The sequence below is a fragment of the Haliotis rufescens genome, unplaced genomic scaffold (genome assembly GCF_023055435.1).
Source record: "Haliotis rufescens isolate VD_foot unplaced genomic scaffold, xgHalRufe1.0.p SCAF_8, whole genome shotgun sequence".
Lineage (NCBI taxonomy): Eukaryota > Metazoa > Mollusca > Gastropoda > Lepetellida > Haliotidae > Haliotis > Haliotis rufescens.
Window position 1 is genome coordinate 15,636,717 of NW_025964372.1, and position 117,793 is coordinate 15,754,509.

General features: G+C 41.7%; 5 protein-coding genes and 1 long non-coding RNA gene across 10 annotated transcripts; 2 read left to right on the top strand and 4 right to left on the bottom strand.

Annotated features, from left to right (window-relative positions):
- Window positions 1-2,200: 2,200 nt before the first annotated feature.
- Window positions 2,201-17,038, bottom strand: LOC124144778. Of its 2 annotated transcripts, none has more exons than XM_046514330.2 (2): window positions 16,765-17,038; window positions 2,201-3,135 (listed from the first exon to the last, which is right to left on the bottom strand). In XM_046514330.2, the coding sequence occupies exon 2, from the start codon at window positions 3,130-3,132 to the stop codon at window positions 2,725-2,727; it is 408 nt and encodes a 135-aa protein (XP_046370286.1). In that variant the 5' UTR covers window positions 3,133-3,135; window positions 16,765-17,038; the 3' UTR covers window positions 2,201-2,724. The 2 variants fall into 2 exon arrangements, with proteins under 2 accessions (XP_046370286.1, XP_048245518.1); XM_048389561.1 differs by lacking the exon at window positions 16,765-17,038 and adding an exon at window positions 15,598-15,884.
- LOC124149731 lies at window positions 12,392-14,328 on the top strand. 2 transcript variants are annotated; one of them, XR_007219417.1, is made up of 4 exons: window positions 12,392-13,152; window positions 13,442-13,567; window positions 13,671-13,773; window positions 13,991-14,328. It is a non-coding gene; the product is annotated as an uncharacterized LOC124149731 (long non-coding RNA). The 2 variants fall into 2 exon arrangements; XR_006863151.2 differs by having other exon boundaries at window positions 12,392-13,567; window positions 13,991-14,327.
- A 6,898-nt stretch (window positions 17,039-23,936) lies between the features above and the next one.
- LOC124144779 (small RNA 2'-O-methyltransferase-like) lies at window positions 23,937-37,048 on the bottom strand. 3 transcript variants are annotated; one of them, XM_046514332.2, is made up of 7 exons: window positions 33,872-33,999; window positions 32,270-32,341; window positions 31,210-31,457; window positions 29,613-29,795; window positions 28,514-28,679; window positions 27,362-27,558; window positions 23,937-25,895 (listed from the first exon to the last, which is right to left on the bottom strand). In XM_046514332.2, the coding sequence occupies exons 3-7, from the start codon at window positions 31,371-31,373 to the stop codon at window positions 25,730-25,732; spliced, it is 876 nt and encodes a 291-aa protein (XP_046370288.1). In that variant the 5' UTR covers window positions 31,374-31,457; window positions 32,270-32,341; window positions 33,872-33,999; the 3' UTR covers window positions 23,937-25,729. The 3 variants fall into 3 exon arrangements, with proteins under 3 accessions (XP_046370288.1, XP_048245224.1, XP_046370287.1); XM_048389267.1 differs by lacking the exon at window positions 32,270-32,341 and adding an exon at window positions 35,143-35,720 and having other exon boundaries at window positions 23,939-25,895; window positions 33,872-34,083; XM_046514331.2 differs by lacking the exon at window positions 32,270-32,341 and adding an exon at window positions 36,940-37,048 and having other exon boundaries at window positions 23,940-25,895; window positions 33,872-34,083.
- A 23-nt stretch (window positions 37,049-37,071) lies between these two features.
- Window positions 37,072-71,980, top strand: LOC124144780 (phosphatidylinositol 4-phosphate 5-kinase-like protein 1). The gene is made up of 10 exons (XM_046514333.2): window positions 37,072-37,139; window positions 42,824-43,101; window positions 56,472-56,537; window positions 59,491-59,648; window positions 59,865-59,933; window positions 67,236-67,326; window positions 69,205-69,300; window positions 70,094-70,166; window positions 70,800-70,956; window positions 71,416-71,980. The coding sequence occupies exons 2-10, from the start codon at window positions 42,877-42,879 to the stop codon at window positions 71,861-71,863; spliced, it is 1,383 nt and encodes a 460-aa protein (XP_046370289.1). The 5' UTR covers window positions 37,072-37,139; window positions 42,824-42,876; the 3' UTR covers window positions 71,864-71,980.
- Window positions 71,981-87,300: 15,320 nt separating this feature from the next.
- Window positions 87,301-107,296, bottom strand: LOC124144844 (visinin-like protein 1). The gene is made up of 6 exons (XM_046514448.2): window positions 107,213-107,296; window positions 101,812-101,857; window positions 100,751-100,890; window positions 89,397-89,561; window positions 88,226-88,272; window positions 87,301-87,421 (listed from the first exon to the last, which is right to left on the bottom strand). Exons 2-6 carry the CDS (start codon window positions 101,853-101,855, stop codon window positions 87,344-87,346), a joined length of 474 nt encoding a protein of 157 aa, XP_046370404.2. The 5' UTR covers window positions 101,856-101,857; window positions 107,213-107,296; the 3' UTR covers window positions 87,301-87,343.
- Window positions 107,297-111,307: 4,011 nt separating this feature from the next.
- LOC124144846 lies at window positions 111,308-114,225 on the bottom strand. The gene is made up of 5 exons (XM_048389320.1): window positions 114,221-114,225; window positions 113,667-113,812; window positions 113,338-113,502; window positions 112,667-112,713; window positions 111,308-111,426 (listed from the first exon to the last, which is right to left on the bottom strand). Exons 1-5 carry the CDS (start codon window positions 114,223-114,225, stop codon window positions 111,352-111,354), a joined length of 438 nt encoding a protein of 145 aa, XP_048245277.1. The 3' UTR covers window positions 111,308-111,351.
- Between the last annotated feature and the right edge of the window lie 3,568 nt (window positions 114,226-117,793).

The window sequence follows — 117,793 nt, forward strand, 5'->3', positions numbered from 1 at the left end:
TTTCTTTCAAATGGTGTGAGCAACAAAATATGTAAAATATTATGCAATATTTATCAAAATGTAAATTCATGTGTTACAAAACGGGGACTATATTCTGATGTCTTTACATGTAACAATGGTGTACGCCAAGGCTGTATTCTTAGCTCCCTCCTGTTCTGTTTATTTTATCAATGAACTGGCTGCACAAATTAAGGATAATTGTACGGATGGTATACAGTTGCATCCAGATCTTGTTAAGGTATTTCTGTTGCTTTTTGTTGATGATATAGTTCTGTTCTTGTGTACGATCTTTTGTTATATTTCTGTTTACAGAATCAAACGCCTTATTGAAATCTACAATAAATGCATACAATTTTTCACCGTTTCTCTGCATCTATTTGTCAATAATCGCATTAAGTATGAAAATATTATCCGTGGTTGTGTACCCTTGTCTAAAACTTCCTTGTTCTTCCGAAATTTTATCTAATGAATCTGACCAAAAGGTGTGCCTTTTATTGACAATAGAAACAAATGTTTTGCTAAAAACACTCAGAAGGGTAATTCCTCGATAATTGTTTGTATCAGTACAACAGGTATACCACCAGGCGGATCCAGCATTTTAACCAACACTCAGTGTGGGTGGGGAGACCCCCTGGACAACACAATCCGGCCGACCTCGTGAACGTTATGTTACTCTTCGAATTGCCTTCGTTCGTCTTGACCGTATACCTAATTTTCGTTCAGTCTTTACCACTGATCCTTCGTCTGTCAGGACCATACCCGTGCCCCAAAGACTAACATACGTCAGGCTTTATGAAGATCGGGTTAGAATTGGTCTTCAAAAAAACGAAAAATAGTAAATAGAAAATAGAAAAAAAAGAATTTGTCTGAAGAAGCTGGGATTTTGTATCGAGATTAGACATTTTTTCAGCTACAGCTACAAAACCAGATATATTTTTATTTAATAATATGAGCCTGAATTTTTTAATGTAATGTAATTTTTGTGGCAATATTTTTCAAGAATTAGAATATTAAATGGTTGGTCCCTAAGACTTACAAATGTCTGCTAAAGGCATGATATGAGGCCAGGATGGATACTATTCATAGCTTTGTCATCTTAAGAGCTACGACTGCCGTATGTCAGTGTTAAAGTGTGGCAGTTACGATCGTCTTAGCACTAAGAGCGGCCAATAGTTGTGGCAGTTACGATCGTCTTAGCACTAAGATCGACCAGTAGTTGTGGCAGTTACGATCGTCTTGGCACTAAGATCGGCCAATAGTTGTGGCAGTTACGATCGTCTTAGCACTAAGATCGACCAATAGTTGTGGCAGTTACGATCGTCTTAGCACTAAGATCGACCAATAGTTGTGGCAGTTACGATCGTCTTGGCACTAAGATCGGCCAAAAGTTGTGGCAGTTACGATCGTCTTGGCACTAAGATCGCTCAATAGTTGTGGCAGTTACGATCGTCTTGGCACTAAGATCGACCAATAGTTGTGGCAGTTAAGATCGTCTTGGCACTAAGATCGGCCAATAGTTGTGGCAGTTACGATCGTCTCAGCACTAAGATCGACCAATAGTTGTGGCAGTTACGATCGTCTTGGCACTAAGATCGGCCAATAGTTGTGGCAGTTACGATCGTCTTGGCACTAAGATCGGCCAATAGTTGTGGCAGTAACGATCGTCTTAGCACTAAGAGCGGCCAATAGTTGTGGCAGTTACGATCGTCTTAGCACTAAGATCGACCAATAGTTGTGGCAGTTACGATCGTCTTGACACTAAGATCGACCAATAGTTGCCTCTGTGTCCCCTCATTCGTTCCTTGTCTAAAATGAGGCTACGGTATCTGGAATTCTTAATCAAATGTCACTCGGTGCAATATAGCACAGTATTTGGAGGTAAGTGACTTAGGAAGAGGTTGGTATAAATTCTAAAAATATGTCTTTTCTATGCAGTTGGAGATGCAGAAGTGCGCTGCACATCCTACAGCACACATGGCAGACTTTACTTGTGGGTCGATCCGTGGCCCCCTAGTAGGGACATATAGAAAACCTGATGTTAAACGATGTACGGATGCGGGAAACTCAGCTTCCGTGGACATGTTAAGAGCCATACAAAATTACATTCGGGACACAAATAACAAAGAGAAAGAATTTAAAATAATTTTCTTTCTCATCCTTCGAACCCTCCAACAAAAACACAATTTAATTGGATGGTATTTACATTTTTATTTCGACCACCGACTCAAGGTTTCGAGACAAGATATCCGTAAAACAAATAATAAAACAAGAAAAGAATTATCGAATACTAACAGGAAGACCCCTATCATATGTTGAGTAATTACAAATATATATGTGTATATACTTGTTTAACTAATGACAGTATCGCAGGGGTCAAAGGGTGGATTTTGCTCGTGGGTTTCACCGAAGTGGTAAACGAAGACTTGCGTCACTTCCGGCTTTCCTCCCACATCAAGCAGACGCACCGTGATATAACTGGAATACTGTTCAAAGCGGCGTTACACCCAACTCACTCTCACACTCACCCAAGGGTGGATTAAGCCTACAACAAAAAGTCATTTTGATATGACATCACAAACCAGAGCTTTTAATACCCGTCACCAATTTAAAAAAACCATGGATATTCTCAAAAGTGATATCCGTCACATGAAAAGAAATCCGTCACTGTTCGGTAACAGGGCGTCCATTTTCCAACGTCATCAGTGAAAGTTAAACCAGGTCTCACTATTTGTCCATTTTCACTCGAGTCGATTTCCCCCTCTTCTTCAGCACGTACGAATGCTGCGACTTAATATCATGCTCACGCGCGACGCTGGCCGCTGTTTTCTTGGTAAGCCGCGCCACAATGGAGTCCAACTCCGCCGGACCGGCCGTCCGCCAAGTACCCGGATAATGGCGTCCTATTTCCGGGTACTCGTATTTCATGTACGGCCTGTTCCGGAACTGCTGCATGTTGCGATGGTATTCCTCCTCGTACGCTTGACGCTCACGTGACCAGAGTTTTGCCCGGATGGAGGAGGCAGTTGTTGGTCTGGAGATGCTCTTGAACATGAAGGAACATGCGACGTGAGATAGATCTATCTGTTTGCAACCTCCCACATCGCCGCTTGTCTCGGAGGAGGTGTCCGACATCGTCTGGAACGAGAAGACGCGAGATTTCATTATTTCGGGTGGAGGTATCAAGGGGGAAAGTTAGGAATATAGAATACAGTTATTATCATGATGTTTTTTGAAAATACGGAGCAAGGCTGGGTCACTGGTCTAAGGAATCACAAAATAATCGAGTCTTGACCAGACAACCCAGTGATGGACATCATGAGCATCGATCTACGCAATTGAGATGCGATGACATGCATCAAACAAGTCAGCGAGATTGACCACCCGATCCTTTTACCCGGCTTTTACGACAAGCATAGTCGCCTATTGCATTCATATCCAATCCCGGTGATGGAGATGGAGTTATGTGCGGTGCAAATCAATCGCTATTCCTAAATTGGCCTTTTCTTTAAACGTACCTTATTCATGTTCATTACAGAATTGGTCTATTTGACAAAACAAAACAAACGAAATACAAATCCACGAAATCCTTTATTTCAAAACAGCGAAATCATCCTGAAATCCCAAAATGGAGGTAAACATGGCGCCCACGCTACTTCCGGCATGCCCACATTCCTCCATGAAACAGATTTATGACCATTCTTGGAAACATGTCATTTTCGAGAAGGTAAGAAAATATCGATTAAGGGCTGTAGGTATTCAAACATTGTACGTGCCTAATACCCACGTCATATCGCTTGTGATTTAGGCGCATGTTGGGTGTGGACACGAAATGCCCTCATTACTTCCACTTGTTGCGAGTGGCAAGCTAGGAATAAAGTGTTTAGTAAACTTGTTCATGATTTGAAACAAATCCAAGCCCTTCTGTGAGGGTCGCTTCAAGCGAGCCCTTATCTCAACTGGGGCGTTATTCTCGATAATCAAGCAATCTACACAAAATACATGTCATTTCTGCATTTGTGATCAAATTGGGAATGCGTCGTCTACAACGAACGCGATGAACGCTTAATAGTTATTGGCATGCTTCAAACTGATACGAGAGGTAGCCAGTATGTTCAGTGTGTCCCAGTCTGTGATTTGAAGACTTTGGAACAGGTTTCTGCAGATACAAAAAGTTAATGATTGGCCCCGCATGCATTGAGCGCCCTAGACCAACAACACAAGACCAGGATCGATTGATCAGAAACCAGGCTTTAAGAAATTGAGTTCAAATCAAATCATTATTCGCTTGAGCCAGGCCACCGGAGTTTAAGTTACTTAACAAATCGACACATTCTAGCCAATAGTGTTTGTAGCACAGACATCACCGATGGCCTCGTGTGGTAGGCGTGGACGTCTGGAGGCGTCTTAACGAACGCCATGCGAACGTCAACGTAAGACAACATGTAATCACATGTGGCGGGATCACCATAACTGCCAGAACGCAACTGCATAGTGTCAACTGAGTGACGACTGGGCCACCCGTGCCCCCTAGTGTCAGTTGAATGGTCACTGGACAGTACTACCGAGACGCAATAGTGGTGCCAATTGTTGTTCCCTGCGACTAACGGGATCGGGTGGTCAGGCTCGCTGACTTGGTTGATGCATGACATCGTTTCCAAAATGCGTGGATCGATGATGTCAATCACTGGATTGTCTGGTCCAGACTCGATTATTTACAGACCGCCGTCATATAGCTGGAATAGTGCTGAGTGCGGCGTAAAACAACAAACACTCAACAATCAATCCTTCGCCAAACTGGGCAAGGCGCTGCAAGAGGAGTGGAAAGACTCCTTCAAAGTGTCAAAGGGAGACTGATTCGGACCATGCCAAGCCCTACAAACGATTGTTTGACCAATTGTAGGGGTATGACCCATTATTTATCATGTCGTCTCAAACGTGCACTCTTTACAGCATACCCCTGTCGTCCTTGTGGTTGTTTGCACCCTTACAATACACCGCCAACATAATCTGGTGTCATGTTACACCTTGTCCTCCCTATTTCTTATCCATCAATTACCATCACTCCATAAATCTGCAACCATGTGTTACTTCCTAATATCCCCTAATATTGGAGAGAATATAATTATTGGCCACCTGAGATTTTACAAATTAAACACCTTAGAGAGACCCCCCCCACCTCTCCATGACAAATTAAAAGCGGAATTTTTATATGTCTGAGATTATATGTACTGTGAAATTGATGATGCAAGTTCTCTAAACCTCTGGGGGCACGGGTGGCCCAGTCGTCTAAGGCGCCGCAATTCGTTGTGTAGAGTTGCATCCCCTGGGCACACCAGAACCCTGGTTCGCGCCGATTATGTTTCTAGGTTTGTCAGCACCATACCCGAACTCGTGGGTTTCACCAAAGTGGTAAACGACTGAGACGTGTATTACTTCCAGCTTTCGTCCCACATGAAGCTGACACGCCGTGATATAACTGGAATACTGTTAAAAGCAGCGTTAAACCCAACTCACTCACTCACACATTGACCTTCTAAAAAATCTTTGACGAACATTGTCACATGACCTAGAAAGTCAAAATCACTAAACTGTACATTTCGGCGTCAAACCCCAACTCGCTCGCTCACTCATTCACTTCAATGAGAGAACGGCCATATGACGTGAAAATAGAAATTAATTGTCACGTTTGGTTAAAACACATACACTGTTAGATGTACGGAAGTTTTTTGTGTATATTTATGAGAAGGCAAAACCATAATCGACAACATTTCGCTGCTTGTCTCATAAATCTGCGTAAAAAAACCCAATCTAATCGTTAATTATTCCTAGATTAGAAATTACGGTGTCAGTTCCCACAAGGCACTAGAGCTTAGTATAACGTACCGACCTCCTCAAAGGTGACTGTGTCGTTGAAGAATATTTACATAAACACATGTGGTATCAGGTTTCAGGTCTTGTATATTTCACGCAGGTGTTCGCCAGAATTGTCACGTGGTTTCGTGATTACGGGTTTAACCAATCAGAGCTCACTTCCGTTGCACGAGGTTTTCGAGCGCGTTATTTCGAGACGCCATGAATGGAAGCACAAGTGACGTATATTCAGCAAATGCACTGGTGGATGTCCTTTTAATTATTGAAACAAGTGGTGAGTATTCATTTAAAACCGAAGTGAAAATGACTTCTACGACAGCTTAGTAAAGCTTTCAAAACGTGGAAGACATTTCCAAACCTGACACTTCAATGACCAAAATGATGTCTGATGCAAGTCACTATTTTGACTTTTCCATATTATTTTGTTTAGTGAACAGGTGAACATTGCCACGCCTTTGCATGTTTTTTTTTGACGGGTGCCACCGGTGGGACAGGATACCCCCCCCCCCCCCCCCCCCCCAGCCTGTGGTCATGCAATGAACCATCTCTATGTCTGTTATTTTGTGTGGTTGTAATATTTATTTGTTTGTTGTTTAACGCCGCGCTCAGCAATATTCCAGCTATATGACTGCGGTCTGTAAATAATCGAGTCTTGTATCTTGTATCTGTTTCAACTTGTTTACCTGTATTTCTTTATACATATATCCGAACTCTGCTGCAGTGACCAATGCGTAGAAAGGCGCTACGTCTCGCTTATTGTTAGTTCAGAAATAAACAACTCGTGGTGGTTGTTTATCGTTCATTTCTTTAAACGGCTCCTTTGTCTTCGACCGTGGTCTAACTAACCGAATTGTTAGTTAAACACCACTTGGCAATGACGGAATCTCTTTTCCCCCTATAATGTAACTTGATGATAGAACAATTTCATGAAAAACGTTCGTCGTCCGCACTGAAGGCTAACGAAAGTTGTCTTCTGTCACTGCGACATGGGAGAAACTGTTTGAAATTAACAACTAAGTATTTACTTACATCAGGAGTAATTGCTTATCCGTTTATGAACTGCGAGATGTCTTTCATGCATTTTTTATACAGTATGTTACTCTTTGCATTCAAGTATTTGTACAGTACTTGTGATTTTGAAGCTTTTCGTTCAACGAAGCGAACAGATAGAAAAGAAGTTACTATTATCTTGATAGGGCTATGTTTGCTCATAATAGGCCCACCAACATGGGCAAGTAATATTTAGGTGATTGATAAATGTGCTCGAGTTGGTCCAAAATGAATGGTATACTTGCCCCGGGACATGCATTTCATATCCAAAATCTGCAAAGTGCGAGGTGCACCATTCGTCACCACTCGCCCTTTTCCGTAACCTGCAAGAAGACTCGTCCCCCTATCGATGAATGTTATTTGCGAAAATACGACAAACCAATCAGCATGCGCGTATGACTTCGAGTTCTTCAGTCAAAGAATCCCTCAGGAATAATTGATTTAACATATGTCTTGCATTTCAAAAAATACCCAAGGTACAGTTAAATGTATTAAATCATAGTGTATAATTCTGAAGGTTCCGATGTGTTTTCAAAAGCATCTGGAATATATACGAATAATGTGGGAACTATCCCCCTGAAAGTCAGAGGGACATGTCCCTCCTCTTCAAATCTCACTGTGAAGTCGAATATAATTCAACATACATCATGCACACAAATACCCTTCACAGTTTTGAATTCTGTTGGAAAACACCACGAAAATATTATCCTTATATCCACGGCTAATTCTCACCAAGTGACCTGAGTTACAATAACCCACTGTCCTAGCGCTAAGAATAGCGGAGTTATAACCCCTTTTATTTGTATGTGTGAAACCTCTCAGTCGTTTTTTGACGTCAAATCATTTTTCGTCATTTACGGCAGGCTATTTTTTTTGTATTGAATGTATAACGTTATACATAAGCATATAAATCCACTTGATAAACATTTATGTCGTTCAGATATCGGGCAGTATTTTGTTAGCTCACAGTTTCCGCAAAGCTGCTTCTTAAAAAAATCGTCGCACAGTACTTTTAGTCGCAAGAGGCGACTTGATGGTGTGTCTTCGTACCCGACGGCGTGGATCGTTGCTTTTAATATCAATCACTGGATTATCTTGTCCAGACAATTTACAGGCCGCCGTCATACAGTTGTAATATTCCTGAGTGCGGCGTTTGGTAACAAACACACACCTTTGTTATGGTACTGCGACTCGCTCACGCAGAATTTGTCAGTCAATTTAGTATACTAACTAAAGACTAAAGTATTCTCTCTTGGTCGTGTGGCTTTCAATGTGAGATAAATTACACTTTTCATAGAAATGTGCTGGGGGGAAAGATGGTAACTTAATGGGGAAAATATGATTCATATACACTTGTCTTAATTGTTTGCAATGGAGATAAACCTAAACATATATTGCTTTTATACAGTGATGGTTCACCATTAAGTGATAAGACCAAGTTTGAACAAAGCCGGTAGTACAATGTATTTCTGCGATAGTAGTTATAACATATATTGTCCTTTTTGTTTCACAAAATATTGTCAAGCTTTGGTTTTGTCCACCATGCCATGCGTGTGAGTATTGCACACTGACAATGCCTTAATTTGGCAAGTTATCATCGGATGATTAATCGTTTGCTTTATTGGCAATAAAATATGTTTCAATCAATGCAGCATTTCAATAAGCATTGGCCGTCGCGATCAATGAAGCATTTGCAAACAGTAAGAAAACCAAAGCAGACTGTCTCAGAGGCACTATCGATAAATCCATTATACACAGTCATAGAGAACAAAATACAGCAATTTGATTGAGACTAAAAGGTTGGATCTAAACACAAACTGGAAGATCAGGCTGATTTTAGTTTTTTTGTGTAATAACCGGTGAGCCCGCGTAAATTCATAATTCATAAACTCGATGACAGATCACATGGGCGGATACAGCTTTTTAGAAAAGGTGGAGGGGGGCGGGGCGGGTGTGTGTGTGTGTGTGTGTGTGTGTGTGTGTGTGTGTGTGTGTGTGTATGTGCACAATTAAGATCTATTTATTGTCTTTGATGGTAATTTATACAGAAATAAAGATTTTTTTCGAAATAAAAAGGGGGGGTTTGCGCACATTCCCCCCCCCCCCCCCCCTAGCAGATTTAATGACCAGGCAGAATCGTTTTTGAATCGGCTGAATCGGCACTAAATTTGCACGACCTTATTTTTCGATTGTTATGGTGACTTCGATTTAATGTAACACGTCATATTTCAATAGTAGGTTTTACCTAGACTACCAAGGGCCAGAGTAACACACTAGACCAGCCCGTGGTCATGAGGGCTCCATTCTGAGAAGGCCATGTTATGCTGGACTTTCCCTGTGAAGAATGTAGTCAGTAGATGTAGGGGTGTATTTTGCTGGTCAGAATGGATAAAGTATAATCTTCCGCATTCATGGTGAAGTGTAGGAGTGAGTTGCGGGTGCTGTCCACGCCCAACGATACCCCAGTTACCACAGAAAGTAAGTTGTAGTGTCAGCTGAGGTCGTCCGGAAGTCTAGCCTCAAGTTTCCAATTATCGATAGCAGTGCCGTAGCCAGCCGGGGGGATTTCTTTTTTTTTTTTTATAGAAAACAGTTTTATTTGAATCAAGTTGGGGAAAAGTGATACTTGTACAAATAGTAGTTAAATATTAGTACACAATTGGTTCAAGCGTTCGCTCGTCACGCCGAAGACCCGGGTTCGATTCCCACATGGGTACAATGTGTGAAGCCCATTTCTGGTGTCCCCCGCCGTGATATTGCTGGAATATTGCTAAAAGCGGCGTAAAACCAAACTCACTCACTCAATGGAAAGTAACTCTACACACGCACAACCGCAGCACATACATAATAGGCATACTAGGGCGGGCCGATCTTGAGGGTCGGCAGGTGATAAGAAGCTATGTATGTTTTAATGTGGCCCAAATGAAATATTATTCAGAAGGCCGTTAAACCCTAGCTCATTATACTTAACCACTGCAGTGAAAAATATCACTCTGTGGCCCTTCTCGATATCATTCTAATCATCTGGACAGTACTCGTCACGTAAATAGCGGAACGCAAATGGTAGAACCTCGTCAGTGAGGACGGTTGTCAAGTGAGAAAGTCCAGTTAAAGGGGGGCTCAGTGAAACACAATTGACCCTATCTGTCGTCCAGATTAGACAGATTTCTATTGCGATGTTTATGGATTGGCAAAGGTTTAGTTTTACATAGTACAGAAACTAGGTCTCTTTTCAAGTTGATATCAACTTCACAAACTACAAATGCATGTAACATGTTCATATCTCGCGTTGTCAAGCGGGATAGATTGGTGCGTGATATCGCCATGATGGACAAGATTGGCCGAACCCGAGCAGGACCAGACAATGGAGTAGTGACGGAGTCTTTAGGGGGCACTGCCCGGGTAAATGGGAGACACATGCAACATGCCACACATTCTCGAGTCAAGGGTACCCCCACGAGCGAACAAGCGACCCGACAGCGCTCAGAAACTATGTTGCGCCATAGTCCGTGTGTCATGCTGTACAGTAACTGGCGTTCTGGTTGAGTTACGCTTTCGTGGGGTCTCAATCATTGTAACGAATGGGTTTTATTTCATTCCTATGGCTTTACGACGCTATATTTACAATTGCAAACAATACTCAGATTCAAAAGTAACTGTGAACATGTCCCAATGCTGATTTTCTAAGAAGCGCATATCTAAAAGACCATCGCAGACTCTTTTGTTAAACGTTATCACTGACAATCGTGCCTAGTAATGTTTGTGATCTTTACACTAATAATGATGTACAGCTGTTTGAAAAGGGAACGAAATTCGGCGGGTGTTTGAACCCACTATGCATTAAAACGGAATCAAACTTGCCAAATATAGTGTGTTGTGTCAGAGGTGAGGTGAGGTGAATTGGAGTTAACGTCGCGTCCAAGATTATTGCACCTATATAGCGACGTGGTTGTGTCAGAGACCATATGGTCTCTGGTTGTGTACGAAGTTAGATTTTGGTTGGTTGGTTTGTTTTTTAACGCTGCACTCAGCAATATTCCAGCTATATGACGGTGGTCTGTAAATAATTGAGTCTGGACCAGACAATCCAGTGATTAATATCATGAGCATCGATCCACGCAATTGGGATCAATGACATGCATCAACCAAGTCAGCGAGCCTGACCACCCGATCCCGTTAGTCGTCTTTTACGACAAGCATAGTCACCTTTTACGGCAAGCGTGGGTTGCTGAAGACCTATTCTACCCCGGAATCTTCACGGATCGTACACAGTTAGAAGAGTGTACCATCTGTTAATACATTTTCAGTCTGTATCAACATATCAAATTATTTTCGGTTATCCACGCATTTAAAGATTTTACTTTTGTCTATTTCAATGAATTCTACCAGTGTTCACGGGCGTTTCATGCGTCGTGCGTGCTAAGAAGGGGCGTTTAGTAGTTACCATGAAGAAGAAATCCCAGCACAGCGAAACCCAGTTAACTCGAATTCCATGCGATAACGATAAGCCGATGCATGTTTAAAGACGATGTGAAGTTATGGTCGTGGTACACGCCTTACAGGCACAAACATCTCGCTTGTCTCGAACTTGGTATAACAAAACTACTACATAATCACATGACCTTCGAGTTGTACTGCATGGCATTGATTTATCGGAATATGTATGCGTTGCTTAACTTTGTATATAAGTGATTGATTGAGTGGGGTCAGCGATATAAAGTTAACGGCAGCCTATATGATCGAGTGAGTGAGTGAGTGAGTGAGTATGGTTTTACGCCGCTTTTAGCAATATTCCAGCAATATCACGGCGGGGGACACCAGAAATGGGCTTCACACATTGTACCCATGTCGGGAATCGAACCCGGGTCTTCGGCGTGACGAGCGATCGCTTTAACCACTAGGCTACCCGACCGCCCCTTTATTTGATCGAACCTGAAGGCGACTAGTAAGTGGGAACAGCGATCCTGGCCGTCGGTATTACCGAAACACAATGATGCAGGTTAGATCTTGTAACCCCTGATCCTCATTTATATGTAATGGGCTCTTGTGACTAGCACGGGGTGCTGTGGACTTTTAGATAGATATGTATCGTCAATGTATGACCAGTCATCCGATCCCCTTAACTGTCGGTTCTTCAGCAAGCATGAGTTATAGTGGCAATCTGTTCTGCGCAGAGATACACAATTCGTTTACTCACTGAGGCTATTGAAGCATATCTGACGTTTCAGTAATTTGACTTGAACGGAGCCATTTATCAAAACGATCTTTGGTGTAGGAAAACGACCCAAGTGCGAGCTCATTTATGCACAATGTCAATACAATTTGGAATAAGATCGTTTTATACTTACGAACAGCGAGTCAGCTAAGGAATGCGTGGATCACCTCAGTGTAGAAGTAACTCTATACAGTCGCATGATATACTCCATAACAATCTGACTGTGGAAACACTGTTACCATAGTCTGTAGCTACACTCTAAATCTATGTGTTCTAATATAGAACACTGGACGCGTCCATACGTTCTGCCACAGAATACGAATGTTCTAATTCGTGCAGCACGTGTGCTATTGCTGAACGCCTGTGATCTGATGTAGAACGCGTGTGTTCTCTCCTGGGAGAAGTCCATGCACATTAGCAGAGATAATGTGCTGAATGCTGTTAGACAAATTTAAATTCGACCATCATATTTGTGTTTTCGGAATATTTATTTTTGAGAAGAAGAGAGGCTGGTAGATTGGTATGTCAAACAGAAAATGTGTATAAGAAGGGTTATATTTTGAGTTTGATGAATAATAAATAGTTTATAAACATGGCATACTTTGTGTTAATAATAACTCATATGTAGCCTGAATAAATACAACAAGAAACATTACTGAAATACAACTCATTGCTAATACATGGAAATAACTTGCTTGCATTGGGGACATTTACGTGTATCAGAACACTGGCATTCTGATGGCTAATTTTAGCTGGATCTTTAATGGGTGCTCTGGAACATATACGGTCTATTTGCTGAACGCCTGCGTTCTCTCCTAGAACGCGTGTGTTCTGCTGTGTTCTATAATGTTATATGCGAGAACACGTGTTCCATTAATAGAACATCGGTGTTCTGTTTTTCTAACAAGCATTCAAAGCTGTCCATGCTCTGTGATTCACATCCGTTATGTGAGAAACTGGCGTGACGTCGCATGTATTTGGCGCTACAATTTCCTATGATCTGAGGTGTGTCTGTGGTAAGTATCCATCTAGGAATACTTTTGTTTCATATTTAATACGTACCTAAAATAATGTAATATTTCGGCGATATATTCATATGCTGATCCCAACGAAGTATAACCGGCCCCTTACAAAACGCATAGCAGACGACATATTACTCGCCATTTTGACCGTCATTTCTGCCATTGTTCCACACGCTTTATTTATAAATTATGAGATGAAATTCCAATCCAAATTGCAAGTGTCACTATTTAAACGTTTCCGTTTATTTGAATGATGTTCAAATAAAATGAATATATATTTCAGGTTCTATATGAATCGCCTGAAAGTGCGAAGCGGGCTACATGCAACAAATCTCTGAACATCTAAATTTGGGACCCGAGGGCATGATCAGCAAGCATCGACAATGCATCGAAATCAGCAGAGAGTAGTGTAAGTATGTAATGAACAAAAAGAACTAAACCTTCACAGGACATGTTTTTGGCTATTTTATGTGAAATATTTTAGAGAATCAGTCTTGTTGTTTCTATTTCAGGGTGCATTGCAGATAATCAGTACCATCCATGGAAACTATTGCACAGGGCACACGTCTACACAAAGGAGGAAAAGACACAAGGTTTTGCAGATCAAATAAGAAGGTACTTGTGTATATTTTGCTCTAACCTTTATCCAAGTAAGTGGTAACTTTGTTAGTCAAATGACATTTTTGGCAAAACATTTTGCAACCTATAAATAATGAAACAAATGTCACGGTAATCTTGGGTTTACTAACGAACATTTGTTAGAATGTCCTATGTAATATGTACGAGTTTGATAACTATATGACTATGATCAAATAAATGTTTTGTGTTGTAGGATGTTGGGGAGTCATATTTGACATGAAGTTTCCTGAAGCCTGCGATGGTCATGTCGCTGTTACGAACATCGTCCTTTGGGGATATTTACCCACAAGAAACATCTGCGAAGTACATGCGCTTCGTGAAAGACTTGAGTATGGAAGTATGCTTCAATTTGCTACACGACAGTTTGTAATGTTTCATGAAGAACTCTGACTCATAAGTGACTTGAATATCCATGATCATCCCAAACAAATATAATAAAGAATTCATGGTTGCAGTTCAGAATTTCGTCCGTGTGATTTTATGCCAGAGAATATGCATGGGTGTATGGTTTAAATTCTTACACCTTGAAAAACATCGGGTAAATTGTATTCGACACACATGATGAGTTGTCGTTTCAGTAATGTGGAAGTACGTGTCCGAGAACGTGTAGTGTTCTGAATCTCGGTCCAGAACACTTTACAGGCGTTCTAAAAGCGTTACATCGTCAGAACACGTTGAAGCGTTCTAAATATGTTTGTAGAACACTCCTGTTCTGGGTCGAGAACATCAACGTTCAGAATATTTTCAGAACACATGGACGCGTTCTAAAAGTGTTACATCCAAGTGTTCTGTCTAGTGTTCAGAAGTGGAACACTTGGGTTTAGAGTGTATAGAAAGTTTCATATTACATCGGAGTCCCCTACCCCGTCATCCGTCGATCATACTGGGATACCAGATTCAATAAGGATGACTGGGGTAGTCTAGTGGTTAAAGCGTTGGTACGTCCCGACGACTATACGGGTTCGATTCTCCAGATTCGTACGACATGTGGTCTAACGCAGAAGGCGGTGTGCAGTACCTTAACCACTGAAATGTTAACCACTAAATCAGTTAATGTATGGACCTTAAGGTAAACGTGGTTTACCGTTGCGTTTATGGGACCTGTAAGCATAACGTCTTAAATGCAATCTACTAAATATATCGTCAACTGAAAAAATCCCGAATTAAACAAAATATCTGCATGTCGTATTTTACCTAAAAATCCAACTACAACTAAACCAGTGGCACAGTGGTTGGAGCCACACTGCCATTTTCGTTTTGTTAAAACGCCCGCCCTGTGAACAAGGTGCTGTAATCCAGAGTGTTTTTCGTCGGATTGAAACATACACAACTTCGACTTTCCATTTCATACGAATTACTGAACAGGTTATTTGTATAGTATGTTTCTGTGTCCCATTTCCGATGCTAGAACAGACTGGGGATCAGATAGCCTATGGTATGGGTAGTTGCTCAGGCAATCGACCATTGTAAATAATCCAATCTGGACCAGACAAACATGTGATTGCTATTATGGGCGACCTTCCACGCTGTCGGGGTGCGATTACATGTAGTCGGCGAAGTCGCGGTGCTTGAGATCTTTAGTTTGCGCAGGGGACCTATTCTAACGTGGAATTACACGGGCCTACAATCAATAATTTGAAGCAAATTTTACGTTTCTCATGGGTATACACAGATTAGTGTCACTGGTACTGACATTATATTTCATGGATTGTATAAACTATAGTGAAACCCCGTTCGTCCAGAATCCGTTAGCAGGGACCCCGTTAGTCTGTAACTCAATGTCTTGTCAGTCATAATCACCTTATTCGCAGCTCGCCAGTCAAGATCCAATTCTTCTCAAGTCGCTAGTTGTACCTTGCCAGTCATGAGCCGCTTGTCATGTTCCGCCAGTCATGATCCCGTTAGTACATAACTCACTACTATATGTATCCCATTAGTCCGTAACTCTTTAGTCTGGATCTGGACATGGGTAGACACGGATTTATGTCCCTGGTACTGAGATGATATTTCATGGATTTGATAAACTAGAGTGAAACCCGTAGCACGGATACCATGAGCCCACCAAATCAGTGGGCTCCAAGTGACTCCGCTTTGTTACGAGAGAGTAAAGCAGTCATACCTCATGCACTTAACAGTTACGTTCCTAGACAAGCGACAAGACTTCTGTATGGTTAACCAGTACGGGATATTGAAGCACTTTTGCGACGCTATTGCTCTCGTATTGCCACTTCACTGTACAGCATATGTTTACTTGTTTAACACATGCTCGGCGTGTGTAGCTGAAAACAGGTTTGGTATTGTGTTTAGATTTGCTTGTTTGATGTTTAACGCCACACTCAGCAATATTCCAGCTATATGACGGCGGTCTGTAAATAATCGAATCTGGACAAAACAATCCAGTGATTGACATCATGAGCATCGATCCATGCAATTGGGATACGATGACTTGCAACCACCTGAGCCTCTTATGACAAGCAAGCATTGGTTGCTGAGGACCTATTCTCTGCCCGGATCTCCACGGGTCTATTGTGTTTAGAATTTAAAAATGCATATGCAGAAATTCTAAATATGGTTTAACTTCAAAATATACACAGTTTACAGTGTATAGCAATAGTGTTGCTCTAGTAGGATGTCTAGAACCTTTGCTCTCCCACAATGTCGCGTCCCCGGCTGTCCATGACTACTGTCAATGTTCAAAATGTCCACCGCTTCCTACATCGTGCGGATTACTAAAGACCGGTAAGGGAGTTCGAGGACTTTTAATCTGATAGTCTGATGTAAAGTCATGAAAAGGCCTCAACACAAGGAGTATTTTGGACAAAGACAAATAAGAAACTGCATTACAAAACTTCACTCGGTATAATTATGAAATCACAAGATTTGTTACAAACAATATTTCCCAGAGTAACACACGATTAGTATGTCATTGGTAGTGCACTTTAATATGAACCTAAGTTTCCAACTCACCTTTTTATTTCCTCTCGAACTCAGTGCCACATCTCCACCAAGCGTCGTTGATGGTAGTATCAAGCGTATTAATGACTATCTGCTCTCTGGGCCGATCCACTGTAGCATACGGGGGACGCTAGTTTTCTGGGTGTAATAGAAGAGTAGCTTATCACACCAACCTCATTACGCCCGTATGGCCACACTGTATGCCATTCAGTCATAAATCCCGGCACTTGATCACAATAACATACACTATAGGATTTGCCCTGTCAAATAACATTCAGTCAGTCCCCATTCACGCTTGAAAAGCTCGGACTTACAAAGATCCCCTGCAGACAGCCAATCTATAGGTAATAAATATACCGTTTACCGTTCTTTAAACATTGTGTTATCAAGGAAAATCTTATTCTGGGGTTAATCCTAGTTTGTGAATCCTATTTATCCTATGAAAAAAAATCAGTGGGTGTCCAGATGTATATAAATAGTCTTCATCACTAGCCTGTGTAGTTAACACCACTCAAGGGAGTTTGGTGTAAATAATGCATTTATTAAGTATGAAGGGGAGATAAGCACCGTTTTTGTGTATTTACAGTCCGATAAATCTTCGACTTCAGGTTGATTCCGATACAGGTAGACGTATCTATTAAACTGTCACGTGACTTCAATTCGACCAAGACACTGTTATTGATCATAATTGATTATTTATGATTTGTAGTATCACATGACTTACCTCAGGTTATGAGATGGTTTCGTGGCAAGTCAAGCCAACACAAATAACGGAGTTCGTTTCACTCTAATTAATTCATATTTATAATTATAGTATTATGCATTAAATTACACCACTGTTGCCTCTTCGCTTCTTTGGGTGTCGGAACGTAGTTAAATTTCCAAACATATTTATTTGATGTGACAAAGCCTGCTCATAAAGTAAAGTATTAGCGACATATGTAAATCTACGAATTGACGCGCCAATGTAGTACACCATCCGCACAAACAACAGTAGCGGTGTTATGTTAATAAATATTCTGATCTTCCCTTGGTAGGATTAACTGCAAATGAAAATTGATAATCTTTAAAGATGTCTTCAGATGTGTTAATTGTTTTGAATCATGTAGAGTAAGTAAAATCAAAATTATGGCTCATCATCAAAATTGTTCAGTAAACCAGTTGCGTTCTGTGACGTAAAACAATAGTGTTCTCTGACGTAAAACAATACCGTTCTGTGAGGTGAACTAGTAGCGTTCTGTGACATAAAACTATAGTGTTCTGTGAAGTGAAATATTAGTGTTCTAGACTATAAAACAATGCAAACCTTTGCAGTAAAACAGTAGCATTCTTTGCAGTAAACTAGTAACGTACTGTGAGATATTGTTTGTTTGTTTTTTCACGGCCCATTCATCAATATTCCAGGTTTATGACGGTGGTCTGTAAATAATCGAGTCTGGACTAGACAATCCAGAGATTGACATCATGAGCATCGATCCACGCAATTGGGATACGACATGCATCAGTCAAGTCAGCGAGCCTGACCACCCGATCCCGTTAGTAGCCTCTTACGACAAGCATAGTCACCTTTTACGACACAGTATTGTTCTGTGCAGTAAAACAGAAGCCTTCTATACAGTAAAATGTTTACATTCTATACAATGAAACAGCAGCGTTCTTACAATAAAACAGCAGCGTTCTATACAACAAAACAGAAGCCTTCTATACAGTACAACAGTTGCGTTCCATACAGTAAAACAGCAGCGTTCTGAGCACTACAACAGTAGCATTCTACACAGTAATACAGTAGCCTTATGTTCGGCATACAGTAGCGTTCTATACAGTAAAACAGCTGCGTTCTTACAACAAAACAGCAGCGTTCTATACAACAAAACAGTAGCATTCTATACAATAAAACAGAAGCCTTATATACAGGAAAACAGCAGCGTTCTGAGTACTACAACAGTAGCATTCTACACAGTAATACAGTAGCCTTATGTTCGGCGTACAGTAGCGTTCTATACAGTAAAACAGCTGCGTTCTTACAACAAAACAGTAGCATTCTATACAATAAAACAGAAGCCTTCTATACAGTAACAGTCGCGTTCCATACAGTAAAACAGTAGCATTCTATACAGTAAAACATTAGCATGCTATATAGTAAAACAGAAGCATTCTATACAATAAAACAGTAGCCTCCTGTGCAGTAAAACAGCAGTGTTCTAGACGGTTTTTGTTGTAAATAAACGCAATGTGGCCAATCAGAGACTGATCATGGCTCCTCAAAACAGCCATAGTTTAACATATTTATTCAACAACAAAAGTTCCTGTGTAAAGTATTGAAACAGTCTTTACCCAATTATTGTGACATATAAAGAGTGAAGATCTGAATTGAAAAAAATCTCAGACGTAAATGCAATGAGCAACATCTGGATGTATTGCATTGTGTTGTGAGGTTAAAGCATGAAGGGTCCTAACCAGCCATCACAAACAGGGCTTGTGGATGTGGCATGACAGACAGACAGGGCAGGGCAGGGCAGGGCAGGGCAGTTTAAATGCGTAAGTCTGTATTCGGAATTGATTTATTTTAATGAACACATGCATTGCGAGTTGTTTTAATCCAAATTCAAACAATTGCAGAAATATGAAATAATAACTTCCCTTACAGAGCATGTCCACCACAGTTGCATGCTAAGATCGCTGTGCTGACCTCATGACACCCAAGGTTTACATGAATATAGTGTCAGGAATTTGTAACTGTACATGAAATATCAATTCAAATAATCCGTGTATGCCTCCTATAAGGTGAAAGGCGTTCTCAGCCTTGTAATATGAAAAATAATATGGTATAGATATGATATGATTCCCTGTGTTAAAGCACAGTGATCATGTAGGTCGACATGTACACAGAGAACAGTACAATTTGTGGATGATTACCCAGAAGTGTTGATGGATGTGCCAGTGTCTATAATGTACACATACCTGCCTAAAATTGAAAATGAAAACAGAAAGCTGTGAGTTCAGTTTTAGGCTGCTTTGAACAATATATCACCCATATCAGATGTGGAAGTGATGAATGTCCCACATCTTTACAACTTTAGAGAAACCATATAGTGCATGGATTCTGAAGAACCAAGAATCATAGTCATGGTGAATCAAGGATTCAAACACATGATCACAGGATCCTGGCATGTCTAAGGGCCGCAACTATACACAGCGAATTGTCGATATCAGGTGAAAGTATGTTACAGTCTATGTTAGAGGCATATTTTATTTTACCTTGTGCCACTATATATTTTTCTGTTAAAAGTGTAGCATTCCCAGCAGTAATGGTCCAGAAGGTGGGGTTTCCAGATTAACAAGGTCTGGGTTAATAAGGTTTACCTGCATTCATCCTTGGGCCACCAGATAATCCTGGTTTCAACATTGATGTATTACAAATATGCTTCAAATTCCAATCTCCTTTTAATGATGAAATGAACCACTGAAAACTTGAGTTGGCATCTTAAGGACACTGTGAACATTACTTTGGATGTGTCACTGGAATGATGGTTCTGACTTTGTTGAAACCAGCGAGTGCATGTATGCTGCTGTCAGACGAAGGATCACAATCGGCACGAATCTGGGATTTGAACCCATGGCACAACAGATCCTGCCACAGCTAAGGGATACAACTCTACACAGCTAGTTGCTGCCCTTCAGGCTAATAAATCATCATTTCCACTGAAAAGAAAATACACATCAGTAGGGTTAATTTGTTACAAAATCCCTCCAGCAGACTTTGACATTAGTTCTGTGAAGGTAGAATCAGCAATATGAGGGTATGGGTACTTGCAACACTTCTATTATAGTTGTAGTTTGTGTGTTTGTTGTTTAAATCCTCATTAATATTCATGCTATCCAAACATATCAGTGGGGTACAAGGACTGGGAACCATCCAACACAGAGAGTACAAGGACTGCCTACCATCCAAGCCACTACGCCACACAGTGGGGTACGAGGACTGGCCACCATCCCAGCCACTACGCCACACAGTGGGGTACAAGGACTTGCCACCATCCAAGCCACCGTCCCACACACTGGGGTACAAGGACTGCCACCATCCCAGCCACTACGCCACACAGTGGGGTACGAGGACTGGCCACCATCCCAGCCACTACGCCACACAGTGGGGTACAAGGACTTGCCACCATCCAAGCCACCGTCCCACACACTGGGGTACAAGGACTGGCCACCATCCAAGCCACCGTCCCACACACTGGGGTACAAGGACTGGCCACCATCCAAGCCACCGTCCCACACACTGGGGTACAAGGACTGCCACCATCCCAGCCACTACGCCACACAGTGGGGTACAAGGACTTGCCACAATCCCAGCCACCGTCCCACACACTGGGGAACAAGGACTGGCCACCATCCAAGCCACCGTCCCACACGGTGGGGTACAAGGACTGGCCACCATCCCAGCCTCCATCCCACACGGTGGGGTACAAGGACTGGCCACAATCCCAGCCTCCATCCCACACGGTGGGGTACAAGGACTGGCCACAATCCCAGCCAACGTCCCACACAGTGGGGTACAAGGACTGGCAACCATCCCAGCCTCCATCCCACACGGTGGGGTACAAGGACTGGCCACAATCCCAGCCTCCATCCCACACGGTGGGGTACAAGGACTGGCCACAATCCCAGCCAACGTCCCACACGGTGGGGTACAAGGACTGGCCACCATCCCAGCCTCCATCCCACACAGTGGATCACAAGGACTGGCCACAATCCCAGCCAACGTCCCACACGGTGGGGTACAAGGACTGGCCACCATCCCAGCCTCCATCCCACACGGTGGGGTACAAGGACTGGCCACAATCCCAGCCTCCATCCCACACGGTGGGGTACAAGGACTGGCCACAATCCCAGCCAACGTCCCACACGGTGGGGTACAAGGACTCTACATCCCAGCCACCGTCCTAGCAGTGGGGTACAAGGACTGGCCACCATCCAAACCAGCGTGCCATGCAGTCGAGTACAAGGACTGGCCACCATCCAAGCCAGCGTCCCACACACTGGGGTACAAGGACTGGCCACCATCCCAGCCTCCATCCCACACAGTGGGGTACAAGGACTGGCCACCATCCCAGCTACCGTGCAACACAGTGGGGTACAAGGACTGGCCACCATCCCAGCTACCGTGCAACACAGTGGGGTACAAGGACTGGCCACCATCCCAGCTACCGTGCAACACAGTGGGGTACAAGGACTGGCCACCATCCCAGCTACCGTGCCATACAGTGGGGTACAAGGACTGGCCACTATCCCAGCCACTCTGCCTCACAGTGGGGTACAAGGACTGGCCACCATCCCAGCTACCGTGCAACACAGTGAGGTACAAGGACTGGCTACCATCCAAGTCACCATCCCACAGTGGGGTACAAGGACTGGCCACAATCCCAGCCACCGTCCCACACGGTGGGGTACAAGGACTGTCTACATCCCAGCCACCGTCCTAGCAGTGGGGTACAAGGTCTGGCCACAATCCCAGCCAACGTCCCACACGGTGGGGTACAAGGACTCTACATCCCAGCCACCGTCCTAGCAGTGGGGTACAAGGATTGGCCATCATCCAAACCAGCGTGCCATGCAGTCGAGTACAAGGACTGGCCACCATCCAAGCCACCGTCCTAGCAGTGGGGTACAAGGATTGGCCACCATCCAAACCACTGTGCCATGCAGTCGAGTACAAGGACTGGCCACCAACCAAGTCACCATACTAGCAGTGGATCAAAGAATGGCCACCATCTAAGCCACCATGGCACACAGTGGGGTACAAGGACTGGCCACAATCCAAGCCACCATACTAGCAGTGGATCACAAGGACTGGCCACCATCCAAACCACCGTGCCATGCAGTCGAGTACAAGGACTGGCCACCAACCAAGTCACCATACTAGCAGTGGATCACAAAGAATGGCCACCATCTAAGCCACCGTGGCACACAGTGGGGTACAAAGACTGCCCACATCCCAGCCACTACGCCACACAGTGGGGTACAAAGACTGGCCACCATCCCACATGTTGGGGTACAAGGACTGGCCACCATCCCAGCCACTACGCCACACAGTGGGGTACAAGGACTGTCTACATCCCAGCCACCGTCCTAGCAGTGGGGTACAAGGACTGGCCACCATTTAAACCAGCGTGCCATGCAGTCGAGTACAAGGACTGGCCACCATCCCAGCCTCCATCCCACACAGTGGGGTACAAGGACTGGCCACCATCCCAGCTACCGTGCCATACAGTGGGGTACAAGGACTCTACATCCCAGCTACCGTGCCACACAGTGGGGTACAAGGACTGGCCACCATCCCAGCCTCCATCCCACACAGTGGGGTACAAGGACTGGCCACCATCCCAGCTACCGTGCCATACAGTGGGGTACAAGGACTCTACATCCCAGCTACCGTGCCATACAGTGGGGTACAAGGACTGGCCACCATCCCAGCTACCGTGCCACACAGTGGGGTACAAGGACTGGCCACCATCCCAGCCTCCATCCCACACAGTGGGGTACAAGGACTGGCCACCATCCCAGCTACCGTGCCATACAGTGGGGTACAAGGACTCTACATCCCAGCTACCGTGCCATACAGTGGGGTACAAGGACTGGCCACCATCCCAGCTACCGTGCCACACAGTGGGGTACAAGGACTCTACATCCCAGCTACCGTGCCACACAGTGGGGTACAAGGACTGGCCACCATCCCAGCTACCGTGCCACACAGTGGGGTACAAGGACTGGCCACCATCCCAGCTACCGTGCCACACAGTGGGGTACAAGGACTGGCCACCATCCCACACAGTGGAGCACAAGGACTGGTCACCATCCAAGCCACCATGCCATGCAGTGGAGCACAAGGACTCTCCATACTCTTTATTCAGCTCTGATTACAACGTGGCACATTTGGGGACCTAGTCTGACCTGGAGTCACCAAGGGGTTCATTTCTGGTTCAGGATAAACATTGGGAGACAGGGTAGTATTACTGTCTCTACAACTCTCTATGTTACAAGTATTGGGACATCACGGAATAATAACAATAATCATTGTTGTTATAGTAACATCATGTTTAATCATGAGCAGTTACATCAGTTACTTTTTCATATAAAATTAAAATAAAGTGAAATAATATTCCAATCATTCTGAAAGAAACATCAAAGAATCAAACAAATTCTACGAGAGTACTCCAGTAAAACAACATAACAATAACAAGTTGAAGGGAAACATGTCAGTAAAGTTACATTGGTCTTGGTAACATTTTAAAAAATCAACATTGGAATAAAACTAAAGCCCGGCTTTTGTGATACATGTATATAACATGGCTTTTAACTGCTAGTTCACCGAAATGATAGGCTTAATTTCCAAAGTCTAGTTTTGACCAACAATAGCCCTCGTTACTAGTTTCCTAAGACTATTTTTAGAACATACAGGCCTTGACACCATTTGTTTCTAGGCTAAACATAAAAATCACAAATTGACCTTACAAATATGAAAAAAATAATCTAAAAAGCACCATGTTTTTGTTTTGCTGATTATAAACTTGAATGATCATTACAAAGATAATTAGCACATTAGTTTAACTGCAAGACAGCAGGTTACAAAAGGTTAAATGTTAAGACAAAACTAACTAACACTGCACACATTGCATAATGTTCCGATAACTTATTGAAGGAAAAAGAGATCTTTGAATTATAAACCAAAGAAATAAGAAATAACAAGATTGATGAGACAGCAGGGACAAAATACTCCCTTTGCAATGTATATGTTTCTTAAAGGGACAGGACGTTGACTGTTCTGAAGCTTTGTTTCCAAACAATAGCCAAACCCCCCCGAGCTTACTCATCTCTCCTCTCCTTATTCCCTTTCTGCTTCAGTTACCACAACGCCGGTGTAAGCTTATCACGTGAAAGGACTTTTCTCTAGTTTATAAACAAACGCACTTATTATGAAATAAGAATGTACAGGCCTAATGCAAGCCTAATATTGTTTTGCATAATTACATAGACACACTACTACAGCTGAGACAGTGAGGTGAATAACAATATAGCTTTGCACATAAAAATGACCGTATTGCTAGCTCCCTGTATGGCTTCGATGGTGTGGAGCATAAATATGTAAATGGAAATAGTTTTTCACGTTTTAGGATATTATCTCAATAAAAGTTATACATTTGATGACATGTTTGTCTAAATGTGTACAGTGTAGACCTGTCTGAAACAGATGAAACACACATGAATGGACTGTGCAACATGTGACAATGTGACAGAGGTAATCGGCTGGCTGCAAGGAACCCTGGGTAGGAGAGTGATTGGCTTCATATGATCGAGGCATATCTATAATGTAATCTAGGCTTTGGCAAACACTGGCTTCTAATTTAATCAAGCTGGCAAACACACAAGCTTTCTCTTCAACATGCCTCTATTATGAAACAAGACTGAAGCCAGTCCACTGTGTTGTTCACTTTTCGGAGATATATCATTTGGGTTTGAGAATTGAATTAGGCATTTAACGTCACACATGGAAATTATTTCATGCATATTTAAAAACACACACAATCGTCGCCGTACTGTCCCTTTAAGTAAATAACTCATAATCACTGTCATCCACAAAAGTTAACAGACATATGGACAACGGAGAAACACTTGGCCTTGGCTCATTTCAATTTCAAACCAGAGTGAGTAGGAATTTATGTTGCTTTTAGCAATATTCCAGCAATATCATGACACAGAACACCAGACAAGGCTTCACACTGTTAATGGGAATGAAACACAACACTTCGGTGACAAACGAATGCTTTAACCACCTTAATGACCCCATAATGTTTATATGGCTAAAGTTGTAAGACTTGTAAAAAATATTACAGTGGCAAAAGGCTGTAAACAGTTTCATGAACATGATGAAAGACAATCTTGGAATTCAATAAACATCCAGGACTTGCTTAGTACATTAGTCCCAGGTTTCCTCTGTTTCTTTCAATACCGTGACAACATCGTGTGAATCCCCTCCCTGTTCCTCCCCCCATGACCTGTCAAGGTCACCCTCACTGTCGTCATGAGGCACAAACACATTCTTCCCATCATCGCTGAGGGTGTAACAGGAACGGAGATAGGACCTGCAAAAAAGGAACAATCTTAAGGTTCTTCAGTGAGGTAACAAGGCTGACATTGTAACACTGTCCATGTGATCCATCTTCTGGAGGCAAGGCCATTAACTGACCAGTTTCCCTTGCCTAACTAGGCTGGAATTACTGGGCTTGATCATAGCACCACCAGTGGCTATTACGAGTTATGTCCCTTCTATGTCCTTCCTATTGACCAATGAGACTCCACCTCTCACATCACTACATCGCGAAGTGCATCAAATCACCTGAGCACCTTGATTAAAACATGAAATGATTTGGAAAATATCAGTTGACGCCGAATTGGTGGTGCGCATGCTTTGCAAATTCTGCAAATTCTGCATGGCAGTTTACGAACCGGATGTCAACTTTGTTGCAAGATTTTGATTGGTCTATGCATAGACTCATTAGTCCAGGCAAAAAATTACTCCATAATGCCAGCCTAGTTTGGCAAGGGTGGAAACTGGACTTTTATGTCAGATAACTCCTTTGCCTCGGGAAGATGATGTGATCATGTTTTGCTTAAGTTAAATGATAAAGTATAATGGGTTTTACACCACTAACACAAACAGTATGTTATTATTACCAAGGTGTGTCAGCTTCATGTGGGAGGAGAGCCCATAGTGACTCAGGTTGTAGATGTTTACCACAAGAATGGGTAAAGCGGGTATCAAATATATGGTACTGACTAACCAAGGATCATAATCAGGGCAAATCTGGGATTTGAACCCACAGCCAGAAGACCCTGAGAGATCCAAGGGTGACCACAGTGGCACCTGTACCCCAAATTACTTGAGCAAGCACAGGCACATATCACCATGTGTAAAGAACAAACATCTAGTGTGTGTTTTATACAGTGAAAATCTAGGTGCAAGGAAACTTCCCACCTTCCAGGAAGATAAGCCATGGCCACCCAAGAGAATTCACCAGGACATTATGAACTTAGGCTTAAAAGAATAAAAGAAATGGTTCTCAGGCAATGACTTTTGAAAATATAGTGCGCACGGTAGGTCTTTTTTTTTGCTTGTTCAAACTAGTACGTAACCAAATAAGCAGTTGTGTACCTAAAACCTGGTAAAGGGCCCCAAACATTAACAAGCATGAAAAATCCTATTGCCACCGTGACCATAACACAAGATGTGCAGTAAAGCAGTGTGCATGTAAAGGGAAGTAACTGTGTGCTATATTGGATGGCATTGTTTTTAAGTTTTAGGATTTTATATTTTCTTTTAAAATGGAAATGAATAAAAACGAAACATGCAGCAGACTTTATGATGAAGCGGGCAGTGCCTGAGAACCAAGACTGTTATTTTTTTAGCCTTCAGTTGTTGTTCTCCATAAACAATTCATTTATTAGGTTGGTCTACTAACATTAGGGTGCATTTTAGACTAAGAATCGGCACTGGCATCTATTCCATGATTTACAGTAGAGGATGGATGTTTCAAACAAAAGTCTGTACCTGAGCTTGTCAATATCACAGATATTTTTGATTGGCCGAAAAGAGAACAACTTCTCCACAGCTATCACAGAGTGACCTTCATCCTCATCAAGCTCAGCGTTCAGGGTCAGCTGACGAATGTGGTACTGTACTTCCAATGCCAGTCTGTCCTCAACAGTGGACTTGTTCTCCTTGTAGGGATAATCACATTGAGCAATCTTGGGAACAAAGCAAAAACATTTGCAACATCATAGACTTTGTCGACACATCATGGCTTTGTATTCGTGAATACTTGTAGCAGCTATGTGGTGTAGTGTCACCAGATCAATAAAGTCGCCTTTTATGACCAGCACAGATTGCTAGGGACCAATTCTAACCCAGAATCCCAACTGGTTCCCATGTTAGTCACCTTTTACTAACAAAAATATATTACAGTTTAAGAACTGGAAAATTAGAGCACCAACATGACCAAAGCTATGAAGTTCACATGAAATTTAAAACTATTTACATCAGATCATAAAGGTCATATATACATAAGGCTTAAAAAAGATAATAGTCTTGGTTCTCCGGCACCACCCGCATCATCATAAAGTCTGCGGCCCGTTTTGTTTTTATTTCCATTTTTGAAAAAATACAAAAATATACTTTAACACAATGCACAAAAAGAAATTGGCAATGGAAACAAAAATGAAACGTGCAATTAGATTTATGATGATCTGGGCAGTGCCTGAGAACCAAGACTATTATTTATTTAGCCTTATCACTGCTTATACAAGGTTTAACAAGGCAACACAAAAGGTAACAGAAGTTTCTACACAACACACATATTGCCATGTACACTGAATTACATGTTGATACATCAATAATGGTAAGTCAAGGGCCAAATATTTAATACATCAGCCATACTGGCACATGAGTCAAAGGTCAAAATACACAACAAACCACATTACAATCATAGCCAACAAACCATACTGCACATCAAATGTCATCCTACTTGTACTGCAGGGGAAAGTCATGGTAAAGACAACATTTTCAAAATGGCAAATTGGAATATTGTGAGCAGCTTTGCTGGGATCATCCCAAGAATATTTCAACATCAAAGGTGTTGAGGTTTCAGCATGTTCAAGGGGAGGATGAAATACCTTCAGAAGGTTCATGTCAATATCCACCTACCAGGGTGTAGCAGGGAGTACCGGCTGGGTGCGCACTGCGTGCCTGCTGTGTCCTGGTGAAGATGGCGGCCTGGGAACAGTGGCCGACATGGGCAGAGCTCTCAGGGGGGGTGCCAACACCATCATATGACACACTGTAGAGGTACTTATCACAGATATCTTCACACCTGCTCACAGAACAGACATGACCCATAGTAGGATGCTTTACATTTTGAGGGAAGGAATGCAAGCGAGAGAGGGTGAGTGATTTAGCTAGCTAAAATTAACACCACTTTGAACACTCTTTGAGTTATATCATAGGCCCTGCTCCACAATGCGATTTTAGAACTAAGGTGATCTTAACTCCCATACTTTACTATTGGCTTATGAAAGTTGTAGTGATGCCATGGTGTTCCAAAGTGAACAATGTCCAAGACAGTTACCACCTTGGTGAAACATAGACAGGTATGGTGCTAACAAAGTGTTTGATTGCAAATATGCTCATATCGAACATTTTGTTTACTTCATCTTAGTAACAGCTATTGTTTCAGTCGGTTTGGGGGAAAATGAACCTCCAAGTCATACAATAGAAACATATAGGGCAAACACTAGTCATGTTAAGTCATGTTAAGTCATGTTTAACTATAACTGATAATATTTAACTTTTCAAAGTTTTCTAACAACCTGAAATGTTCATCTGTATGAAAACATAATTTCTGTATGTTAGTGTGGCCATTTTTCAGCAAATCTACAAAAACGTCAGCATTTATGTATTTGCCTCAATTTCTAAGGTGCAGCAACATTCCCTTGATGACATCATACAGTGCCAGACATCACGCAACAAAGTTACAATGTAGTGATACATGTATCATCATGGTCATTGCCTGAAGAAAGCTGCCATGCTACTCTAATCTTTAGTTGTAAGTAATCATGGCAGTACACGGCCTGTCGTAAAATGAGACCTTTTTCACTTTTTGGACGGTAGATTATACCGCATATTTGAGGATTTGCGTTGTTAAAAGACTGAACATACGATAGTTCAGACACAAAAACACAAAACCATACCAGCAGACATCCTTGATGTCAGTTTAAATCAAACGTGATGATGAGAATCTACTTACCATCTCTGAAACTCTTTCCTTGACCATTCAAACTTGTGATCCCAGTGTCGGAAACCAGTAAAATTTGGAAACAGTATATTGAAGTCTGCATTTGGAGTTGTCATGACAATCAGATGTGGTCCAAGGTCACCAAATACACGTTCTACGACCTTTTCAAGGTCAGACGGTACTAGGTGCTCAATACTGGAACAAAGTACAACAGGGTTTTGAGTGCAAACAAGGATATGAACCTTCCAATATGCCTAAGCAGTTTTTTACAGAAATTTGTTTACAGATTGTTTTTTTTATATAGTTGGTTGGTTTGTTGTTTAACGCCACACTCAGCAATATTCCAGCTATATGATGGCAGTCTGTAAATAATCAAATCTGGACCAGACAATCCAGTGATTAATATCATGAGCATCGATCTACGCAATTGGAATCGATGACATGCATCAAGTCAGCGAGCCTGACCATCCGATCCCGTTTGTTTTTTCTTTATATAGAAACTCAAAGTACTTTCTAGAGACACCATTGTTGGGACAAAATTAGGTTTCAATTTCAGGACAAAGGGGAAACAAAAATAAGTTTACAACCAAACACTATGAAGAATTCTTGATGATATGCCACATCAGGGTAAAAAATAAAAAAATCAACACAAAAATAAATTCATATCTTATTTCACACAACACATACTTATTGCATATGAAATTTCAGATTAACAGGTATTGTGTGGTTTCGGAAGAGATGTTTACAGTATGAGGAAATGTATTTTGAGAGAATTCAGGAGCATGGTCAACATGCAAAGGTCAAACTATTGCATGTACTGAGACCCACTACTATCTACACATATACCAAATGTCATTATATTTTCAATAAAAAAAGCTGAGTAATATCCCGTGAAAATCCAGGGTAGAGTAGGTCTTCAGCAACCCATGCTTGCCATAAAAGGCGACTATACTTGTCGTAAGAGGCGACTAACGGGATCGAGTGGTCAGGCTCGCTGACTTGGTTGATGCATGTCATCGATCCCAATTGAGTGGATCGATGTTCATGATATCAATCACTGGATTGTCTGGTCAAGACTCGATTATTTACAGACTGCTGTCATATAGCTGGAATATTGCTGAGTGCGGCGTTAAAAATCAAACAAACAAAAGAGTTTCAGCTTGCAGTATTGTTAAAGAGCAAAGGTCAAATAAAGGTCAAACTATAAAATATAAAAAAAAATGGAACATGTCCGTTGGATCCAACTACTACCCATGCTAACTACATGTGTACATGATTTCATTCCATTTTGAAAATAAATGGCTGTGTAATGTCAAAAACAGATTTTTCAGTATGCCTGCCATGGCATCAATATTGAAAATTGGATTCAAACCTCTGGAAATATTTGGGGTATCATCACTGATGGGAACAAGCATGTGATTAGTTTCATTAGTCTTTTGATTTCTGTGCAGAAGATGTTTACGCTGGACACCTCACAAACAGGTCACAACATAAGCACAGCCCAAAAATTAGCTACATCACTTTATTATTATTTGGACCAACTGAAGCTAATGATTTGTAAAAACAGTAAGACAAAGAAAGTTTGGCTCAAGTAAAGAAAGCTGCTTACAATTCTACCATGGTGACAGCCTGACAGCCCTGCAGTCTGGAGTCCAGCACTGTGGCATCCCCGTGGAATATCCTGATACACAGGGGCTTCTCCCTCCTGTGTAGGTAGTCATATATCAGGGGCTTGATACAGAGCTTTTTGGCTTCCAGGATCCGCTTGTCCATGTCCACCAGGGTGATGCTCTCCACAGAGGTAACTGTCTTCAGTAGAGTTGCTATTCCACATTCTCCACAGCCAATATCTACAACCTGTTGGCAGTGGATGAATAAGTGACTTTACTGGTCACCCCACCCTTATAACTTTCACACCACACTTGAACCTGTAACTAACACCTACCCACTTACCCGAGAGGGATGGGGACAGGCCTCGGCCCACAGTATATCGTAATGTGGAAAACGTAGACCCATTTCTGTGTAGTGAGGTCTGCCTGAGTGACAGAGACAAGCCTATAGCATATCATTAAGTGGGAACTGTTGACCCAGTTTCCTTGTAGCAAAGTTTTAGCACTTTTGGACAGCGTGAAAAATTGACGTGTCGGGCTACAGGAGTAAACATATTAGCATTCGGGAGGTAACTCTCATAGTGAGTGAGTGAGTATGGTTTTACATCGCTTATAGCAATATTCCAGCATATCATGGTGGGGGACACCAGAAATGGGCTACACACATTGTACTCATGTCAACATATTAGCATTCGGGAGGTAACTGGCATAGTGAGTGAGTGAGTATGGTTTTTCATCGCTTATAGCAATATTCCAGCATATCATGGTGGGGGACACCAGAAATGGGCTACACACATTGTACCCATGTCGGGAATCGAACCTGGGTCTTCGGCGTGATGAGTGAACCCTTTAACCACTAGGCTACCCGACCGCCCCTAACTAACTCTCACAGAGAAGTTGGGTTCATGGTTTACAATACCCTGACTCACAACATTGTGGGTTTCAATGTTAACAATATCTGCATGTCTCCACTGATCTTGTTCATTATAAAATAATATTACAACAATGCAACTATTACTTTGAAAAGATTAATTATGAAAAAAATATAAATAACATTACCCTGTAGATATATCAGTGTCAACAGTATCATCTTTACCACTATGATTGTGTCAACTCAATACCCCTTGTTCACTGAAAGTAAAAACAAATGTTTCAGGAAGTCATTGTTGTGAAGACATATTACTTGTTTTGTTTTCATAATGTTTGTTTTCTACTGTTATATTACATTAATATTTCATCAGAAATGTGTCACAGTCTCACTCCTCTTTCTGAATGTACCACATGCAATAACAATTTGTTTTACCTTCTGGGTGACATGCGCTTTATGACAGTATAGGTACAAGTTGCATCAATAGGTGGTATGCTACAAAATTTCTTTGCGCAGTGTTGATCCTATCGATCAAAGTTATCTTCTTCTTGTCATTGTTCGCAAAGAGGCCCATAGCAATGTGAGGTTATATGATTTGTTTGTTTGTTTGTTTGTTGTTAAATGCCGCACTCAGCAATATTCCAACTATATGACGGCGGTCTGTTAAATAATCCAGTCTGGACCCGACAATCCAGTGATTGACATCATGAGCATCGATCCATGCAATTGGGATCGATGACATGTCTCAACCAAGTCAGCGAGCATGACCACCTGATCCCGTTAGTCGCCTTTTACGACAAGCATAGTCGCCCTTTTATGGCAAGCATGGGTTGCTGAAGACCTATTCTACCCCAGAATCTTCACGGGTTTGAGACTTTGAGGTTATAAGAACACATTGTCACAAATAATTGAAGATGACATCATCCATTGTTAATGACAATTTTATGTGATGTCATTTGAAAATACTAAGCTGATGTGTCCATTTGAGATAAGGAAACCCATATTTTTCTACATTTGCTCAGATTTGCTCCTAGAACTTAAAAAAATCAATTCACTCGGGAAAAACAATCCATAATTCCTCATCGCTTGTAGGATATTCTCTAATAGTGCAACAGCACTTTAGCTCACTTAGACGTGAAGTCAACAGCTTTAAATGTCAACAAGCAACAAGCATTGCTAACGTTCAATTACCGGTAGTAACAACCAGCCTTCTCGTTTTACCACAGGCCACAGTATGACGTGCATGAATACATAAGCCACTTGCCAAGAGCTCAGGTAGTTACATCATTCCTTCACTGTTGACTCATAATCCACAACTCCTCAAAGCTCATTTCTTAAACAGTACAACAGCAAGCTTTTCATCAAAGTTATAATGTTGGGTATTTTTACCTAAATCACTGGAAAATATTTGGAGCAAAGCAGGCACAGGTGATTCTTATTCTGTGATTATTTTATGAGAAAACAGCAATGATTGTGACATTGATCACTGCATATACAAAATGCCTAGCATAATGGGAAATACAATTATAATTGTATACATTGTTTATCATCGCAATTTATCTCAAGATAAACACTAACAATGATGTTTTGAACATATCTGTAATCTCCTTCCTTCAGCCAAAACTTCACATGAAGCAAAACAATGTAATTTTCTACTGAACATTTTATACAATAATTATTGTTCCCTCAAACCTGAATGGGCTTGTATATTATACTCAGGTGCGTTTTGCACACAAGAGACTATGAAGGTGCAAGTTGAACGACCACTGCAGTTATTTTCTACCATGACTTACACTAGTCACTTGATGCTGATGCAGGACATTACGGACGAAGCTGTATCTCTGTACATAGAGCTGTGGAACAAACTTAGGGCCTCCGTCATTTTCTGCTGTCTCTGACACATCACTGACTTCAAGCCCGTTGCCATGGCTGCAGGGCTGGCTCTCTCTGGCATCTGTTGTCATGACACTCACTTGCAAGTGCTTCAGTCATTCTTCAAAGGAGGCTGAAATGAGGGGGCTATGTTTCACTTACTTGAGAAAATGTGTTTGTTGGTTGTTTATGCTCCACTCAGCATTATTCCATATCACAGTGGTCAGTAAATAACCAAGTCGGAACCAGACCAGTGATTGATACCCTGAGCAATGCTCCACTCTGTCAGGGTACACTGACACACTCAACAGTCACCGAGCCTCCCCACCAGATCCACGAATTTCCCTCTTACGACAAGCGGATCCCTGTGGGGATATTCATTTTTAACAAGAGAAAATTAGAACTCCAATGATTTAGTTCTGATGGATCTGTACAAAGTTCACGAAGTACAAATACTTTAATGTCTCGGTTGGCTGAAAGTGCAAGCTTAACCCCCATGGTGCCTGTCTGTCAGCTGGGTTTGCGTTCTGCTCGACCCGTGAAGATCCGGGGTAGAATAGGTCCTCAGCAACCCATGCTTCCCATAAAAGGTGACTATGCTTGTCGTAAGAGGCAACTAACGGGATTGGGTGGTCAGACTAGCTGACTTGGTTGATGCATGTCATCGATCCCAATTGCGTGGAGCGATGTTCATGATATCAATAACTGGACAGTCTGGTCCAGACTTGATTATTTACAGACCGCCGTCATATAGCTGGAATATTGCTGAGTGTGGCGTTAAACAAACAAACCATACTGCTCGGGGCTGCACTTTGAAGATGTCGCAGGTTCAAAAACGTATACACTGTATCAAAAGTGTTACAAAGTTCTAACTTCTTCACACAGTGTAACCGAATTGTATAACATGCAACTCGAGTTGATCGTCTTTCGAACAGTATCTAAAGTCAACAAATCCAAAAGGTATATGCACTGCCTAGCCATCGATAAAAGTGCTTGTATTGTAAGTTTTCTACATTAATCGTAATATGGAAGCACCTGAATGTGCCAAGTAAAGTCAAGTAACTGCCCTTGTTTGAAACCTAAATGTCCAATAATTCATACAATTGGAAAGTATACATCCTAACGGTGATAGACATATCACTTTTATGTCGCAGTACATATTCACTGAGAATTTTCCGCGATTTATATTTACCGATAAAAAATCCCGATGAAATTGGCAGTGTTTTTGACATCAAAACAAAATTGATGGAAGTGGTCGTGATTAGTTCAGATGCAGACTGTGTCACGGATCATGTTACCATACCAATGCCAGTTTGGAATGTATATCTTGAAAGAAATTCCGGTTACGTCCATGTAGGTTTCAGTGTCCATGCTCTTTCATTAGTGAAAAAAACAACTTCAGGGTAATTGACTTTAAACATTTCCAAAGGATAAAAGATCTCTAAACAGTCATAACAATACTCAAATTGAAATCGCTCAATATCGGACATCATTATTATTTTTTAATAATTAACAAGATTATAATAATGTATTACCACCCAAGAGTAAATACACATAGATTCAATCAAAATCGTTGAAATGTTTCCGTGGGCAGCAAATCTATTCAACAAACCTATTTTCGATCACTCGTAACTTGGGCGCTGAATGTCATGCAAGCAGTGTGCTATCACACAGACCGCTTTTTTATACTTTGGGTGTTATGATCTGTTGTAAATGGTTTAAATTTAACTTATAAAACTCTTGAAACGAGATGTAATTTGATAATTTAAAAACTTTAATACTACTTTGAAAGCTCAAGAAACGTAGAGTAGGCTATTTTTAATACAAGGAAACGAAACTTGCACCGGTGAAAGAAAGCAAAATTATTGTTTTTATGGCACGATTACAAATAATATCTAGATTAAGTGAAAGAGAAAATTACGAAAATATGAATTACTTTTAATTAAAGTAGTGTTCGATGTATATACAGTTCATGTGTTCAAAACTCTGAACAAATTTGTTTTTCTATGACCACTAGAAAACATACATCCTTGTCTCAGCTTGTATTTTGCACTTGGCTGCCTCATTTAGACCTTTGCTCAAAAAATACTTGCATGGACAGTCCATGAAATTCAACATTTTCTTTCATATTGTTTCATTAATACGACTTTAGAACTGTATTTACACCTGGGTATGTACATGCACCTTCAAAGACATTCGTGATAGTTTATTTCCAGAACAGTTTCCATTTCATCCAATTCTACAAAAAGAAAAGTTTGAAATAGATAATGATCGTAGGTCAATGAAAGTAACGGAATTATTTGTCATAAAAGGAAAAATATATTCTTGGTATTGAACTTTGAAAATATAACCAGGAAAATCTTTAATATATATGGTTTTCTGTTACTATGTCTTTCCTTTCTTCTTTTGGCCTAGCTAAACTTCTCAGGGAACTAATGTTTGAATCTGGAGGTAATGGACTATGTCATTTGAAACAGACGCCTTCTCCCAGACATATTTGTTCCGGCTCGTTACAGTCTGACTGTTGCAGTTCTTCTCGCCTCTTTCCTTGATTGACAGGTCCAATGAACTTTGTTTTTAATCCTACTCTCGGTTTTTCGATTCATACCTCAATGAACCGACTGTATTTCACCTTTCTTTATGTACACATTTTGTACCCTAACTCGGCAATATATATACGCGACTGTCTGTTTTCACTAACAGGTTTCAGTTTGGAAGTAAACATGCTGCAAGTGTGAAGTTTCCCTTATTTGATACCCTACAAGGTAAATCCTCATCACTGCCGTTTCTAATGCGACTCTAGGCTTGTGTACATTTGCGTACATGGAGTTAGTGCATTGCCAATGAACAGCACTTACATTAGTTACAAGTTAAGATCAGTTTAGATTGGAGATAAGGAGACAAGCTGTTACTGGACGATTTATTCAGATAAATGCAATGACAAGTGTTATTTGGATTACCAGCTGTTCACTTTTATCATTATACGAACCAGTAAAATACTGAGCGGTCAAAAACAAACATCATTCCCATTAACTTTCGCCGACAGTACCCACGAACATATTTCACGCCGTATTCCAATGGGGAAGTAACTGTGGATCAAGGGGGGTAAGAATGTTTACTTCCGGTTGAAAATTGATATTTTCAGAATTTTAATTGGAGCCGAGGGAAGGGATATTCTGTGTAATGCAGGTAGATATTATTTGTTTTTTCAATGCATTGCGTTTCTTTTGTTGATATGTTGTGCAGGTAATGTGTTTGGCTGTATACATTAAGCATCATATGCACACTCATTGGAATAGCGCCAAACAGATGCGCTGGAGCCTGGGGGTTTGACTCGGATTTGACAGCTGTCAAGTTTGACAGCACTTTGAAATGGCGCATCTTTGAAAAGATCAAACTGGTTCTTCTTTTCGCTATACACCTATTTTCCTCAATCAAAGGTAAAGGCTTGTAAACGCGTGCACAATTAACCAGTAACAACATTTAATTTTCATGAAATAGCTTTTCAACAGAAATATATTTTGGTAAAATTGATTATATCTAAGATTTTATAGCTTCGTGAATTGTCACTGTTTTTGGTGGGAGCGGGAAGTTACTTCATTTATAACTTTTGATTTGTGTGTACTACTGTATTCAATATACACATTGTCCTATGCATGAACTTGACTAGGTAATCAACTGTATGATCTGTAGCCTGTGTGCATGTCATACTAAATTGACAGATTTTCTACGAAAAAGAATTAAACTCACACAGTGTTTTTCCTGTGATTTTTACTTTTACATCACAAGAAATTAGGGCCGAGTCCAAATTTACTACCCGGGTACCCGCCCCCCTATTACCCTACCCTACCCGGGTACCCACTGTAGGTCTCAGGAGATGTCTCAAACTGTCCGTTTGGTAATTTTTTTGTAGCATAGCCCTGGCAAAACGTATTTAGATACATGTATTAATAATCTGGCCATGCATACACTGAAGTTGACTAGGTTATATCTTTATTCCACCATATCGGGCGGAATGGGTGCATAGTCAGAAAGAAAAGCGAACATTAATGACTTGTAGTGTAACCATAGAGTTCTAGGTAATTTTAGTCATTTGACAATATATCACGTGACTAACCACGGGTCCGGGTAGTCCTGTGGGTACCCGGGACCTACTCAGTACCCACCCGACCTGGGTACCCGAGTTACCCGTCCCAGCCCTACAAGAAATACAGGACATTACTACCATGACTACAGTATGCTTGGTTGGTTAGTTTGATTTTCATAAACTAAAATAAGATAGAGATAAGGACCCAAACTAAATTATGTGAAGCTTGTGCAGACACCTGATTTAGCTTTATCAGTCAGCATTGAATTGCTTTAAAATAAACCTGTATTTGACAGCAGCCAGGCTGACTTGAATGTCGACAGTTCTTTTCACTCTATTTGCTTCATTTTGACTGTGCCTGTGTATGCTGTGTGTTGCCCATATCAATAGGTTCCACTGTTGCTGACACTGGCATGGGTTTTTTCAAGACAGTAAATAGCTAATCAGAATAAGATAGCTAGATTCTTGAACAAGTAGAGTAGTGTCGGTATGATCGAACAATTGACATGTGTAATTCTTTGCCTACATCAATGCAATACTGCATAGATTAGTCATCATTGTCAGTAATATATTCAACTTAACATGCTTAAGATGCATTAGTCACTTAGTGTACAAACTTGAATTAATTATGCAGATAAAGGACAATTAAGTAAATAAAAACCTTTCACACATTGTATCATTGTCTGAGTGTGATGTTTGTGTAACTTCAACATGTTTAATTCTATATGCACAAATTTTCACTCATGGCACTGTCATATCTCGTATGATGTATTTAATTGATGGTCGTGCAAACATTTTGACTCATTTCAATGTTAGTCAGTTTTTTCTTCATTTATCAAATCAGTGCTCTCAAACATTGTTACATATATGAAGTTTACAATTAGGTTTATTCACATGATTTTTAGTGTAGTAGACGTGAACCATGAGACATGTTTGAAGGGTCATAAATAACTAATGTCATGAGTGGACATTCTCCACTGCATTTGTGTTCAAATGTTTTATTTATGGTGGAAATTGCTTCCTGGCTGGACGTATTAAACATTTGTCCAATCGATTTTTCACTCTCTCAGAATGAGATTAATTGTGTTGTGCTCATTTGTCATCTTCCCGGGGCAAGGGAGTTAACTGACTTTTATAGTCCAATTTCCACCCTTGCGGAACAAGGCTGGAATTTCTGGGCTCGAACGTAGCGCCACCAGTGGTTAATATGAGTTATTACTTGCCCGTGAAGAGATCACCCGTTTAATAAACATACAGCTTTATTACACATTGTGTAATACCAAAACGCGTGCTTATGTGCCCTCGGAACACGTTTCACGAACAAATATTGAAAGCTCTAAACATCCCTTGGCTTATTCAACGACATTGCGTGTGGAGTTGATAGATCACTGAGAGGAGCTTATGCACACTCGATGACCCCAGCAACCTTGTTGCTAGGCTGACGTCACATGGCATTGTTTCGCCGATGGATCTTGCATCAAAATTCCACAAATTACGTCATCGGGTATTGTGACGTTATTGAAAACTTTGAGGTGCAAGGCCCGTTCCACAAGGCGATCGTATTGTAGCCCAACGACAGTCGTTGGTCTAAGTTAAAGTATGTGAGATGCGAAAGTCTTAGCCCTACGATAATTTTGTGAATTCTAAAGGTAGACCCGTTGTATGGTATGAAATTCATACGTTTCAACTTTTGACGTGTTTGAAGTATTATTCTGTTAAACTCAATTGGACTATGTCGTGGATCATGTAGGTGTCAGCCTATTCATACTCAACAGTATAATTCAAAAAAAGTTATAAATTGCAAGTAATAAATAAAATACTGAACTCGCTCCCGTGTAAAACCAATTTTATGAAACTCGTGAATAGTTGTATCTGACTCGCTTTCGCTCGTCAGATACCACAACTATTCACTCGTTTCATAAAATTGGTATTACACGGGAGCTCGTTTAGTATTCTATATTTATGTCCCTTCTAAGCCCCTCCCCAATGGGCCAATCAGATTCCACCTCTCATATCACTTGATTTGTTTAAAAAAACCCGGCAGCCCTGTCTTGATGATCTGATCGATAATCAAGATCTATATTGTTATAAAACATCACAATGTGCATCATATCACGTTGATCAAAAACATGAAAAGACGTGGAAAATATCTGTTGACAATGAGTTGGCGGTGCACATGCTTTGCAAATGCTGCAATTGACCGAAATCTGCACGACATTTCACAAACTGGAATTTGATTAGGTTATGCGATTTTGATTGGACTAAGCATAGACTTGTTAGTCCCGCCAAAATGTAACTCCATAATACCAGCCTAGTTCGGCAAGGGTGGAAACTAGACTTTTATAGTCAGTAAACGCTTTTGCCTCAGGAAGATGCTCATTTGTTTGAATACTTTATATATAGAATATCAAATGTGAAATTGAGAGATGAAATCGACTAGGGCGCTGTCATTTTAATATTACATTAATAAGTGAGGGATCAGTTTAAAATAAGGTTGGGGATATATTTTGTAGTGAACACTCAGCGCACAATTTCATGAAAATATCCCCAGAAATATTCATGATCCCCAACTTTTTAGGGTTGGCTTACATGACCAACAAGGTGCCCATTGGATGGTGGTGTGGACAATTAAAGGGAAGGCACTCCTATCAATTTCATGAATTAAGATTAGCTCCCCTTGGTTATACATCAGGTCAGGGATGTATTGCAACAGCTTGTTGACATCTGCTAGCTAACATCTTCCGGATTATACGCTTCGTAACGTAAATATGAAGTCGTTCACATGACTCCATATTTATGACTTTGCAGTCTTCCTGGTCTTGGAGATTTGGATATCATAGAAACAGTAGGTTGTTGTGACATATTCCCTGGTGACAAACATTATTTTATGGAATCTGTTTTGAAACATAGGCATTATTCCTGTTAAACATGTTGTCTGACATAACATAATACAGCTCTATATTTATTTCCTTGTAATCTTTGAAAATACAGGGCCTAGATCTATAACATACGGTAACCTATGAATAACCCTGTAAAGTAATATTTTTCTGCTATTCCGTTCTTCAAAACCTTCCAAATGGCATGCTGGTTTTTGTTGGGAATTAGTCGCAAAGAGCCAGAGTGACAAGAGACTAATTACAATTTTGATTACGAGAACAGAATGAACAATATCTTGGATATAGCTGAGGGTGCCACAGAGAGTCAGTACAACCCTCTGGGCTATGGGTGAGAGGTCAAACCCCAACGGCCTAACATATTGCTTCTGTATGTATTTAGCTAAAATTAGAACAACAAAAGGAAAATGATTGGCTGTTGATGCAAAATGGAGTGTGCCCTATGGTTAATGAATGGCTAGAGGGAGGGGAATACTTAATCCTGTAGGACTGGAACTAATCTTGTTGACACATGCTTGGGTGCTTGGAAAGAGATCACGATATCACAATAGGCGAGCTTGTATGGGGGCTAAACCTTAATAAGTCTAAATTGAAGTATTAGCTCAATGCTATTCTAATATAGGTGATGACAGGTTTACTTAAATAAAATAGTTCAAGGCAACATATTAAGCTATGTTTAATTGAATAGTATGTCTGAGGGATGGGTTCTTGTTACCTTAGGTTAGTATTTATCTATATGCTATAACTGAAACTAATATTTTGTATCTGCATTTTCCCTGGATCCTTATATATATTACTTGCTGTTCTATAATCATATGGGGGGCACAGGTGACCCAGTCTTCTAAGGAGCCGCGATTTGCTGTGCTGAGTTGTGTCCCTTGGGCAAGCCAGAAACCTATGATTGTGGGTTCGAATCCCGGTTCGCCCCGATTATGTTTCTAGGTTTGTCAGCACCATACCTGGACTCATGGGTTTCACCGAAGTGGTAAATGTCTGAGACCTGCATCACTTCGTGCTTTCTTCCCGCATTAAGCTGACACGACTCGATATAACTGGAATACTGTTAATAAAAGCGGTGTTAAACCCAACTCACTCACTCACTCACTATTATCATATGAAAATTTGTATAAATGTTACATCATGATAACTTATAAAAGCACTTACTGTGGATCTAATTATGACATGAAAACTTTGCTGAATTTCTGAATCAGGTGTTGTATTTAACAGTTTACTATAACACAGCTCTGCTATCAATTGCAAAGAACGAAAAGAACGAGGAGTGGTTTATTTCACAACAAACCTTGTTCTATCATGATGTCATATCTGGAGATTCGAGCATGCCCTCAAAAGTTAATGATGTCTTAAATTGGATGACAATATTTTTGAGAGGGAAGTGTCCAGTGAGTTTTTCCCCATAGATGCAATGCAGATGAACGCAATTAATGGCCGAATGGTAGCATCCAAAAGTTTGGAGAGATATGACAGTTGGTATTTTGAGTATATCTAGGAAATACCAGACTTAAGCCCCTGTTCTGCATGTTCATAAAATGAACTTGTCCGACATTGCCAAGGTCACATTGTATTCAGGAAGTCATCATTAATTTATTTATATATGGGTGAATATTTTTAGAGCTTGTACATATATTTAACATCCTTAAAGAGCCTGAACATGAGGCTCTAATGATATTTTTTAATTGACATATTGACTGTTAATTCTATGAATGTAAAGCCATGCAATGCATGTCATTTGTGCCCATTCTCAATTATAATAAAACATGTTTTGCATCCAGATAATCCATACTCCTGACCATGCTGACAATCCTGAATTAGGTGTTCTTGAAGCTAGCTTGCGCTGTCAGAATCTTTGAACATTCTCTTCATTCTGTCAACAGAAATAACCAACTGGTAACTCAAATGAATTGAAGTCACACAAACCTTTGGTACCATGTCGATCGAACTACATGAAATCGGGGCCTCTGCGTCCACCTCTCCCAATCAACAGCAAGCAGAGCTGAAGTCACGGTCCAGTGCCTGGCAACGTCTTCAGAAGCGACTCAAGCGTAAAGGGGTAGTTGAGGTAGACATCGATCACCATCGCTATGACATGCTCAACTGCATCCGGACCGGCATCAGACATGTGCTGCTCAACCATCCAGAACTGGGACCAAAGGTGAGACCAATTTCAACCTTTTTACCGCACCATGACCAAAACGCCAAGTGAGTAGACATGCTTATGATATGGCAAGTTGTCTGTTTGTCCATACGGTAGCCTAGTGGTGAAGAGTTTGCTCAGTACGCCTGATGTTTGGGTTCAAGTCCCACATTGGTACAATGTGTGAAGCCCATTTTTGGTGCCCGCAACCGCGATATTGTAAGATTATTGCTAAAGTGGTGTAAAACCAAACTCATTGGCTCTACTGGTCAATGACATGAAGGGATGCAATGATACTGGCTGTCACAATATGATACATATCTCCATATTCAGGTCACAATACGATACATATCTCGATATTCTGGCGACAATACGATACATGTCTCAATACTCAATGATACAAAAACAAACAGAAACAGATCACCATACTCCAGATTTTATTAAGTTTCAAGACTTCAAGCATGTCAAGATTGGACCTTTCATGATTTTGGATCAGTCAAAATTCATTTATAATAACAAGACTACTGAAATTGTAAAGCTTCAAACTTCCCTAACTTTCCTTCAAAACACTTCAAATTTCAAAACAGCAGAACACTTCAAAGTTCAAACACCAGAAAATAATCAATGTACTTTACTGTCTGAATAGTTCAACTTCAGGTTCTTTTTCAGAAAAATTGAAATGTCAACATCGTCAGGGGACAGTGATGCCCTTTGGACATATAAAAGTCAAATTGCCACATGTATGACTTAATGAGTCAAAGTATGGCATTCATTATATATGTATCTGTTCTCTGGCTGACAACTAAAGTTTGTTTCAAGGCATCAGTAGCCGTAGTGTGACTGTGGTTGGTAGTATAATAATTGGATTAAATTGCGTGCTTCAGTTCGGATTTGTTGCCTGGTATTTGCGGTGTTACGTGATCAGCGGATGATGTTTTTCGAGAAGGGGAAAATATTGAGTCCACATGCTTTAACCAAGTTAGCGCTATATTGAATTGTGCAATAGCGAGGGAACACTGTACTTAAGATTTGCGTTCGATATCGTGACGTATCGATAAATAGGCCCATGTGTATCGTATCTTGGGTCAAATATTTCAATGCATCAGAATATCGGTGTATCGTTTCACCCTTAATGTTCATGGCATTAAATGTGTTTACATCAACAATAGTTCCTTTAGAAAAAAGTTTCAGTCATGGAAGTTTTGACAAATCATTTTGGAAAGTCATCTTCTCAGAAAGCACAAGGTCTAGGAAGTCATTTGTTAATGTTATGATGGAATCCCAGTTCATCCTGATTCTGTTTTTAGGTTTGCCAGCACCATGCCCGTGGCATTTCTCCAAAGTGGTAAATGTTTGAGATTTGCATCACTTTTGGCTTTTGTCCCACTTTGAGGTTTGACGCCACTGGAATACTGTTCAAAGGGGTGTTTACCCAACTCACTCACTCACTGCACTCATGTTGTGATGAGATGCAATAACACACAGTGTTTCCAGTGGCACTTTTGACTGCCGGTGATGTGGACTGGTACCAAAGGAAACTAGCTGCCCTGACTAAAAATTACCGGTCCCATCATCGTCAGTGGTTATCTCTGTGATGTCATTATCTTGTCAACCAATCACAGATCACATATAAAAAAATCCAAATTAAAACATCGGTATCGCAGTGACTAGGATGTCTTTCATTATTGGCTGGGATTGTGCACTATTTTCAGAACTGGGATTTCCAATAGTAAAAATTGACCATGTTGACATGCCAAGTTTTGAAAGAGAGTGATTAATGTTTACAGCGATTCAAAGGATATGATCTGTATTTTTCAATTGAAATTTCCCGGACATAGGGACTGTCAACCCTCAAATTTAATGGTCCAAGTCATATTTTACCTGTCAATATCTGGTATATATCGAAGAACGGAAATACCGACAGAGGGGGACTCAGATGTGTTCATGGTGTGATGAGATTCAACTCTGTGGGACTCAGATGTGTTCATGGTATGATGTGATGCAACTCTGTGGGACTCAGATGTGTTCATGGTGTGATGAGATGCAACTCTGTGGGACTCAGATGTGTTCATGGTGTGATGAGATGCAACTCTGTGGGACTCAGATGTGTTCATGGTGTGATGAGATGCAACTCTGTGGGACTCAGATGTGTTCATGGTGTGATGAGATGCAACTCTGTGGGACTCAGATGTGTTCATGGTGTGATGAGATGCAACTCTGTGGGACTCAGATGTGTTCATGGTGTGATGAGATGCAACTCTGTGGGACTCAGATGTGTTCATGGTGTGATGTGATGCAACTCTGTGGGACTCAAATGTGTTCATGGTGTGATGTGATGCAACTCTGTGGGACTCAGATGTGTCATGTCAGGAAAAGAAAATTAGAGAAAAATATAAACTGATCCTATCTCACACTGTGCATTTCATCCTTCTTCTTCGATCCTGGGGTGAAAACGATCCTTGGGTGAAAACGATCCTTGAAGATGTAGCCAGCTTCAAAACACATCCCAGCCCAAACCATGGCTACCATCACTAACACTAACACTAACACTGACGTCCCAAGCTTACTCATTCTCTTTCTTATCGCCCTCGTGTGGAGACGTTCTTTTATTTGAGGAGAATTATGTTTTTATTTTTTTATTTCTGTGAACTCAGCTGAGTGCGTGATCATGGATAATCAGAAACCTAAAGTGTGTAATAATAGTAGACAGACTTTTTCAGTACATGACCCACACTTAGATTTCTGTGACCGTCGTGGTTGGTGTACTGACTCTAAGAGACGCAGCAAGTGCACAGATTTATGTACGGCTGACTTCACTTCATATATGGTCCGTCAGTGGCTAAGAAACCCCAAAAGACCACACTTAAAGCAGTTGTTCAAAAGCGTCTAATTTACAACCTTGAAACAGTATTCTATCATGCCAGCACTTGTCTCAGACTTAGAGGATGATGAGGCATTCAACTCCTTCCTTACAGCCGACCTATCTCGGCCCTTGTCTAACGAAACCCATTCTATTGTCGTTGTGCCTGCAATAACAACTATGATTCAATCCACTGAAGATTGTCACCAGGTTGAACACATGGATTCGTCCCAATTGACAGCTGTGCTCCCTGCATCAGAAATTCGGATAGAGGATCGGTCAAGGTGTTGTGAAGATTTAGAGGGGGGTTTCCTGGAGGTTGGTTGAGAGTCGGCATTCATCACTATCCTCGACTTAAGAAGAATGTCAAAGCTATGATCGTTTGCATCGGGATAGAGATCAGCATTCTCCCCCTTCAGTCAGTTCAGAGGATCAGAGAATCCTGGGCAAGGATTGGGATTGTCGTAGCCCTATACGATTGTCTGAAGATCGGAGACATCGTGACAGCCATGATTTGGATTGTCGTATCCCATCTCTATCTTCTTCTCAAGAGGATCAAAGACATTCGAATAGCCAGGATCAGGATTGACGTGCGTTTAACAATCATTCGAACCTAGAAGATTGTCGTAGATACGACAGTCAGGATCGGGATCGGCTCACCCCCTCCATCAACATACCCCCAGGATCGGAGAAGTTTTGACAGCCCTGGTCGGGATAGACATCCACCTTATCAGTCTTCATCCTATTTATGGCAGATGGGATGACAGTCAAGATCGGGATCAGGACTGTGCATATTATCATTCCAATGAGTATTGTATAGGGCATCACGATCGGAGGGTGGGATCAGCAGCATCGGCTTGCCTTACCTACATCATGGGATCATCGGACTCAATCCTCAGTGTTTTCTCAGTTGGATATTCCAGCTTTAGTACAAGCCATGAGTGAGTGAGATGAGTGAGGCTTGCATTAGGACAAGCCACAGACACGCTCAGATGGTGATGAGCCTAGACCGACCACACAACCTTGTGTATTGGAGGACAACACAGATCAGACTGTACACAACTCTGTAACCTATGATCAAGCCATCTCCCCTATCGACAGCCTTGACAGTGTAGATCAGGCAGATATGCTAACTTGGATTGCTGACAACTTAGGCCTTCAAAGTGATCTTATTGATGATCATCGTCGATCCTGTTTCTTAATGTCGCGTTGAAACACAGATACATTTACCTTTCCTCTGAAGTCGGTCATCTTTGACCTAAACAAAAACTTAGACACAGCTTTGATTGGGTTTGATCACTGAATTTGTGTGCTGGCAATTAGATGCCTCATTCTGGCAATGTGGCTTGAAATCCCGGATGGGACTCTAAAAAGTACTAAAATCTGTACTTTACTAAGAAAGTGTGATCCCAAATACAACATTTGTTACATTTGACCAAGCCATGGAATGGCATGGACTCCATTGCCACTTCCCATGACCTTGACAGGGTGGTAATGAACCTACTCTCACATTGCTTTGGCCACATCACCTCGATACCAGGAAAGGTATTTTGCAATCCTGTCCTTGAGAGGACCAGTTCAGCTCAAGAGGTCACCAAGGATTCGCAACTACAGATATCTGTTGATCTTCTAAGGTTACAGCGCCAACAGTTTGAAAACACAGTGAGAGACAGAAGTCGCAATTCACTCCACTGCACTCAGACTTACATGAAGCATATCAGCAAAGAAGGGTTCATTTTTAGGCAGATGACAACAGGGATAAGGCATTACAAGTCCCAACTATACCCTGGCCTGAATGGTCACTTTCAACCAGAACAGGGACAGAGGAGAATCAGAGAGGAATGCCGACTCCTCCACTAAATGACTCAGTAACAGCGTGGTCTGACTGGGACTTTCTGCCCTAGTTGTACCCTATGTCCCACACCAGTAGGTGGAAAAGTTGGACTTTTTGCAGCCAACTGGATGTTTTGGAGAGATCCTTTCTTTACAACACTCCTAAATGAGGGCTGCAGGCTCCCCTTTTAAAGATACCTTTGGGGACGATGATCCTGCTGCAAAGAGATTATGCTGCCTGTCATGTTCCCGCTCTACAAGAGTTTATCAGTACACTATTAGACAGAATCACTCACTCAATTTAGGGGACACCAACTACAAGTATATAAAGATATCGTTTCCACGGTGAAACCAAGATTCTATGTATACTGTTTGCAGCCATTGAAACAGCAGAACACCAGCATGCGTTTCCTAGAGAACAGCCAATCTAATCTGCAGACCATGAGCCTAAATCCTTTTCCTTCTTTTTCCTCTAGTTGCACCACAGCTTTTATCATCATCACTTCTGGCATAAATTTGTTGCTCTTCGATCATTATTGACAGCGTCACGCCAAATGGTTACCAGGTTCAATATCCTGCATGAGTATATTGTGAAGCCTATTTCTGGTGTCCCCCACCATGATATTGCTGGAATATTGCTAAAACCAGCATAAAACCCAACTCACTCATTTAATCATTTGCTCACTCACTATTGATAAACCAGCCATGTAACATGTTCAAACTAAAGAAACCCAACCTACCAACCCACTCTTTGGATGGGCGGAAATTGGCTATAATTGGCTATTCCATGTTTATGGATATTTGTATAATTTTGGCAGCCTTTTAAATGCAACCCTGGTTGCTGTGGTAGCAGTGCACTTGGTAACACATGTTCCATGGCTTAAGTTATGACAGCTCATGTGTTCCTACAATCAACTGAAACAGATTTGAAAGGAGAACTTCAAGCTTGTACACTGCACTGTGTTAGGCACAGATTGTATTGATTTTTTGTTTCTCCTTGATGTAATGGCATGAAACCACCAACAACTGCAAGACCCCAGCTGATGAGCTAGAAACTTGTCTACCTGGTCCACAGCCACACCAGCGATACATCAGTCTACTGTCTACCGTTTAGCATGTTTATCGTCTCTGAGTCATATTATCATAAGGACTTGTTCTCCCGTTACACAGCAGTTTAAGTGGCATCTGATGTGACATATTTTAACAATTGGCAATTACACATCTCTCCAACTTGCCCCTTGAAAACTGAATTGTTTGATAGTCATTACTTAGAAGTTGACGGATGACAAAGTAGACACAATTTATGGATAACAACTTCTGTAAAGGTGACGTTTCGGTATAGATCCTTATACCGTTGTCAAGCAAGGTCAGTCAAGGACGTTTCTTGACAACGGTATAAGGATCTATACCAAAACGTCGCCTTTAAAGTATTAAAGAAGTTGTTATCCATAAATTATCCATGTTGTTGATGTTGGAGTGTTTCATGCATCTAGTCAGATTGGGGAATTAGAATAAAGTTAACTTGTTCTCTGATGGGTAATATGTCAAAATCTTCATGCCTGGAATGGAAGGTTTCGTTAAGAATTTTATGGGCAACTTGCTGGCATGTGTATAGTAATTTGTACTAGTGTTTGTTTATTGCCTCACTCAGCAGTATTCCAGCTATGTGATGATGGCATGTAAATAATCAAATCTGGACCAGACAATCTAGTGATTGATATTGTGAGCAACGGTGCATCATTCAACCAGCTTAGGTAGATGGGGACCATTTCTAACCGGATGTTCAATGGTCGGAGTCACCATGGGGTTGTACCAGCGACTTAAATCACAAATCATTTCACTTACACTTGCACACCTCGAATATACTCATACAAACAATAAAGCTTAATTAAACAGTCAAGGTGACCTTGAACAGTGTCTTTACATTTGAAACTACAGAACCGGCTGACATAGTGTGTAATAACCTTGACTGTATTGGTGTCACCACTGCAATGTCTCTTGAAGGAGTCCCTATGGACACTATGGACATAGTGTGTAATAACCTTGACTGTATTGGTGTCACCACTGCAATGTCTCTTGAAGGAGTCCCTATGGACACTATGGACATAGTGTGTAATAACCTCGACTGTATTGGTGTCACCACTGCAATGTCTCTTGAAGGAGTCCCTATGGACACTATGGACATAGTGTGTAATAACCTTGACTGTATTGGTGTCACCACTGCAATGTCTCTTGAAGGAGTCCCTATGGACACTATGGACATAGTGTGTAATAACCTTGACTGTATTGGTGTCACCACTGCAATGTCTCTTGAAGGAGTCCCTATGGACACTATGGACATAGTGTGTAATAACCTCGACTGTATTGGTGTCACCGCTGCAATGTCTCTTGAAGGAGTCCCTATGGACACTATGGACATAGTGTGTAATAACCTCGACTGTATTGGTGTCACCACTGCAATGTCTCTTGAAGGAGTCCCTATGGACACTATGGACATAATGTGTAATAACCTTGACTGTATTGGTGTCACCACTGCAATGTCTCTTGAAGGAGTCCCTATGGACACTATGGACATAGTGTGTAATAACCTTGACTGTATTGGTGTCACCACTGCAATGTCTCTTGAAGGAGTCCCTATGGACACTATGGACATAGTGTGTAATAACCTCGACTGTATTGGTGTCACCACTGCAATGTCTCTTGAAGGAGTCCCTATGGACACTATGGACATAGTGTGTAATAACCTTGACTGTATTGGTGTCACCACTGCAATGTCTCTTGAAGGAGTCCCTATGGACACTATGGACATAGTGTGTAATAACCTCGACTGTATTGGTGTCACCACTGCAATGTCTCTTGAAGGAGTCCCTATGGACACTATGGACATAGTGTGTAATAACCTCGACTGTATTGGTGTCACCGCTGCAATGTCTCTTGAAGGAGTCCCTATGGACACTATGGACATAGTGTGTAATAACCTCGACTGTATTGGTGTCACCACTGCAATGTCTCTTGAAGGAGTCCCTATGGACACTATGGACATAATGTGTAATAACCTTGACTGTATTGGTGTCACCACTGCAATGTCTCTTGAAGGAGTCCCTATGGACACTATGGACATAGTGTGTAATAACCTTGACTGTATTGGTGTCACCGCTGCAATGTCTCTTGAAGGAGTCCCTATGGACACTATGGACATAGTGTGTAATAACCTCGACTGTATTGGTGTCACCACTGCAATGTCTCTTGAAGGAGTCCCTATGGACACTATGGACATAATGTGTAATAACCTTGACTGTATTGGTGTCACCACTGCAATGTCTCTTGAAGGAGTCCCTATGGACACTATGGACATAGTGTGTAATAACCTTGACTGTATTGGTGTCACCACTGCAATGTCTCTTGAAGGAGTCCCTATGGACACTATGGACATAGTGTGTAATAACCTCGACTGTATTGGTGTCACCACTGCAATGTCTCTTGAAGGAGTCCCTATGGACACTATGGACATAGTGTGTAATAACCTTGACTGTATTGGTGTCACCACTGCAATGTCTCTTGAAGGAGTCCCTATGGACACTATGGACATAGTGTGTAATAACCTCGACTGTATTGGTGTCACCACTGCAATGTCTCTTGAAGGAGTCCCTATGGACACTATGGACATAGTGTGTAATAACCTCGACTGTATTGGTGTCACCGCTGCAATGTCTCTTGAAGGAGTCCCTATGGACACTATGGACATAGTGTGTAATAACCTCGACTGTATTGGTGTCACCACTGCAATGTCTCTTGAAGGAGTCCCTATGGACACTATGGACATAATGTGTAATAACCTTGACTGTATTGGTGTCACCACTGCAATGTCTCTTGAAGGAGTCCCTATGGACACTATGGACATAGTGTGTAATAACCTCGACTGTATTGGTGTCACCACTGCAATGTCTCTTGAAGGAGTCCCTATGGACACTATGGACATAGTGTGTAATAACCTCGACTGTATTGGTGTCACCACTGCAATGTCTCTTGAAGGAGTCCCTATGGACACTATGGACATAGTGTGTAATAACCTCGACTGTATTGGTGTCACCACTGCAATGTCTCTTGAAGGAGTCCCTATGGACACTATGGACATAGTGTGTAATAACCTTGACTGTATTGGTGTCACCACTGCAATGTCTCTTGAAGGAGTCCCTATTGACACTATGGACATAGTGTGTAATAACCTCGACTGTATTGGTGTCACCACTGCAATGTCTCTTGAAGGAGTCCCTATGGACACTATGGACATAATGTGTAATAACCTCGACTGTATTGGTGTCACCACTGCAATGTCTCTTGAAGGAGTCCCCATGGACACTATGGACATAGTGTGTAATAACCTCGACTGTATTGGTGTCACCACTGCAATGTCTCTTGAAGGAGTCCTGCGCTGCTTGCAGCCAGGAGGCTCATTTAGCAGTCGGTGTATCAAGTGACGGAAAGTTGACACAAGAGCGCCGTTATTATGCATGATCTATATTTATGATATTCAGTCTTAATGATGGAGCTGCTGTATTCTGGATATGAATGGACTATTTATCATATTGTCTATATGGTAATGCTACATTGTGATAGGTTGCAGTATGGTAATGTCATGAGTGGTTTATGATGGGGAATTATGTCACCTCATGCTGGTTGTGCATTAGCTTGCGGAGTGTGCTGCCGGGGGTGGTGCGGGGGTGGTGATTTGGCTGACGGGGTGGGAGTTGTGTTGTAAGGAGCTGCACACTACCCTGCCTAAGTAAGACACTGATAGTGCTCAATGACCAGTAATTGTTGCACAAATACCATGAATACATGTACTATTTTTAGCTTCACTGCTACTCCAGTGCGTGGCTTTCTTATCAAATAAACTGTTTAACATTTCTCCCACATTTCACAAATCTTCCAAAAGGAAAGGATCGAATTTGAATATTTTCTTTGTGTCATTTGTAACTGAAATGCTGTTCAAAGTGGTGTTAGACCATATCAGGACCAATAAAGAGAGATACAAGATTTGGGACCTGATTTGTGGTGCATGCAATGTTAAAATACCTGTGAAATATTGATTTTTCCCAATTAATATAAGTTCCTAGATTGATCCTTGCCTATATAGCATTATAGCTAAAATTGATTTTTATTCGTTAACAAATTCTATCCATTTTCGCTATAATAACGGTAACGCTATTCTTCAGGGCATTATCATTTGCAGAAGCCCGAGGCCTTCCATTAACTGCCCGACTAAGAACGTTTTTGGCAGATATTTTATATATATATATATACACATACTGCTAAATACTATTTATGAATACTGACTATGCACTAAGGCCTGTTATTTCTCATCTTCTATGACAATCATCATCAACTGTTTGTTATAAGGAATAAGTTTGCTGCTATACTATAGAAAGCCATCCAGAGCTCCAGATAACTTTTTGAGTAATTGAGTTTTTACTCTTGGGTTTCTATTTTAATTGGGTTAACATTTGTCATCGGGTAACCAATATTTTTACACTCATCTATTCATCACTCTATTCGGTCCTCAAATAAGTGAACATATTAAGATTTAAAAAAACATGAAATAATGTTTTAGATTTATAAAGCTGTTCTAAATTTATATAGGCTTGACTTGGAAAGTAAATAAGCTCATAATTGTGTTTTGGAAATTAGCTCTGTTGTACACATGCTGAAAAAGCTTCATAGAGTATTTACTAGTGCTGTTTTTATACACAGATAGTTGAAAGTAATTGGGTTTTGAAATATTTGGGGAGTATTTTACGCAAAATACGCAGCTTATCTGTTGCTCTGGCTATCCACTGTAGTGGTCCTACTGTAAATGGTCTCAGCCGTGTAGATTTATCGGCAGGATTATGCTGGAGGTAGATAAGCGAGACACCTGTTGCTAGTGTACACTGAAACTGGCACGGTAGCTGGGTAAACTAGTAACCTACTTGTCAGCTTATATGTCAGAATTTATGTAAGTTCAATAAATCATTAGTTTTAGATAGCTTGATGTTTTGTGATTATCATTTATATGCCTGCATAGATAAGGCTGATTAGTAAGCTGAATCAAAAGAATCTGTGATACATTGAATAACAAGATAAACGATGTAATATATATATGTAGATGACACATCATGATATAATAACCATTATTATATATCATATAATATTATCAAGATCATGTGTCAGTGGTTCTCACATTTGCAGCGTATTTCCTGTCTATGGTATAATTCTTCAGCATGTTAAGTACTGTAAGGTAAGGACCACCAGAAACTAGAAATATTGGGCCAGTCCTGATGTCTGAAACACAGTTTGCAAAAATGAGATTAAACACACACCTTTTGACCAATATTTTCACATACTAGCTGACCTTTGCAATCGAAGGAAGAGGTGTATTATGACCACTTTTATACATCCATGTTCAACATACATGTACCATCTGCACCGGGGGGGGGGGGGGGGGGGGGGGGGGGGGCACGGGTGGCCCAGTCGTCTAAGGCGCCGCGATTCGCTGTGCAGAGTTGCGTCCCTTGGACCTATGATTGTTGGTTCGAAACCTGGTTCGCCCGATTATGTTTCTAGGTTTGTCAGTACCATACCCGTGCTCGTGGGTTTCACCAAAGTGGTAAACGTCTGAGACCTGCATCACTTCAGGCTTTCTTCCCACATTAAGCTGACACGCCGTGATATAACTAGAATACTGTTAAAAGTGGCGTAAAACCCAACTCACTCACTCACTGCACCAGGGGGGTTCAAATCAGGGATCCAGGAATTAGTCTGTGCGCCGGACTAAAAATATTTTCGGATCCCTGGTTCAAATAACGCAATTTCCTACTTAAACATTCTACTTGGCCGGCCTGATTTTCAACTTAACCTGCTATATCAGAGAAAAGAAGGCGTTTATAATTTTAGCAGCAAAACTTCATTAACTAAAGCATCAGGTCCTGGGTGTTGTGCAGAAAAGAAAAATAACAAGCCAAGTACTTTATATGCCGTTGAAAAACACACAATGCATCTTCTAAATTTCTATGTTCAAACCACCGATTTCCGTACTTGCCCAAGGGCAACTAAAGTATATTTCCCACGTGCCCGGCACTTTATTTTCACAGGTCGGCAAGTCAAGCACACTAGCTGAACAACCTGAAAATACCTGATTGATTGTCACCCTTACCACGCTTGATCTGCTCCCCAGGATGAACCAGTCCCACACTTTTAGTATTTGTAAACATGGAAGCTGATAAACAGGCAATGTTAACATGACTCAGAAGGAAATTCAGTAGTGATTTGCAGTAAACACATGTGTTTTTTATGTGGTAAATCTACACTGACTGTCAACATAAATACAGTAGTAAGTGCTGAAGTTTCCTACCAGACAGTCGGTCAGTTTGGAATAAAGCAGAAATGTCACCAGTGACACGATAGAGGACAGGCTACCCCTAAATCGGACATGTTGTCTCAGAAACTGCAATGAAAACAAGGATGACATTTGGCGTTGTGACAAGTTAATATTCTCATTTAAGAGGAAATATTTGGTTTGACAAACAATTTTTCTTCTGGGGTGGGGCAGGGTGGTGGAGGAGGACTCAACATAAGTTATGTGAGGACATCCATCATGTTCAGTGAAACGTTGATGTAGCTCAGCCATTTTAATGTAGGTATCATCATGAAATTTGATGTGCAGTGAGCATGTGGTATGTAGAATATCATGTATCTTAAACATATGTTATTCCCCATTCCACTTCATTTTCTTGTGGGGGCGGTCGGGTAGCCTTGTGGTTAAAGCGTTCGCCTGTCACGCCGAAGACCCGGGTTCGATTCCCGACATGGGTACAATGTGTGAAGCCCATTTGTGGTGTTCCCCGCCGTGATATTGCTGGAATATTGCTAAAAACGGCGTAAAAACATACTCACTCACTCACTCACTCATTTTCTTGTGGTGCTGCATTGCTTATCACGTCTGAAACTACAAGGCCATTTTAGCTGAAACTGTATGAATGAGCCCTGGTATGTTGCTTCTGAAAAACTGCTCCCATTATTCTGATTTAGATTTTAGACATGGCTGTCATTATATCTTTGAAACCAGGTGAGCTACAGAGCATGGTGTATCTATTTTTTGTGTTTCCAAGGGAACAAGTTAAAATTAGGGTGATTTTTAGGGAATTATATTTTTTCTCCAATACTCTGAATCCAACTGTAAACTTTATAACAAAACAGCTGCAATGTTTCAAATACAGTCAATAATGATAATAACATTTATAATAAGAATAAGAATAAGAATAATATATTATAATAGTTGTAATGATGATAGTATAATATGGTAAGGGGGTGGAACATTGTTAGCCCAACAATCTAACATGATCTAATGTGCTGCAATTTGCCATACAGATTTGCATCATTTAGCCAGCCAGGATCTATTGGTAACGGTTCGACATCCAAATTTGTGTATGACTCATAACCCTTTCCTTGGCTGAACCCGGCAGCTACACTAAAACATCTTTCTGTCTGTCTGCCCTCATGAACATGATGAAGATGTCACACACTGATTTAACTGAAATAGTCTTTATTATGGGGATGAACCCAGTTTACTCACTACATAGCATGCCAAGTCAATGTTTTCAGTAAACATTTCATGCTTTGCTGGACTAATGCCTAAATGTTGTGTTTCTGTGTTGAGGAGAGTCTGGAGGCTGAGGACTACAAGCATGTGTTGGAGAAGAAGGTGGAGGGCCCAGACGGACAGGTCAGTGCTTGACACACAACACTCAAACATCTCCCAGATCTCCCAGAACTGCCGTCATCACTACTCCACAGCCATGAATATGTTACAGTAACTGTGTGAAAGTGCTTGACACACACTACCCAAACATCTCCCAGAACTGCCGTCATCACTACTCCACAGCCATGAATATGTTACAGTCACTGTGTGAAAGTGCTTGACACACACTACCCAAACATCTCCCAGAACTGCCGTCATCACTACTCCACAGCCATGAATATGTTACAGTAACTGTGTGAAAGTGCTTGACACACACTACCCAAACATCTCCCAGAACTGCCGTCATCACTACTCCACAGCCATGAATATGTTACAGTAACTGTGTGAAAGTGCTTGACACACACTACCCAAACATCTCCCAGAACTGCCGTCATCACTACTCCACAGCCATGAATATGTTACAGTAACTGTGTGAAAGTGCTTGACACACACTACCCAAACATCTCCCAGAACTGCCATCATCACTACTCCACAGCCATGAATATGTTACAGTCACTGTGTGAAAGTGCTTGACACACACTACCCAAACATCTCCCAGAACTGCCGTCATCACTACTCCACAGCCATGAATATGTTACAGTCACTGTGTGAAAGTGCTTGACACACACTACTCAAACATCTCCCAGAACTGCCGTCCATCACTACTCCACAGCCATGAATATGTTACAGTCACTGTGTGAACTGACTGAAATTTTCCTCTGGCAATTTACAAAATTCCAAAATATTTTACAGTTATTTTCCTGTCAGATTGACTTAAAGTTATTAAGAAGTACAAAATGGCTTAGAGCATCACAATAGACTAATTCTGATCGGATTAGAAGCCAAAATTAAAAAATAAATATGCATTGACTTCTTTCTTTCATTCCTATCATTTTCAGTCACTGGGTGATGACATGGAGCATGAACATATTTGGAATTTGTTATCATCACATAATAAATGGAAGAATAATTCTAAAATGACTTAAAATTTTGGTGTTTTGTAAATTGCCTAAGTGAAAATTTAAGTCATTTTACATATTTACTGATTTCATACATTGACTGTAACATATAGACAACAGTGGAATATTTCTGAGTGTGTTGTTAAACGACAACAACACAAATCTCTGTTCCTCTGTGGCCACTGCATGTATTCTGGCCACACAGTACTCAAGTATCATACAAACAGGCTTTTGTACACTGTTTTCAAGCCTGTGAGGCGTGAAGTATTGATCCTGTCAAATAGCTGGTATATTGCTAAGTGCAGTGTAAAACAACAGCAAATGTATCAATTACACCAGTACTCAACTTGGCTGTTTCCAACACAAATGGAACGCGTCGAAGCATAATGACGTCCTTCCACCGTTTTAACACTCAGGAAACATCTTTTCCGGGGAAAATGTTCAATTATTACTGTCTTCTCATTTGATTTTATGTCGATGGTTCGCTGAGACTTTTGAATGTGGATCTATACTAACTCGCTTTCAGACAGTTCATTTTGATAGGTTGTTGATTTCAAGCTAATAGGCAAGAGACATTGTGATCCAAGAGATTGAGCTGGGAATTCATTTCTGAAATGAAGCTTTGGTGGAGAATGGGCCCAGGGTATATATCAGAATAGACTGGAGATATAGGGGTGAATGGCCCAGGTAATATATCAGAATAGACTGGAAATATAGGGGTGAATGGCCGGGGTAATATATCGGAATAGACTGGAAATATAGGGGTGAATGGCCGGGGTAATATATCAGAATAGACTGGAGATATAGGGGTGAATGGCCGGGGTAATATATCAGAATAGACTGGAGATATAGGGGTGAATGGCCGGGGTAATATATCAGAATAGACTGGAGATATAGGGGTGAATGGCTGGGGTAATATATCAGAATAGACTGGAAATATAGGGGTGAATGGCCCAGATGATATATCAGATTAGACTGGAGATATAGGGGTGAATGGCCCAGATAATATATCAGATTAGACTGGAGACATGGTGGAGAATGGCCTGGGTATATATCAGAATAGCCTGGAGATATAGGGGTGAATGGCCCAGATAATATATCAGATTAGACTGGAGACATGGTGGAGAATGGCCTGGGTATATATATCAGAATAGACTGGAGACATGGTGGAGAATGGCCAGGGTATATATCAGAATAGACTGGAGATATAGGGGTGAATGGCCCAGATAATATATCAGATTAGACTGGAGACATGGTGGAGAATGGCCTGGGTATATATCAGAATAGACTGGAAATATGCTGGAGAATGGGCCAGGGTATATATCAGAATAGCCTGGAGATATGGTGGAGAATGGCCCAGGGTAGATATATCAGAATAGACTGGAGATATAGGGGTGAATGGCCTTGGTATATATGAGAATAGACTGGAGATATGGTGGAGAATGGCCAGGGTATATATATATCAGAATAGACTGGAGATATAGGGGTGAATGGCCTTGGTATATATGAGAATAGACTGGAGATATGGTGGAGAATGGCCAGGGTATATATATCAGAATAGACTGGAGATATAGGGGTGAATGGCCTTGGTATATATAAGAAATAGACTGGAGATATGGTGGAGAATGGCCCAGGGTAGATATATCAGAATAGACTGGAGATATAGGGGTGAATGGCCTTGGTATATATGAGAATAGACTGGAGATATGGTGGAGAATGGCCAGGGTATATATATCAGATTAGACTGGAGATATGATGGAGAAAGGCCAGGGTATATATATGAGAATAGACTGGCGATATGGTGGAGAAAGGCCAGGGTATATATCAGAAGAGACTGAAGATTTATAATACTGGATAAATATGGGTAAATGTTAAATAGATGAGTAATATCAAAATATGGGCAGGTAGAATTCAGTTGTGACAAATTATGGTGAGTTTTTCATGGCAAACCAGTAATTTGTTTCTACTCTCCTCAACAGGTATTTGTGTTTGCCAGTTACGCCAGCTCAGCATTTGCAGCTATCCGCCGCGCCATCGGTCTGCGACAAGACTTCTACCTGGAGTCTGTTGCTCCGGCCAAACTGCCATATCTGGAGTTTGTCAGCAACTCCAAGAGTGGACAGGACTTCTTCCTCAGGTGGGCAGGAAATGCGTGCATTTAGAAACCTATGTTTTTCCTTGCTCACCTGGCAAATGAATAAACAGTAAAAAGAACATTATAATATCTAATTTCTCAATTTCATTTTACTGAATAAGCAGATCTCTGAACGCTGGTCAAGTGTGTAGCTAACTTTTCCAGCCTGTTATATAACCATATACCGCTGAAATATATGTCTAACTTTTATCTCCACAGCAATGATCAGCAGTACTTACTGAAGACTGATCGAAAATATTGCATCGACTTCTTCCTGTCCACATTGGGGTAAGTCTCCTCAGTGCATTCTGTCACAACTACTTCTTCCTGTCCACATTGGGGTACGTCTCCTCAGTGCATTCTGTCACAACAACCTCTTCCTGTCCACATTGGGGTAAGTCTCCTCAGTGCATTCTGTCACAACTACTTCTTCCTGTCTACATTGGGGTTAATCTCCTCAGTGCATTCTGTCACAACAACCTCTTCCTGTCCACATTGGGGTAAGTCTCCTCAGTGCTTTCTGTCACAACTACTTCTTCCTGTCCACATTGGGGTACAACTCCTCAGTGCATTCTGTCACAACTACCTCTTCCTGTCCACATTGGGGTACCATTCCTCAGTGCATTCTGTCACAACTACTTCTTCCTGTCCACATTGGGGTAAGTCTCCTCAGTGCATTCTGTCACAACAACCTCTTCCTGTCCACATTGGGGTAAGTCTCCTCAGTGCATTCTGTCACAACAACCTCTTCCTGTCCACATTGGGGTAAGTCTCCTCAGTGCATTCTGTCACAACTACCTCTTCCTGTCCACATTGGGGTAAGTCTCCTCAGTGCCTTCTGTCACAACAACCTCTTCCTGTCCACATTGGGGTAAGTCTCCTCAGTGCATTCTGTCACAACAACCTCTTCCTGTCCACATTGGGGTAAGTCTCCTCAGTGCATTCTGTCACAACTACTTCTTCCTGTCCACATTGGGGTAAGTCTCCTCAGTGCATTCTGTCACAACAACCACTTCCTGTCCACATTGGGGTAAGTCTCCTCAGTGCCTTCTGTCACAACAACCTCTTCCTGTCCACATTGGGGTAAGTCTCCTCAGTGCATTCTGTCACAACAACCACTTCCTGTCCTCATTGGGGTAAGTCTCCTCAGTGCCTTCTGTCACAACAACCTCTTCCTGTCCACTTTGGGGTAAGTCTCCTCAGTGCATTCTGTCACAACTACTTCTTCCTGTCCACATTGGGGTTCAACTCCTCAGTGCATTCTGTCACAACTACCTCTTCCTGTCCACATTGGGGTACCATTCCTCAGTGCATTCTGTCACAACTACCTCTTCCTGTCCACATTGGGGTACCATTCCTCAGTGCATTCTGTCACAACTACCTCTTCCTGTCCACATTGGGGTAAGTCTCCTCAGTGCATTCTGTCAAAACAACCTCTTCCTGTCCACATTGGGGTAAGTCTCCTCAGTGCCTTCTGTCACAACCACTTCTTCCTGTCCACATTGGGGTACCATTCCTCAGTGCATTCTGTCACAACAACCTCTTCCTGTCCACATTCGGGTACAACTCCTCAGTGCATTCTGTCACAACAACCTCTTCCTGTCCACATTGGGGTAAGTCTCCTCAGTGCATTCTGTCACAACTACCTCTTCCTGTCCACATTGGGGTAAGTCTCCTCAGTGCATTCTGTCACAACTACCTCTTCCTGTCCACATTGGGGTACCATTCCTCAGTGCATTCTGTCACAACTACTTCTTCCTGTCCACATTGGGGTAAGTCTCCTCAGTGCATTCTGTCACAACTACCTCTTCCTGTCCACATTGGGGTAAGTCTCCTCAGTGCATTCTGTCACAACTACCTCTGCCTGTCCACATTGGGGTACGTCTCCTCAGTGCATTCTGTCACAACTACCTCTTCCTGTCCACATTGGGGTAAGTCTCCTCAGTGCATTCTGTCACAACTACTTCTTCCTGTCCACATTGGGGTTCAACTCCTCAGTGCATTCTGTCACAACTACCTCTTCCTGTCCACATTGGGGTACCATTCCTCAGTGCATTCTGTCACAACTACCTCTTCCTGTCCACATTGGGGTACCATTCCTCAGTGCATTCTGTCACAACTACCTCTTCCTGTCCACATTGGGGTAAGTCTCCTCAGTGCATTCTGTCACAACAACCTCTTCCTGTCCACATTGGGGTAAGTCTCCTCAGTGCCTTCTGTCACAACCACTTCTTCCTGTCCACATTGGGGTACCATTCCTCAGTGCATTCTGTCACAACAACCTCTTCCTGTCCACATTCGGGTACAACTCCTCAGTGCATTCTGTCACAACAACCTCTTCCTGTCCACATTGGGGTACCATTCCTCAGTGCATTCTGTCACAACTACTTCTTCCTGTCCACATTGGGGTAAGTCTCCTCAGTGCATTCTGTCACAACTACCTCTTCCTGTCCACATTGGGGTAAGTCTCCTCAGTGCATTCTGTCACAACTACCTCTGCCTGTCCACATTGGGGTACGTCTCCTCAGTGCATTCTGTCACAACTACCTCTTCCTGTCCACATTGGGGTAAGTCTCCTCAGTGCATTCTGTCACAACTACTTCTTCCTGTCCACATTGGGGTAAGTCTCCTCAGTGCATTCTGTCACAACTACCTCTTCCTGTCCACATTGGGGTAAGTCTCCTCAGTGCATTCTGTCACAACAACCTCTTCCTGTCCACATTGGGGTAAGTCTCCTCAGTGCATTCTGTCACAACTACCTCTTCCTGTCCACATTGGGGTACCATTCCTCAGTGCATTCTGTCACAACTACTTCTTCCTGTCCACATTGGGGTAAGTCTCCTCAGTGCATTCTGTCACAACAACCTCTTCCTGTCCACATTGGGGTAAGTCTCCTCAGTGCATTCTGTCACAACAACCTCTTCCTGTCCACATTGGGGTAAGTCTCCTCAGTGCATTCTGTCACAACTACCTCTTCCTGTCCACATTGGGGTAAGTCTCCTCAGTGCCTTCTGTCACAACAACCTCTTCCTGTCCACATTGGGGTAAGTCTCCTCAGTGCATTCTGTCACAACTACCTCTTCCTGTCCACATTGGGGTAAGTCTCCTCAGTGCATTCTGTCACAACTACTTCTTCCTGTCCACATTGGGGTAAGTCTCCTCAGTGCATTCTGTCACAACAACCACTTCCTGTCCACATTGGGGTAAGTCTCCTCAGTGCCTTCTGTCACAACAACCTCTTCCTGTCCACATTGGGGTAAGTCTCCTCAGTGCATTCTGTCACAACAACCACTTCCTGTCCACATTGGGGTAAGTCTCCTCAGTGCCTTCTGTCACAACAACCTCTTCCTGTCCACTTTGGGGTAAGTCTCCTCAGTGCATTCTGTCACAACTACTTCTTCCTGTCCACATTGGGGTTCAACTCCTCAGTGCATTCTGTCACAACTACCTCTTCCTGTCCACATTGGGGTACCATTCCTCAGTGCATTCTGTCACAACTACCTCTTCCTGTCCACATTGGGGTACCATTCCTCAGTGCATTCTGTCACAACTACCTCTTCCTGTCCACATTGGGGTAAGTCTCCTCAGTGCATTCTGTCAAAACAACCTCTTCCTGTCCACATTGGGGTAAGTCTCCTCAGTGCCTTCTGTCACAACCACTTCTTCCTGTCCACATTGGGGTACCATTCCTCAGTGCATTCTGTCACAACAACCTCTTCCTGTCCACATTCGGGTACAACTCCTCAGTGCATTCTGTCACAACAACCTCTTCCTGTCCACATTGGGGTAAGTCTCCTCAGTGCATTCTGTCACAACTACCTCTTCCTGTCCACATTGGGGTAAGTCTCCTCAGTGCATTCTGTCACAACTACCTCTTCCTGTCCACATTGGGGTACCATTCCTCAGTGCATTCTGTCACAACTACTTCTTCCTGTCCACATTGGGGTAAGTCTCCTCAGTGCATTCTGTCACAACTACCTCTTCCTGTCCACATTGGGGTAAGTCTCCTCAGTGCATTCTGTCACAACTACCTCTGCCTGTCCACATTGGGGTAAGTCTCCTCAGTGCATTCTGTCACAACTACCTCTGCCTGTCCACATTGGGGTACGTCTCCTCAGTGCATTCTGTCACAACTACCTCTTCCTGTCCACATTGGGGTAAGTCTCCTCAGTGCATTCTGTCACAACTACTTCTTCCTGTCCACATTGGGGTTCAACTCCTCAGTGCATTCTGTCACAACTACCTCTTCCTGTCCACATTGGGGTACCATTCCTCAGTGCATTCTGTCACAACTACCTCTTCCTGTCCACATTGGGGTACCATTCCTCAGTGCATTCTGTCACAACTACCTCTTCCTGTCCACATTGGGGTAAGTCTCCTCAGTGCATTCTGTCACAACAACCTCTTCCTGTCCACATTGGGGTAAGTCTCCTCAGTGCCTTCTGTCACAACCACTTCTTCCTGTCCACATTGGGGTACCATTCCTCAGTGCATTCTGTCACAACAACCTCTTCCTGTCCACATTCGGGTACAACTCCTCAGTGCATTCTGTCACAACAACCTCTTCCTGTCCACATTGGGGTACCATTCCTCAGTGCATTCTGTCACAACTACTTCTTCCTGTCCACATTGGGGTAAGTCTCCTCAGTGCATTCTGTCACAACTACCTCTTCCTGTCCACATTGGGGTAAGTCTCCTCAGTGCATTCTGTCACAACTACCTCTGCCTGTCCACATTGGGGTACGTCTCCTCAGTGCATTCTGTCACAACTACCTCTTCCTGTCCACATTGGGGTAAGTCTCCTCAGTGCATTCTGTCACAACTACTTCTTCCTGTCCACATTGGGGTAAGTCTCCTCAGTGCATTCTGTCACAACTACCTCTTCCTGTCCACATTGGGGTAAGTCTCCTCAGTGCATTCTGTCACAACAACCTCTTCCTGTCCACATTGGGGTAAGTCTCCTCAGTGCATTCTGTCACAACTACCTCTTCCTGTCCACATTGGGGTACCATTCCTCAGTGCATTCTGTCACAACTACTTCTTCCTGTCCACATTGGGGTAAGTCTCCTCAGTGCATTCTGTCACAACAACCTCTTCCTGTCCACATTGGGGTAAGTCTCCTCAGTGCATTCTGTCACAACAACCTCTTCCTGTCCACATTGGGGTAAGTCTCCTCAGTGCATTCTGTCACAACTACCTCTTCCTGTCCACATTGGGGTAAGTCTCCTCAGTGCCTTCTGTCACAACAACCTCTTCCTGTCCACATTGGGGTAAGTCTCCTCAGTGCATTCTGTCACAACTACCTCTTCCTGTCCACATTGGGGTAAGTCTCCTCAGTGCATTCTGTCACAACTACTTCTTCCTGTCCACATTGGGGTAAGTCTCCTCAGTGCATTCTGTCACAACAACCACTTCCTGTCCACATTGGGGTAAGTCTCCTCAGTGCCTTCTGTCACAACAACCTCTTCCTGTCCACATTGGGGTAAGTCTCCTCAGTGCATTCTGTCACAACAACCACTTCCTGTCCACATTGGGGTAAGTCTCCTCAGTGCCTTCTGTCACAACAACCTCTTCCTGTCCACTTTGGGGTAAGTCTCCTCAGTGCATTCTGTCACAACTACTTCTTCCTGTCCACATTGGGGTTCAACTCCTCAGTGCATTCTGTCACAACTACCTCTTCCTGTCCACATTGGGGTACCATTCCTCAGTGCATTCTGTCATAACTACCTCTTCCTGTCCACATTGGGGTACCATTCCTCAGTGCATTCTGTCACAACTACCTCTTCCTGTCCACATTGGGGTAAGTCTCCTCAGTGCATTCTGTCAAAACAACCTCTTCCTGTCCACATTGGGGTAAGTCTCCTCAGTGCCTTCTGTCACAACCACTTCTTCCTGTCCACATTGGGGTACCATTCCTCAGTGCATTCTGTCACAACAACCTCTTCCTGTCCACATTCGGGTACAACTCCTCAGTGCATTCTGTCACAACAACCTCTTCCTGTCCACATTGGGGTAAGTCTCCTCAGTGCATTCTGTCACAACTACCTCTTCCTGTCCACATTGGGGTAAGTCTCCTCAGTGCATTCTGTCACAACTACCTCTTCCTGTCCACATTGGGGTACCATTCCTCAGTGCATTCTGTCACAACTACTTCTTCCTGTCCACATTGGGGTAAGTCTCCTCAGTGCATTCTGTCACAACTACCTCTTCCTGTCCACATTGGGGTAAGTCTCCTCAGTGCATTCTGTCACAACTACCTCTGCCTGTCCACATTGGGGTACGTCTCCTCAGTGCATTCTGTCACAACTACCTCTTCCTGTCCACATTGGGGTAAGTCTCCTCAGTGCATTCTGTCACAACTACTTCTTCCTGTCCACATTGGGGTAAGTCTCCTCAGTGCATTCTGTCACAACTACCTCTTCCTGTCCACATTGGGGTACCATTCCTCAGTGCATTCTGTCACAACTACCTCTTCCTGTCCACATTGGGGTACCATTCCTCAGTGCATTCTGTCACAACTACCTCTTCCTGTCCACATTGGGGTAAGTCTCCTCAGTGCATTCTGTCACAACAACCTCTTCCTGTCCACATTGGGGTAAGTCTCCTCAGTGCCTTCTGTCACAACCACTTCTTCCTGTCCACATTGGGGTACCATTCCTCAGTGCATTCTGTCACAACAACCTCTTCCTGTCCACATTCGGGTACAACTCCTCAGTGCATTCTGTCACAACAACCTCTTCCTGTCCACATTGGGGTACCATTCCTCAGTGCATTCTGTCACAACTACTTCTTCCTGTCCACATTGGGGTAAGTCTCCTCAGTGCATTCTGTCACAACTACCTCTTCCTGTCCACATTGGGGTAAGTCTCCTCAGTGCATTCTGTCACAACTACCTCTGCCTGTCCACATTGGGGTACGTCTCCTCAGTGCATTCTGTCACAACTACCTCTTCCTGTCCACATTGGGGTAAGTCTCCTCAGTGCATTCTGTCACAACTACTTCTTCCTGTCCACATTGGGGTAAGTCTCCTCAGTGCATTCTGTCACAACTACCTCTTCCTGTCCACATTGGGGTAAGTCTCCTCAGTGCATTCTGTCACAACAACCTCTTCCTGTCCACATTGGGGTAAGTCTCCTCAGTGCATTCTGTCACAACTACCTCTGCCTGTCCACATTGGGGTACGTCTCCTCAGTGCATTCTGTCACAACTACCTCTTCCTGTCCACATTGGGGTAAGTCTCCTCAGTGCATTCTGTCACAACTACTTCTTCCTGTCCACATTGGGGTAAGTCTCCTCAGTGCCTTCTGTCACAACAACCTCTTCCTGTCCACATTGGGGTAAGTCTCCTCAGTGCATTCTGTCACAACTACTTCTTCCTGTCCACATTGGGGTAAGTCTCCTCAGTGCATTCTGTCACAACAACCTCGTCCTGTCCACATTGGGGTAAGTCTCCTCAGTGCATTCTGTCACAACTACCTCTTCCTGTCCACATTGGGGTAAGTCTACTTCCTCGTCTCCATCGAGACTTACTAACTGCATCTGTATCTGTCCCCTATAGTCACTACATGGAGCTGTTGCTGTGTGTTTCAGTGACTACCTGCAGCACTTCCTGAAGTTCCCCCACTCCCTTATCGTCAAGTACCTGGGCTTATACTCCATACAGATGCCGGGCGAGAGGAAGGTGGGTAGTGGCACTGCTGCTGTACTACAGATTTCATATTTGTTCTCATCAACAGATCTGATCACCCTATCATATTGTACTGAGTTCATCAGTTATGGCTGTTTCTTGTTTTTTTCATAAACAGACCTTGCCGAATTGAACTTCTGAGAAAAGCTGACATTTTGCACACATTTGAATAGTTCGCAAAGCATATGTGATCCGATGAATATAAGAATAATGGCCTGAGCACGAAATCCCAGAGTTTATGATTAGATGAATTTTCAGAATTCTCTCAATGACTTTGTATATGTACTTCTAAACCAGCATGTTAGCTAATTGTAAGTTATCTTCAGAACTTCTTCATGCATTTAGTGCCAATGTGTGTTTGCAGGCCCCAATTGGTAATCTTGACCATGACCTTATTGCCAAGGTCATGGGAAGCATTTGACTGACTGGCGGTTTGTGAGTTACCTGGATTTGGTTCCATAAATTGAGCTTGTTATAAATACCTGATGATTATTTTGCACCTAGATTTAATATCTCTCAACTGAAAATAATTTTACCATGGAAATAAGGCCAGACATTCCAGATTCATGCTATGCGTTTCAGTGTGGCAACTACCTAGAGTTACATTGTTCTACAAATTTTCATCTCAAATCAAAATATTTTCATAAAATAACTAGTAGAGTGAAGTAGCAAAGATCAAATACTAAATATATCTGTCCTCATAAAAAAGGGGACTTGTCTCAAATAAATCTCTAGGTTATGAATTTACACGATGAACGTAATATAATTATAAGAAATAAGGGATTGTCAAGTGAGCATTGTACGACCATCGTTCACTTTTACAATTTTAACATCTTCTCTAAAACTACAAGTCCTATGAAACTGAAACTTTGCATGAATGATCCCTGCTATGGTTTCTGTTAAGTTTGCACACACAATTGTGATCGGTCTCAAAACATGGCAGGTGTACACTACTTCTTATAAGCCAAATGTTAACAAGTCAGATGGGTGCACTGTCAAGTCGGCAGCTTTGATAACATCACACATCTCACAACGAATGACTATCTTGTTTGTTTGTTTGTTTGTTGTTTAACGCCACACTCACCAATATTCCAGCTATATGATGGTGGTCTGTAAATAATCGTGTCTGGACCAGACAAAGTTCATGTTTGTCATCATGAACATCGAACCACGCAGTTGGGGTACAATGCATCAACCAAGTCAGTGAACCTGACCAACGGATCCCGTTAGTCGCCTCTTACGACAAGCATAGTTGCCTCTTACAGCAAGCATGAGTGGCTGAAGACCTATTCTACCCCGGATCTCGACAAACAAATATGGCTGTTCCGAAATAGGGTCGTACACAGTCTTTTTTAACAGTGATCATGGGTCCGGTTTATTGTAGCCAGGGCCAGTATTTTTGTATGCTACCAGCCCACATGACCGTCAGATAAAAATGCCATCGGTAACACTGGATCTCTGTGAAGATTTTAGACTGTTGACTACATTTTCAGGTGCGCTACAGTGCCGTGGGTCTATGTTTCTTGTGTTGTTGCATATTTAACAGCACCTCTGAAACTACAAGACCTGTGGAGCTGAAAGTTGGTGTAAATGATCTCAGCTATCGAGGATTATGGTGTCTCTAAAAAGTGCACACAGAATTATAATCCTACTTTAAACATTATTGCTTCATGATTCAGGTGAGCTACAGAGCCTTGTGGCTTAATTTTCACATTTAATACTTTTTTTGTCGACCTTCATATTTCTTACTTCTTCGTCTTTCACATTGGTTGCCATCAATGTAGTAGACAAAACTACCAGCATTACAAAGAATTGTTGTTTTTTTCATCTGCATATTATGATAAAGTTTTCTGCCAATATGTTTTGTTACAGAAATACTTTGTGGTCATGCAGAGTATATTTTACCCCAGTCATCGTATTGAGACTAGATTCGACATTAAGGGAGCTCTGGCTGGCCGATACCAACAGGTAGGCCCTTGTCTCGTCTGTGATGGTAGGACCTCCCCAGACTCAAGACTATTTCACTTATAGCAACATGTGCATGTGCTTGTCCTGGTCCGGCTTGATGCCTGTTTTATTGTGCTATCCCAATGAAATATTGGAGGGTGACAGGGGTAGAGTCTGTATGGACAATGTTGAGGGGTTTGGGTGTTGCGTGTTGAGGTGGGTTGTGTGGATGGTATGGTAGAGAGGTGGGGATGGTGGTTGATGGATTTATGGATGACCGGTGGGTAGAGCCTGTGTTGGGAGGGGAATTAGGAGGGTGAAGTATTTATGGGGAGTCGGGATAGCAGGGGAGACAATCCCAGGCAGTGAACACATCTCGCAGTATCCAGCACTTTGCCATCTGTCCCTAGATCCACACTTTAACAAACCATTTAAGAAATTACGACTCATGACACCACACAGGAGAGGCAGAATTGAAAGGAAAACGAATCATGTGATATACATGCTACAGATATCTCCAAGATGCTTCAGATATCTCCAACATGCTACAGATAACTCAAACATGCTACAGATATATCCAACATGCTACAGATAACTCAAACATGCTACAGATATCTCCAACATGCTACAGATAACTCAAACATGCTACAGATATCTCAAACATGCTACAGATATCTCAGACATGCTACAGATATCTCAAACATGCTACAGATTAGTCAAACATGCTACAGATATCTCAAACATGCTACAGACATCTCAATCGCTAAACACATGGCACTAAGATGCTGTTTCCATGGTAACATTGTTGTTTCAGCCATACCCCCCAGGCAGCAACATTGTCACGGTGCTCAAGGACCAGAATTTTCTCAATGAAGTCATTGACTTGGGTAAGTACCATGGTTGTATCTACACAGTCTGGGTTACAATAGGTTACCAGGGAGCAGGTCAACGGCCTAAAAGTCATAAGGGGTCTCCACAATAAAAGTCAAAACGTCCTCACACAAAAATACAGTCAATGAACTGAATGAATATGTCACATTAATTGTATTATGAGCTGTCAACTGATCTCGAGGGGTATGTGGTGTGATGTACCCTGTATGTGAGCCAATGTACCTGAAGCTGTCAACAAATTACTCACTGACAACAAATTTATCTCAGTGACAACAAAGTTATCTCACTGACAACAAATTTATCTCACTGACAACAAATTTATCTCACAGACATTCATTCATACAGACCTGGAATAATTGTCTGAAGATTCACTGAGTAAAACGCTTTAAACCAAGTTATTTCCCTTTACCCAATGCATTCGGATAATCACCAGTTCATATCAGTTCAAGTTTATGTGAGATATGCAAGTAACCTATGATGTGTTCAGGTTGATTTCTCTGTGGGGTACATGAGCAGGCTACATGGAAAATATTACCCGCTCCTTAACCAATCAGAAGCTAGTATTGTAATGTATTACAAACATGTACAAATTGAATGTATATGAGTCCCAAATGTTACCATGGTTACAGGACCACAGAGGGAATGGTTCATCACCCAGCTTAAAGCAGACACTGAGTTCTTGAAGGAAATGGCAGTTCAGGATTACAGCCTCCTGATTGGTCGACAGGAGCTGCACACCGACGAGCGCCGGGAAACACTCCCGAACCTGGTGGAGAGGCTGAAGAAGTGAGACATGCACTAGTCCTTGAAATCCTTTAATGAAGCTGACTTGCTCAAAACCCCACACATCCTAAACTTTGATTGGCTGGTCAAAGATTGCTCAAAGATTACTGGTCATTAACCCTATGGAGGGTTTGTCAGACCTTGACAGAGAGTTGGAGTGAGAGATCCGATAGATTTGAACAGGATACAACTTACGGAAACTCTTAATGATGCCATACTGTACTGTACCATACTGTACTCACACACGACACAAATCATAACAAATATTTAAAACACCCTTTCCAATATTTTGGATAGAGATTTCACTAAAAATCTCACCCAGAATATGCTTTAAAGTGGGGCAAGTTTTGCTTTTGTATTGTCTGGACCATAACACCATTTCCAGGAATCACTGTAGAACATTTCAGATGTGTTTTTTTGTCATTGCAATTTTGCATTTAACACTAATTATTCTTTTACCAGATCGCTCCCATCGACAGCCTCCTCCTCATCCGACAACAGCTCCCCCGAACATCACAATGGGAACGTCGAGGGTGGTGGCATTGAGATGCACTCTCTTCCAGGAACACCAAATGATGACACCAAAACCAGCGTTGCAGAAAAATCCCCAGAACGTAAGACCGGTGTATTCTTTCCTCTCTCTCTGACAGAAACATCGTATCTTGACGGGCTGATGACGACCGAAAACCGCCGTCTCCTGCCCAACTGCAAGAACGCCTTACACATCATCGACGGTCCCACCCACCGTTACTTCCTTGGTGTAATCGACTTCTTCACACTGTACGAGTATCGACAGAGGACCGGGCGGATCTACAAGAACATCAAATACTGCTGTGCTGACCACTCCACTGTCCCCCCTGGCGAGTATGGTGACCGCTTCCTGCGTTTCATCATTGAGCACGTCAAGTGAAGTCGGGGAGAGAGGGTATACGAGTCAAGATAGGTTTAGTTTTGACACTGTGTCACTGTCTGTGAATGTGTTGCACTCAATGCTATTGAACTGGTTTCACCAGAGCTTGAATACTCTCAGTTTCCTGTTTAGTTGGACGTTTAGTTAGATGATAGTGTTTACTGCTAAGCAACACCTGCGTGTTGAGTTCATCTTGAGACTTGTAGTAAGACTACAGTTTATCTAATACTCATCACCGTTTTAAAACAATTATTTTTGAGATATTGCAGTGTTATTATTTATTACAAAATTGCATTATGTCTGATGGACTAAACTGACTTGATATAAAGGCATTCACACAGAGGTCCCTTTTCTAGATATCAAATTAATCCAAACAGTTGTTCATTGTGGGGTTAACCATTTTATGCTCTTGGGAATGGAATTTAAAGGAAGTAACCTCTTCCCCAAAATGCTGGATAAACTTAACTTGTCCTCGGGTTTTAAAAAAAAATGTATATCATTCACTGAATGTCATGAAAAATAATGTGATGCGGGTCCAAAAAATTGTCAACAAAAGTCACAGGCCACCCCCAGAAGAATACTGTGAGGCTGGGCCCATGAAGTGTCACTTTATTTATTAATGGTTTCTTTTGTGAGATTATTTTCAACATCAAGAAACTTTGTGGCTGATATTAATTTTGCTTTTGAATGTTTTGTGTTTTAACACTAAGGCATTAAGTAAACATGGTGGGTATTGGGTATTCTGTCAGTGTACTTCTCATACCTCCTACCCTTGTGTATGGAAACATGGTGGGTATTGGGTATTCTGTCAGTGTACCTCTCATACCTCCTACCCTTGTGTATGGAAACATGGTGGGTATTGGGTATTCTGTCAGTGTACTTCTCATACCTCCTACCCTTGTGTATGGAAACACGGTGGGTATTGGGTATTCTGTCAGTGTACCTCTCATACCTCCTACCCTTGTGTACGGAAACACGGTGGGTATTGGGTATTCTGTCAGTGTACCTCTCATACCTCCTACCCTTGTGTATGGAAACATGGTGGGTATTGGGTATTCTGTCAGTGTACCTCTCATACCTCCTACCCTTGTGTATGGAAACATGGTGGGTATTGGGTATTCTGTCAGTGTACCTCTCATACCTCCTACCCTTGTGTACGGAAACACGGTGGGTATTGGATATTCTGTCAGTGTACCTCTCATACCTCCTACCCTTGTGTATGGAAACATGGTGGGTATTGGGTATTCTGTCAGTGTACCTCTCATACCTCCTACCCTTGTGTATGGAAACATGGTGGGTATTGGGTATTCTGTCAGTGTACCTCTCATACCTCCTACCCTTGTGTATGGAAACATGGTGGGTATTGGGTATTCTGTCAGTGTACCTCTCATACCTCCTACCCTTGTGTATGGAAACATGGTGGGTATTGGGTATTCTGTCAGTGTACCTCTCATACCTCCTACCCTTGTGTATGGAAACATGGTGGGTATTGGGTATTCTGTCAGTGTACCTCTCATACCTCCTACCCTTGTGTATGGAAACATGGTGGGTATTGGGTATTCTGTCAGTGTACCTCTCATACCTCCTACCCTTGTGTATGGAAACATGGTGGGTATTGGGTATTCTGTCAGTGTACCTCTCATACCTCCTACCCTTGTGTATGGAAACACGGTGGGTATTGGGTATTCTGTCAGTGTACCTCTCATACCTCCTACCCTTGTGTACGGAAACATGGTGGGTATTGGGTATTCTGTCAGTGTACCTCTCATACCTCCTACCCTTGTTTATGGAAAAGAGCTTGGATATTCTGAGATTGTGAATGTTCTTCAGTCAGGACTGTTTGAATATTCCAGCCTTGTGTCCCCTTTGTAAGACTACCTACATGTGAAATTATGCTACTGGTTACATGATTGTGTTATAACGTGATTGATTTATATTCAGTCTTGGTTTAAAAATGTTTTCATATAGATATACATGTCATGAAAAATATTTTTCATATCTTATGACTGCTGAATTTCAGAAATTTATCTTGAGGTAATTTCTAAAAAAGGATATATCTCTGGGTTTTTGTATCTGATATTAACTGCTATTTTGTTCTTCCATTTAGAAAAGTGTTTCATGTATTATCTTAAAGCTGAAGCTTTGGTGAAAGGAAATTATGTTCATCAAGCGAAGTCATTATTTTGAAATGAAAGTTATAAACCATGAATATTTGATGTACAATGCTTGTGTTCTGGTACCTGTGATCAAACAATGCTTGTGTTCTGGTACCTGTGATCAAACAATGCTCGTGTTCTGTTACCTTTGATCAAACATTGCTTGTGCTCTGTTACCTTTGATCAAACAATGCTTGTGTTCTGTTACCTTTGATCAAACATTGCTTGTGCTCTGTTACCTTTGATCAAACAATGCTTGTGTTCTGTTACCTTTGATCAAACATGCTTGTGTTCTGTTACCTTTGACCAACCAAGCTTCTGTTGTTTTACCTTTGATGAAAAACACTTTGTTGTCTAATCAAAAATATATATGTTTCTGTTACCATGGTTACATTTGATCAAACAATGCTTCTGTTTTACCTTTGATAAAAAACACTTTATTCTCTAATACAAAGTATATATGTTTCTGTTACATTTGATCAAATAATGCTTGTGTTACTGTTACATTGAACCAAACCCTACATATATATATTTCTGTTACCATGGTTACTTTCAGTCAACAGTGAATGTTTCTGTTGGTATAAGCTTCTGAACTGCTTATAAGATCATTGTTGTTTTCTAAGAATCTCCACGATTTATCTTTCCAACTGTCTAATGCTCACTATATTCCAGAGTAAGACGGAGCCCCATTCCACAAAGCAATCACAGTGCTGCGACTATCGTAACTCCTATGCTTTAATATAGACGTACAACAGTCGTAGCGCTACTGTCGCCTTGTAGAATGGGGCCCAGGTCTCTCAGTACATCCTACAGATTCTCAGCTTTTACACCTACCTCTATGTTTTGATACAGAATTTAATTGATCTTTTTATTGGCCTGACTTTGAGTGTACAATCACGTTTTCTGATTGATGGTTAAGGGCTGAAGCAAATCACTTCTTAATGATACACGTAACAGTACTATATATATAATGGTACTTCGCATAGACACTGAAAACCTTTTTTAAATAATTCCTTTTATATTAAGTATGATAACGTTGAAGTCAGTTTACGAACTGATGGGTACATAATCATACTCATCATTAATCCAAGATGTCTGTAAAAGTTTGTAGATAGTCTGTTGAGCAGATAGTTAAACAAATATCAAATGATTTTTATGATACAAAGAACATAGCAGGTCATTCGGCTTACCCATCAGTCTTCTATAGGAGATATGACCAGTTAATGCAGTTGTGGCAACATTCCTGACCATGGCAGGGAAATCGGGCATCAAGTGAGAAGCAAGGAGTTATTTTTGTGTAGTGTTGTCCATACTGAGTTCCTAAATGGTTCTATGTGTTTCTGTTCCCCCACTGTCTCAGTGGTGGTAGACTCCAGGGCTGGGACGGGTACCTGTGTCGGGTAGGTACTGAGTAGGACCCGGGCACCCACAGGACTACCCTGACCCGTGGTTAGTCACGTGATATATTGTTTAATGACAAAAATTATCTAGAACTCTATGGTTACACTACAAGTCACTAATGTTTGCATTTCTTTCTGACTATGTACCCATTTCTTCTGATTTTTCATTTGGTTGAATATAGATATAACTTAGTTCAACTTCAGTGTATGAATGACCAGATTGTTTAATACATGTATCTAAATACGTTTTTCCAAACGGACATTTTGAGACATCTCCTGAGACCTACAGTGGGTACCCGGGTAGGGTCGGGTAATACGGGGTGGGTACGTGGGTAGTAAATTTGGACTCGTCCCAGCCCTAGTAGACTCAGGCTGCTAGGTTAATGTGAAACAGACTGCCTGTTCATATTATTGCTGCTTCTTCTCACTCTGTTTGATGTCCAACTGAATGACAAAAAGATTCTTTTGAATCATGCATAACTCAATTTCTTCTTTGTTTTGTTTGCATGTTCTACTTATGCCTATATGAAAGATGTTTCACATGTGCTGAGAATCAATGTTTCTGAAGTTTCTAGCTGCTGATACATGAAGGAACTTTTACCTGAAACAAGTATATTTTATTTTTCTGATTAAACTATCAAATATTGCCAAAGCCAACTTGTTCTGCAAGTCCTCCAGAACAACCAGATTATGTCTCAGTCAACTTGCTGTATATGATATTTTGTTGCCATGGTTACCACTAAAAACAATCAGTGGTTGCTATGGCTACTGTGACTAATCATCCTTAGAATTAGATCTTAGAGTACTTAGCTAGATTCATGTAGTTCAACATGTGGTTGTCATGACTACATTCTAAATACCTGTAGTTAGTTTGATATGGTTGCTGTGGTTACCATCCCTAAGCTCCCACTTTGTCCAATGCTGCTTTGGTCCCATCCACTTGCCTGACTGTGTTCAGTCTTTGGTAGTTTTACTATCTTTGTACTTTTATACTTGGATAACATGAATCTGTATTCTACGTACAAGTAGTTTGTGCTCCTAGCACCTCACTAGTGAAGGCAGAAGTGTTTTTCTTCCCCACAAGGATGCTGAAAAACAGAAGCTTCAAAAACATATGATTCAAAGAATTGACCACTGAATCCTGAGGTCAGCAGTTTTGGATTGACCACATAGAAAACTATCAACCAATCATCTATGGACTTAAAAATCAATCTTTGGTCTCATTTGTGCCGGCATTTTTCCACATCTTTTTTGTGCATGGCAAGGGCAGGTAACTCAAACCAGTTTCATATACATATTAATATCATGTAATGTTATAAATGAAGTTTGCACTCAGTACAATAATAACAAATATTCTTTATAAAATGAATACTGATACCAGGTTTGTTAAAAAACTAATTTTGAAACCTGAGAAACTTTGTTTTTTTGGGAAGAGCTATCACATTCTTCAAGGAAACCTCTGATTTTCACCTTATTCAGTGATGTTGATGAACATTAATAAACACCTGAATCTCAAACTACCATTTGGAAGAGATAGTGTACCAGGTTCCTGTCTTGTCAGGCTTGTTAAATTGGCTGGTATATATGGATATAGTCCTCTGAAATTGTTGGAATATGTTATGGCTAGAAAAAAGTGTTTTGGCTCATACTGTTGATGAATAGTGTTGACATTTTTTAATAGTCATTAGGTTTGTGAGGTGTAGAGATTAGTATCGTGGAGACTTACTAGTAATTATGATCTTAGGGCGAGTTATTAACACATAATTGCAGCTTTAATGTCCTATCAGCATTATGTGGGAGGGAGGTCATTAGTCACACATGTCACACACTTTTACCACTTTGGTGAACCACTAGGTACTGTGCGGACTAGTGGTGTAACGATACGGAGATACAGTATTGTATCGCGATACGGGGCCCACGTTACAATATATCGATATACAACCCCTGTATCATGATATATATATATAATATATAACGTACAAGTTATATTGGTGTAAAAACGTGAATAATAACATACACTGTTCACAAACCAGGTTAAGCAGTCTCTTGTATTTCCCTGCTGGCTATAAATAGCATAACATTCACAGTGCCATCTAGCCTATATGTTCCTGCCCTGCATATCTCCGATCTTCAATCTCTAAAATTTAATAACAAATGATTCAGCATTGTGATTTCACTTCCAGTAGGAAAGAATATCAACTTGATATAAAAGTACTGTATCGGGATACGAATCGTATCGCACCTATAGTATTGAGATATGTATCGTATCACAACCTGACTGTATCGTTACACCTTAGTGCCCACACATGGATTATAATCAAGGCGATTCTGGGATTAGTGTAGCAGGGCATCCCACAGATGACATCCTTACCTTGTCAGCTTGCTCATGGGGGTTAATCTTTTGGCCATGTAGGTAAGGTGTCCGACATTGAATCAGAATGTATGTGGTTTGTATCCCATCACGGGACTTTGAAATTTTATGGTTGCTACATTAGAACCAACAGTAGATCCAGATGTGGGTAAGGGAGACAACTCTGTGCAGCAAATATTGTGGCACCCGAGCACATTAGGCTAGTCATGTGTCTTTTTTAGGGTTGTATTTCTGTGTGTACATTAATGGACAATACTCTTAACAGTCGTTTGTTATTTACCCATTGTTAGGTTAGAAATTCAATGTATTTATGTCAACATCTTTGAGAGAAATGTAAATGTTGAATATCTATCAGAGAAGCTGTGATAGAATTTAGAAGAGATGCCTTTGAAAATAGAGTACTGTAGACTTATTGATAGGGTAGATTTGCATTTGAAGTCATGCTGATACTTGGTGATTGTTACTTGAATATAGCGCTTGTTCAGATCTTTATGCACGTGTACAATTTTAGTATCAATTATTCAAAATCACATATGAATTGACTGAAGGTCATTGGAAGGCAACTTTAATCAACATTTCTTCTTAGCTATGATTTTTTGTGTTATTGATTTCTACAGATGTGTTTATTCTAATTTATAGCCTTTATTTACACAATTTATTTATACTGCACATATATTTTTTAAATATATCTATTTCTGTTTCGTATCATATCAATTCTTATTTATGTTTATTTATTTCTGTATTTTGATGAATATAATTGCATGTTTTTAGGTTCAGTTGTATAGAATTGAGACATAATACATTTGAGACATAATCAAGTGTGAGTTTTGTTACTAAGATCACTATAATTAATCAAGCTGCGGACTAGCTGGCTTTATTGAGGAATATCCTCTTGGGGTGTTACAATTCACAGTTAGAATAAAAAAGAGGAAGTCATCTTTGCTGTTCATGAAAATGTTTTTTTTATTAATTTCTGCAAAACGTTTTTATTTTCAGTATTAAGTATGAGCCCAGCTCTAATTTATTAATAAAATGAAAAAGCACCCATTGCTTTTATGTGAAATGTTTATTTCTAGTTTTTTTTAATGAAATTACTGAAACATCAAATCTGCTGAAATTTAAAAAAAAATATTGTTGCATCCTTGTTGTATTGACTTAGAAAGTCGGGCACATCACAGGATATTTATTATTCTGTTCTTCTCTGTGGAGATTAAAAATCTCTTTATTTGAATTGTTTGTTTTGCTATTTATTTACTTTATTTCAATCGCGTTATGCCTAAATGTCTGTCTATAAATTATGCAGAGTTTTACATACTTTTTCCCCGATTTACTTTTTATGGCTGTTAAATGGACATTGTCTCTTATTTGATGTGACAATAACACTATCACAGTACTGACTTGGGTGAATATCCTTTTCTTTTATGAACAGATGAAGCATTTAATGCTGCATTCTCTGTTAATTATTTGTTGTCTTTCAGATTCAAGAATATTTGGAGGTTGTGCTTTTCATATTTTGTCTTGCATCATAAACTCTTTGGTATGTTTGTATTTGACACTTGTGAACAAATTGTATTTACAAAATATTTCATATGGAGAGTATAATTTTTTATTTTGCTTCTACACATTGTTTATATGCTGTTGTAAGTCTACAAGTTCTTGAAGTTTGGATCAGATCTGTTTCCACTGTGATCAACCTGACTTGATATTAGCGTAGTATATTTATGTACAGCCCGTAAGGCAGAGAATATTTTCTAACATATTAAGCTATATACTGCATCTACTTATAACAACAAAGTATTGGCTCTTTTAATAGAGTGCAGTTCAAAAGTTTGGTTACATTTTCTTTTAATTTCTTTGGTTGTTTGGTCGGGTGGGGAGTGGGAATGGGTGGGGGGAGTGGGTGGTGTCCACCTTCAGTGACTGAGGGCCATGGGTGGTGGGGCAGCCATGTGGATTTTTAGTCCCCCCAAAATTTTCTTGGACAAAATCTTTGTATTCCCCAGGAATTATATAAGCTGAAGATTTGTGGATTTTTTCAAGGCCGATTAATACATTTTGTTTTCAACCGATACACCCGTCTTCCAGTGATGCAGATTCAGAAATACTCATATCTGCCTTTGGTTATAGAACACAGAGTCCCATTTTATAAAACTATGTACATGATGTACAGTTTGCTGAATGACTTTGAAACTTAATTTAATTTCATTCTACAATTTAAGCCTGACTACAGGTTTACACAGTTCTGCTTACTTTTGGTTTTCTCAAAGAATGCTATGCCTATCAACCCCAAACAAATCGTATTAAATACCAAAGAAAGAACATTCTGATTATTTTTCGTTCTATTACTTGCAAGTTTTGGATATTGGAACTATGCCAAAATGAGTTAAAATGGCAAAGCTGTTGCACAATGATTTTTGCTTGGGATGGCATTCATTTGGGTACTGTGCTGAATACACACACACCATTAAATTGAAAATCCTAAAGATTTATCTATTGATAAAGTAGAACCCAAATCCACCAGACCATAGTTCTGGGCAGTTACTGTTGGGATAGTGTATATGAATCTAAAGCGATATTATAACATACCGTACATTATGTGGTATAGGCTGAGTTTTTATGACCCTTATCTATGGCATAAAAGGTGAGGTCGGCCATTACCCCAAACAATGATCTTTGATGTACCGGTACATAGGATTTGTTAATCTGGACATTTGCTTATCTGGTACCGTCTGTTTTATCAGGGTTTCAGTGTATTAGACATTTTGAAACTGTTGTATGACAGAAGACAGGATTGACTTATTTTATTCTCTATACATGTACTATTCATTATTTCCAACATCACACTGAAAGAGTTCAGTTGAAATCCATGTCATTTATGTCTTAAAATAGATGGTCTCAGAAACGAGTTTTTATCTATATCAATTTGAGATGCCCATCACCTAAGACTAGAGGTGGTGTTTGAGTTACATTATGTTTTCTATTTTGTGATGAAAATATTAAAGATGCTTCAAGAACAGATCTGTTTAAAACTTGTTGGTAACTCATTATTTATTGATACTGTGTATTTAGTTTTTATTTCCAACTTGACCAGTCAGCATTAATTTGTATGTGTACCCCATAAGCTTCATGTCGACGAACTACCGCCATCAGTCTAATCCTGTTAACATTAATATTGCTATGTTAGACTTGTGTCACTTTATTCTTGTTTACCCAAAAAATATGATCTCTTCTTTCATATCAGTGGTTATGCTCAGTGATTATTTGATCGAGAAAAGAGCTAATTTGGAAAGAATTGTCACTGTCTTATTTGAGAGAACCACATTTCCTAATTTAGAAGTATTTATTTGATCGTATAAAAATACAATGTGTTAGGATAGTGATGTTTGTGTACAATTGTCATTCATGGTGTCATTGGCAAGGTCAATGTGACAACCTTGTTCCAAGTATCCACCACTGGGCCCCGTTCTACAAAGTGATCTTAGCGCTAAGACAGTCGTAAGCCTATGTTAAAGTTTGGAAGCTCCGATCACCTTAGCACTGAGATCGCTTTGTGGAATGGAGCCCAGTTCATGTTAAACATGCTATTGTCTGAACTATGCCACGATATCTATTGTAATTGTTGTACTCTTCTTCGATGTATGTTGTGTATATATAAAGTATAAGCTACTGCAAACCATGCTTACATGTAGATTGCTCAACTCCGCTCAACCCACGTATCCTTGCAACCTTTCCCGTCATTGTTCACAAAGGATGATATCTATTGTTGATGTAGTTCAACATGTTTTCTATTGTAGCTCAGGGAAATTGTCAGTCGGATATACCTTTGTCTCTTACCCTGTATCAATGCAATAGCCTTAGTGGTTCCTCTTGTTGGTCCCCTCTGAAGGCCTATGAAGCTGTGGACATGGGCCACCACTCCTTGCATCTCTAATACACACTGACAAGAACCCAGTACAGTTTCATAAGGGCCATGGTTGTGGCAATATGAAACTGTACCATTATAAAAAAATTGTGTATTGCTGCAGTAGGAAGTCTTTGAAAGGCATTTATAAGTGATACACATAAAGGAGTAAGCTTATACTCCGAAACGTTGTGTTCCTCATAAAAAAGAAGTTGACATCCATAAATTCTCTTCCTTGTTGCAGAATGGTGTTTAATATACTGAACAGGAAAAGTTAGGGTTCATGAATATTTTTGGGGATATTTTTTATTATGAAGATTCAGAGCATCCAAATTCATGAAAATATCCCCCCAAGTATTCATGATCCTAACATCTTGTTGAGTACATGTGTTTGAACATTACATTCAAATTTTTGAACTATGCAATTCCACTAATTCTGAATAAAAAATTAAATTCAATATAGCGGTAATACATGGACTGGTGTAGATAACTCAAGGTATACAAGACAGGCAATTCCCCTGACTCATGAAGATGCTCTCTATGGTGCTCTATCTTAACACCAACAAGCATGGTGACATTTCTAGCATTTACAACTCTTATATATCTTTGTTACAGCCGTCTATATCCTCCAGCCTGTTGTTGACATAGTTTACAGCTTGTTACTTTTATATACATGTATTTATATATTGTATACATGCACAGTCTATTGTCCTGATGCATATTTTGTACGAAATAGTAGTGAATTCCGATGATGTGGCAGAGGTACTGTTCTAGAGCTGTCTAATATTTCGGAGTGAGGGTGAATCTGAACAGAGGACCGTAGGATGCAACCAATATTTTTAAGGCGACCCAGCTTTTTATGCATTAAACCCCAGGGCTTATATTGAGGAGAATGCTGTAACTTTCAAATTATGAAAAGTGATTTTAGACTAGCATCTGATAAGTGTTTCCACTCTCATTGTATACTACTCAAAAGAAGTTAAGAACACCCAATTTTTTCATACTGCTATTGTTAATCTGTAATGACATGAAAGATGAACTATAGTAACATGAAAAAATAGTACTTTTTTAAACAAGGTAGTAATGGAACAGACCGCCCAAATTCAGTAATGAAAGTTTTTCTTATAAAACTCACCAAAGACACTGAACACTGATCTGATTACACTTGATTATCTTTATACATTTATTGTTTTGAAAATACCAGTACCTTTTAATTGGGTAAGAAAATGTTTAAGAAAAACATGAACTGGAATTTGTTAGTTTCAAGAAATCCCTGACAATGTATGGCTTTAAACTTGCATGATACGGGTACATATTAACTGACGTCAACTGCATGAATCTGTTGACTCAGTACTATTTGAATGTCCATGTCCACAGATGGCCACACGTCTCTTCAAGTTACTATACTGTCCACGTTCATCAAAGTAGGAGGGGTATGGTGGGCTTGTCCAAGGGTCCTAATCCGCTGTGTCAGGATCTGCAGATCACGAGTTTGAGTACCAGATTTGATTCTAAATTTTACTGCACACTTGGGGCCAAATATCATCCTCTGAACAGATCTTGATAAACCCACAAACTAATTCTGAATCTGCACTGTTTAACACATTTAATTGGAATGAGTTATGGCACATATTTGAGTCTTAATATCATTTAGTGAATGAATTTTCAGCCAATCAAATAGGAATTTTTGGATAAAAAAATATTGAAATTGTGAGAAGATGAATTATCAGATAAAAGCAAATTGAGAGAATAATGAATTTGAAAATTATTTGTTTTAGGTAGATGAGTTTTGAGATAGGTGAAGTGGACAGAATATGGTACCTCTGTTTCTGGATCTGTCAATGTTTCATTATGTGTCCTGAAATTCTTCCATACATAACTGACAGACACTCTTCATACAGTGAGTTTTAGTAGCAGAATATATGTTCAAGGAGTCCTTGTTTCCTGTGTTTCATTGTGTCTGCACGAGCTACATGTGCATTTTATACTTGTATTCTGTGAGGTTTTATATACTTACTCTCGTCTTATGATCTGTGATAGCATTCCATGCTCTGTTTATGATCCCTCTTGATACTGACAACTGAGTCTGCCTAGTCATTCTCATTAAAATAAGATCTTAGTTCTTGCTAAGCTTAACAAAGCTAGCGATCACTTCATTTCCAAGGTTTATAAATAGTCTTTAACAAAACAAATATCCCTAGATTACATTTTATTTGTGGCAAAATGATTACGCTTATGTCTTTAGTTTCTTCTTGTATTTGTACACAAAATAGTAAAAAATATCTTATGCATAATTCTATTTTATCTTTGTTTTATTCTGTTGATTATGTAGTTCTCCCGTTCATCTATGTAATATGGTTACATGTTCTGGGTAGAAAAGTTGCTTGGTTCTTTGAATTTAATGATGATTCCTTTGTGGTTTTTATGATATGTTCATGGCTTAACTGTTTACTGTCTCTGTGGGAGGTAAGGGGTTGGATGTGTGGGTTCTTCATCCAATCAGGTGTCAGCTTTCTCAATGCCTCAGTCCATTTCTTCATATGCTCGTGATATAGTCAGAATCATACAATCGACTCAGATATTTTATGCATAAAAAAGGGTTTTGTTACTTTTATTTAACATTTTGATTTGGAAATTTGAATTGGAACAAAAAAAATATTATATAATACTTCCGTGTCAGAGAATAATCAGTATTGATTTTCTGCCGAAATAGATTCCATTTTTATGAGAGATACATCAATCAGATATGTGGTCTAAATGCTATGCAATGACACTAATTGGTTGATTAGAAAGATCACTGTTGTGGCCTCCCGTGGAGGAGTTGTCTTCGAGCGGAGAGATATCCTATGTCGGTAACAGACCAGGCAATTAGGTTCTAACTTTTTTGGCACATACTGAATGGGGAGTGTTTAATTAAACACCAGTTTGAACAGTATTTTAGTTACATCAGAACACTTCAGCATAATTTTGATAGAACCCACAGCCAATGGATCCTGGCATAGCTAAGGGAGGCAAATCTGAACAGCAACCTGTGTTACTTCAGACCACTCAAACCACCCAAGCCCTCCAACAATAAATGTATTCTTCTCTCATTGCAGTTAAACAGTAATATAAATGACTTATTACAATACGAGCATTCACAAATTCCTACATATCTGAATATTAAGAGGTCTATGCCTTGTATGTCCGATAAATATTTCGACTGTTCTTGGCTAAGTATGTTATTTGTCACCCTTCAATTATTTTTTCTTGAGCATAAACGATAGCATGTGTGGATGTGCTAAGGCCGTATAAAGTTATAAATACATAGTATATACTTGATACATTGACAGATCTGTGTTAATCTTGATATATGAACAATGTAGGATAACAATTGATGTGTGGAGATGTTTTAATTAAACTTTGAACTATACTACTCCAATGAAGAGAACAAACACCCAATTCTTTCATTTGAAAGAATCGTGTGTTCTTTAACTTCTTTTGAGTAGTATACAACATAATTAGTGAAAAGATTGTTAAATGAGGTGTTTGTATTCACTTTTGATGCATGTGTTTTTTACTTTAGTTCTGTTACGATTGCACTGATGGATTGATAGAATTACTGCTGTAACAATTGTAATAGGCCAAGATGCTTTGATGGAACTATCTTGTCTAGGAAAGTGGTGGTAAATATGGTATGTTTATTGTTATAGCACAAACTTTGTTGACATATTTCAATAAAGTGTACTCACAAGAGACGCATGTTGTTTTTCTTTTTCCTGACTGCCTACATGGTCCAGTGTTTGAGCGTCTGCTATATTAAGTGCAAAAATCTTGGAATACGTTAAACTTCATGTGACTTCACCTCTCCTCTTGTATTCTGTTTGATGTTTAAAACTGCACTCGGCAATATTCCAGTTAAATGATAGTACTTTGTAAGTAATGGAGTCTGGAACGGACAATCCAGTGATTGACATCATGAGTGAGTGAGTGAGTTAGGTTCAATGCCGCTTTGTACACTATTCCAGTTATATCACGGTGTGTCGGCTTAGTGTGGGAGGAAAGCCCGAAGTGTTGCAGGTCTTGGACGTTTTCTTCTTTAGTGAAACCCACGTGCACGGGTATGGTGCTGACAAACCTAGAAACATAATTGGGTCGAACCAGGATTCGAACCCACTATCATAGGTTTACCAAGAATCACAACTGGGAGACAAGCATAGGTTGCTGGGGGGGCTGTATTCTTACCAAGAATCACAACTGGGAGACAACCATAGGTTGCTGGGGGGCCTGTATTCTTACCAAGAATCACAACTGGGAGACAACCATAGGTTGCTGGGGGACCTGTTTTCTTACCAAGAATCACAACTGGGAGACAAGCATAGGTTGCTGGGGGGGCTGTATTCTTACCAGGAATCACAACTGGGAGACAACCATAGGTTGCTGGGGGGCCTGTATTCTTACCAGGAATCACAACTGGGAGACAACCATAGGTTGCTGGGGGGCCTGTATTCTTACCAGGAACCACAACTGGGAGACAACCATAGGTTGCTGGGGGGCCTGTATTCTTACCAGGAATCACAACTGGGAGACAACCATAGGTTGCTGGGGGGCCTGTATTCTTATCAGGAACCACAACTGGGAGACAAGCATAGGTTGCTGGGGGGCCTGTATTCTTACCAAGAATCACAACTGGGAGACAACCATAGCTTGCTGGGGACTTACATTCTTACCCGGAATCCCCACGGAAAGAAAAAGAAAGGGTTGTGCCACAGATGGATCAAGGTTGCAACTGTTTCAGGTGTTAAATCAAGAGCTGTTATACATACACCTGTAATAAAGTTTAGCACCACTTTTTTATTTCATATAGCCCCAAGGTCCATGTATCGTTTGGATATATCTACATATGAAATTGACATCATTTTGTTGTGCAAAGGTTTTTAACCTCATACCAAGGAAACAATATGGTCCAGGATAAATGGTATATGGACACGATATAATTGGCAAAATCACCAACCCACACATTGTCAAATTAGTAATGCCAAAGGAAACAAGGGGCGTTCAATAAGTTTTGCAACTTCAATATAAGACCTAGTTGCAGAATATCTTGTGCACTTTTATTTTTCAATATAATCTCCATTCACCTCAATACACTTATTCCATTTGTTCTACAAGCTTTTAATACCACTTTTATAGAAATCTGCAGATTGGCCCTCTAACCGCGCCTCTATGGCAGCCTTTATGTCCTCGTCATCCTGGAAGTGTCTTTCATGTAGGGCAGATTTCATTTGCTGGAACAGGAAATAGTTACTGGGGGCTAAGTCTGGGCTGTAGGGTGGGTGATTTAACTGTAGAGCCCAGACTTAGACTAATAGTGCTAGCCCACTGAGATACCATGCCGCAGTTTAACATGGATTAGACACTGTATACCAGTCTGAGCCGAACAGTCTTTGCGTTAGCCCCTTATTGCCGAATCCTGTGAGGATTCCATGTTAGAATAGGTCAAGAGGCAACTAACATGTCGGTTGTCATTCTGCCGCTCTCGGGACTGACCCTCTATCCACTACACCACGAGGCGGTCCAATGACAATGTAAGGTGTGGAATTAAATGATATTGAATGACAACACAGATGAACTGGTGTATTGGTTTATTATTGTATTTCTTGTTTATTTTGGTTATGTTGATGGAGCAGGGGTAGTCGTGAGCTGATTCTCAATGTGCTGAGTCTGCAGGATGAACAACACTGTGAGGAGCTGCAAAAAAGGAACGCATGTCAGTGTCAGATGGAAGCGCTCACTCATCACTGGTCTTCCGACTGATTACGGAAAGGGACGATTTGAGTGATTACAACGGCTGTGAGGCTCAGAGGTATATTTTCATTGGAAATATCTGATCGCGTTCGGATTGCGATAGTACCAAAGCCTAATAGTGCCACTTTGGTAGCATGTTTTTATGTTGAAAATTTCGGAATTTCGATATATATATATTTCGATTATATTTTCGTAATTTCACTTATTCCCTCGAAATTACGAGTTTTTTTCTCATTACTTCGATTAATTTCTCGTGATTTCAAATTTATTTCCCAAATTCAAAATTTCGAGAAATTGAAATAACGAGAACATAAATCTATATTTTGAGTTTTTGAACTAAACTTGAAATAACGAGTAAATAATCGAAGCAACGAGAAACTAATTGAAGCAAGGACAAAATACTGACATTTAGAGTTTTTGAGAAAAACTTGAAATAACGAGAAATATTCGAAGTAACGAGAATAAAATCGTTATTTCGAGAAATTAATTGAAATAAAGAGAAATTTCTACCAAAGTGGCTTTACGATACGGCACGAGTCTTCTTGCAGATTGCGGAACTAATGAGATTTTTTTGGTTTATAATTTAAACACTAGGCGTCCCAAATGATATGCACGTTTAAGTACGTTGTAACGACACCCGTTTAACTCCGTCAGTGCATGCAGCTTTTCCGTAACAAAATGCGACAAATGTAAAATCAAACTTCGACGAAAAATATAATTGTTGAGGCTTTGCCACATGTGACCTACCTCAGTGTAATAAGTCTTGAATTCACCCTTGCTGACATTTCCGTCATCTGTGAAACATACATGATGATACATTAGGGAGAAACATCAACCAGAAAATTAAATTCTCAGGGATTATAATGAAAAGTCGTAAATTCAGTTTATGTCCAAATGAATGTGCCTCTGTACAGACGAAGTATTTATAATAATTGACGTGCACAGTTGGTCGAACCCGAGGGGAGAAGTGTCCAGCGGTGTCCAATCTTGCTAGGGGTCACTATTGTGATCTCTTAATCCTAAAAATATAATCATTACACAAATATAATGTGAAATTGTTATAACTGGATATGAGATAGAGTTTAATCTTAGGACATACGCATGCATGCACATGCAAACACGGTAGGCCCTTTCAACAGTAGAACTAAATCATAAAAAAATATGTTTGGTTTATTTTCGCTGATAGAACAGCAGGACCCATAAAGCGATCTTAGCGATAAGACGATCGTAACTACATGTACCATACTTTAACATAGACTTATGACAATCGTAGCACTACCATCCCTTTGTGGAACGAGGCTCAGGTCAGTAACAGGACGATGTTTGTCACTGTAGTTGGTGTAATCAGAGATCATATACCGATCGGAAAATGATGGCTATTCGTGTTATATATCCAAACCATGTTGTGTCGAAGTTGAAGGGACCCCCCCCACCCCCACCCAAGCACCCACCCCTACAACACACATGCTATGTAAGTGTAATACAGTAAACTACGGTTATAACGAACTCAAAGGAACTACTTATTTTAGTTCGCTATAACCGTAATTCGTTATAAGCATATATACAGCATAACTACAGCATAAAGTCGGGACTAAAAAGTTCGTTATATCCGTTAGTTCGTTATAAGCATGTTTGTTATAACCGTAGTTTACTCTAATGTGTAACGCGACGTTAACCCCCACTGATTTCACTTCACCCATGATGGAGGAAGGTGATGTTGGATCTGACGTTTACAACTATGGCGAAACCCACGAGAAGGTGCTGACTAAGTCAGAATAGGATCAGATTCACAATCATAGGTTTCTGGCATGCCCAAGGGACGCAACTCTCCCCCGATGAAGGACATAGGTCCTCACATACAGCAAGCTGTAATGCCGCGGAAGCCCCTAGGTTTCAAGAAGATGGTATTGTGAGCTACCGTTTTGGTCCATTCTGTTGTAGAGGGCGTCCAGGTCGGAAGACGTCACTATACCGCTCTGGTCGTCGTCGTACTCCAGAAACAGGCCGTGTCCGACGATGTTGAGAGTAGGCTCCGTCATCCCCCAGTGGAAGTCGAACTCGACCCGGGTAACTTCACCGTCTCCTAGGAACCAACACAGATGATGGACACACGTCAAAGAGCCGTAAATGTCTATACATATTAGATTGTCTACCTGCTCAAGGAGCGAGGGTATACATATTAGATTGTCTACCTGCTCATGAACGAGGGTATACACATATCATTAGATTGTCTATCTGCACAAGGAGCGAGGGTATACATATTAGATTGTCTACCTGCTCAAGGAGCGAGGGTACACATACCATTAGATTGTCTATCTGCTCAAGGAGCGAGGGTACACATACCATTAGATTGTCTATCTGCTCAAGGAGCGAGGGTACACATACCATTAGATTGTCTATCTGCTCAAGGAGCGAGGGTATACATATTAGATTGTCTACCTGCTCAAGGAGCGAGGGTATACATATTAGATTGTCTACCTGATCATGAACGAGGGTATACACATATCATTAGATTGTCTATCTGCACAAGGAGCGAGGGTATACATATTAGATTGTCTATCTGCTCAAGGAGCGAGGGTATACATATTAGATTGTCTATCTGCTCAAGGAGCGAGGGTATACATATTACATTGTCTATCTGCTCAAGGAGCGAGGGTACACATATTAGATTGTCTATCTGCTCAAGGAGCGAGGGTATACATATTAGATTGTCTATCTGCTCAAGGAGCGAGGGTATACATTATGATATTAGATTGTCTATCTGCACAAGGAGCGAGGGTACACATACCATTAGATTGTCTATCTGCTCAAGGAGCGAGGGTACACATACCATTAGATTGTCTATCTGCTCAAGGAGCGAGGGTATACATATTAGATTGTCTATCTGCTCAAGGAGCGAGGGTATACATATTAGATTGTCTATCTGCTCAAGGAGCGAGGGTATACATATTAGATTGTCTATCTGCTCAAGGAGCGAGGGTATACATATTAGATTGTCTATCTGCTCAAGGAGCGAGGGTATACATATTAGATTGTCTATCTGCTCAAGGAGCAAGGGTATACATATTAGATTGTCTATCTGCTCAAGGAGCGAGGGTATACATATTAGATTGTCTATCTGCTCAAGGAGCGAGGGTATACATATTAGATTGTCTATCTGCTCAAGGAGCGAGGGTATACATATTAGATTGTCTATCTGCTCAAGGAGCAAGGGTACACATATTAGATTGTCTATCTGCTCAAGGAGCGAGGGTATACATATTAGATTTTCTATCTGCTCAAGGAGCGAGGGTACACATATTAGATTGTCTATCTGCTCAAGGAGCGAGGATTTACATATTAGATTTTCTATCTGCTCAAGGAGCGAGGGTACACATATTATTAGATTGTCTATCTGCTCAAGGAGCGAGGGTACACATATTATTAGATTGTCTATCTGCTCAAGGAGCGAGGGTATACATATTAGATTGTCTATCTGCTCAAGGAGCGAGGGTATACATATTAGATTGTCTATCTGCTCAAGGAGCGAGGGTATACACATACCATTAGATTGTCTATCTGCTCATGGAGCGAGGGTATACATACCATTAGATTGTCTATCTGCTCAAGGGGCGAGGGTATACATATTAGATTGTCTATCTGCTCAAGGAGCGAGGGTACACATATTAGATAGTCTATCTGCTCAAGGAGCGAGGGTATACATATTAGATTTTCTATCTGCTCAAGGAGCGAGGGTATACATATTAGATTGTCTATCTGCTCAAGGAGCGAGGGTACACATATTACATTGTCTATCTGCTCAAGGAGCGAGGGTACACATATTAGATTGTCTATCTGCTCAAGGAGCGAGGGTATACATATTAGATTGTCTATCTGCTCAAGGAGCGAGGGTACACATATTATTAGATTGTCTATCTGCTCAAGGAGCGAGGGTATACATATTAGATTTTCTATCTGCTCAAGGAGCGAGGGTATACATATTAGATTATCTATCTGCTCAAGGAGCGAGGGTACACATATTAGATTTTCTATCTGCTCAAGGAGCGAGGGTACACATATTAGATTGTCTATCTGCTCAAGGAGCGAGGGTACACATATTATTAGATTGTCTATCTGCTCAAGGAGCGAGGGTATACATATTAGATTTTCTATCTGCTCAAGGAGCGAGGGTATACATATTAGATTGTCTATCTGCTCAAGGAGCGAGGGTACACATATTATTAGATTGTCTATCTGCTCATGGAGCGAGGGTATACATACCATTAGATTGTCTATCTGCTCATGGAGCAAGGGTATACATATTATATTATATTATATATCTACTCAAGGAGCGAGGGTACACATATTATTAGATAGTCTATCCGCTTAAGGGGCAAAAGTACACTCACTGTCAGACTGTCTATCTGCTCATGGTGTGAGAGTACACTTACTGTCAGATTGTCTATCTGCTCAAGGAGCGAGGGTACACATATTATTAGATTGTCTATCTGCTCATGGAGCGAGGGTACACATACCATTAGATTGTCTATCTGCTCATGGAGCAAGGGTATACATATATTATTATATTATATATCTACTCAAGGAGCGAGGGTACACATATTATTAGATAGTCTATCCGCTTAAGGGGCAAAAGTACACTCACTGTCAGACTGTCTATCTGCTCATGGTGTGAGAGTACACTTACTGTCAGATTGTCTATCTGCTCAAGGTGCGAGGGTACACATATTATTAGATTGTCTATCTGCTCATGGAGCGAGGGTATACATACCATTAGATTGTCTATCTGCTCATGGAGCAAGGGTATACATATTATATTACATTATATATCTACTCAAGGAGCGAGGGTACACATATTATTAGATAGTCTATCCGCTTAAGGGGCAAAAGTACACTCACTGTCAGACTGTCTATCTGCTCAAGGAGCGAGGGTACACATATTATTAGATAGTCTATCCGCTTAAGGGGCAAAAGTACACTCACTGTCAGACTGTCTATCTGCTCATGGTGTGAGAGTACACTTACTGTCAGATTGTCTATCTGCTCAAGGAGCGAGGGTATACATATTAGATTTTCTATCTGCTCAAGGAGCGAGGGTATACATATTAGATTGTCTATCTGCTCAAGGAGCGAGGGTACACATATTATTAGATTGTCTATCCGCTCATGGAGCGAGGGTATACATACCATTAGATTGTCTATCTGCTCATGGAGCAAGGGTTTACATATTATATTATATTATATATCTACTCAAGGAGCGAGGGTACACATATTATTAGATAGTCTATCCGCTTAAGGGGCAAAAGTACACTCACTGTCAGACTGTCTATCTGCTCATGGTGTGAGAGTACACTCACTGTCAGACTGTCTATCTGCTCATGGTGTGAGAGTACACTCACTGTCAGACTGTCTATCTGCTCATGGTGTGAGAGTACACTTACTGTCAGACTGTCTATCTGCTCATGGTGCGAGAGTACACTCACTGTCAGACTGTCTATCTGCTCATGGTGTGAGAGTACACTCACTGTCAGACTGTCTATCTGCTCATGGTGTGAAAGTACACTCACTGTCAGACTGTCTATCTGCTCATGTTGTGAGAGTACACTTACTGTCTATCTGCTCATGGTGTGCGAGTACACTCACTGTCAGACTGTCTATCTGCTCATGGTGTGAGAATACACTCACTGTCAGACTGTCTATCTGCTCATGGTGTGAGAGTACACTCACTGTCAGACTGTCTATCTGCTCATGGTGTGAGAATACACTTACTGTCAGACTGTCTATCTTCTCATGGTGTGAGAGTACACTGACTGTCAGACTGTCTATCTGCTCATGGTGTGAGAGTACACTCACTGTCAGACTGTCTATGTGCTCATGGTGTGAGAGTACACTCACTGTCAGACTGTCTATCTGCTCATGTTGTGAGAGTACACTTACTGTCAGACTGTCTATCTGCTCATGTTGTGAGAGTACACTCACTGTCAGACCGTCTATCTGCTCATGGTGTGCGAGTACACTCACTGTCAGACTGTCTATCTGCTCATGGTGTGAGAATACACTCACTGTCAGACTGTCTATCTGCTCATGTTGTGAGAGTACACTTACTGTCAGACTGTCTATCTGCTCATGGTGTGAGAGTACACTCACTGTCAGACTGTCTATGTGCTCATGGTGTGAGAGTACACTCACTGTCAGACTGTCTATCTGCTCATGGTGTGAGAGTACACTCACTGTCAGACTGTCTATGTGCTCATGGTGTGAGAGTACACTCACTGTCAGACTGTCTATCTGCTCATGGTGTGAGAGTACACTCACTGTCAGACTGTCTATCTGCTCATGTTGTGAGAGTACACTCACTGTCAGACTGTCTATCTGCTCATGGTGTGCGAGTACACTCACTGTCAGACTGTCTATCTGCTCATGGTGTGAGAATACACTGACTGTCAGACTGTCTATCTGCTCATGGTGTGAGAGTACACTCACTGTCAGACTGTCTATCTGCTCATGGTGTGAGAGTACACTCACTGTCAGACTGTCTATCTGCTCATGGTGTGAGAGTACACTCACTGTCAGACTGTCTATCTGCTCATGGTGTGAGAGTACACTCACTGTCAGACTGTCTATCTGCTCATGGTGTGAGAGTACACTCACTGTCAGACTGTCTATCTGCTCATGGTGTGAGAGTACACTGACTGTCAGACTGTCTATGTGCTCATGGTGTGAGAGTACACTCACTGTCAGACTGTCTATCTGCTCATGTTGTGAGAGTACACTCACTGTCAGACTGTCTATCTGCTCATGGTGTGAGAGTACACTCACTGTCAGACTGTCTATCTGCTCATGGTGTGAGAATACACTCACTGTCGGATTGTCTATCTGCTCATGGTGTGAGAGTACACTCACTGTCAGACTGTCTATCTGCTCATGGTGTGAGAGTACACTCACTGTCAGACTGTCTATCTGCTCATGGTGTGAAAGTACACTCACTGTCAGACTGTCTATCTGCTCATGTTGTGAGAGTACACTTACTGTCTATCTGCTCATGGTGTGAGAGTACACTCACTGTCAGACTGTCTATCTGCTCATGGTGTGAGAATACACTCACTGTCAGACTGTCTATCTGCTCATGGTGTGAGAGTACACTCACTGTCAGACTGTCTATCTGCTCATGGTGTGAGAGTACACTCACTGTCAGACTGTCTATCTGCTCATGGTGTGAGAGTACACTCACTGTCAGACTGTCTATCTGCTCATGGTGTGAGAGTACACTCACTGTCAGACTGTCTATGTGCTCATGTTGTGAGAGTACACTCACTGTCAGACTGTCTATCTGCTCATGTTGTGAGAGTACACTCACTGTCAGATTGTCTATCTGCTCATGGTGTGAGAGTACACTCACTGTCGGATTGTCTATCTGCTCATGGTGTGAGAGTACACTCATTGTCAGACTGTCTATCTGCTCATGGTGTGAGTGTACACTCACTGTCAGACTGTCTATCTGCTCATGGTGTGAGAGTACACTCACTGTCAGACTGTTTATCTGCTCATGGTGTGAGAGTACACTTACTGTCTATCTGCTCATGGTGTGAGGGTACACTCACTGTCAGACTGTCTATCTGCTCATGTTGTGAGAGTACACTCACTGTCAGACCGTCTATCTGCTCATGTTGTGAGAGTACACTCACTGTCAGACTGTCTATCTGCTCATGGTGTGCGAGTACACTCACTGTCAGACTGTCTATCTGCTCATGGTGTGAGAGTACACTCACTGTCAGATTGTCTATCTGCTCATGGTGTGAGAGTACAATCATTGTCGGATTGTCTATCTGCTCATGGTGTGAGAGTACACTCACTGTCAGACTGTCTATCTGCTCATGGTGTGAGAGTACACTCACTGTCAGACTGTCTATCTGCTCATGTTGTGAGAGTACACTTACTGTCTATCTGCTCATGGTGTGAGAGTACACTCACTGTCAGACTGTCTATCTGCTCATGGTGTGAGAATACACTCACTGTCAGACTGTCTATCTGCTCATGGTGTGAGAGTACACTCACTGTCAGACTGTCTATCTGCTCATGGTGTGAGAGTACACTCACTGTCAGACTGTCTATCTGCTCATGGTGTGAGAGTACACTCACTGTCAGACTGTCTATCTGCTCATGGTGTGAGAGTACACTCACTGTCAGACTGTCTATGTGCTCATGTTGTGAGAGTACACTCACTGTCAGACTGTCTATCTGCTCATGTTGTGAGAGTACACTCACTGTCAGATTGTCTATCTGCTCATGGTGTGAGAGTACACTCACTGTCGGATTGTCTATCTGCTCATGGTGTGAGAGTACACTCATTGTCAGACTGTCTATCTGCTCATGGTGTGAGTGTACACTCACTGTCAGACTGTCTATCTGCTCATGGTGTGAGAGTACACTCACTGTCAGACTGTTTATCTGCTCATGGTGTGAGAGTACACTTACTGTCTATCTGCTCATGGTGTGAGGGTACACTCACTGTCAGACTGTCTATCTGCTCATGTTGTGAGAGTACACTCACTGTCAGACCGTCTATCTGCTCATGTTGTGAGAGTACACTCACTGTCAGACTGTCTATCTGCTCATGGTGTGCGAGTACACTCACTGTCAGACTGTCTATCTGCTCATGGTGTGAGAGTACACTCACTGTCAGATTGTCTATCTGCTCATGGTGTGAGAGTACAATCATTGTCGGATTGTCTATCTGCTCATGGTGTGAGAGTACACTCACTGTCAGACTGTCTATCTGCTCATGGTGTGAGAGTACACTCACTGTCAGACTGTTTATCTGCTCATGGTGTGAGAGTTCACTTACTGTCTATCTGCTCATGGTGTGAGAGTACACTTACTGTCAGACTGTCTATCTGCTCATGTTGTGAGAGTACACTCACTGTCAGACTGTCTATCTGCTCATGGTGTGAGAATACACTTACTGTCAGACTGTCTATCTTCTCATGGTGTGAGAGTACACTGACTGTCAGACTGTCTATCTGCTCATGGTGTGAGAGTACACTCACTGTCAGACTGTCTATGTGCTCATGGTGTGAGAGTCCACTCACTGTCAGACTGTCTATCTGCTCATGTTGTGAGAGTACACTTACTGTCAGACTGTCTATCTGCTCATGTTGTGAGAGTACACTCACTGTCAGACCGTCTATCTGCTCATGGTGTGCGAGTACACTCACTGTCAGACTGTCTATCTGCTCATGGTGTGAGAATACACTCACTGTCAGACTGTCTATCTGCTCATGTTGTGAGAGTACACTTACTGTCAGACTGTCTATCTGCTCATGGTGTGAGAGTACACTCACTGTCAGACTGTCTATGTGCTCATGTTGTGAGAGTACACTCACTGTCAGACTGTCTATCTGCTCATGGTGTGAGAGTACACTCACTGTCAGACTGTCTATGTGCTCATGGTGTGAGAGTACACTCACTGTCAGACTGTCTATCTGCTCATGGTGTGAGAGTACACTCACTGTCAGACTGTCTATCTGCTCATGTTGTGAGAGTACACTCACTGTCAGACCGTCTATCTGCTCATGGTGTGCGAGTACACTCACTGTCAGACTGTCTATCTGCTCATGGTGTGAGAGTACACTCACTGTCAGACTGTCTATCTGCTCATGGTGTGAGAGTACACTCACTGTCAGACTGTCTATCTGCTCATGTTGTGAGAGTACACTCACTGTCAGACTGTCTATCTGCTCATGTTGTGAGAGTACACTCACTGTCAGATTGTCTATCTGCTCATGGTGTGAGAGTACACTCACTGTCGGATTGTCTATCTGCTCATGGTGTGAGAGTACACTCATTGTCAGACTGTCTATCTGCTCATGGTGTGAGTGTACACTCACTGTCAGACTGTCTATCTGCTCATGGTGTGAGAGTACACTCACTGTCAGACTGTTTATCTGCTCATGGTGTGAGAGTACACTTACTGTCTATCTGCTCATGGTGTGAGGGTACACTCACTGTCAGACTGTCTATCTGCTCATGTTGTGAGAGTACACTCACTGTCAGACCGTCTATCTGCTCATGTTGTGAGAGTACACTCACTGTCAGACTGTCTATCTGCTCATGGTGTGCGAGTACACTCACTGTCAGACTGTCTATCTGCTCATGGTGTGAGAGTACACTCACTGTCAGATTGTCTATCTGCTCATGGTGTGAGAGTACAATCATTGTCGGATTGTCTATCTGCTCATGGTGTGAGAGTACACTCACTGTCAGACTGTCTATCTGCTCATGGTGTGAGAGTACACTCACTGTCAGACTGTTTATCTGCTCATGGTGTGAGAGTTCACTTACTGTCTATCTGCTCATGGTGTGAGAGTACACTTACTGTCAGACTGTCTATCTGCTCATGTTGTGAGAGTACACTCACTGTCAGACTGTCTATCTGCTCATGGTGTGAGAATACACTTACTGTCAGACTGTCTATCTTCTCATGGTGTGAGAGTACACTGACTGTCAGACTGTCTATCTGCTCATGGTGTGAGAGTACACTCACTGTCAGACTGTCTATGTGCTCATGGTGTGAGAGTACACTCACTGTCAGACTGTCTATCTGCTCATGTTGTGAGAGTACACTTACTGTCAGACTGTCTATCTGCTCATGTTGTGAGAGTACACTCACTGTCAGACCGTCTATCTGCTCATGGTGTGCGAGTACACTCACTGTCAGACTGTCTATCTGCTCATGGTGTGAGAATACACTCACTGTCAGACTGTCTATCTGCTCATGTTGTGAGAGTACACTTACTGTCAGACTGTCTATCTGCTCATGGTGTGAGAGTACACTCACTGTCAGACTGTCTATGTGCTCATGGTGTGAGAGTACACTCACTGTCAGACTGTCTATCTGCTCATGGTGTGAGAGTACACTCACTGTCAGACTGTCTATGTGCTCATGGTGTGAGAGTACACTCACTGTCAGACTGTCTATCTGCTCATGTTGTGAGAGTACACTCACTGTCAGACCGTCTATCTGCTCATGGTGTGCGAGTACACTCACTGTCAGACTGTCTATCTGCTCATGGTGTGAGAATACACTGACTGTCAGACTGTCTATCTGCTCATGGTGTGAGAGTACACTCACTGTCAGACTGTCTATCTGCTCATGGTGTGAGAGTACACTCACTGTCAGACTGTCTATCTGCTCATGGTGTGAGAGTACACTCACTGTCAGACTGTCTATCTGCTCATGGTGTGAGAGTACACTCACTGTCAGACTGTCTATCTGCTCATGGTGTGAGAGTACACTCACTGTCAGACTGTCTATCTGCTCATGGTGTGAAAGTACACTCACTGTCAGACTGTCTATCTGCTCATGGTGTGAGAATACACTCACTGTCAGACTGTCTATCTGCTCATGGTGTGAGAGTACACTCACTGTCAGACTGTCTATCTGCTCATGGTGTGAGAATACACTCACTGTCAGACTGTCTATCTGCTCATGGTGTGAGAGTACACTCACTGTCAGACTGTCTATCTGCTCATGGTGTGAGAATACACTCACTGTCAGACTGTCTATCTGCTCATGGTGTGAGAGTACACTCACTGTCAGACTGTCTATCTGCTCATGGTGTGAGAGTACACTCACTGTCAGACTGTCTATCTGCTCATGTTGTGAGAGTACACTCACTGTCAGACTGTCTATCTGCTCATGTTGTGAGAGTACACTCACTGTCAGATTGTCTATCTGCTCATGGTGTGAGAGTACACTCACTGTCGGATTGTCTATCTGCTCATGGTGTGAGAGTACACTCATTGTCAGACTGTCTATCTGCTCATGGTGTGAGAGTACACTCACTGTCAGACTGTCTATCTGCTCATGGTGTGAGAGTACACTCACTGTCAGACTGTTTATCTGCTCATGGTGTGAGAGTACACTTACTGTCTATCTGCTCATGGTGTGAGGGTACACTCACTGTCAGACTGTCTATCTGCTCATGTTGTGAGAGTACACTCACTGTCAGACCGTCTATCTGCTCATGTTGTGAGAGTACACTCACTGTCAGACTGTCTATCTGCTCATGGTGTGCGAGTACACTCACTGTCAGACTGTCTATCTGCTCATGGTGTGAGAGTACACTCACTGTCAGATTGTCTATCTGCTCATGGTGTGAGAGTACAATCACAGTCGGATTGTCTATCTGCTCATGGTGTGAGAGTACACTCACTGTCAGACTGTCTATCTGCTCATGGTGTGAGAGTACACTCACTGTCAGACTGTTTATCTGCTCATGGTGTGAGAGTTCACTTACTGTCTATCTGCTCATGGTGTGAGAGTACACTTACTGTCAGACTGTCTATCTGCTCATGTTGTGAGAGTACACTCACTGTCAGACTGTCTATCTGCTCATGTTGTGAGAGTACACTTACTGTCAGACTGTCTATCTGCTCATGTTGTGAGAGTACACTCACTGTCAGATTGTCTATCTGCTCATGGTGTGAGAGTACACTCACTGTCGGATTGTCTATCTGCTCATGGTGTGAGAGTACACTCATTGTCAGACTGTCTATCTGCTCATGGTGTGAGAGTACACTCACTGTCAGACTGTCTATCTGCTCATGGTGTGAGAGTACACTCACTGTCAGACTGTTTATCTGCTCATGGTGTGAGAGTACACTTACTGTCTATCTGCTCATGGTGTGAGAGTACACTCACTGTCAGACTGTCTATCTGCTCATGTTGTGAGAGTACACTCACTGTCAGACCGTCTATCTGCTCATGGTGTGAGAGTACACTCACTGTCAGATTGTCTATCTGCTCATGGTGTGAGAATACACTCACTGTCGGATTGTCTATCTGCTCATGGTGTGAGAGTACACTTACTGTCTATCTGCTCATGGTGTGAGAGTACACTTACTGTCAGACTGTCTATCTGCTCATGGTGTGAGAGTACACTCACTGTCAGACTGTTTATCTGCTCATGGTGTGAGAGTACACTTACTGTCTATCTGCTCATGGTGTGAGAGTACACTTACTGTCACACTGTCTATCTGCTCATGGTGTGAGAGTACACTCACTGTCACACTGTCTATCTGCTCATGGTGTGAGAGTACACTTACTGTCACACTGTCTATCTGCTCATGGTGTGAGAGTACACTCACTGTCACACTGTCTATCTGCTCATGGTGTGAGAGTACACTTACTGTCAGACTGTCTATCTGCTCATGGTGTGAGAGTACACTTACTGTCACACTGTCTATCTGCTCATGGTGTGAGAGTACACTTACCGTCGGTGTCGTAGTCATGGAGGAACGTTTGGACGTCGTCCCTGTCGAATTTTCCGTTGTGGTTGTAGTCTAAGGTTTTCCACAAATTTTCTGTTTCCTGGTTCAGGTGGTGCACCCATTCTGACACGGGATCCGTGCCACTGGAAGGGGAGATAACCACGTTAGTAAGAGCGTGCCTGTTAATACTGACGGCGTTGGATGTTGCCCATAATATCACTCACAGGTTTGTCTTGGTCAGTCACGATTATTTACAGGATACCGTCGTATAGCTTCGATATTCCTGAGTGTGGAATCCAATAAACCTCTTAATCAAACTAATTAACAAACTTGGTGCATATGAAAACGTGTCACTGTTTAGCCTCCATAGGAGTGAGTGAATATTGTTTTACGCCGCTTTCAGCAATATTCCAGCAATATCACGGCGGGGGACACCAGAAATGGGCTTCACACATTGTACCCATGTCGGGAACCGAACCCGGGTCTTCTGCGTGACAAGCGAACGCTTTAACCAGTAGGCTACCCGACCGCCCCGCCTCCATAGGTCAGCCTGACGTTTGTAGCCACTCGCAGAAATTTCATTGCGCAAAGAAATCCAATTTTAGAGTATATCCGACTTCTGTATCCCGAAAACATGATTAGCTGCTAGTTATTCTTGCTTAATTGTCGGACCTCGTGAAAAACGCATGATCATTGAACAGCATTGTTCAAGCGTTGATGGATGTCAGGTAATTGGTCCGACTGTGTGAGCTTCTTTTGAATTGTAAGTGAGTGAGTTGGGTTTAACGCCGCTTTTAACAGTATTCCAGTTAGATCACGGCGTGTCAGCTTAATGTGGGAGGAAAGCCCGAAGTGATGTAGGTCTCAGACGTTTACCACTTCGGTGAAACCCACGAGCACGGGTATGGTGCTGACAAACCTAGAAACATAATCGGGGCGAACCGGGATTCGGGTTTCTGGCGTGCCCAAGGGACGCAACTCAGCGAATCGCGGCGCCTTAGACGACTGGGCCACCCGTGCCCCCGCTTCTTTTGAACATAATATTTATTGACTAGTGTTCTTACCCCAGCACACACGGCAGGAGGAGGAGCAGGGCGTACTGGAACATCACTGGAACACAGCGCACAAAGAAACACTTGTAGGTACAACCCAGTCTCATCCGGCAATTACCGTACATGCTGCAATTAAGGCTCAATATTCTATTTTTCTCAAACCTACTTTCACTTTGTGCTTGTTTCCTTGGAAAGATTTTATATGACAATGACGCTGAAACTTATTGAGGTACTTTTGCTATAGGTGCACCTGTGAAAAAAATAGTTATTATCTTCAAATATAAGAATATTAGGTTTGAACATGTATATTCGGAAACAGTTGTCCCTCTACCATAACTCTAATCCGTAGGTAACTTGTTTTTAGCACGCTCTACACACTTTTTCATTAACACCAAGCTAACCAGACGGGATAATGTTATTGTTAATGTATTTATTTGAAAATAACGTTTATCAAATCTGTATTGGATGAACATTTAAGCAACGCTTTTTAAAGGGCAAGTTAAGACAAAAGTATGATTATGAATTTGTTACGAATATCAGGTTACCTAGAGACATTTGGTCAATTCAGAAAAGTTCATAATATTCGTTGAAAGTATTTATCTGTCCAAGTGAAAACGCTGAAATTACACACAACGTACTCGGCGTCTAAAACAAACCTATTTGGGGGCGTGGCCTAAAGCTTTGTGTTTTTTATCGTCTGTTTTACGCAATTTCCGTTGTTTTCAAATGTAACTTTGGTCAAGCATTTGTGATGATGTATCCTCTTAAGTATTAAAATATACAAAGTGTCCATGTTGACTTTACATTAAAATTAGCTTTTAATGGTAAAACCATTAGATTCAATTCTAATGCTAATTAAGTATTTAATCGCCTCAGACATAATCTGCCAAAAAATATATTCATTGGGAGACATCAATAAACGGAAGACACTCTTACTATGAATTGCAGTGGACTGTTCTTCATGACGCAGTAAAAACCAAAACTATATATACTGAACAACAAATTTTCCTGTGACATTGAATAAGATTTAATGCAAATTTATGTTTTTACCAAATCTGAAACAATTTCGGTTTGCAACAGATAAAATACTCCTGTAAGTGTTCAAATGGTTTAATTTGCCATGCTGACTTCAGAAAATGCGTGATTTCATAAATGTCAATTTACAAATCAATAGCGTGTGTGTCCACCTCTGGTTGTGATGAAAGCAACACATCTTCGTCTCATGGAATGGACCAGGCGTCGCAAAAAGTCCTGTGGGATATTTGTCCATATCTGCTGGAGCATGTTCCTGGGGTGTCTTTGGAACACGTGGTTGACCTCGAAGGCGCCGATCCATCTCATCCCACATGTGCTCGATTGGTGAGAAACCAGGGGAGCGAGCCGGCCAGGGGATGACATTCACGTTGTTTTGTTGAAGAGAATCCTGAACAAGTCGAGCAATATGAGGCCGGGCGTTGTCATGTTGAAAGATAATGCCTGGGCCATGACGACGCAGAACAACAGGGCCGATGATCTCGTCGCGGTAGCGCTGTCCATTGAGATTTCCCTCTACCACTATCACACGGGTCCTCAGTCTTGCTGTAATCCCACCCCATACCATTACGCTGTCGCCCCCGAACCGATCTTCACCTCGACGTCGGTACACTCGAATCCGTCCATCGCTGTGGCTGAGGTGAAAACGAGACTCGTCAGTGAATAGAACTTGTCCCCAATGCATGGTCGTCCAGCGTAGACGCTGTCTGCACCACTGTAGACGTGCTTGGCGGTGGTTTCTTGTCAAAATCGGACGTCTGGCGGATCTTCTGGCGACAATCCCTGCACATCTGAGGCGGCGACGTACGGTTTGTAAAGATATTCTTCGAAGGCCAGGGATGCTTCTTTCAGTCACTATGCCGGCAGGAATCGATTTCGTAGGTGTGTTGTTCGAATTCAGTTGTCTTGTCGATTATTGGTTACGCGTGGCCTGCCACTCCGAGGATGGTCTCTGACTGCATTCGTCTGTTGCCAACGTTGCCATAAACACCAAATGGTGTTTCTGTTTCTGTTTCTGAATAATTGCGTAATTTTGTTGTTTTTCTGAGTGGTTGTTGTCAGCACGATGCTAAACAATGCATATGGAATCCCGTTAACGCGCATGTTTTTATACCCATTCTTTGGTAGTGAAATGCATGGAGCTTGCATAAAAGTCAACTTTTGCATGGAATGCATGCTTTTCTGTAGCAGTTGCGTTTTTGCGACTTGATTCCATACAGTTTTCCTCCATGGCCTAGGTGGTCGGATAGAAACATATGCCGTAATGGATGACGGGTCACAATGAGATTTTGCTTCCTGGGCCTCAATTTATGGTATCATCCCTCATTGGAGTTCTACTGCCTTTCCGGCAGCGACCTCTGGTGACATGAACCAGACAGTATCCCCCAGCATTTATGAATAGCATGTGTCATCATTCGGCACAGCCTGTAGTCCTTATTGCGCAATATATGCACTGCAGACAAATGCATATGATCACAAGGTGGAAAATGCTGATGTTTTCAGATCGGTCAGCACAGCCTTATATCTAGACAACTGCCGAGGCAGCGCCCCCACTGCAACAGAAGCCAAAGATCTAGTGCATGAAAGGAGTGCCTACTGGAAAAAAGGCGGCTTCCATCTCAGACAATGTATTAAATTAGTAACGTTCCCTCAGTCGTGGTTGATTTACCTACAGAAAACAAGGCAACCAATTGTGAGCGTTGGCTGTCTTGGCGAGACAGGAATTACCGAGGGAATCTTGGGACTCCAATGGCAGTGTAACAGTAATGTGCTTGGATATATGGTCAAAGAAATTAGTCATGGGTTCCTCACCATGACAGTCACGTATTTTAACTCCTTTCACAGCGAGAGCAAAGGCCATTGTCCAAGATCTCCGAAAGCTGAAGAGAGATCGGGATGCGGGTGTTCATGGGAAAATGAGCTACCAGATATTGAGAATGTGAATCTGTCCCAGGTGTTCCACCCCTCGCAATGTTGATGGGACAAGTTCATATATAAGGACAGCTGCATATCTTCTCTGATGCCCCGAACGTGTCTAATGGTGCAATTGCCTTCCTTGGACAGTGAATCAAGGAAGTGTCTGTTTCATTTTAGCACAAGCCAGATCCAGACTTGCTCCATACCTCGAGCTTTCAGCAGCGCTGATAGGAGCACAACTTGCAGATGATGTTGCTCAGAGAACTTACCTTACCAACTGAAATTGTGACACATCGTCAGTTCTCTATTGACTGAATTCTGATTCCTGCAGGTATAAAGTATTTGTTGGAACGAGGGTTGCTGAGATTCAAACTCTGATAATGTTGCGGACTGGCCCATCCTGCTGATGATCTAACTTGAGGCAATCCCTTGAAATAGCTTACAGATTCTTCTACTTGAATTGCCCACTTCACGTTTACGTCCGTTCAAACATTCCTTTTACTCCACAGGGTTGGACAGTTTGGGGCCAATGGTAATACTTTGGTGTTTTTTAGTTGTTTAACACCGCACTCAGCAATATTCCAGCTATATGACGGCGGTCTGTAAAATAATCGAGTCTGGGCGAGACAATCCACTGATTGACATCATGAGCATCGATCCACGCAATTGGGATCGATGACATGTATCAACCAAGTCAGTGAGCCTGACCACCCGATCCCGTTAGTCGCCTTTTACGAAAAGCATAGTCGCCTTTTACGGCAAGTATGGGTTGCTGAAGACCTATTATAACCCGGATCTTCACGGGTCGCCAAGGGTACTAAAGAAAGGATAGAGAAGATGGGGAGGAATCTTTAAATGTACGGACAACACGTGCACTACATCTTAAACAAGCAATATATCACTGAAACTTCAAACATACACTTCTCTTTAGATACTTGTATGTATGGCATGGCTTTGCAATAAATGTTGTAGTTAATAAACTTATACAACTTTGTAGGGTTACAATTGGTGTACGCGTACTTTCACGATTATTTGTTGTGGTGACAAACAGATGAGTCTGGTCAATTCGCTCCAATAGTTTCATTGTTTGCAAAGAGGCCCCTAGCAACGTGGCGCCACCTTTTCACATGAGCGCCTTGTCGCCAATTATTGAAGATGGCGTCATCAGGTTTATGACGTCACACACTTGAGGTCATCTTTCCGCGGCAAGGGAATTTACTGATTGTAAAAGTCCAGTTTCCACTCTTGACGAACTAGGCTGGAATTTCTGTGCTCGATCGCAGCGCCACCATTGGCGATTAAGAGTTATATCCTTTCTATGACCCACCTATTGACCAATCAGATTCCATCTCTCATATCACTTGCATTTGCATAAAACAAAATGGCGACGCTCAGTGAAGACTATCTGATCGATAATCAATATCTAGCTTGTACTAAAACGAGTCTTACTTCGCGAAGTGCATGAAATAACGTGGATACCTTGATTAAAAGCATGAAAAGATTTGGAAAATATCTGCTGATGCCGAGTTGGCGGAACACATGTTTTGCAAATGCTGAAATCCACCGAAATCTAGAAACTAGACTTTCATAGTCAGTTAACCCCCCTGCCCCGGGAAGATGGGAAAAACACGTTTCCACATTTTCTCAGGAAAAAGCCTTTGCATAATATAAGAATATCCTACTCGCAACTCAAAATATGGGTTATCTGTCCCTCGTGAATTAATTTTGACAATTTCTCGTGAATATATTTTGGTTGGTTGGTTGGTTGGTTGGTTGGTCGTTTAACGTCGCAATCAGCAATATTCCAGCTATATGACGGCGGTCTGTAAATAATCGAGTCTGGACCAGACAATCCAGTGATCAATATCATGAGCATCGATCCATGCAAACGGATCGATGACATGCATCAACCAAGTCAGCGAGCCTGACCACCCGATCCCAAAAATAAATTCACTCGGGTCAGATATTCCTTTACTCCTCGTAGCATGAAGAATATTCCGTAAACGTCCAATAGTATGTCACATAGAGCAGGATGTCAGTTGGGTTCCTTTTGGACTTTTGTGATGTAGGTGAGTGAGTTAATATTAAGCGTCACATCAGCAAAATTTCAGCCACGTGGTGACAGCGTGTGACGTAGGTGGTAGAGTATAGAATTACGTCGCCGTTAGCAATATGCTAGCAATATAGGGACATCAGAAAATAGGCTTCAAGTATTGTACCCGTTTCGGGGATCGAACCTGGGCATTCGGCGTGACAAGCGAACACTATAACCACAATGCTGCTCCGCCGACCCGGATGTATTTGAAACATATGTTGAAAATATGATTATTAGTAAACAGGAGTAAAAAGGATTCTCTTGAATTTTCTTCAAGAGAGCTTTTTGTTCAAGTTCTGTTTTGATTGAAGAAATTATACAATTAATTTAAAAAAATAAAAAAAATATTTAAGCCCCTATCATTCTTACCTGTCTTAATGGTGAGTGTTACGAAATGGACATATTGCGGGAGAAGCAATGCTGATATGCTGGGTCACGTGACATGGGATTGGGGAAATATTTTTAAAATCTGAGATATAACTATCAACTTAACCTGATTTGAAAACAACACGAGAAGGAGACAAAATATAACTTATTATAACACTTACCATTTCTGTGGTACCTCTTTGATACCGTTTTTTCGAAAGCCCTGCTATCCAGGCGGTTTCATGCCTCCATAGATGAAGTTTATGTCAGCAGCGGGTGTACGAGGTTTTCAGGACCTGAATGGGTTTCAGGTCGAAGGTCGGGGGTGTGCGTAAACGTTTTATCTCGTCAAGTCCCGTACGTCCCGCTACTGACACACAAAACACGTTTATTATTACAAGTACACAAGGTACAAAGGCGTGAGCTTATTTTCGATGAAATATGTGCGAGTTACAATTAGATCTTTCATTAGTGCGACTCGAACAGGGTCACTTTTGACGTGACAAGCAAGTGACGTCACCTCAAACATTAAGATCCGTTCTCCCGACGAGATCCGTGAAGATCCGGATTAGAATTGGTCTTGTCGTGGGAGGCGACTTATGGGATCGGGCAACGTCTGCCAGGAGAGCGGAAGGTCGGTGTCCCTATCCCTGGCCGCGTCATACCAAAACCCTGCCTGGTGCTCGAGTATAAAGCAAGAAGTGGTCGGCTCGGAGTCAGTATACTGTATATGAGTGGAGTATCTATGTTAAACTGAGACATGGTATTTATGCGGGCTAGCACTATAAAACCGGCATTAGTCCGGACTAGCACGCGCGCACGCACGCACGCACACCCACACACACGTCGCTATAACAGTGCAATAATCTAAAGCCCCATTTGACCTCACCCACCCACCCACCTTGAATCTAGGGGGCCAAGTATGTTCTTGTCAGTTGACATTTTAAACATGCATTTATTTATATTTCATAACTTGCGAAGACATGACTCCTCAAGGAATTGCACTGGCTTCAACATGTCCACATGAGTGTTTTTGAGATATGTGTTTGACCCAAATATTAGGGCGGGAAAATGCATGTCACGCATGTGACCTTGTTTCAAGAAAACAAGCCAACTGATATCAACCTGAACGGTGGTTTGGCGACTGTCAACATTTAAAACAAGAAATATATTGATATTTTTCAAATTTCAATTGATGAAGATGATTTGGAAATTCATAAATATACGAAACTGTATATGTATATGTGCCGTCAAATGAAGAGTGACTATGCAAATATAGACGGACCAAAGACGTATATATATAGGATGGGAAGCCTGCAGCGATTGACTTTGAAGATGTGCGCAGCGCAAAGCAGGCCAAGTCGACAGCACATGTGAACGACCCTGCCATGAGGAGAGAGTGGACTCCATTTTGACCATCTGGCGCTTGCGCAATGCCTTGTTTATCGACTTCATTAGTTACCCAAACTTCCGGATAATAGCATGTGCATGTGCATGTGCATGTGCATTTTACATGTACCACAGATGTATTGCCGATGTTATCATGTATGTAATAAAAACACGACCGTTATATATGTCTACTATGAGTTTGTCGGTCATTCTTATTTCAATTACGCTGCCAACACGATGTCAGATTATTTGAATTGGGACGATTCCGATGTTGATTTTTCAGAAATGTTGGCGGAGTATGAATTAGAATTCAGCTGTGGTCTTAGGATAAAAGTAACTCTACACCAAAGAGTCCACTATGCTTGAAACAGTATTTGTCCGTGCCAGGGTTCAGGGGTCTTCTCGTCAACAAACACAAACGATGCGATTTAAAAGGTGAGAGTACTAATGCATATTTTTAGTATATGTTTTCTGTTTTGCTGAACGTCCCCTGAACGTGGTGTGTGTGCGTGTACGTGTGTACTTGTGTGCGTGTACGTGTGTGCGTGCGTGTCTTCGTGTGTGTGTGTGCGCGTGTGTATGTGTGTGGGTTTTCTCGCAGTTTTATTATGCTCAATAATATTAGGCTACAATACATTTATTTACAGTTTATTATCTAAATATTTTCAAAAAAAGTATTTTTCTGAAATCCTTGTAAAAACGATAACAAGCCGTGAGGATCTATTTTGAGCTTTGTGCCAGCTAACGATCTGTGATTTTGAAGTTTCGACCGAAACAGAAATGCATATCCATTTCTTTATTCAGTGTCTCCTTGATGACCTCATCAGATGTGCCATTACCAACTTCACAACAAGTCAAGAGAAGGAAACAGAGAAATCCGCAGAATCATTTACAGACCAAGACAACTCGGTGCTATTCTACATATCCGGATAGTTGACATATGCCATGAAGAAAAATTCAATGAAGAAAGGAAGTACCGCTTCTCTCTAAATTCTTAAAACACCCTCTGATTCCTAGTTATCAACACATGGCTATACCGTTGATGACGAATAAAGTATTTTAATCTGGTAGTGTTAATTGTGACGTATGTTGAGTAGCCAAAAGCATTTATTATACATACTCGCTTCCTAGAACCTAAGATTGACTGAAAAACACTAAACTTGAAAGTTTAAGAAATACAACCTTGAACAAGTTGTTTTCTTCATTTATTTCGGATTTTCTATAATAACGCCTATTGTGTCCTGTTGTCACGATAACTCAGTTTATAGTTTTAGGTGTTTCTGTTTCAACAGTTAACACTGAAATATTTTGCTTATAATTTGTTTGATAGGCATTACTTAGAAGTTGACGGATGACCAAGTAGACAAAAATTTATGGATAACAACTTCTTTAATACTGTAAAGGCGACGTTTCGGTATAAGATCCTTATACCGTTGTCAAGCAAGACTGTTGGCCTGGTTGACCGTTTGTAGTCGAAACGTCGCCTTTACAATATTACAGAAGTTTTTATCCATAAATTGTGTCTACTTCGTCATCCGTCAACTTCTAAGTAATGCCTATCAAACAATTCATCCGTCGTCTACATGGAGACGTGGCAATCAACACCATCAACAGCCTCACCCGACTAGAGAAGAAGCACATTCAAACCAGTAACCACCTTACCTTCCTCATGAGATGCAGAGATCAACACATTATCCCCAAAGGCCTCAGGACCAGATCCCCCATCAACTCTCCTGCTGCCCGAGACATCCTTCACACCGCCTCATCACGGGGCGAATCTGCCGTCATCGCAAAATCAAGGCCATCTCCCTCAAAGACATCTCTGACCACATCAACCAGCTCAACACTAAGCTCCAACCCGACACCTTCTCCTCGCTGCGCACTGCCCAGACACAGGCCAACAACAAACTGCACACGAAGACCAAGGCCAACCTCATCAACAAGTTCCAACACCTCCTCATCGAGAAGCCCAAAAACCAGCAACACAAGCACCTACGCAGACTTATCAACCTCAGCAAAAAGGAGCTCACCACAGAACAGACTAACATCCTGTCCAAAGGCCTTAAGTACATCCCCACCTGAACACTACGGAACCATGATGACTTCATCCCCACAGCAACTCGCATCAGGGGGTAAAGTCGACTATCTGCGGCACAGATCTGTGACATTCTTGCAAAAACCATGGGGGCACGGGTGGTCCAGTCGTCTAAGGCGCCGCGATTCGCTGTGCAGAGTTGCGTCCCTTGGGGACCCCAGAAACCTATGATTGTGGGTTCGAATCCCGGTGCGCCCCGATTATGTTTCTAGGTTTGTCAGCACCATACCCGTGCTCGTGGGTTTCACCGAGACCTGCATCACTTCGGGCTTTCCTCCCACATTAAGCTGACACGCCGTGATATAACTGGAATACTGTTAAAAGCGGCGTTAAACCCAACTCACTCACTCACTCACTCACTCAAAATATGTTTACTTCTTCTTTAAATTAAGAAATGAATTGCGTGCGTTGGTATAGCTTTGCTATACATTATTTTCTTTTGGGCGTTATAAATCCATCCCATTTGTAACAATAACAATGCATAAACGTCATTATCTCTGTCTCTCAGAACCCGCGATCATAGATTTGTATAAAGAGACGTTGACCCCATCTAAGTTTGACAACATTTTGTTTCTCAATACCTGACCAGGTGATATTGAAAGACAACGCAGATCACTGGGGTATGACGTTTATTATTGTCTATTCCTGTTTATGCTTGTTATGTTGATGGAGCTGGTGTGGTGACCTGATTCTCAATGTGCTGAGTCTGCAGGATGAACAACACTGTGAGGAGCTGCAAAAAAGGAACGTGTGTCAGTGTCAGTGTCAGATGGAAGCGCTTATTCGTGACCGGTCGTGTCATTCCGGTGTTGTCGCTGATCACGGAAAGGGAACTGGAAGCCCACTAATTCAGGAAACAGTGCTTCAACATCGTCATGATGGTAAGTGCACAACGTTCCTCCATCTCCCGTGACAACATTCCGCCGAGTTGCGGTGTAACCAACGAACCAGCCGTCTTAGGCGCCGTGATTCGCTGTGCAGAGTTGCGTCCCTTGGGCACGCCAGAAACCTATGATTGTGGGTTCGCCCAAATTGTGTTTCTAGGTTCTGTAATTCCTCGAAAATAAGTACGTGCAAATTCATAGACGTGCGGTGAATTTAAGGTTTGCCGGAAAGTCGGTTCAGTGTGGTTCACATCTGTTGTGATTCAGAGAAGGTTAACTGTAAGAATGTTTGTATTACATTGTCTACTTTCATGACTTTCTGGGGGCACGGGTGGCCAAGTCGTCTAAGGTGCCGCGTTTCGCTGTGCAGAGTTGCGTCCCTTGGGCACGTCACAAACCTATGATTGTGGGTTCGAATCCCGGTTCGCCATGATTATGTTTCTAGGTTTGTCAGCACCATACTCGTGCTCGTGGGTTTCACCGAAGTGGTAAATGTCTGAGACCTGCATCACTTCGGGCTTTCCTCTCACATTAAGCAGACACGCCGCGATATAACTAGAATACTGGTAAAATCGGCGTTAAACCCAACTCACTCACTCACTCACTCACTCTTGACTTTCTTATTGACGATGTGCCTTCGGGTTTAAAGACACTAAAACAGGTTTCAGATCAGATTTACATCTCTTAGCTTTTTGTCACCAATTTGTCATTTTATTAAATAGTGGGAAAACACATTTATGACGTTAACGTTTGTGGAAATATGATGATACACCATGTGTGACGTCACAATGTGAAATAAAGAATTTTTATTTTTTTTCAAATATGTTTGCACCTTTACAGAAGTTTAATAAAAGCGACGGAGCCGTATCCATCTTAATAAGAAATCTCTGTGTCAGGAGTCGATTAAACGATTCCGACTGTATCATGATGCGGCGTAAAACAACAAACATGATGACGACGACTCAGTGTTCCTTACAACTACACTGCTATAACATGTTATTACATACTATAACGTACTATAACGTACGAGAAACCCAAATCTAGACGATATAACAAATAAGTATGGCGGCCTTGCCGCATGTGACCTACCTGTTTGTAGTAAGCCTTGAATTCATGCTTACTGACCTTTCCGTCATCTGTAAAATAAAAAATGGTTATACTATTTGGCGTAAATTAAATTCACATGAATTATTATGAAAAAAATTCCTCGTGCATACGACCGCCTCCGTGGTCTAGTGGTAGAGCGTCCGCCCGGTTCGGGGTGCGATTTCCGGCCGCGTCATACCAAAAGACGTTAAAGGATGGTACTTGTTGTTACCCTGTCTGGCGCTCGGCATTAAGGGGCTAAAACAAGGACTGGTCGGCTCGGAGTCAATATACTGTGGCGTATTCATGTTAAACTGCGGCATGGTATCTCAGTGGGCTAGCACTATAAATCGGCATTAGTCCGGACTAGTACAAGCAGCCACACACGTGCATGCACGTCGCTATATAAGTGCAATAATCTTGGACGCGACGTTAAACCCCATTTCACATTTGCTTACGGAAATTCATCAGGAGCGGTTGATGTTTATTCTAGACGGATATAAAAACTTTGTTTTTGAAACCATTTTGAGGGGCAGACATCTGCGACCAGCGCGAATGCAGAACACACAAAAGGATTAATACGGATGAGAGTGGGAAAGCGTGTCCTTCTGGATGAGGGACCCGTTCTATTTGCCGAAGCCCCTAGGTTTCAAGAAGATGGTATTATGAGCTACCGTCTTGGTCCATCCTGTCGTAGAGGGCGTCCAGGTCGGAAGACGTCACTACACCGCTTTGGTCGTCGTCGTACTCCAGGAAAAGGCCGTGTCCGACGATGTTGAGAGTAGGCTCCGTCACCCCCCAGTGGAAGTCGAACTCGTCCCGGGTAACTTCACCGTCTCCTAGGAACCAACACAGATGATGGACACACGTGAAAATACATGGAACTGCAGGTTAAACAGAAATCAGTGGTTGTTTCTTATAAACATAATCTGATCCTTTTGCAAACTTCCCGTTTGCTGTTTGCCTGTCTGTCTGTCTTCTCAGGAGACGAGAGTTCACTCACCGTTCGTGTCGTAGTCATGGATGAACTTTTGGACGTCGTCCCTGCCGAATTTGCCATCGTTGTTGTAGTCGAATTCCGTCCACAACTTTTCCGTTTCCTGGTGCACGTGGTGTTCCCAGGCGATCACTGGGTCCGTGGAAGGAGCGCTACCAGGGGAGATAACCACGTGTAAAGTGTTACATTTCTGGAGGCAGTTTAGTGTTATGGCAACTTGTCATTGTTTTTGTCATTATCCCGAGACCGCAATTGTGGTAGAGCGTCCGCCCGGAGCGCGGAATAGCGGGGTTTGATCCCCGGCCGCGTCATACCAAAAGAAGTGAAAAGATGGTACCTCTTGTTACCCTGCCTGGCACTCGGCATAAAGGGACTAAAACAAGGACTGGTCGGCTCGGAGTCAGTATACTGTGTCAGAGTCAGGACTAGTACAAGCGCGCGCAGACACACAAACACACACACACACGCACAAACGCACGCACGCACGCACGCACGCACACACACACACACACGTAGCCATAAAAGTTCAATCTTGAACGCGACGTTAAACCCAATTTCACCTCATCTCGCAAGAGGTGATTTTATAATGAATCGGGTTTGTCGGTTTAGTATAGTTTGTTGTTTAACGCCGCACTCAGCATCACTGGATTGTTTAGTCCAGACTCGATTATTTACAGACCGCCGTCATATAGCTGGAATATTGCTGAGTGCGGCGTTAAACAGCAAACGAACCAACTTACAGGCAGCCTTCATATAGTTGGGATATTGAGTGCGGCGTTAAGTATGAAATTGACACATGCATTGTGGCATGCATCGACCGTTTGATCAATTGTTACGCGCAGTGCTAATGACCTGCTGGTCCCACTAAACCAGTAGTTAGATAAGCATGTCTGTTAAAAACTACATCACAGGGAAATATCAGTGCGTGTAGTGACTTCAACGTTTGTTGTTTAACGCCTCACTCCGCAATATTCCAGCTATAAGACGGTGGACTGTAAATTATCAAGTCTGGACCAGACAATCCAGAGATTGATAGGAGCATCGATCCACGCAATTTGGACATGTGTCATAGCGACTGATTTACGGCAACCATTGTCTGAAGAACATTTGATTTAAAAGGCTAATTACCCTGTAGCCATGACATGTGCATGTCTCCATAACGTAATTGTCACTATGTATTAGGCGCTAATCCCCGTTGTTAATCCTCACCACCATTTCATTGTATATTGACTGTCAGCCAACCTTGGCTACTATATCACTTCCCGTTAATTACTGTTATTTATAGTATGACATTTATTGCCTTAATTGTTCATCCCCTGAGCAATGTCGGTTCATCACCCCCAGAAGTACCATGTCCAGAGCAACGTCATTGTCTGTCCATTGTTGTTCATTATATGTGTGTCACCATTACATGGTGTTAGTCAAGCTTGGTATTCCGAGTGCTGGTGTGGGGACGACCTCGAGCAGGATGTGCCGCTCGTAGGAAACGTCCTGAGGTGAGCTGGAGATCCGCTCACCTCATGTATGTCTGAGCTGGAAGATCAGAGCAGGTATTCTGCTCATTGTGTATTTGTTGTTTATTGTTTACATGTTGTGCATAAAATGTTCTGGGACAGTGATGTCGATTTTGTCCTTTATTCCCCCAAGAGCTATTTTCCCGTCAACATGCACGTTGACACATGCATCAACGAAGTTAGTGAGCCTGACATCCCCATCCTGTTGGTCGCCTCTTATGACAAGCATAATCGCTTTTACGACAAGCATGGCTTGCTAACCCGAATCTTCACAGTCCAATTTTTGTTTTTTGTTTGGTGAAAAATGATGTAAATGAGACTATGCTGCAGAGAAACCGGTGGAGAAACATACGTTTTAGACTCAATTATCTCTCTCAGTTGAGAACTGACAACCCAATCCTCGGAGGTCACGTCAGCTGAAATGTTTGAGCAGCCAATAGCAGTGTTGGTGCATTTTAATTCTCGGTACGAGCGAGTGCAGTCCATCAACCTGTGACTGTATCGGTGGAGTCGAGCAGACAGACCAAGTCGTGGAAGGTTGGTGGGTTGTTAGAATAGTTCATTTGGGGATAAAATGTTTGACAATTTGAATCAGTATTATGCATATGACAGTTAAGCATACACCAGAACCATTTCTGACAAATCTGACATTATAACATGAAGATATATACATTCAAAGGTTTACTTCAAGTGAAAAGTTCATAACTTTCGCTCTTCCAATGCTATTTCCGTACTTATTACTGCAGCTAGGGTTCAACTGTTATAAAAGAGTTTTATATAAAATTTCATAAACAGATCCTCGCATCAACGTCACTCAAGTTCAGTCTAAACTACGTTTGATCTACTTATGTGTAGGCACGGTTATTACATTTGCCTGAATCGGTAACACTGCTTAAGCTAACACTTGCAGGTTTCACAAAGACTAAATCTTAGTGCCAGTCGTAGTCTACGAGAAATCAATCACCACGTGTCTACTCGTGGGCAGGTATCCAGTCAACAGATGTTCTTACCCTAGCGACCCGTGAAGATCCGGGGTAGAATAGGTCTTCAGCAACCCATGCTTGCCGTAAAAGGCGACTATGCTTGTCGTAAGAGGCGACTTACGGGATCGGGTGGTCAGGCTCGCTGACTTGGTTGATGCTTGTCATCGTATCCCAATTGCGTGGGTCGATAATGTAGACCGCCGTCATATAGGAATATTGCTGAGTGCGGCGTTAAACAACAAACAGACAAAACCAGTCTTACCCAAGCACACACGGAAGCAGCAGGAGGAGGGCGTACTGGAACATCGCTGGAACACAGAACACATTGCAAACCTTGTATATCTCAACCCAATTGAACAATGTTGAACATCTATATCAACTACGCCAAGAACTGAAACACATTTCTAGCCTTCTCGTCCGGAAACTATTATTATTATTATGTTTATCATTAATTTATTTATGAAGGCTGTCTCAGTCACCCAGTGGGCGACGGCGCTGCAATTCGCTGTGCAGAGTTGCGTCCCTTGGACACACAAGACACAAAACCCATGCTTGCCCACTAAAGTGGTAAACACCCTGTAGCACTCATAATAATTTTGCCGTATTTGACTTCTAAATTACCTTTACACAATAACCCACAAAAAAACGCCCTCAATTTTTTGACAAACGAAACTTCAAGGGTCCGATAGCAAGTTTACACCTACAAATTTTAGTCCGTTTGAAAAATGTACTTTTTTATGTCGTTTAACCTACTTAAAAAGGTCATCTTTAATAACCGGCCATCCTTTTGATTTGCCACTGGAGCTTCTTACGCCGAACACAATAGGTATAAGAGAAATGGTTGTTAATGAGGTTTTTAGGACTTTAGTGCACCTTTGGATAGAGTTATGTGTTGAAAATACAGGGCACAGGTCAACACTAATAGCTATAAATATTTAGATTTCTTATACATGCGGTATTGCTTCAAAGCTATAAGACAATCTTGATTGAATAGATTATTAAATAATATTTATCTCCGGAGGACATGAAAAATAGTATCTACGTACTTTTCATCAACCTTACCTGTCTTAATGGTGAGAGTTAAGAAATGGACATATGGCGGGAGAAGGATTGCTGGTGTGTTGGGTCACATGACCTGGGATTGGCACTATCGACAGAATGTTTCCGATATCTTGGAGATAATAGTGAACATAGCCGGAATTCGACAAACAGTAGAAGTGGGCTTTGTGGATTGCTGCTTCTTCACGGTGTCAGATCCCAGACAGAATCAATAAACAGACCCGTGAAGATCCGGGGTAGACTCGCTGACTTGGTTGATGCATGTCATCGTATCCCAATAATATGGATCGATGCTCATGATGTCAATCACTGGATTGTCTGGTCCAGATTCGATTATTTACAGACCGCCGTCATGTAGCTGGAATATTTCTGAGTGCGGCGTTAAACAACAAACACATATAAAATCATGTTGTCCGACCCCTGACAGAATCTTTAATCAATAACATTATTCCCTCTTCATGTAGTCGTATCCCAGATAGAGGGATAATTAATCCTTTGCACATGTGTTGGTGACCCGTGAAGATCCGGGGTAGAATAGATCTTCAGCAACCCATGCTTGCCGTAAAAGGCGATTATG

Excerpts from the sequence above, each read along its gene's own strand:
- LOC124144778 (XM_046514330.2), bottom strand. The coding sequence starts at position 3,132 with ATGTCGGACACCTCCTCCGAGACAAGCGGCGATGTGGGAGGTTGCAAA.
- LOC124144779 (XM_048389267.1), bottom strand. The coding sequence starts at position 34,042 with ATGACAACAGATGCCAGAGAGAGCCAGCCCTGCAGCCATGGCAACGGG. Across the intron at positions 29,796-31,209 it reads GCTGTCACCATGGTAGAATT|TATTGAGCACCTAGTACCGT; the intron begins GTAAGCAGCTTT and ends ACTTTGTTCCAG. Across the intron at positions 25,896-27,361 it reads TGTGATATTGACAAGCTCAG|GTCCTATCTCCGTTCCTGTT; the intron begins GTACAGACTTTT and ends CCTTTTTTGCAG.
- LOC124144780 (XM_046514333.2), top strand. The coding sequence starts at position 42,877 with ATGTCGATCGAACTACATGAAATCGGGGCCTCTGCGTCCACCTCTCCC. Across the intron at positions 43,102-56,471 it reads ATCCAGAACTGGGACCAAAG|GAGAGTCTGGAGGCTGAGGA; the intron begins GTGAGACCAATT and ends TTCTGTGTTGAG. Across the intron at positions 67,327-69,204 it reads AGATGCCGGGCGAGAGGAAG|AAATACTTTGTGGTCATGCA; the intron begins GTGGGTAGTGGC and ends GTTTTGTTACAG.
- LOC124144844 (XM_046514448.2), bottom strand. The coding sequence starts at position 101,855 with ATGTTCCAGTACGCCCTGCTCCTCCTCCTGCCGTGTGTGCTGGG. Across the intron at positions 100,891-101,811 it reads CTCCTGCCGTGTGTGCTGGG|TGGCACGGATCCCGTGTCAG; the intron begins GTAAGAACACTA and ends CTCCCCTTCCAG. Across the intron at positions 87,422-88,225 it reads TCAAGACTTATTACACTGAG|CTCCTCACAGTGTTGTTCAT; the intron begins GTAGGTCACATG and ends CCTTTTTTGCAG.
- LOC124144846 (XM_048389320.1), bottom strand. Across the intron at positions 112,714-113,337 it reads CGACAGGATGGACCAAGACG|ATGACGGAAAGGTCAGTAAG; the intron begins GTAGCTCATAAT and ends TTTATTTTACAG. Across the intron at positions 111,427-112,666 it reads TCAAGGCTTACTACAAACAG|CTCCTCACAGTGTTGTTCAT; the intron begins GTAGGTCACATG and ends CCTTTTTTGCAG.